The sequence below is a fragment of the Rhinolophus ferrumequinum genome, chromosome 24, assembly GCF_004115265.2.
Source record: "Rhinolophus ferrumequinum isolate MPI-CBG mRhiFer1 chromosome 24, mRhiFer1_v1.p, whole genome shotgun sequence".
Lineage (NCBI taxonomy): Eukaryota > Metazoa > Chordata > Mammalia > Chiroptera > Rhinolophidae > Rhinolophus > Rhinolophus ferrumequinum.
The window spans coordinates 43,032,889-43,175,211 of record NC_046307.1 but is presented as its reverse complement, the minus strand read 5'-3'; the positions used below and the strand labels follow the sequence as shown (position 1 = coordinate 43,175,211).

General features: G+C 50.0%; 3 protein-coding genes and 1 long non-coding RNA gene across 7 annotated transcripts in view; 3 read left to right on the top strand and 1 right to left on the bottom strand.

Annotated features, from left to right (window-relative positions):
- The window catches only part of BRAT1 (BRCA1 associated ATM activator 1), a 12,155-nt gene extending 3,590 nt beyond the window's left edge, over positions 1 to 8,565 (top strand). For 2 of the 3 annotated variants that reach the window (XM_033096853.1, XM_033096851.1), the window contains exons 3-14: positions 1 to 98; positions 2,329 to 2,476; positions 2,860 to 3,232; positions 3,516 to 3,632; positions 4,719 to 4,810; positions 5,438 to 5,556; positions 5,629 to 5,815; positions 6,054 to 6,127; positions 6,807 to 6,909; positions 7,008 to 7,106; positions 7,232 to 7,407; positions 7,688 to 8,565. The exon at positions 1 to 98 is cut by the window's left edge and continues 57 nt beyond it. In XM_033096853.1, coding sequence (XP_032952744.1) covers positions 1 to 98; positions 2,329 to 2,476; positions 2,860 to 3,232; positions 3,516 to 3,632; positions 4,719 to 4,810; positions 5,438 to 5,556; positions 5,629 to 5,815; positions 6,054 to 6,127; positions 6,807 to 6,909; positions 7,008 to 7,106; positions 7,232 to 7,407; positions 7,688 to 8,386 — 2,285 coding nt within the window. In that variant the 3' untranslated portion in view covers positions 8,387 to 8,565. The remainder of the gene's footprint in view (positions 99 to 2,328; positions 2,477 to 2,859; positions 3,233 to 3,515; positions 3,633 to 4,718; positions 4,811 to 5,437; positions 5,557 to 5,628; positions 5,816 to 6,053; positions 6,128 to 6,806; positions 6,910 to 7,007; positions 7,107 to 7,231; positions 7,408 to 7,687) is intronic. The other variant, XM_033096854.1, reaches the window with a different exon arrangement.
- Positions 8,566 to 15,381: 6,816 nt separating this feature from the next.
- Positions 15,382 to 30,345, top strand: AMZ1 (archaelysin family metallopeptidase 1). Its single transcript, XM_033095715.1, has 7 exons — positions 15,382 to 15,520; positions 20,784 to 21,281; positions 21,796 to 21,963; positions 25,702 to 25,830; positions 26,105 to 26,274; positions 26,693 to 26,869; positions 29,095 to 30,345. Exons 2-7 carry the CDS (start codon positions 20,978 to 20,980, stop codon positions 29,617 to 29,619), a joined length of 1,473 nt encoding a protein of 490 aa, XP_032951606.1. The 5' UTR covers positions 15,382 to 15,520; positions 20,784 to 20,977; the 3' UTR covers positions 29,620 to 30,345.
- A 9,018-nt stretch (positions 30,346 to 39,363) lies between these two features.
- GNA12 (G protein subunit alpha 12) lies at positions 39,364 to 124,632 on the bottom strand. Of its 2 annotated transcripts, none has more exons than XM_033096485.1 (4): positions 124,610 to 124,632; positions 74,377 to 74,592; positions 42,976 to 43,026; positions 39,364 to 41,609 (listed from the first exon to the last, which is right to left on the bottom strand). In XM_033096485.1, the coding sequence occupies exons 1-4, from the start codon at positions 124,610 to 124,612 to the stop codon at positions 41,040 to 41,042; spliced, it is 840 nt and encodes a 279-aa protein (XP_032952376.1). In that variant the 5' UTR covers positions 124,613 to 124,632; the 3' UTR covers positions 39,364 to 41,039. The 2 variants fall into 2 exon arrangements, with proteins under 2 accessions (XP_032952376.1, XP_032952375.1); XM_033096484.1 differs by lacking the exon at positions 124,610 to 124,632 and adding an exon at positions 113,717 to 114,091.
- Positions 52,513 to 64,743, top strand: LOC117016790 (uncharacterized). Its single transcript, XR_004421962.1, has 3 exons — positions 52,513 to 52,694; positions 56,695 to 56,835; positions 64,145 to 64,743. It is a non-coding gene; the product is annotated as an uncharacterized LOC117016790 (long non-coding RNA).
- Positions 124,633 to 142,323: the final 17,691 nt, after the last annotated feature.

Here is a 142,323-nt window from a genome sequence, read left to right as displayed (position 1 = left end):
TGCTGAAACCCCAGGACCTGAGCTCCGGAGTCCTCTCCTTCTCACTCCGTCTTGCAGGGATACTGGCAGCCCAGGAAAACTGCTTCCAGTATCTTCAGGTAAGCCTGGGCCTTCCCACCAAGTAGCCTGCTGAGAGGTGCGCAGCTTTCTTCTGCAGGTATATAAAGCAGTGGTGGCTGTGACATTCTCTGAGTCTCCATGTCATTTCCCCCTCCCCACCCCCACCGCCTGTGTCTTGTATAAGGTTTTTATTCCTGAGTTTAAACTCACCATGAATGAGATCAGGGTGAAGGGGCAAATCCTTGGAAATAAGACAGAAGTGGGGTTGACTCTGCTCTGACACTTACCCTCTGGCTGGACTTGCCCAAGTTCATGTCCGCTGAGCCTCGGTTTCTTGCCCTGACAGAGGCGAGCATCATGCCTGTCTCTGGTGCCGGAGGAGTCACTGAGACCATGGGTCCTGTTGAATGAATGGCTGACTAATGATAGTTTCTCCTGAGCAGCATAAGCCATGGGAACTTGGAGAATTCCCCGGAGCTATGTGTCGTACAACTTTGTGCACCCCTGGCGGGTGCAGCTGGCTTTGTCAGCTGATCCCCGCTGCGAGCCTGTCTGGTCCTGCCAGTCACGGCGATGGCATCTTAGCACCTTGCAGAGACTCACCCAGTCGTGGAGGCACACCCACTTTCTGCGAGCCCCGGGGCGGCTGTGTCAGAGCCACCGTCAGAGAGGACAGTATGGGTGCTCCTTGACAGCGCAGTTGCCCAGCCCGGCTTGCTGTGGGGCAGACTTTCCAGGCTGTCCTGTGGCACCTCGCTGCACTGAAGTGTGTTTTAGGGTGTCACTGTGCTTGCCTTCCTCATGTGCAGTCATCCACCCTCACCTGTGGTGCTTTGCAGTTTGTCAAGCACTTCAGAGTTCATAAAGTCCCCTTCGTGTTATCCTAGGAGCTGTGGCCAACAAGCCGGTCGGGACTCTGTCTCCATTTCCCAGATAAGGAGACAGTGCAGGCCCAGTATAAAAATCCTACAGAACTGGCAGACTCACACTAGACCCTGAGGACGCTGGCTGCTTGAGGGACCTGTCTCATCATCTGCTTCTCTCAGAGTAAACGCCCAGTCACAAGCAGATAGCTAGGCAGGGACAAGGAACATGGGCCAGCTGCAGGCTCTGAGCTGCAGGGCAAAGGTTGCTGTCCTCTGTCCAGGCCCCCAGCACTGGGCTGGCCTCCTGTCCCCTGTCCACCTGCTACTTCAGACTGCTGAGCGGTCTGGTAGCCCCAAGGCCCCCTCCTGGCCCGCTGCTCGGCACTTGCCCTGCTGTCTGCAGTACAGTGTCCGGGCCAGGGCCGTGCAGACAGTCTGCCTGAGGCGGGGGTGGAGCTGTGAGCCGCCCCTGGGGGCCCCCTAAATGAAGGCGGGTCCCACAGAGGGCTTCCCTGTGAGCGGCTGCCCGCAGCATCCCTCAGACCTGTGGTCCTTGTACAGTTAGACTTCTGTCCCTGAGTGATTGAAGGTGCGTCTCCAAGGCCCCATGGTCCCTGTCCTGGGCCTGAGGTGACTGGACGGTTTCTGTCCCTTGAGGGTAGGGCTGTGGCTGGGCAGGATACCCAGGTCCTGGGCTGGGCTGAGCGGGGGGGGCCTGTCATCGAGACGGACTCGGCTCAGAGCCAGTAACTACCCCAGGGGGGCTCGCTCTGTGACAGGCAGTGCCAGGCTTGCCCACACACCAAGCTGAAGCCCAGTGGTGATCAAGAATCTTACGCAATCGGCAGGAAATTGTACCGTGGACATCTGTATGCTGATAGGGGTAGAGTGGGGAGTTAGCCACTGTCCGCCGGGGGGCTCAGCTCTGTGGGGGAGGTGGGCTCCCACGGTTGTAAGGGGTTTGAATGTGTGGGGTGGGGGGCAGGCCTGACACACCAGGTGTGCTGGGACATTGGGTGAGGGACACCTGGAGGTGGGTGGTGCCCTGGTGGACCCACATGCCAAGCTCAGGAGTTCAGTAGGCTGTGGAGACCCCTGGGGGTCCTTGGTCAGAGCTGGGCCTGTGGAGACGGAGCTGGTGGTGCTGCTCTGGAGAATTGTGACGGGACTGATGAACCATTCTCCTCTGGGAGGCAGGCAGCGGCTCTGTGGCCGCCATTGGCTGGCACTGGTGGCCACCTGCCACGGCTCAGGAGCACAGCTGCCAAGGGGCTCTCTGTTGGCGGCACATGAGAAAGTTCCCCAAAGAAGTGCCTGGACAGCCCCAGTGAGAGGAGAGCCATCTCTGAGCGCCTGTGCCCTCGGAACATGCCCAGGTCACCACTCCTTCTCTGCTTCCCAGCAGGGGGAGTTGCTGCGGGGGCTCTTCGGGGAGTCAGGCCCCCTGGGCCGAGCAGCCTGGACGGCCCCCACCGTGCGCAGTGGCTGGATCCAGGGCTTGCGCTCCCTGGCCCAGCACCCCAGCGCCCTGCACTTCCTGGTGGGCTGCGGTGAGTGCCCCGCATGCCCCCTGTCACCTTGCCTGGTGTGGTACTCTCTTCTCTTCTCTGAAAGTGGCTGGGGTGTCACGGGGCTGTCTGGGGGAACTAAGGGCTAGTGTCCTTGGGCACACAGGGAAGTCTAGCAGCTGGGCTGGCTCTGGAAGGAATTGGGAAGCAGAGAATGTTTCTGTGGGTTTAAAGCCGCAGTGGGAAACAGTGCTGATCGCCCGTAAAACTGCCGCTCCAAGTGTTTGGCTTCTGAGCAGAGGGCCGTGGCCTCTGACGGTGCCTCCTGCAGGCCGGGCGCAAGGCCTTACCCTGGGGTTCTGGCGTCTGCGGATTGAAGCCATGTCTCCGCTGAACCCTGTTCTCTCCGCTCCCCTCCCTGCTAGGTGCCCTGGGCACCATCTTCTCCTTGCAGGGAGACCCCAGCCTGTTTGTGGCCTCGGCGGCCGGGCAGCTCCTGGCACACGTCCTGGCTCTGTGTATGCGAGGCCAAGCCGAGGAACACCCCGGCCCGCAGGCTTCTGACTGGCCGACGTGTGCCCAGCAGATCGTGGACCACGTAGAAGAGTCCCTGCGCTCCGCCGACAGCCCGCAGGTCACGCAGGCCCTGAACGTCCTGAGTACCACGTTCGGGCACTGCCACAGCCCTTGGACACAAGCCCTCTGGGTGCGGCTGAGTCCCCTCGTGGCCTGTCTGCTCGAGAAAGACCCCGTCCCCGCCGCACACTCGCTGGTGGACCTCCTCCTCAGCGCGGCCCGGTCAGGTCCCCAGGGGCGCGGCTGGGCAGGGGCAGAGGGCGGGTGTGCTGTCTCCCTCGGGAGGCCCCAGGGCAGCGGTCACACCTGGGGCCGCACCTCACTGGCTCCCCGAGCTCGGCCTCCAGTAGCGGGAACAGCATGGGGTCTGAAAGCCGCACACCTGGGAAGGACCTTCTGTGCCTGGTGGACACGCCCAGCCCTAGGGCAGCAGCCCCACTGGGCACCGTGTGGCCTTTGGTGGTGGGACAGGAATCACTTTCTTTTTCTGGGGCCTTCTCTGCAGTTCTCCTGTGCTGAGTGCTGACTGTGGCCTGTGGGAGACCTTGGCACAGACCCTGAGCCATCTGAGCTGCACGCAAGCAGGGCCTCTGGCTTTGGGGGTCCTGAAACTGCAGGCCTGGTGAGGATTGGGGTTCACTGTGTTGGGGGGCAGTGGAGAGGTCTCAGCCCAGGCCTCCGTGGTCTGGGAAGTACAGGGGGCTCCGGGAGCCAAAGCAGTTGCAGGCTGCCACCCGGGGTGATCGCCAGGCCAGACCCTGGTGCAGGCTGCGGCTTCCGCATTCTTTAGTGAAGGATAACCTCTTCCAACAACAGCTGTAGAGGCTCCACGCATAAAACAGACACTTGGAGCCTCTCTGCCTAGAGTTGGGCTGGGTTGGTACCTGGACTGGCTCACCCCGCTGCCCTCCGCCCCCTCCTTGTGGCCTCAGCCTGTGAACCCTGGACTGCCACCATGTGCACACCTTGGGGTGGGTACTAGGGGCTGCAGGGTGGTTTGGGGGACCCAGGAGGCAGGAATGGCTGGACAGCTTCGTGGAGGGACAGGGATGTGCGCCCCTCGGAAGTGTGCATGGGGTCCTGAGAGGGGAAGGATGGGACGTCATTCCAGGGTTCTGTGTGGATGAGAACTGGTCGTGTTGGCCTGGGCCAGGGCTGAAAGTGGCCTCAGGACCCACTCCTCAGAGGGACGGGAGCAGCTATGCCCGGCTCTGGTCTCCAGGGCCTCTGGGTGCTCAGAGAGGAAGTGCTCCACGAGGGTGGAGGACCGAGGAGCCGGCCTAGAAGGAGGGCTCTGTGCTGGCTTAGTCCCCCAGCCCAGCCCAGGTCCAAGCACGCGGCTAGCCCCTCTTCTAGATGTAGGAAAGGACATCTTGACTGAGCGGGAGATGGAGCTCCCGGGAATGCTCCCAGAGTTGGGGACTGCCCCGTGGCTCTGGGCTGGCGTGCTCATTGGAGGGGTGGGGCTGTGGCCAAGCCCCCCGTGGGCTGCTCCTGGGGCCTGGGGAGGCGCTTCTTAGCAGCCCCCATGGAGCGCCACGCCGTGGCCTGGGTGCCTCCCAGTGCCTGCCAGGAAGCTGTTTGTCAAGGGGGTGCTCAGATGCCCAGTGCCAGCCCCTCCGCCCCCAACTTGCTGGGGCCACCAGTAGGAGGGCAGCCAGCTTGCCTCAGGTTGGGGAGCAGCATTCACCACCTTCTCTGTCCTCAGTCCACAGACCCTGAGGGCCCAGGCCTTTGGTGTCCTCCTCCAGCCCCTGGCCTGTGTCCTGGAAGCCGCTGCTCAGGCCCCTGGGCTCCCAGGTACGCCCCTGGGAAGGGTGGGTCGGCATGGGAGGGTGGGACCCTGGTCAGGGCAGGCTGATGGGCAGCAGGAGACGCGCTTGCTGCCCAACTTGGAATAAAGGTGGCTGGACGTGGGCTGCCGTCTTAGCTGTGACTGCTGCTCACGTCTTCACGTCCTGGTCCCAGAGTTAATGGGCAGCGTCACCCCAGTGGGCATCATGGTGGCCCCAGAGCAGCCAGCCTTTGTTCCCCCACTGCAAGCCTTGGGCCTGGGCCATGTAGTGGTCCCTGAGCCAGTCCCGTGTGGGCTCTGACGGACGCGTGGGTCTCCTCTGCTGTGACTTGACTTGCTTCAGCCGCACAGCGGGTGGAGGATTAGCGCAGGATTCAACACCGGTGCCCATGTCGGACAGAGCTGAGCCTCCTGACCTACGGGCTGTGGGGAGAGCTGGGGCTCGATTGCTCGCAACCCCTGCAGACAGGTTCAGACCCCAGTTCTGGCCAGCTGGACGTCACCCTGGGCAAGCCACCCAGTCCTAATGTCTGACGGGTGGTGGCCAAGGGGGTGGTGACCGGTGGCCAGGCCTGCGGTGGCTGTGCAGCAGATGCCCCACTAAGAGGAGCTGTTTCTTGTTCGATCTCCAGGCCTGCCAGCTGGGACCACGGGTGACTCCGTGGTGGTGGACACGCTCCTGTCCTCCAAGTCGGCCTGTGTGGGTCTCCTGTGCCAGACCCTGGCCCACGTGGAGCTGCTGCAGCCCATGGTAGGTGTGGCCCTGGCTGGCGTCCACACTGGTGGCGTGCCTCGCGGTCTTTGACCCTCCTTTCTCCCCCAGCCCCAGCGTCCCTCACCCTGGCCCCAGGCGCCCCTGCTTGGAGCTGCGGTGGCAGTCCTGCGGTTCTGCAATGGCTCGGCAGCCCCCACCTCTGACGTGGGGGGCCGCCTCTGTGTCATCCTGGTGGGTTGTGTCCGGGTGCAGCGAGCAGCCCTCGATTTCCTGGGGACGCTGGCTCAGGGATTAGGTGAGTGAGGAGGCCTTCTCGCACAGCTCTGGCGTGGGCCACGCCCCACAAGCCACACTTTCCTTGGTGCTCCCAGACGTCCTGGGACTGCTGTCTTCCGCGTGTTGTCTCTGGGGCGGGGCTTCAGCAGACCAGTGGGTTCTGCTCCTGCTGTCCTTGCATTGACGCAGTCCCTCCTGTGCCGGGGAGGCCCTGGAGTGGGAGGTTGGGGTACTTCACCTACCCATGTCTGTCTCAGGCCCTCAAGAGTTGGTGACGCAGGTGCTTGCTGTCCTCCTGGAATACCTCAAGAGCCCTGACTCCAGCCCCACGGTACAGGCACGGGGTGCGGGGAAGGTGGGGAAGGGGAGGCAGGTAGAGTTGGGGGGAAACCCCTTCCAGCCCTCATTGGCGCCAGAGTGAGCTTTGAGGGGCAGGACTGCAGGGGGTTTGGCCCAGGGCCTGGTGCTGATGAAGACCGGTGCTGGGTGTGCTGGGCCAAGGAAAGCAGGTGACGTCCAGGCTTCTTAGGGGGCTCTCGATGGGAGGCGTGAATGGGAGCCAGATGGCCCCTGCGCTTGGGGCCCACACGCTCAGCGGTGTTCTCTGCAAACTCAAACGTACCATCCTCACAGCGCATGATTGAGTCGGGCCCTGGTGGTTACAGAGTTAATGCCACACGCTGCTGAGCCAGCAGTGGGGCTCTGGGTGACAGGCCTGCGCACTCGGGGCAGAGGTGCCCTGTGCAGTTTGTCATGTCTCGGTGCAGCAGTCCTGTCTCCCCAGCAGGGCTGGGTCCTGACGAGGGCGGCTTCCTCTCTGTCTCACCGTCTGGGATACCAGTTCTGTTTCCCGGTGCTTCTGCCTCATAGAAACGAGGCCTGGGTGCCCTCCCCCCGCACCCTGCCCCCATCTCATACCCATGGCAGGGGCAGGAGCAGAGAGGTGAACAGCGGTAGGCAGGCCGGACGGCCACCCCTGCTGACCTGCAGCCCCACTCTGCCCCCTCCAGGTTCTGAAGAAGGCCTTCCAGGCCGCACTCAGGTGGCTCCGGAGCTCACCCAAACCTTCTGGCTGCTGCGACATGGACCCCCACAGCCAGCAGTTCCTCAGAGGTAACCCAGGCCTCCCAGGGGTAAAGCGAGGGGTGGCAGGGGTGGAGGTGGTGGGACGGGTGTGAGCCGGGCCACTCTGAACCGCCCTCCCGCCCCAGAGCTTCTCCCTGTGCTGCAGAAGCGCCTGTGCAGCCCCTGCTGGGAGGTGAGGGACTCGGGCCTCGAGTTCCTGACCCAGCTGACCAGACGCTGGGGAGGTGAGTGCAGGGCACGGGGGCCTTGGCACACTGGGAGCCTGGGCCACGAAGACTGCCCTTGGGAGTGGGGGGGGGCTGCGGGCTCCACCTGTGGTCACAGCTGGCTCTGGCCCTTGGACCCCCAGGGCAGGCTGGCTTCAGACACACACTCCTGGCCTCAGAGGTGCCTGAGCTCGCCGAGCAGCTCCTGCGAGACCCTGAGAGTTACGTCCGCGCCAGTGCGGTGAATGCCATGGGGCAGCTTTCTAGCCAGGGGCTGCGCGCCACCTCCGCCAGCCCTGAGTACCCAGGAGGCCAGCAGGTAGGAGGCGGCACGACCATGCAGGCAGGCCATCCCCAACAGCCATTCTGATGCCCAGGGTGGGTGGTCTGGGGTCAGGGCTCTGTCAGGCATGTTCCCGAACCTCCTACTCAGCCTCCCAGGACCCCTGTCATTGGGTGTGGTCACCTCCATTGGACAGTTGAGCCTTGGAGGGCTCCGTAGGACGCGTTGCTTGTAGGCTTGTTGTCGGGGGGCTCCCCCTGCTGTGCCGCGAGTCAGCAGGAGCCCCACCCTCTCTCTTGTCCTCTCCTCTCTCCAGAAGAGCCTGCTCCTGGACCTTCTGCACATCCTGTCCGCCGACTCGGAGGGCTTCCCCCGGAGGGCTGTCATGCAGGTCTTCACTGAGTGGCTGAGGGACGGCCACGCCGAAGTGGCCGAGGACCCAGAGCAGTTTGTGGCCAGGGTGCTCCAGGTGGCGAGCCAGGACCTGGACTGGGAGGTCCGGGCCCAGGGCCTGGAGCTGGCGCTGGTGTTTCTGGCTCAGACGCTGGGCCAGCCCGCCTCCTACTGTCCCTGTACCATGGCCCCCCCCGAGGTGGCCCCGCCTGGCCGGCTGGCCCAGGCCCTACAGGCGCTCTGCCGAGTGCGGCTCTTTGAGTTTGCCTTTCGAGCCTTGTTTGACTGTGACCGACCCGTGGCCCAGAAGTCCTGTGACCTCCTCCTCTTCCTGAGGGCCAGGGCTGCTCCCTGTGGCAACCCACAGGATGCGGGGAGCAGTCCCAATGTGGCCTCTGCGGAGGCTGCCCTGCAGAGGTGGCGGGCGGGCCAGCAGGGCCAGCCCCAGGAGGACCTGGAGCCCGAGGCTGTGATGGCCGTGCTGAGGTCCGTGGACCTGGAGGGCCTTCGGGGTGCCCTGGCTGAGAGCAGTGACCACGTGGAGAAGAGCCCTCGGTCCCTCCTGCAGGACATGCTGGCCACCGTGGGCACCCTGGTGGAGAACGAGGCCGACTGCTACTGAGGCAGCCCAGTGGTGACCTCTCGGGCCCTGTGCCGCTGAGCTTTGTCCCTTCCTCAGGTCCCAAGGGCTCCAGCTCAGCCTGGCTGCACCAGGGATCCACAGGAAAGCCAGACCAGGTGAGACCAGCAAGGTCAGAGTCACACATTTTGATGTATTATTAAAGTGGCTTTTTCTACTAACAATGATTGACAGCCGCATGGAGACAGCGCCACGTTCTCAGAGGCCCCAGGAGCAGGCCCCAGGCCTGGGGGGCTGGTGGAAGTGACTGAGGAGGGCTCTTCCTGTAGGACATCCATGTGCTTCCTGGATATGGGAGGGCGTCCTCTGCTTGGACCCCACTGTGCCCCAGGGATGACAAAAGGTCAGAAAGCAAATAGCTCAGGCTGGAGAGTGTCCGGCCTTAGGCCCTAGCTCCTCACGACAGCGACCCCAGGTCCAACCAAAGTCAGGTTTCTAGCCTCTGAATCCTCAAAATCACCCCGAGTCTAGTGATTCAAAGCTCACTGTCTTGACCAGGCAGGTAGAGCTACCAGTGGTAACATCTGGGGGAGTTGAGATCCAGTCCCGTCCTTGGGGACCAAACAGGTACACCGGTCCTGGCTCTGCCTTTCTGGGCTGTGTGACCCTGGGTGACTCATTTCCTCTCGGAACCTGATTCCCTGTCTGCAAAACAGATTTTGCCATTTGCCCCCCAGAGGTAAGCGTCCTAACGTTTTAAAGTGCCCAGCACAAAGAAGAAAGAGAAATTTAAAAATATTTGAACTAAATGAAAGTACAGCAAAATTTGTGGGCTGCTTAGAGGGAAACTTACAGCATTGAATGCTTATCTTCGAAAGAAGAAACCTCAAATCAATAAGCTTCCACCTTAGGAAACTGGGGAAAAAAGAGCAAATTAAATTCAAAGGAAGCAGAAGAAAAAAATAGAGCAGAAATCAGGTTAAATAGAAAATGAAATCAATAGAATCATCTAAACCAAAAGCTGATTCTTTGATCAATAAAATTGACAAGCCTGTAGCCAGGCTTTTCTCCCTAAAAAAAGAGGACACAAATCACTAAAATCAGACATAAAATCAGACAAATCACTAAAATCGGACATCATTACAATACCCATGGACATCGAAAGGATCGTAAATACTGTGAACAACCGTATGCCCATAGATTTGATAACAGACGAAATGGACCAGGTCCCTGAAAGACGCAGTCCGCCAAAACTCGCACAAGAAGAAACATAATTTGAATAGACCTGTTTCTATGAAAGAAATTGAATCAATAATTAATAACCTTCCAAAACAGAAAGCGTGAGGCCCACGTGGGTTCACTGGTGGATTCTACTAAACATTTAAGGAAGAAATGATAGCAGTTCTCTCCGGTCTCTTCCAGAAGAAAGAAGCAGAGGGAGTATTTCCTGATTCATTCTGTGAGGCCAGCATCCCCCTAACACCAAATCCAGACAAAGACATTCTCTCTCATGAACATAGGTATAAAAATCCTCACCAAAATATTACCAACTTGAATCCAACAATGTATACAAAGAATTATGCACCATGACCAGCTGGGGTTTGTCTCAGGTACCCAAGCTCCTTCAACATTTGAAAACCAGAAAAGAGAAGGGCTTGGAGAATCAGGAGAGGTTTTTATGGGCCAGACCCAGAAGTCACATGTCATCATGCACGTCCTGTGGTCCGGACGTCATGGAGCATGCCCAGTGACGGAAGGTTCTGGGAGGTAGAGGGCCGAGTGAACGGGAGCGAGTGTCGCTGTCGGCTGCACCACACAGCCGCTCGGGCTGCAGCCTTGTTCCCGTAGGCTCTGGGCCATCTAACTGCTGCTCACTGCCTGTGAGAAACTTCCATGTGGGGATTGGAGGCCGAGGAGGACCCACTACCCCCCCCCCCCCCCCCCCCCGGTGCACGTCCCGGGGTCCTGCATCCGCACGGGCAGGTCTGCAGCTCCGGTGTCTCAGGAACCGGCTTTGCATTCTGATTTTGCTTCTCTTACCACCCAGTCTGCTGCGGTTCCCTGAGGTTTGGGCAGGGTGCGAGGGCAGGTTTAATTCTGAATCATTCCTCCCCAAGAGCACAGCCCTTCGGGTTCAGTTTCAATTGGGGTGAGTCTTCTGTTTGCTCCCCACTTGGGGCAGGATTGGCCTTGTCTTCTCCCCTTGTCCCACCCACAAGGACACTGAACAGGTAGATATTGGCAGGTAAGGGCAAATGCTCTGGACAGAGGGGCACCAGCCAATCAGAATGGACTTTGGCTGGTATGCCCAGTCAAGGTGCTGCAGCCCAACATCACTGTTGCTAAGCAGATTTTTCTTTCCAGTGAAAGCAGGCTATATTAAGTGGCCAACCATCACACAGCAAACAATGAAAAATGTTGGATAACATACTCAAAACCCTCAGTTCAGGAACGCTGAAGTGCTGCCAAGACAGCGGGGAAAGTTGCAGCACTCAGATACAAGCCCCTCGGCAGGGAGGGAGGAGGCCCTGCTCATTGCCCCCCCCCCCCCGCCCCGCCCCAGCCCCAGGCAGTAACAGCCACAGTCCTCAGTGAATAGGGACTGAAAGGTCACACCAATTTTGACCCAATATGTAGTTACCCAGGAAGTGAATGTGTCCAAACGTGTCCGTGAGGAGAAAAACAAGCTGATGTAGCTGGGTACCGTGGCCACACCCACCTGCTCCTGTGTCACAGGCCGTGGGCCGGTCAGCGACCTCTCCCACCTGTAAGCTGGACCAGTAAAGCCATCCTCTCAGTGCTGTGGGCTCCTAGAGGCAGAGAAGGGCCTTCTACACGCATCTCCAGCCCTAGATGCCGGTACAGGCTGGCACATAGTAGGTCTGTATAGCCCACACTCGCATCTGGGCAACTTAGGGCATTCAGCAGGTGCGGACTGTGTGAGGTTGGGTGGCTGCTGACCAGGGCCCTTGAAAGAGGCTGTATCAGTTAGCCACAGCTGTGGAACAAGTAACCGGTGCGGTTCCAGTGATTTGAAACATGTTACTGTTTCTGAAGTCGGGCCAGCCAGTTGCTCTGGGCTTGCTCTGTGCATCTGTGGCCAGCGAGAGCTAGCTGGTCGACGGTGGTCTCAGCTAGGATGACCCAGGCTTCACGTTTGCTCGCTGTCCAGCAGACCAGCCCAGGCTGATTCTCGTGCTTGTTTTCTCAGGAGTCTAAGACAGCAGGCAGAAGCATGCCTGGCCCTTGAGGCCTAAGCTCAGAACTGGCCTTCAGAGGGGTAGTGGTCTCGGGACAGGACTGTGCCCTGTGTGAGCCAGGCCCAGATCTCAGGCAGCTTTACAGCCAGCACAGAAGGTGTGCTGAGTGACTGAATGACAAGTGAGCTCCTGTAGCTGGTGGCCCCGAGGAATAGTCCCAGAGCCGCCTTCTCAGGGAGCAGGCATAGATTGGGGTGGGGGCATTGTCGGCACTCAAGGAAGCCCCCACCCCTGCCTGCCCAAAAATCTCGAATCTCATCTCCATTGGGACGATCTTCGCTGAACTGTCTGTTCTTGTCTGAGCCAAGATGTGTCGCCATGGAAACCACTTGGCAAACATGCCGGCAGGCAGAGGCAGCAAACAGCAGCTCCCTGGTGCCTATTGGAAGACATGATGGGGCCAGCCCAGCAGCCTGTCTCCAAAGACCCCAGCCCCCTGTGGGATTTCTTCTGCAGGCACCTTCAGGGACCCAGACTCGAGGAGAAGCAGGAAGGCCAGGCCACAACGCCACAGGAGCAGGAGTCCTTGGCACCCTGGCTCATTCTTAAACACCTGTAGTGTCTGAGGCTGGGGCTGCAGGCTGAGGTGCAGGGAGGGCAGGAGGCTTCTCCACGCCACCTGGATCTGCCTAGTCAGCGGTGGGGGTGGCACCCTTGTCCATTTGGCTGAAAGGATAGGGACCCCACATCACGGCCCATTTTTAGAACTGGCTGTAATGAGATGCCTGGGGTCTGAGCCGAATATGTCTTATGTGCAGGGGATGGTGGGCTGACCGGGGCTGGCTGCCTGAAGCCTCGGCTGGCTCTGTTTGGGGGCCTGGCACTGGGCTCCCCTGTCCTCCGCCCTGGGTTCCTAGGGCGAGGAACCTTCTGGATGAGCAGGGGGTACGTCTGGACTTCCAATTTCACGTGCCCTCTGGAGGCAGCCGCAGGCTTGACAACCTAATTCCTGTCCATTGTTCCTGTGCCTTGGCCAGCATGGCAGGGACGGGCATGTGGCCAGGCGGGTACCCGACACCTTCCATGTATAAGTAGTTCTAGGCCTGAACACGTTGCTTTTCTTAGGTTCCAGTTCTCTGTCCCCAGGTAACAAACCGGAAAATCCTCGCAGTGACTCGCGTCAAAAGTAGGATTGAGTCAGAATCTGCTTGTAGGAATTTATCCGAATAGGGCGACGATTGGGTACCTGTGCAACAAAGGCTTATGGGGACAAGACTGTCACAGTGAGATACTGAGCAAAGTAGTGAGAAACGGGAAAATCTGCATGTCCCAAACCAGGTGATTCATCCATGAAGCAAAACACGGCGCAGACCAGTGAGGGTGCCGACTGCGGGCTCTGCACAGGAAGGGTGTCTCGAGAGAAGTGCCAGCAGGACAGAGGCCGTAGTGCAAGTCCCTTAAAAACATACTTAAATATGGAAGAAAAAAGTTATCTGAAGGTTGTCTGACAAAACGCTGAGAGGTCACGTTATGGGGTCTTCTTTTTGTTTTTATTTGTCAGAATTTTCCAAATCTTTACAATGGACATCTGCTGGTATAGCATCATTCCCTGTCCCTTGCAGTCTGGGGCCGATGGTGACAAATCTCTCAGCCATCCGTGGGGGCATTTCTCCAGAATGAGGCCAGGAGGACGGGGGGCAGGCTGCCTGGAAGCTGCAGTCAGCGGGAGCAACACTTGCTCAAAGGAAGAACTTTTTGTAAAAGTTTGCAAAGGAAAAGGGCAGCTTGGGGAGTCTCCACGTGGGAGTGGTAATACCACCTTCATGGCTGGGCTCCTCCCTGAACTTGGAGTCCTCTGCTGCGTGGGGTAGTGGCACAGGGTCCTGGCGCACTCACAGCTGTGGGCAGAGTGGGGGTGCCATCCTCCTGGCCGCTGGCAGGAGGCCATGGACCAGCCATGATGACCTGGACACAGGAGAAAAGGTGGCCCTCATGCAAGGTGTATGTGGAGACTGAGCCCCTCCTTCCCTCAAGCGAGCTCCCCCAGCCCACTGGCCCTAGACAGGACCCCTGGGGAGTGGAATGAGAGACCTGGAAGCTGGCAATGGCCCAGCCCCAGCATGGTGGATTGCCAGGGAGGGGCTCCTGAGCTTCCAAAAGTGCAGGGGCGTGGGGGCTTCTGCTGGGAGGGGGGCCCAACACAGCTAGAGGGGCCAGGAGGTGGAGATTCTTCCTGGCCACCCAGGTGACCTTGGGCCTGGCCCGAGTGCCTGTCCCCACCTCTCCTGTTCACTGTGCCTCCTGAGTCGTAACCCAGAACTAGTGTAGCTGCGTCAGTTAACACCTCTGTCTGGATCCCACAGACAGGAAACCAGGGCGAAATCACCCTGCTCAGCGTTAGAGGACTCTGGGGCCCTGCCTGCCGCCCAGTCCACTTCCAGTTACAGTGACTTAAGTTTCCCTCATCCTTGTGCTTCCCAGGGGGCGATGGGCACAGCACCAGCCTCAGGTCCTGGGAAGTGGGCTGTCAGGAAGGAGGCCTGGTGTCCCTGGGCCTAGGGGAGGGTCCTGGGAACGCAGCACTTTCCTGTCTCTGGTTGAGGTGCAGCCCAGAGGAGCAGGGCCCGTAGCCGCTGGGCTGAGGGGGGCCAGGAGTCTCCGACCCCAGAAGGGAGCCTCTCGCCTCACCCCTGGGAACGCAGTGCCAGGGCTGTCCCTCAGGGTCCCTCCCAGCTGTGGTGGCAGGGAGACAGTCTGAGGCCTCCCACTGGATTCCAGCACCAGGCTGGGAGGGGTCTGAGAGCAAAGGGCAGAGCTGCTTCCCACCCACCCAGGTCCCGCCCACCCAGGAAAGCTGCGCCCCCTTAACAGGACGCTCCATTGGTGTGTGGGTTTGCTGCGCGGTGGAATGAACCATCTCTGCCCAGGGGCGAGGGCAGCCCCTACGCCAGTCCTAGGACATTCCCTCTCTGCACCCCTGAGCTACTGCCCTCGCTAGCTCCTCCTGTCACACCGCGAATCCTGCAAGCAGTCTGGGCCTCCAAGTTCCCACCAGCCCATCACCCTCAGGCCTCCCCACGCGACTTTGCCCCACTCCTCCATAGCACGGCCTCGTCCAAGGAAGCCCCCAGAAGCCCCCAGGACAAGTCCAAAGGCCTCTTCCCATCCTGCCCCTCCAGGACCCCCTCCTTTCTGGGTCCCCAGACAGACATGCACCCTGCTCCCTCCACAGTGCTTGTCCCTGGTCCCTCCCGGACACCTGGCTGAGTAGACACGGCAGTAAAGTTCTCAGGGCCCACCTGGTGGGGCTCCTGGTGAGGCTGTCTAGGACAAAAAGGACGGTTACCTCACAGGCTTGTTACAAGGCGGAGAAGATGATATAGTCAATCATTTAGCATACTGGGCCTGGTATGTAAAAAGTTCTAAAAAACATGGTAATTACATTCTAATAGCAGGGCTGCCGAGCGAAGAGGGAGTTCCCAGGGGCAGTGATGACACGGCCAGGCTGCGTGTCATATATTGGAGTTGCACCCCCACGTTCCTGGGGTAACCCTGATACCAGTGCCTTCTCCCGGGAGCTCTGGATTACCTCTCTCACCGGGGGCCTCGCCTGGCCATTCTGCCTTTACTTTTCTCACCCGCTTAGTTTTAGATCTCGGGCTCCAACCCCCCGTCCTCCCCCAGGTATTTCTGGGGGCATCAGGGGCATCCCACCCACTCTGCAGGAGGTCAGCAGAGGTCAGGGTCTGTGAGCCACGTGTGGGGCCCTGCGCGGAGACCGGCGGCGGGGTGTGGCCCGGCGGCAGCGCCGGCCCCCTCTCCTGTCTGCTGGCTTCACACTTTCCTCCCGGTCGCGCCTCGGTCCCTGCCGCTCCGTGCTGACGTCACGCCGGGACCTCCTCGATTTTCGTGGCCCACGCCAAGTGTCCACGCTGTGCTCGGCCCTCGCTGCCTCTGCGGGCTCGTGGGCTGCGAGGTAGGGGCACGGCGGGGAGTGGGGGGAGGTGGGAGGACTGCGGGGGCGCAGTGGGGACCGGCGGAGCCGGGAGGAGTCTGGCGCGTGGCCGGGAACATCGGGGCGCCGGGAGAATCCAGGCTGCGAGGTGGGTGGGGGGGATGGGGGCGCGCAGCGGGGAGCACCGGGCACGGGGACCCCGGCGGGGACCGAGAGGGGACCGCCACGCTGTGGTGGTGGGCAGCGCCCGCACGCTCAGCCGAACGCGCAGTGTCCGGGCGGGAAGCCTTGGGTCACAGCGCAGGTCCCTCCGCGCTAGTCCCGAGGACGCCCCGGCGGCGGCGAACGAGCCGCTGCACGAGGCGGGAGGGGAAACCAAGGGCGCACCGGGGCCGGAGGTGGGGAGGTCGCGGCAGGCGCAGGAGGAAGGCTTGGTGCAGCGCCGCGCTCAGCTCAGGGTTGGGGCTTCCAGGACCGACCCCGACCTCTCAGAGGGCACGCGGCCGGGTCGGGGAGCCCAGAACAGGCAAGGGGAAGGGAGGGGGCTCAGCGACCGCTGGGGCGATCCGCTTTCCGGGAAAGGGCGCCGGGCTGCCGCTTGCTATTCTGGCGCTGGGAGCCAACAGGCAGTGGGAGAGCCCAGGCAGGCGGCAAGAAGGCATTTCTTGGCCTGGGCCAGCTGGGTGGGCGAGGTGGGGGGAGGGGCCCCCTGGGAGCCTGGAGGCTCCTGAGGGCTGCTCTCCAGCCTCTGGTGTGTCCGGAGCGCGCTGGAAGGAGGGCAGATGTGGGTCCTTCCCTGCCTCTGTCACAGGGAAGGAAACGGTGTCAGGAGTGGAGTTGGTGCCCACGAGTGACAGCAGCCTCAACAGGAAGCCAGGAGGCCGAGGGGACCTGCGCCCTGTAGTCTGAACCCTCCGTGCCCCTCCTAGCAAATGGAAGGCTTCTGAGAAGTGTGAAACCTCAAACCCTGTACAGCGCAGGTCTGCACTGCGAGGGGCAAATCAGTAGGTCTGGAGGGTTCTGGCAGACAGCTAATGAATAGCTCCATGCAGCTGCTGGCATGTTTTGTAAAGCGTACTCAGTGACAAGAATCAGAGCGTCCTTTCTTGCCCAGAGGCTGGGGCATCTGCCCAGGCAGATGGGGGAACTAGGGTCCAGGCTCCAGGCTGGAAACAACCCACACCCTTGGTCGCCTGGCCGGTCAACCTGCCCTTTCCTCTGGCAGACCCTTCCTGGGGGAGGAAGTGGCCAGGACATGCCCTTTCCCGGCTTTTGGGCAAAACAGAGGCTAAGAGAGGAGGCTGCAGGCTCCCCAGAGGAAGGGCTGGCTGGCTGAAAAGTTTGGCAGTGGCCCCAGTATCAGCAGGGCAGGGCAGACACCACTGCCGTCCCACCTCGACAGTTAGACCTTTTCCACTTCTGAAACCCCTTTAGCATATTAAGAGTTTGGGCTCCCGTGTGAGTCACGGCTTTGCAATGGGGGCCAGTTACTGCCCAGCCATGCGACCTGAAATAGCAGAGGAGAGCGACGGGCAGCGGCAGAGCCCGAAGGACAGCCAGCCGCAGCCTGGTGTTGCAGGTTTCCCTTCCGAGCACCCACCATTGCCAAGATTAGCAGGTTGGTGAACAGCGGAGAGGGCTGGCCCTGACTGCGGCTCCCTCCCGTGGCACCCGGCTTCTGGGACACGGCCAGCTTCTGCGTGACGAGTCGTCTTGTGCAGAAATGACCTAGCAGAATAGAAGGGTCAGGTGGGAGTGACCCAGAAAGATGAATGAGGCCACACAGGCTTCTTGAGAGGAAATGCTGTCTGGGCAGACAGACGGCCACGTCTGGACCCCAGAGAGAGTAGGACCCGTGTGGAAGGACGGAGAGGCTCCAACAGCCTTGTGCTGGGTCTGAGCCACCAGCCCACGCCCGTCCAGTGTGGGCCTGGCCGCTGCTTCCCTGCTCTCGGCACCTGTCAGGCGGCTGTGGCCAGAGGCTGTGAGCTGGGGCAGGGCGTCGTGGGGTTTCTCTGGGTGGGTGTCCTACGTGGCTGTTCCAAACACACACGTGCTCTCCGTGGAGCTCGTAGGTGTGCAAACAGCTGTCCCAGGGAGGAGGGTGCTGAAAGGAAACAGTGTTCTCCAGGTGTGTCCTGGGGACCCTGCAGTGGACCCATGAGGTCAGAACCATTGTCACTGTCCTGAGACGTTGTTGGCCCACATGAGTGTGGTGCTGACGGAGGCAGGACTGTGTTCTTGTGTTTCACACACTTCTCGGTTTCAAGTTCAGAACAGTGAGTACTGGGAGACAGAGCCCACGTAGACAGGAGCCCTTGGGGTCCTAGGGGTGTCAGTACAGGGCCCTACGACCAGAGAACTGCAGCGCTGGCTCCTGGCCGCCTCCTTTGCAGATGCTGCCATGTCTGAGGTCCTTCCGTCGCAGCGTCTGTAGTCACTGGTTCCCTTGCACGAGTCTTCTGGCGCCCTGGAGAAGCTGTCTGCTGTGGCCCTTCCCATGCCACGTGATTTGGTTCTCTCTGAACTGCTGAGATGAGCCTGAGGTTTACAGTTTGGGTCCAAGTCAGACCTGGGATGGATGTGGCAGGGTCCTTGAACTTTTGGTAAAAAGGCATTTCTCATTTCCCGAGGCTTGGCCTGGGTTAGAGGTGTTTGCTGGCAGTGGAGCCCCCTGAGTGGGTCTGGGAGGTGGTAAGGGGAGTGGGTGTTGGCAGGAGGAGCGCCTGCAAATGAGAACTACTGTCCTGGGAGTCAGGAGAACCGTGTCTGAATCTGGCGAGCGGTGCAACCCTGGGCACGTGGCCTCCCTCTCGGAGCCTGTCTCCTTGGCTATAAGGTCAGTGGATCCTGGTGGCTACGTTTCAGCTGGTTGTGAGTTCAGATGAGGTGCTGGATGCAGAGTCATCTTGGGGTTCACGGGACGGTGGCCTGTGAGGAAGGTGTCGCCTGGGGCTGGTTCAGGCCACCTGAGGACATCAGCCCATCTTGTTTTCTTCTGCTTTAGAAAGCTGTGACACAGACCCTTCCGGTGTCCAAGCACACAGTTTATAGGCTACTCTGAGTTACAGAAATAGTAGTTCCTAGGCAGCTACGATACTAGGGGAAAATTTAGAGGTGACTGTTGGTGGTTAGGCCTCTCACTCCAGCTCTGTGCGGTGAGGGTGTTGGTGAGTGGAAGGTCTCAGAGGAGCCAGCAGCATTTGCGGGGGTTACATCACCTGCATCCAGACACAAAAATAGGCTGGTGAGATGCACGAGGTGTCAGGTGCTCAACGCAGCTCTGGGCGCAGGGTTGAAGTCGGGCAGGCTCTGGGCACCTCCTCCTTTTTGCTTGGTCCAGTGAGCTCTGGGCCAGGAAAGCAGGGGGTCCTGCATCCACACCCCACGACGCCCGGCAGGACTAGACACATATCCCAGAGTGATGAAGCCCCGCCTGGAACATGGTGGGGATTCAGTGCTCTTGGTGATTATTTTCATTTGCTGTTGACTGATTACTGAGAATTTCAGGGGCTGAGGCGGGTGTAAGCTGGCATGACCTTTCTGGAAAGCAGTTTGATGATACAAATCAAGATTCCTTAAACATCTGCACAGAATAGCTTCTCTTCTGGGAATCTATCCAAGGAAATGGAAACACAGGGTGTGTACCAAGCTTTTCATCACGGTGTTTTGGGGAAGCTGTTAAAAATGGCATTTTTTTTTATAGAGTGTTTAAGGGTTTGGGAATATATTCATAATGTACTAAGTCAAAAGGATATGATTGCACATGCAATTGGATCTTAAATTTGTAAAAAAAAATTATATGCAGAAAGAAAAACCCAGCTCTCTGTGTTGGGACGGATATCAGTGGGCATTCAATCCTGGCCCTCCCCTTATTGAAGCCAGCTCTTAATTCTGGAAAACTGTGTATGTATATACATATATATGTATATAATATCCTCTGCAAAAAGTTATAGCTAGATAGTTTTCCAGAGGAGAATTGATGTATATACCAAATCTCCCTCTCTATATGTGTCTATGTATATATATTTACATACACACATGGACACACATACATGCGTGGGTACATATAAAGTGATTTTCCGGATGCACGTTTTAAATTGGGGTTAGCTGACGGAGTGTGGCTATTTTCTCCCTTCTACTCACAGAAACAAGGCCCAGTCCTGCTTTCCAGCTCCGGCTGGGAGGCCTCATTCTCTACTTTGCCGAGAGGTTTTGCACATCTGGCTTGATTTTCTAAACCAAGAACCAGCCACACACTGCTCTCTTCTTCTGATCTCCCTTCTCTCTGCACTTTCATTTGTGCATCCTCTTTTCCCTGGTTTCTGGCTTGTTCTTTCCTCACCCCTCCTTCTGTCCCTTGAGGATCCCCACCCCGTCTAGGACCCCTGCCGATCACGTGTCTTTGGACCGAGACATAGCACAGAGTCCACAGCAGGCTCTGTGACCAGAGCCAGCCATTCACTGGTAGGTTTGCAGGGTGTTTCTGTCCCACACACAATACGCCAGTCCCCACGCCCCATTCAGAAGGAGAATTCCAGTTTGTAAGGTGACTTTATCACCGCACTCCCAGCCCATCTGTCCCTCCACGGCAGCTCCTCTCCTGCCTGGTCTATCCCAACAGTTAAAGGGCTCTTTCTTGCTTTGTGTATCTCTCCATTTATAGCGTTCCATGGTTGGCATGTGTGCCCGCCCCTAGGGGGGCAAACTTCTGGGTCTGGGCACCAGGGGGGCTGTCTTCCTCCCCACATACGCTTGCCTGGCTGGTCGGCCTGGCCATGTGGACTCAGGGATCATGGCTGCCTCTCTTGGGCACATGGGCCCTGCCAGGAAAGCTTGTGGCTGGGATCCGAGGTGCAGGGGCTGCGGGGGATGGTGTGCTCTTGGTGATCACAGAGGGCCTGGAGCAGCCAGTGTCCTGCCTGGAGGGGCCCCAGGTGGGTGGTCTTCCTGCTGGGGCTCGGACAAAGTTGGGGGGGGCAGTGGGTGTTGGGCTGCTGTCCTCACCAGGCCTGTGGGCCCCTCTGTGGGGTTCCCGCAGGGCTAGTGGCCTAGCCACGTTCTGGGGAAACACGTGTCCGTGCTGTGGGGAAGGACCTTTCCATACTGGGTGCTGGTGAAGGACCCAGCCTGCCAGAGAGGGATGAAATAAATGGCGTCCTTTGGCTCCGCTGGGTGGAAGTGCAGCGTCCTGGGGGGCCCGGGCTCCCTCTGACAGCCCCACGAGGCCCCTTACCCCCGTCTGAGAACAGGCCTGTGCGCTCAGCATGCATGTCCCCTGCAGGGCACCGACGGGCGAGAGGTGTCCACGCCACCCTTCGCTGTTGCTGAGAAGGCCCAACGCCAGGCAGAGCCCGCTCCCAGTGTTCATCTGCAGGGAGCCCTCGGGAAGGTTCTAGACGAGATCGTGGCTGTCCCTGTCCCCTGGGGGTTCATGGGCTGCAGCAGCTCCGTCCCTGCTCAGTGGCCAGGCCCACCATGCTGCAGTGCCGGCCAGCCCAGGAGTTCAGCCTCGGCCCCCGGGCCCTGAAGGACGCCCTGGTGTCCACAGACCCAGCCCTGCAGCAGCTCTACATGTCTGCCTTCTCCCCGGCTGAGAGGCTCTTCCTGGCCGAGGCCTACAGTCCCCAGAGGACCCTGTTTTGCACCCCGTTCATCCACACGGCATTTGACTGGCTCCTCAGCCGCCCCGAAGCCCCCGAGGACTTTGCAACCTTCCACGCCGGCCTGCGGACCAGGCGGCGGGTCCCCGCTCGGAAGCACATCTACCTACAGCCAATCGGTACCAGGGTTGGGGGGCATGTACCCCATGTCCCAGAGGGCTGGGGGCACACAACTGGGTGAAGAGCTGGAGGGCGTGTCCTGGAGCCATCAGGACCCCACTGTGGACACAAGGGCGTGAACTGGGCACGGGGTGTCTACCTGGATCCCAGGCAGGGCCTGAAATATGGTGCTGGTGGGCTCGGGATTGGGGGCTTCCTGTCCAACTGCGATTGTGATTACTGGTTTTTCACCTGGGCATTGGTCTTTCTTCCATTTTCCTCCTTATTTTTTGACCTTTTAAAAATGATGTGCTTTAATGTCTCATTTCTGTGCCTGACTCACCACTCTGTAAAGGCAGGTCCATGTCAGCCTTTTTGGCCTAGAAGCTGGTGCTGGGGTGGGATTCTGGGGTGCTGGGCTCCCTGGGGGGGCTTCTGAGGAGTAGGCGGGGCCAGCGGGGGATCCCTGAGTGCTGGGCACCCTGGGGGTCGCTCTGGGGAGTAGGCGGGCTGACGGGTCTGCTCCGCCCCCAGATCTGAGTGAGGGGCTGGTGCGCAGTGCCCTCCTGGCCTCCCTGCAGAGCTGCACGGAGGCCTTCTTCCTGGGACTACAGGTCAGGTGCCTGCCCTCCGTGCCCGCCGCGTCCATCCGCTGCTCGTCGCGGCGCAGTCAGGACTCTGACAGGCTGCAGCTGCACACAGGTGAGTGTGGCACGGGCTCCTCCCACCCCCACTTGTCAGAAGGCCTTTTCCGGAAGGCAAAGGTGGGAGGATGGAGCCCGGGAGAAGGAAGGATTGTCCACCCCTCTTCTTGGTGGGAAACATCTATTTCCCAGACTTTTGAACAGGAGGACTAAGATGATGCTCCTTCGCCACCCAGAAGTGTGTGCAGACTCGACTGTACAGCCCAGTGTCTGCTAGGAAACTCCAGGGCACGCAGAGCCCGGAGGCGGCTTGGGTCAGGCCTTCCAACGTCTCTCTCCAGCCTCCTGTCTAAAAGAGCCCCCACCCCTCCAATCCCTGGGGCCGCTGGCAGCTGGAGAAAAGGAGCTGGCTTGAGTGGTGGCACAGGTGGGCTGGGCACTCAGGTGTATGAGACCAGACTCAAGGTGAGGGAGGTCCGCAGAATGGCTGGGGCGAGTGGACTGACGGTTTCATCTGTCGTGGGAGGTGCTCAGCCGCTGCCTGCCTGCCTGCACACACTGCCTGCAGCCGCGGCGTCCTGCCGGTCCTTCCTGCTCGCCTCCCCACCGTCTCTTTCCTGTGTTTAGCCCATGAGCTATCCTCCCCCAGTTATTCTCGTTAGCTTCACCCGACCCGCTATTATACATGTGTTGAGTCCCTAATTTCCGTTACCACAGGTTTTCAGTTCTCTACTTGCTGGATTCTTTTTCCAATGAGCAGCGTCCCTTTTTCATGGTTTCCAGTTCCCTGCTAAAATGTCTGAGGTCAGCATTTCCATCCACAAACACAGTGCTTTTCGTCCTGTATTGGGTGATTCCTGTTTGGCACGCTGGTGCCTGCCTGCCGTCTCTGCCTCACCGCGCGTCTCGTTTTTGGTTGTTAGCTGGAGAACTTACTGTTTGACTTTTGAGGAGTCGAGGTCTGGGATGATGTGACTTTTCTCCAGACAGGAGTTTATGTTTCAGGGTTGACAGGGGCCTCCTGGCTGGGATGGGTGCCATCTGATGATGGCATGTTCCTTTCTATGTCCCAGGCTTCAGGTTTGGTCACTCTGAGACGCCTCCTGCTCACTGGGCACAGCCTTCCCCCGTCCCCGAGGGTCTGGAGTGGGGCCCAGAGAGCAATGGCGGGCGGGGCTGGTGCCCAGATGCAGGGCCCGGGACTCCCTGCCTGTTGGCCCCAGCCTCCCCACCCCTCACGCCCTCCGTGCCGCATGCAGTGCCATCACGCCTGCCGTTGCTTCCACCTGACTCGTGCCTCTGACAGACTCAGGAGACGCCAAGTGTCCGTCCTAGCTGCCCCAGGAGTTTATGAGGTACCAGTGTTGCCTCTGCTTTTTACCCCCAACGCCGAGTAATCCAACGGCTGCCCTGACCCACACTTCAGGGGCTGCACGGAGTCTGGAAGGGTCAACAAGCAGGTACAGCCCAGAGGTTACGCTGGGTTAAATTCTGGCGGTCAGATCGGCTTGCTTTAGATCACTCTACTAGTTTCCTGGGGCTCGTGACAACGTGCCACAGGCTGGATGGCTTAAAACAACGGAAATGTATTGTCTCAGAGGCTTGAGGCCCGAGTCTGAGACCAAGGTGTCAGCATGGCCATCCTCTGTCTGAAGGCTCCAGGGGAGGGTCCTTTCTGCCTCTCCAGCTGCTGGAGGCCCCGGGAGTCCGAGGGTTCCCAGCTTGTAGTAGAATCACGCCAGTCTCGGCCCCCATCATCACAGCGCTTCTTCCCTATGTGTCTGTCTCCTCTTCTTATAAGGACACCTGACTTACTGGATTAGGGCCACGGTAGGGACCCCCTCTTAACTCGATTACATCTGCAAAGGTCCTGTCATACAGGGTCACGTTTCAGGTACAGGAAATGAGGACTTCAATATGTGTTTTGGGGGACACAATTCAACCTATAACTATCATCATTGTCACCTTAAGAGCTAAAATTCCTTGGCCTTTCTTTAAGACCTCAGCCACTCATTTCCAAGGTCACACCCTAGACCTGTGCTGTCCAGGGCAGTAGCCACTGGCCACGTGTGGCTACTGAACACAAAAGGTGGCTGGCGACACGAGCTCTGCATTACGTGCAACATGCACATGGGGCTAAAGATTCAGTATGAAAAGCAGTGCAAACAAGCTTTTAATTTTTAAATATTTGATTACACGTTAAAATAATATTTTGGCTACTTTAGGTTAAATGAAGTGTTATTAAAATCAATTCGATCTATTTTACTTTAAAATCAGTAAAATTTAAAATTCAGGTGCACATTCGACTCATTTGTCTCCTCTGGACGGCATGGCTGAGGCTGCGTGGCCGCTCGCCTGCCATCAGGATTGCAGCGTCTCAGTCACCAGGCCTCCCTGACTGCCCAGCTCACCTGTCTAGTTAGCTCCCTGACTCACGGGCTTTGTCCATCAGGCACCACCTGTGGGGCCCCACCTTCTTCAGCCCCGATCTGCCTCCTGTCCTCTGGTCTCATGTTGCTTCATCATAATCCCTCCTGCCCTCCTCCCCGTCCTGTGCACCCCTGGGGCAGGCCAACTCCCATCTGCGTGGCAGCTGTGGAAACACGCACCGCCGAGGGTCTCTCACATGCGTGACCATGAGCCCAAGGGGGTCCGCGCCCCTGCCCCTCACGGCTCCTCCTGCTCCTTTCCAATGTTGACCCTGCTTCCTTTTGGCAGAGGAAGCACAATCGAAGGGGACTCGCTGCCCGCCCTGCAGCAGGCCGCCCTGCTCCCACAGCCCCACCCGGCCCCCACCCATCCCAGCGGGCCGCGGCACGCCGCCGCTATTCCCATCACGCTCGTTCCTTTACCTAAAGCCCTCGGAACACGTCTCTCGCCTTCTCTCTGGGTTGCGTGGCTTCCTCGCCCCTCCTTGCTCCATCGCTCTGAGACCCTGTCCCGGTGTCGCCCGCGCTGGCCATTCCGCTCTGGGCTCCTCCTCACTGCCCCCTGCTCCAGGCTCAGTCCCCCCGCCTCGGCCTGTCTAGCTGCACCCACACTCCTGGGAGCTGTATCAGTGCCCTCTGCTGCTGTCACAAGTCACTGCAAACAGAGGGCTAAAGAACATTCGTTGTCATACGGTTCTGGGGACCACAATTCAGGGGTTGGCAGGCTCTGGGGGAGTCGAGGGACCCCTCCACCTCGGCTTGTGGCTGAGCCCTGCCCTCTGCCTTCACAGTGGGCAGCGTAGCTCCCTCAGAGCTCTGACCTCCTTCCTCCCTCCTACCAGGACCCTGGTGCTGTCCTTGGCTCCGCCTGGATGATCCAGAATAACTTTCCCATTTTAAGGCCTTTAATGTCATCACAAAGTCCATTCTGGCACACGGGGGACCACTGTCTAGGACGTGGGTGTCTCTGGGGCTGTCAATCAGCTGGCCAGGCAGCTCGTCCCCCCTACTGCGTGGCTGCGGTGGCACTGTCCCTCTCAACGCCAGACTCGATGGCCCGTGGTCTCTCAGGTGTCGTCACTCTGATGGCACTGGGCGTCCTGGACACACCTTGTCCACCCAGCTCTTCCAACAGCTTGGGATACGGAGACTCCGAGGCCCAGGCCGGAGGTCCCCACTCCACACTGCGCTCGCTGCCTGGCTGCTCAGTCTGACCATTTCTCACAGTGTCACTAGCTCGTGTCCAACTTTGGGAAGGGCTGGTCTGAGGCAGAGGAAGAAGGGTGACAGAGTGTGCCTGCTCTGGGCCCGGGGCTGGGACACGGGGTCGCGGCCTCCTCCTCACGTCCCTCTGTCACCCATCCCAGAGGGCATCCTGGACTTCCTGAAGAATAGCAAACCGGGAGACGCGCTCTGCGTGCTGGGCCTGACGCTGTCCGACCTGTACCCCTGCGAGGCCTGGAGCTTCACCTTTGGCACGTTCCTCCCGGGGCACGGTGAGCTGGCACCCCACCCTGGGCACAGGTGAGGGCGTCGAACCCCTCCTGGCTGTCACCCAAGAGCCCCATCCTGGGGAACGTGTGTGCATGGAAACAGCTGCTCTTGAACTTGCAGCCCCCATCCAAGCCCCTCAGGCTGCGACTCTGCCCCTTCCTTGGTCGCTGTCACGTGGACATGCTGGCAGGGCTGGGCCTTCAGGACTGGGTGGCTTTGCCCCTGGGCTCCTAAGGCCAAGGCTGCCCCTGGAGCCCCTTCTCACTGCCTCCCCAGAGGTGGGTATCTGCAGCTTTGCCCGGTTCTCGGGGGAGCTCCTGAAGGTGAGGCCCAGCGCCTTGGACCCGGCCGGGGCACAGGTGGTGGCAGACGATCCCAAGACCACCCTGCGGGACGAAGGCCGGACCCTATGCTTCAGCACCCTGGCGATGGTCCAGTGCTGCAAGGTGGGCCTGAAGGACGGGTGCAGGAGCGCTGCACAGTGGTGGGAGGAGATGGGGGCAAGGAAAGGCACCAGCGGGAGGCCTGGGGGTGCCGGAGAGCTCCAGGGATCAGATAGGAGGACATGAGTGGACAGCTGTTGGGCCCTGTGTCCAGCCACTTACACTGTCTGGTCCTCCCAGTGACAAGGGAGACCATTCACTTCAGCGACACCAAGTCTTTTGCCCAAGGGCACACAGCTGTGAAGTGGCAGGGTTGGGATTTGAACCCGTCTGTCTGCCTTCAGGCTCCACACCAGATCGCCTGCATCCCTGCCGCCCAGAGCTGTCATCGGCGCCCTGTGTGGGCAGTGTCGGGGCGGGAGGGGCTGCCCTGGGTGGTAGGGGTCAAGGCTGCAGGGACAGTGGGGGCCTTCTCCCTCAGGTCACATGCCACGAGCTCTGCCACCTACTCGGCCTGGGGAGCTGCCGCTGGCTACGCTGCCTCATGCAGGGGGTGCTCAGCCTGGACGAGGCCCTGCGACGGCCCCTGGACCTGTGTCCCATCTGCCTGCGGAAGCTGCAGCACATCCTGGGCTTTAAGCTGGTGGAGAGGTACAAGGTGAGCTGGGCTCCTGGCCTGCAGAGCGGGCACCCCAGGGAGTCAGTGGGAACGGAGGGGTGTCGTTTGTAGAATTGTGTGCTGGGGTGGGGGTTGGGAGCTGTCACTGTGTCAAGCTCTCTGGGAGTCACTGGCCTCACCGGCAGCACGTAGCGTCCTTAGGCCGGGGCAGGTAGCACTGGGTGCAGGAGGGACGAGGGGCAATGGCTTGTTTCCGTCAACAAGAGCTAGGTCCATGGAGCACTGCTCAGTGCAGGACCCTGTCCTGGTGCTCAGCTCACACAGGATCTTGTATCGCGAAAGGGCACACGGATGGTGTGGTCCCCGCGCTGCCTTTTCTCTGCACGCTCACTGCCGCCCAGAGGAAGGGCAGGCCCCTCGGGAGGAAGCCGAACCAGACTGAGCGCGGCCCCTGCAGCCCTGTGGTGGAGCCAGCATGGCCACGCCGCCCTCTCCTGGTGGCGCGAGGCACGGCCGGGCCCGCGGCCCCAGGAAGTGAGTCAGCTGCTCCACTGCAGGTTGAAACCGTATCCTATGATAGGTTTCATAGGTTATGAACTCAGAAATTTTACTCTGAGTTCATAGTTCAAAGGCAGTGGGTGTTTATTTTTTTCTTTAAACCCACCTTTGGATGAAAACACTGATTTTAAAATAAAGGCAAAGGCCTGTCACCAAGTAGCTTCGGCTTAATTTTAAAACCAAAAATTTCAAGCCAAAAGCTTTAAATGAATTCCACTGTATTTGAGGTTCCGGAAGCCCATCTGTTTCTCTTGGAGACAGGCCGTCGGGTCTCAAAGTGTGGGTTTCGCTGACGGTCCAGGTTTCGGTGATGGTCCAGGTTTCGGTCCCCGTGCTGTACTCAGGTGCGGGGCTCTCAGACTCGGTGCCTCTGGGCCGGGTGAGGACTTGCATTTCTAACAGGTTCCCAGGCGCTGCTCGGGGACCCCACTTTGATAACCTCTGAACTAGGGGGCCGGGCATTTCCAGGTCACAGGCTGCCTCCTTGCACGGCTCCATGGGAAACAGAATACAAGGAGCGTGGAGCAAGTGGCCTGCCTGTTGGAGTGGGGAACCCAAGGTGTAGGGCTGCAGGGAGGCGGCGGGTCCTCGAGTCTCAGCTGCAGAGGAGCTAACAGTGGTCCTCGTGAGGTCGGAATGGGCACGGTCATCGGTGTCCAGCCAAGGCTGTCGTCACCAGTGCAGTGTCAGAAGGAAGGGGCTTGTGATCCTCTCGCCGTGTGTGAGGTAAACAAGGTCAGCCTCAGGTCTGAGAAAGGCCTGGATTCTCATTTCTGTCCTTCCTCGGGTCTTGTTCACCCACCTGACACGAACATCCAGGCCTTGTATGCCCTGCCCTTACACCCCTGACCTCTGACCCAGGGAATCCTCTGGACCACCCTGGAGGGTAGCCCCTCCTTTCCACCCAGAGAACTCCCTGAAATGTCGGGCCCACTCCCTTTCCCCCGCGGAAGCCTCATCCATGTGACTGGAGGGGCTCTGAGGAGGAAGGGGTGCTCCACCCTCGAATGGGGACGAGGGCAGCTGTCACAGCCGTGCCCCTCGGAGGAGGGGGAGGCCTGGCAGGACCCTGGCCTTCCAGGCTGTAGGAGGGGAGCTGCCCACGTGATCCCCAGAGCGCTGGTCAGTCCTGGCCATTGGGTCAGCTCCTGAGGACTCTGGTAGTGACAGTGATGACCGAGGCCCTGGACAGGAAAGGTCTCTGCTGTCTGTTCGCACCAGGTGGCCCTGTGCTGGTGACAGCTGTAAACACAAAGCCTTGATTTGTGGAGGCTGCCAGTTTCCATGGTGTGATTACTGTCACCACGGCCGGTTTCCGGCTGTCACTGAGGGCAGCATTGGGTAGAGCGTGTTGGTGTGGTCACCACACAGAGAGGCGGGATAACCCAGAGCAGTGGTCAGAGGAAAGTGCAGTGGAGACGAGGAAGTGATTGGAGTTTGGGGCGTTTATTCCCTTTGCTTTTAATATAATTTGCAAGTTGAATTGTAAACTCTGTACTTTAACTTTGACTGATGGCAGCTGAGCAGCGGGTTTGCGAGGCCTGAGTCTGCGAGTGGGCTCCTGCGAACTGCTGCATCGGGCTCGGCTCAGAAAGTGCTTGTCAGGACTCTGCGTCACGAGCCCGCCATGTGCCTGGGTAGCTGGGGACAGTGGGGTCCCCTTGGCTAAATGAGCAGAGAAAACCGCCAGTGTCTCTCCCTCGCAGAAATTGCATGCCTGGACACAAGCAGTGGCGGGGATGCTGCCCGGCCAGCAGGCGGGGGAGCTGTCCGTGTCGGAGGACAGCTCGCCAAGCAGTGCGGACTCGGGCCTGTGCTGTGACAGCGACTCGGAGCCTGGCACCAGCCTGTCCGAGCCCCTCACTCCCAACGCATGGACCCACACCTTCTCGGCAGAGCTGGAGCCCCAGGACGGGCTGGACTCCCTGGTGGCCTCGGAGGCCATCGCAGAGCACAGCCGGTGGCTGGCGACGTGCATCCAGGCCCTGGAGAGGGAGGTGACAGAGGAGGAGCTGGCACGGGTGGACAGAGCCGTGGACGCGCTGGCCCGCTGGGAGATGTTCACAGGGAGGCTCCCGGCTGTGCGGCGGGACTTGGCCTGCAGCAGAAACGGTGCAGGGCTGCGGAAGGTGCTGGGGGACAAGCTGTCCTCCCTGAGGAAGAGGCTGAGCACGCGCCAATTGTCCAGGGTGGACGCTTCTCCCTGTCGTTGGAAGGCCGAGGACAATTAGCCCAGTGCTGTGTCCTGTGCAATGTCTGCCTTTCCCTAGGACGCCAATGCCTGTCACCATCCAGTGACCTAGGGCGCTGTGGGTCCCCAGGGGTCACGGGGCGGTATCTCTAGGGAAGCTGAGGAAAATCTGTCTTCAGACGGCTCTCTTAGGCCCTGTGTCCTACTGACCACTTGCTCCCACACCCCAGCCCAGCCTGGACGTCAACATGGGAGGAAGGAGGCAGGGGGCCGCGCTATTGCCAACTTGGCTCCCAAGGCCCATAGCTGGGGTCTCTCCTCGAGGGAAGTGGGGGCGTTGTTTCTACCTGCAATGTCCCCCCACAAAGGGGTGCCTCCTGCCTGCTGACAGCAGTCTGGTCCTTAGGGACTTCACGTGGCGTCTCCGAGAAAGTTCTGGATGGCCACCACCCACTGGAGGGTGTGCCACGGAACTCTGCCACTTCTTCTGACGGTGTTGCAGGTGGGAAGGTGGGCAGGGCACGGCCCTGCCTGCTGCAACTTGCTGGTGAAACAGGCAGTTGCCTCTTGGGACAGTGTCTGACAAAGGTGGCCTGGGATCTGGCCAGTTAGTGTTCCTTATGCCTCTGTCTGTCCTGATTTCTTTTTGTTTCGTTCTAGCCGTTGTTCTCTTGGCAACTGACAGAACTATGTTAGCCTCCCTTTAATTTTTGTCAAATTTTGCTGCCGTCATTTGAAGCTTTTATGTATATACATTTGATTGTTTTCCTGGTGACTGGGCCGTTTTCACTATCAGTGCCCCCGTCTGCCTGCGTTGCAAGAGTCCCAGGCTGAGAACCTTCTGATCGCGACAGAATTCCTATGGCGTGATGAGTGGGTCACAGCTACTTTTCCCATCTGGAAAGGGGCAGCTCACACATTTTGTGGGTAGCTTATACAGTTTTGGAGGCTTCTATGAAAAATAGTACAAAATATAAATGTAGAAGTAGGAGGGGCCCACCACGCAAGGCAGCCTGAAGCCTCCTTGTGACAGCAGGCAGGAGCCCAGGACCCATCCCGGAAAGACGCACAGGGTAAGTACATACTGGACTCAGTGAAGCAAAGATGCAGCTCTTTGGTCCCCACTTCTCTTCTGCATGGCTTCCCAGAGGCAGCACAGTGACCCAGAGGTCACTGATGAGAAGAAGGGAGATGACGAGCTGGCTCAGCAGAAATGAGCTGGGCCGACCTGCTGAGAATGTGACATGGGAACAGGCGGTCAGGGCCTGGCGGTGAGGGGTGGGGGGTGTCTATGGCCGTGACAAACCACCCCAACAGTCTATTTAGCTGGGGGCTCTGTGATGCAGGCTGGGCGCTCGGCCAGGGCTGAGGCCTCAGACCTGTCCACATGGCCCAGCTTCCTGGCGGTTGGCGGCTGGCTTGCAAAGGCGGGAATCTGAGAGACAGGCCGAAGCGGCGTAGCCTTTCATGACTGGGCCTCAAAAGTCCTGGAGCCTCATTTGCACAGCCCTCTACTAAGGTGGTCGAGAGGCCCACCTGGGTTCGCGGAGGCTGGCAAGGGTGTTGAAGGACAGGCAGGATGGGAAAACATTTAAGAAAAATCTGCCCCAGTCATTGTCGGCTTGGACTGGCCATGACACCTGCCACATACTGTGTTTCCCTGAAAATAAGACCTAGCCAGACCATCAGCTCTAATGCATCTTTTGGAGCAAACATTAATATAAGACCCGGTCTTATTTTACTGTAATACAAGACCGGACATTATATAATATAATGTGATGATATGAGATGATATAAGACCGGGTCTTATATTAAGTTTTGCTCCAAAAGACGCCTTAGAGCTGATGGTCCGGCTAGGTCTTATTTTCGGGAAAAAATGGTAATCTCACCTGTTCTCCAGTTTCCTGCTGTTTCCAAAAAGGTTAATCCCTGGAATCATGTAAGACTAACAGAGGTGACGGAGACACACAGCCTGGCTCAGGCAGAGGGAGGGAGCGCAGGGGACACGTACCGTCTGTCTGTGCCCATGGCCTCTGGCTCTCAGCTGTGACGAGTGTCCCAAAAAAGCACTCTGAAGTGGGAAGGGACAAACCACTGACAACAAGAACCTCCCTCCATGGCCCTCACCAGCTGCAGAGGGAGTATGATTCTCTGAGATAGCTGCTGGGAGGGACATACTGAAAAGAAAACTTTTAGGAACAGAGGTTCTTTTTGTAACTGTACTAAGTCAACTGCTTTCTCGGCTCCTTATCTGCCCAGAGATCCCGAGATTCAGAGGACAAACCTCCAAGCTTGCTGACGGTCCCTGCCAAGAACTCACCCAGCTCAGGGCACCCAGGCGGAGTGGCTTGAACGCAGCTAAAAATACTCTGGGGTCACCACCTCATCTACTGCTGTTCGTCTGTGAGACGGGCCAGAAGTCTACAGGAGCCTCCCAGAGCTTAGACACACATGCCAACTGCGTTTTGATTAGGGGGGCTGACAAACGAGGTCCCCATCTAAGGTGGCAAGTCCTCTCCGGCAGCCCCAAGTTCTTTCTTCCTGGCCTGTCATTTCTCCCTTTTCCTCCCCAAGGCGCAAACTCATCATTAGATGAGAGGAGAATCATCCAGAACCTTCTTCCCCTCCCCCACCCCATGTAAACCCTGATGAAAGTGAGTTTAGCCCGAGACCCTGCTGCCGGGCCCCGACGTATTCAGAGCGTGGGGCCGGGAGGAGGGATGTGGTCCCCCTAATACTGTCCCATGGGACAGCTGATTCAGACCTTTCTGGGAGGAAAGGAATCTCCAAAAGCGCTTCAAGGAAAAAAATAAACACACACTGGCTTAGCCAAGCAGCTAATGTTACAGCTAAGAGTCCAAATTTAGATCCCACCAAGTTCAAAGGAGAGGCTATAGCACTCCGGGGATGCACTCACACATGGAAGGTCCTGCACGGGGCCACAAGGAGCCGCTGTCCAGCCCCGGGGAGTAGGGCGGCTGCTGGGCCCACATCCCTGCAGGACAGAACAGCTCTTTCTGCAGACAAACGCCACCTCTGAGCTGTCCTGAGGCCCGGGAACGTCCCCCCTCCCAGGCAGATGTCCTCTCCAGAGCTGCGGCCCAGGAAGCCCACACTGAACCCAGGCTGCCAAGCTGTGGGGCTGAAGTGCAGACCCAGGGTTCCGCGTCTCAGGAAATCACGCTGGGAAGTCGGAGCAGGAAGGAGGCACTCGGTGGCTGGAGACCTGCTCTGCCTGGGGCCTGGGGGACACCTTCACTCAAGACTCCCTGGAGGGCCCAGGGCTGGGTGGGCGGCCAGCACTCGGACCACGATGCCTTTGATGCCAATGTAAATGAAGACCGGGGCTGCTGGGGCTTGTTTGTGTAGAGGGTGCGTCCCCAGCAGGAATATTTGCATCCTGTGAGGACGAAGGACCAGGGCTTCTTGAGGGAGGCAGCTCAAGAACCTGAGCTGCGGCCGCCTCAGCCTGCCTGTCAGTGGGGCCTGTGCCCCTGGCGCCTGCCCCCCACCCCAGCCTGCTCCCCACCGCTCGGGTCTCCAGTGGACCCGGCTTGGTCCTGCTCCCTGTGTCTGGGGGGGTGCTGAACACAGAGGAAGCCGGCTTCAAGGAAACTGTCAATCTGCGGCCCTCAGAATGACAGGCTGGGAACCCTCACACTGCAGAGCAACCCAGGAAATGCCCCTGCTTTGCCATAAAGAACCGTGGCTTTGAGAGCTGCTGGAGGAATGGCCGACAGACCCCTTCCCCTTCCAGCACCGTCTGGCAGCACCTTCATTAATGAGGACCCAGAATAACAGGTTTACTTTTGAACTCAGCTTCTTGGGTAAAGAGGCAAATAAAAACAAGCTTATGTCAGGGGTTATTTTAAAAAGCAATTTCCAAGAAATGTCCTGGGGCCACTATGTATTCAGTCCAATCCGCCCACCTCCATGATGACCAGTGGTGACCCAAGACTCGCTCATCAAAGAGGCAACTGAGGGGCAGCCGGATGGCTCAGTTGGTTAGAGCGCAGGCTCTGAACAGCAGGGTTGCTGGTTCGATTCCCACATGGGCTAGTGAGCTGCTCCCTCCACAACTAGATTGAAGACAACGAGCTGCCACTGAGCTTCCGGAGGGGCGTCCGGATGGCTCAGCTGGTTAGAGCGCGAGCTCTTAACAAGGTTGCTGGTTCAATTCCCACATGGGGTGGTGGGCTGCGCCCCCTGCAACTGAAGATTGAAAACGGCGACTGGACTTGAAGCTGAGCTGCGCCCTCCACAACTAGATTGAAGGACGACTATTTGGCGCTGATGGGCCCTGGAGAAACACACTGTTCCCCAATATTTCCCAATAAAATTAAAACAAAAAGAGGCAACTGCCCTGCCCCCTTGGCAACCAAATCGATCATCCCTGTGAGCATGTGCAAGACCATGCAATGTCCTTCCTACCACCTCTGAGATGACACGAAGTCAACCTGGTTCCACGTGAGCCGCCCCAAATGGCCGTGACCCAAGCATTTTAATCACGACACTTGTTGTATTAAGCTGGGCCTGGCCTGGAGTCACTGGGGCTCTTGTCCCCTCTTCTTCAGGGGGCCCCGTTCCCCTCACAGGCTCTGGCCAGACCCCTACTCCCCTGCCCAGAGCAGTTTCAATGTCACTTCTTGGCCGAGGCCAACACGCTTTCCTGTTGGTTCCACTGACATTCTCAGTACCGAGCTATGTGCTTTATGCACCCACACTTGTCTGTTTAATGGGTCTCTCACTGGCCCACGATTGGGGGCTCAGGATGCCATATTCGCTCACCACGTAGGCGCACACTCACCTGCCACCTGGACACGGGGTCAAAGAGAGAAGGCTCCCGGGCGGCCTTGACCTGGTCTGGAGCTGCCTGGCAGCCCGCTTCCCTACACTCAGACTTTAAGCAACAAAAGGCGATTTATTCCCACTGTTTCTTGCCACACTGTCTAAAGTGTCAAGTTCTGAATGGAGTGTCACTGCCACTCGGCCTGTCACCAGGAGGAGCTGTCGGAGCAGCTGAGGCATGTGGCCGGGGGCAGCTGGGCGGGCAGCACTCATGGCCGCACCCTCCCTCAGCACCTGCTCCCTGTCTCAGCCTGTCGGGGGGAAGCTTGGCCCTCATGGTTAAACAGGGGAGTCACAGAAACCAGAGGGCTGAGCCGGGGCCCAGTGCGTAGAAAGGAGTGCCTTCGCGTCACAGGCAGGAGCACACGGGCTCCGTCCACCTGCCCTCAAGCCACAAACAGGAAAAAGTGTAGGATGAGGGGTAAACAAAGAGGCGTCTCTTTTATGTCCGTGGCATGAAGCCCTGGCATCTGCTGGGAATGGCCTGGACGGTTCCTGAGTGCTCCGCGGGAGACGCCCTGGTGGTGGGGAGGGGCGCCCTGCTGCCTCCCTCACACCTGAGGCCCCTGGGGCTCGTGCGGGAGGCAGAGGTCAGCATGGTGACTTACCTCCTCTTTCTTCCTCTGTCCTTCGGCCGGCCGCTCGCTGTCCTCTTCTCCCCAAAGTGGCTGTTTGATGCACAGCTCGTAAGCACAACCCCAGCATGTCGCAGACTCAGAGCAGGAGCGAAGCCTAAGGAAAGGCTGGGGACCATCCTGGGCCGCGAGACCCCTCAGCCCCGTGGCATCAGCCCCAGCAGGCCTCCGCGGCAGCAACTTCATCATCATCACGGGAGCCTCAGTGACGACTGTATTGGATGGCCTGAGTGGCACCGTTCCGTTTCAAAAGTCCAGAAGCCAGGTGGAAATACACACCTGCCTGTCAGCGTCTCAGTACTGAGATTGCGGATGACTGATAAACAGATTCTGTGAGATTCACGTTTTCTGTAATGCTCGTACATGACATTTTCATTCTCAAAATTAATACATGCTATAAGCCTGAGTTAAGCAAAAAACCTTCAGGGGAGAGGAGGAAATTCTAGAAGTCTAACTGAAAACAGGATTCATCAGGTGAATTTAATACAGAATCCCCACGGGGCGCTGTCACTGTGTGGGGCAGCTTTCCCAGCGAGGCACTTTCTAGAAACGGATGTTGTGCTGCTCTCCACACAAGGGTCTCCTGGAGACTGAGCCTTGCTGATGTGGACAGGCTGGAGTCTCAGCTCACTTACCTGCACCCTCTCTAAGCTCCTCTCATATTCGGGTCATTCTGCTGGAGGTTGTAAAAATACCTTATTTACGAAACTAAGTCACTTCATAGATGCGTATTCCGTTTCTGTGTTTCCCAGGGTCAAGGTTTTGATACCTTTGACGTGATACAACAAAAAGGCTAGTTTTTTGGGGGGGGGAGGGGGCATCACTTCTATTTATACTAATATCACCTACAGAATTTTTTCTACCTGGACTATAGGTCAGCATTGCCACTCAGCCGCTTTCTTATATTGCACCCATGCTACAGGTCTGGACTGGTAATGGTCACTAAGTTGGAAAATGACTGAGTCTGTGGAATAAACACTGGGTAGTCCATGAGACTGGCCGCGGGAGCCGGCATCTGAGAGGACAGGTGGGGACAGGACGAAGGAGAGCCTGAGACGGTCACAACCCACTCACCTGACTCCTGCTCAGCGGCCTCAGCACATGGCATGCGTGCTACACATGCAACAAAACCTGAAGGAGACCTCTGCTTCTGGAGGCGCCTGCCCCAAGCATACATGCCAGGACCCACGGTCACTCGCTCTTCCATTCTGGAGACCTCACTGTCCGGCTGCAGTGGGGACATTAGGAGCTGGCCTTTGACAGGTTGCAACACATCAGGGAAACAGATGTCATCCTGGCAAATCTTAATGGATTTATGGAAACCGTATCTACCAAACACGCTGAGCGAACCACCGCAGCCAGATAGCACACTGCACGTCACGAGGTCTATTCCCCCAGGTGCACGGTACTCAGGGATGGGGGCCATCGGCGCACGTCAGCCCCTCCCGGGCAGGGGGGTACTGCAGCGAACCTCTGAGAGAGGTGCCGTGATGGGACACTAAATGCTAAAGCCAGAGGCCACTGCTGCACCGTCCCCTCCACAGGGCCCCCAATGCCGGCTCCGCAGTGGGCACGGCTGCAACGCGGCCACACATCAGGGCGCTGACGAGTACACTGTGGAGCACGCAGCCCTGAGCTTCCTGGCTGCACCTGTCAGCAGACAGCCACAGGCCAGTCTCAGTTGGTTTGAATGGAGTTAAAAAAAAGGAAATTTGCAACGTTTTAAATAATTTGCTTACCAGGTCAAAAATTAAGATTCGGAGATGGACAGACTCAACAGAAATTTATTCCACATTTCTTCACAAACAGGCTTGTTAAAGAATCTAACGGGCAAACTCCAGACAGGAAAGACGATGGCGGAAACGGGCAGTGTGTGTAGGAGGGACGATCACCCACATACGCCATCCTCTCCACCCACCATCCCACCACGGCACTGCGCGCTCTGCCCTCCTGCCTGCAGGTGACTCCAGGAAAGGTGTGGCCGAGTCTGAGCCCCAGGACCGGCTCTGTTAGCCCGACAAAGGGCAGGTCTGGCTAGCTTTGTGTGATCCCAGGCTGAGTCTTAGACGACTAGGTGGCCACTCACCTTTTTCTGAGGGCATTGTGACGGATGGTGCTGGGGGACCTCCTGTGTCACCCCCAGGCTGCAGGAGGCTTCGACGGGAGCCAGTTACTGAATAGAGGGGAACCCCAGGGTGCAGCGGGGATGTGGCACTGTCGGGGTGCTGATGTGGCAGCCGCACAGGTGCCTCCAGTGCTCCCAGACCTGGGGCAGCAGCACTTACCCGCCTTGACCCCTCTGGGGCAGAGCCTGCAGACACCAGACGGGGCCCCTGCAACGCTGGTCTCCATTCTCCTTTCCTACAAATTGTTCTGAAGCTGGCAGGGGAGGCAAACCCCTGAACGAGCTCCAGCACTAGGGCTGCTGGACTTGTTCGCATCCCTCCCAGATGCCCCGACAGCTGGGCTTCACCAGCCTCCCCACCGGGACACGCAGTCCAGGCGGACAGAAATGGTGGCTCAGGGCAGGCCCAGGCTGCGGCCCTCAGAACACTCCCCCTTGACTGAGCACCTGTGATGTGTTCATTTGGGTGACACACGTCAGCTTTTACAAAGACGAGAAGGTGCCAGAGTGGACAGGCCTGAACAGCCAGGACGAGGCAGGAGAGGAGAGCCCTTCCCCAGCATCGCAGCCCAGTGCTCTGCCGGCCCGCGACCTCTGATCCACATGCTGTCCTGTCGCCGGCCCAACAGGAAATCCGGGCCGACTGAGGACCCCAGAGGAGTGGCTCTACTATTTTACTGTGGGTCACGTTACACACACATAAAAAGAAAACCATCTGAAGCAAAAACACTGCTCTGTAACTAGCTCCAAAACGAGGACCTCATTCTCAGGTCGGGCCAGGTTCGCACCAGAGAGGACTTCTGCAGCTGGTAACCTGCTTGTGGTCTGAAGTAAGTTTTCACCTGAAGAGACACCAACAGCAGTGTGGAAATCAAATCTACGTACTTTATTATGCCATCCTGAACACTAAATAACCAGCATCCAAGTTCTAGAGAGTTCTGGGGGAGAGACATGGGAGTATAAGACCCACGAGAGCAGGCCCTGGCTTTGGGACATGTCACATGTCAGTCACCGGTCCTTCTCCTCGGCCTTTCCAGAACCTAGAGCAGCAGGACCTTACCCACACGTACGTGCGTGTCTTTATTTATACATGCCCCTATTACCTGTTTGGAAGTTGTGTCCTAGAAGCCTTCGTAACACAGTATTTGTGACAACTCTCCTGTGTGGCAGGCATGGTTTAGCATGTGGAAGAAAAACTGGGACCATCAAATAATGAACCTTCAAATAAAATCAGGATTAGAGTTATTTGCTCTGAATTTTGGGGACTGAAAATTCAACTTAATGTTGGTTTTGAATGCTGAGGGACATTTTCTAAGCAAAGAAAAAGTAAGGACTTATTTTCATAACCATCCAAGACTGAAGGAGGGCAGAGACCGGGCCAGACCCTCCTGGCCAGCGCTGAAGAGGCATGCGGGTCCCTGCACACTCACTCTGAGGCGGCCTTTACCTTCCACCGCCTGCCAGGGAACCTCGGGTTCCCAGGACCCCGAGGTAGTCAGTCATAACTAATAACTATGTTTCAAGATTAGTTCTTGATCTTGGAGTTAAAAGAACCGACACTTATTTTTGCCTGACTCACTTTTTTGATCTAAGAAGTAAAACATCACAAGAATAAGAATTCTGGAGAGCTCTATAAATTATCAAGCTGTAACCAAGAATCTTTGAAACAATTTCTCTACAAACAATAGTTAAAAAATATTTCAGTAAAAAAGCTGTGTGTGTTCTTATGTGTAAACAGAACTATGAGAAAAACATCATATTTTGAGGAAGTTTATTGTTACATTTTTTGCAGTAATAGATGAGGCACAACTATCTCCTGCTTCTCCAACATTCAATAAAAAAGACAATAATCAAGGATAACAGTGAAATTAAAATACAAAATTACAAAAGCTAAGGTTTTGGAGACAAAAATGACTAGGCTCTATGTGTAGAAAACTTGTAAATGGTTTTAGTTTAGCCTTGCAAATAGCTACCTTCTTCTTCTCTGGTTACGACAATCACAGACTTTAGAGCTGGGTGCCTGTAACGCCTCTCTCCTGGGCCCGGCTCAGCGAAGCTGGTGGGGATGGTGGCTGAGCTGGAGAGGGGCCCCGGCCCAACAGTCACAAGCTCTCATTACATACGTGAAAGTGAACCAGCAAATATATCAGACTGTTTAAAGGAAAAAAAGCACTCACCACCCACCCCATGGAGTCCACCGAGTACTCTTCTCCCTTTCAGCCACGTCGCTGGCAATGGGCCTGGCTCACAGCCTTTTGGTTTATGAAGAGCCACAGGAAGCAGTACAAAAACAGCAACTTTTTTCCAACCAAAAAAAGAGCTAAACCCCAGCGAACACCACCACACAGCCTGAGCACCAAAAGAGAATTTCATGCTGTCTCCTCCTTAAAAACATGGGGACAACAAGGTGACTCAGAAGCAGGTTTTCTCCTCCCTGTCCTTCGGGGTCAGCCTCTGCCACAAGATTAAAGTTTTTCCGGCTTGCTGATAATGAACCAAGAGATGCAAAGGAGCGGGGACGGTGTGGCCTTAGGACAAAGGCCCTAGGAGGTGTGATTAAACCACAGGGACATTCTGGTGCCAGCTACAGAAGAAGCTTTTTTTTTTTTTTCTGTTAAATGCTAGGAAAAGTCCTAAATACATGAGACAGACTTTTTAGTAGTGATACACAGCGGGGACCAGTTGGAATGCAATGCGTTTTTACACACAGTGACACCTGGCAGGTGACTGGACCAGTGCCCTCAGGGTCAGAGCTACCAGCTCACAGCCTTCTGCAGTGTCACCGAAGAGAGGCACGTCTGACCTGCCGACCTGTATGTACATGAACACAGGCAGAGCCCTTTACAAGAACCTAGAGGAGAGCTGAGAACAGGGACCGGCTGGCTGAAGGCAGTTTGGAGAAACACAGATCCCTCCAGGGTCTGTGGGCTTCCGGAAAGCTCAGCTGTGGAGTGCCCCAGGCAGCTGTGCGTTAACGAAAAGCCATGCTGGTAACCTTGCCAGCTTTCTGAAGCCCGAGAGGAACAGGAAGCTCTCTACGACTTTCCATGCAGCCAACTGCAGGTATGAGAAGATGATGTCGCCTGCCTGCCCAGGTGGTTTACGTCTCCGCCAGTGGGCAGGGCGAGGGCAGGGGACAGTCACTGTGGTATGCCATTTCCACGCATTTCCAGCCCATGTTGTGTTCCTGAGCAAGGTGACAAGGCAGAAAAGACAGCACACGCTGGGGGGCGTTAAGGCAAGACCACCCATGCCGGGCTCCGGCTCCCATCCTCTGAAGTTGGGAGGCCCTGGCTTCATCTAACATGCCTGGACCGAAGCCTCTCAGGAAACAGGCACAGGAGTTTTCAAAGGCAACTCGTTCACTTTGGGAAGTGGCAGTGAGACCCTCCCGCAGGGTCCGAGTTAGCAGCATGAGCGCACATGACTCCTACAAGCTACCGTTAGGCAAAGCTTGGGTTAGTCTGTCTCACGGAAGACTTGCCAGTTAGAGAAAAGCCATCTGCGAGGCCAGCTGCTTTGTGTTTGTCTTAAGAGTGTGTGAGAGCGTGCACACACACACGCACGTACACACACACACACACACACACACACACACACACACACACTGTGTCAGGAAAGGAATCGAGTTTCTGTAAAAGAAAGCTGTGTTATGTGGTCTTACAGGTCTACACCAAGGCGGTCACTTGGACTCAGTAGTTTACCAGCTCCCAGCTTCAGTAGCTAATCAGTGTCCGTGACCTCTGGCCCCGAGCGCAGGGCGTGGCCGGCGCGGCAGGCAACATTCCTGGGCCAGGTGCTCAGGCCCGGGGGACGCCCCAGCAGGGAGCTCTGAGCAGTGGCGGGAAGGGCTCACTGCAGCATGATATCCTTCAGGTTCTCCTGCAGGATGGTGTCCTTCACAGCATGGAACACGAAGCGGATATTCTCAGTGTCTATGGCGGTGGTGAAGTGGTGGAAGAGCGGCTTGCTGCGGTTTCTTCTCTTCCGGTCAAAGCACTGGACCAGGTAGCGCTGCACATCCTCCAGCCGGTGGGGGTCGCCCTTGAAATCGGGGAAGTGCTTCTTGATGCTGACGGTCTTCACCTTCTCCACCAGGAGGTCCATCTTGTTGAGGAAGAGGATGATGGAGACATTGAAGAAGAGCTTGTTATTGACGATCGTCTCGAAGATGTTCATTGACTCGACCAGCCGGTTGGTGCGCCTGTCCTCCATGAGGACCTGGTCGTACTCACTGGACGACACCATGAACAGGATCGACGTGATCCCGTCAAAGCACTGGAACCACTTCTGGCGCTGAGACCGCTGGCCACCCACGTCCACCATCTTAAAGGGAATTTTCTTAATAACAAAGTCATGTTCCACAATGCCCTTGGTGGCTTTCCTCGCCAGCAGAATGTCTTGCTTACTAGGAAAGTAGTTCTGTAAAATAGACGGTAAGGGAGAGACTTAGGAGAGGAAGAACGTGAGAAAATAGGTGGAAGGACAGAGAGGCAGGCTGACTTCTGCGAGAAATCGAACCAAATACCAGAAGCAACGTTCATTTATAACATTAGAAATTTACCACGCAACAGAAAGTGAAGGAATGAAATAGCTCATTTCAAAACGAGCAGAGGCTCGTCAGTCTGAGGAAGTCATCAGAAGCCTCATGTTAGGTTCTGACGTAAAACCTCATCCATTTTCTTCTCCACAGGAAAGTAAACATCTTTTTTTGTTTTTGCACCACATCTAGATGTTATTTTTCTAACGTCTAGGGCATGTGCATTGCAAAGCCTTACTATGAACCAATTTAATTTAGGTTTGCAATGCTACTTAAATGTATTCTGCAGTATATTTAATACGTTCTTCAGGAAGAACTCCCGAAGTCCTTAGCAACACACAGGCAACTGCGACACGTCTGACGCAGCGGAGTCTGCGCGAGTAGAGCCTCCCCCCGACCGCTGCGGGAGACGCTCACACAGCAGTCTGCAAAGCCAGAAGGGAACATGGCGCCTCTAGGACCCAGCCGCCCATTCACAGGGCACATGGGACAGGAAGCTTCAACAACAGCGGGATGAACGGAAACCCACCCGATAGGAGAAATAATCCAGTTTTGACGACACACGAATTGAAATAAAAAGATGGATGGAGGGAGAAACATACAGATTAAATGTAGGTGACATGGACCACGTGTGATGCATGGACGTGATCAGGACGTTCAAAACATTTATGAGACAACTGGGAAAACCCCCAAGTTGACTGGATATTGGCTGGTATTAAGGAATCACTGCTATTTTTAGGAGCAATAAGGTACCGTGGTTATGATTTTGGAGTTTTATCTTCGGAGACACACTCTAAAATATAACTGATGAAATGGTGTGACGACGGACTTGTCCCGGGGGGCGGGGCTGATGAAGCCAGACAGCCCGAGTGGTAACTGATGACGCTGGGCCTCTCTTTGTAATACTCTTTATAATTGGGGACGCTTGCATTTTCTACAACAGAAAGTTAAAGGAGACGCTCCATTCACTCATGTCTTCTCTATGGGGTGTGGGCGAAGAGATTCCTGCCGAAACCTGCCTTGCACCTGAGCTTGGCCGTGACTGAAGGCATGTCAGCAGGACGTGAGAACTTCTTCAGCTGCCCCTGAGCGTGAGCTCCCCGTCCCACTAACTGCTCAAGGCCGTCCCATACAACACACACGGCTCCCAAGGGTGGCCAGGCCTGGCGGGCCCCTTGCATTGCTCTGGGCGCCACACGAATGTTTTCTAACCCCGGATCAGATTCTCGGGGTGGGGTCTTTACTCACCAGCTGGCCTATCCGGTCCAAGTTATCCAGAAAGTACTTCACCGATTCACCCTGTCACGAAGGAAAAATATACACAGCTCAGTGAATTTTTAAAAATTAATCACATTTTTCAAGTTAAAAAATACAGTTTCTCTGGCTCTGACCTCAAGATGCAAACTGAGACTGTTTTTCCAAGTGCCCCTGCTTGGTTCTGATGGGCAGGGTGCTGGCCACTGGGACCAGGCTGCTGCCTTCCTGTGCAGACGTGGCGGCCGGCCTGCCTGCACCAGGGCTGGGCCCAGAGCTAGAACTGGATTATGCCCCTGTGACCAGTCCGCTTCTGACAAAGACGACCCACTGCACTCACGACACGGCGCTCTTCAAGACAGTGAGTCTTTAAGAGAACAGGCAAAGGACCAAACATTTTCCCGTTTCTAGGAACAGGCCTAAAACCCCATCACGACTCCAGAACGACACGTCCTTCTTATCTCCTCAACGTTCTCTGCACTGAACATCCACAGACTGGTCCCTGCTGGCAGCGCACCTTTAGAATCATCCAGGTCCCGTTCCAGGAAGTGCTGACCCACCAAGTGCGATGGCATGCCCAGGGTGTGGGAAGGGCCTAGAGGGCATTCCCATGCCACCTCAATGGAGCTAAATGGAGGAAGTGCTCAGTGAACAGCATGCGCGTTTCCCTGACAGAGGAGGATGGTGAAAACTCACGAACCGCCCCCCCCGCCCCACACACACGCAGGGCGGCTCTAAATTCACGCAAAGCTGACTCTGATGGAGAGACAGGTGAGGACAGGACAGTCCTGGGGCTCTCATGTCCCTCACGTATGGCTCTGTGGCAGAGCTACCCTTGGAGGAAAGTCCACCTCAGTTCCACATTCTCAGGAAAGTGTAAGAAGTGTTAAGTCCACACAACTGGCGTTCTCAACCCCTAAGGAGTAAAGATCAGTGGGAAAGTGTGAGGTTACAGCTTGAGCCTGTGAGTTCCTAAGAAAGAGAAAAAAGGAGATGAAGAACAACAGGACGCAACCAGCTCCTGAGTTATCATGCCCAGTTGTCCCAAACAGGCCCAAAGGAAGAGATCAAGGAGTCAATTTCCTGTAGTGAAGAATCAATCTCCCCATTTTAAAATGAAGGCCTTTGGATGATTCAAGAGACAGCCTTTGTTTAAGGGGATAGAAACACACGTTTTCCCCATGAGAGAACAGAGGAGGATGAGCAAACACAATTTCCCGCCTTCATGACGGGGCACCGGAGCGAGCGGTCTGACTCCCGGCCGTCTGCCCTGGAGAGGAGAGAGGCCGCAGTGGAAAGGCCCAGAGCTCCGGCCTAAAGGACTCCTTACTTCCTGCACCGAGCCTCTGTCACGTGGCTTCGGCCTCTCCTCTTCCACACACAGCTCTTCCAAGTGGGGAAGCCATGGTCAGCTACTGCGGGAGGCGGCTCAGCCTGTCCGGCTGGTTGTGTCAGTGTTCTTGCTTTGTCTGCACATCCTGCCTTCTCCCACGCTGGACAGGAAACAGCTGGTGAGGGGAAGAACTGCCGGAGCCCAAGGCAAACCTACCTGATTTATGACTCTTCCTCCCCCTGAAAGTCTTCTCTCTTACCTCCTCCTGCCTCTCCCTCAGGGCCTTCAGAGCTTACTGAGCCTTGAGACTGTCTGACCTCTCAACCACATGTGCGGGGCCACACTGGAAGCCGTCTGAGACCTAGGCCACCACCAATGCAGGCATGACAGAGCTGGCAGGCTCACCAAGTTAACTGTCTGCCAAAGCACAAATACCAACATTAGTTGGTGACCATCACAGGATCTAGAGTCCCTAAAACAAAATTCATAATGTCCAGGATACAATCCAAAATTACTCAGTCTGGTGAGGGCCAGGAAAATGGACTCATCCTCAAGGGAAGAAGTAACCAGTAGACACCAACTCACATAACCCAGATAGTGGGATAATTAGACACTTTCAAGCAGCTATTGTATTATCAGTATGTTCAATTAGGTAATAAAATGCCTATAACGAATAAAGCCATAAAAAATCTTAGCAGATAAACAGAAAATATAGAGAGCCAAATGGAAATTTTAGAACTAAAATGTATAGTATCCAAAATGAATAATGGATGGGCTTAATAACAGACTGGAGATGACACAGAAAAGAATTAGTGAACTTTGACATTAAATTAACCAATCCTAACAGAAAAAAAACGACTAATAAAAGAAGATGACAACTCTAGTATCTGTGGGGCAAGTTCAAAAGGTCTAACTAGCATACCTTAACTGGAACTCAGAGAACAAGGAGAATCAGGCAGAACAAAATGCGTTTTTAAAAAAAGAAGAAAACTTTCCAAATTTACAGATTTCAAGAAGCTCCACAAATTCCAAACACAATAAATGTAGAAAATCATACCAAGGATACGCACAACACACTTCTAAATAATCCATGTGTTCAAGAAGAAATCACACTTTTCTGGTCCAACATGTAAAGAGCTTAGACGTGGTTACTCCAGTCCTCACAGCAAGGAAAAGACTAAACAAACTGAAAATGAACAACTCTTCTTAGATCCATCAGAGAATTGATGTTACAGGGCAAACTGTAACCAAATTAGGGAGCTAGGTGAATAGAGGGAATTACACCTTACAGGAACAGAAGACGAGACTGCAGCCAGCAACGAACACATGATGTCTAGCTTTCAAATCATAAGACGTGCTAAAAGGCAAAAATTCCAGTGAGAAGAGAACCAGAATCAGATATGGCAGAGGTTTTGGAAGTAATAGATCAGAAATTTAAAATAATTATGATTCATAAGCTAAGGGCTCTAATGGAGAAAGTAGACAATATGCAAGAACAGATGGGGTAATGTAGGCAGAGAGATGGAAACTCCAAGAATCATATGGAAATGCTAGAAACCAAGAAGCACAGGTAACAACCTGGATTTTTAAGTGGCATCTAAAGTGTGCGTAGGGAGCAGTGTTGTGGGACTGAGCCCTTAACCCGTACGGGGGATCTGAGGCCATCTCCAGATAGAGTCAGAACTGTCTTCCATTGCAGGTCGCCCAGATGTTGTCTGGAGAATCTAAGAACTGCTGGGTGTGGGAAAAATCCCCACACATCTGGTCACAGAAGGGTTCTGTATGAGTAGTAAAGGAGTGTGTTTTTCCATACAAGTCAAACTCAACAATACATAAAAAGGATAATACATCAATAAAATAGAAAAAGAGAAGCATTTTAACAAAATAAGGAGGAAAAACATGAACATTCAATAGATGCAGAAAAAGCATTTGATAAAGGTCAGTATCTATTCATGGTTGAAAACTCTCATCAAATTATGTAAAAAGGAACTTTCTCAATCTGGTAAAGGGCATCTAAGAGGATGAAAAACCTACAGTTAACATCATAATTAGTGATGAAATACTGAATAAATTCAGCCTAAGACCGGGTACAAGGCAAGATACCCACTTTACCACTTTGGGTTAACACTGTTGGAGAGCCTAGATAACGCAAAAAAGGAAGCAAGCAAACAATAAAAGGCATAAGGATTGAAAAGCAAGAAATAAAACAGAGAGATCTAGTTTCTCGCATACTCACCAGCTTTTGACATTGTCACTATTTTTTACTTGATCTGTTCTAATAAGTATCGCAATATGGTTTTAATTGGCATTTCCCTTAACTTGCAATGACCCAATGGCTAGTGATGTGAACATCTTTTCATGTGCTTCGATGCCTTCTGTATATCCTCCTAGGTGAAATATCTTCATACCTGTTACTCATTTTCTACTTGGATTATTTTATTACTGTTGAGTTTCAAGAGTTCTTTATATATTCTAGATATGAGTCCTTTGTCAGACATATAGTTAGCAAATATTTTCTCCCAGTCTGGAGCTTGTCTTTTCATCCTCTTAAGAGGGTCTTTTGCAGAACAAAAGTTTTGAATTCTGATGATACCAAAATTGGCTTTTTTTCAAACATAAATTTTTTCTTTTATGGATCATGCTTTGGTGTCATATCTAAGAACTCTTCATACAGCCTTAGGTCCCAAAGAGTTTCTTCTCAAAGTTTTACATTTGATATTTAAATCTATGATCCAATTTGAGTTAATTTTTGTATAAAGTATGAGATTTAAGGTCAAGGATCTCCTCCTCTTTTTTTTTTTTTTTTTTGACCTACGAATGTCCAGTGGCTCCAGCACCATTTGCTGAAAGACTACCCTTCCTCCACTGAACTGCTTTTGTGCCTTTGTTAAACATCAGTTGTGCCTACTTATATGGAGCTGTCTTTGGGTCTGTTCCAGCCACCTACATGTCTATCCCTTTGCTGATACCATACAGTCTTGATTACTGTAGCTTTATAAAAAGTCTTGAAGTCATTTTCAAAATTGTTTTGGTAATTCTAGTGTCTCTCCATATGAATTTTAGAATAATTATATTTATACTTACAAAAGATCTTGCTGGAATTTTAATAGAAATTCTGTTACATCTGTATGTAAATTTGGGGGAACTGACATCTTGACCATGTTGAGTCTCCTAATCCATGAACATGGTATATCTCTCCATGTGTTTAGATCTACTCTGATTTCTTTAATGCGTGTTTGTAGTTTTTATCATACAAGTCCTATATACAGTTTGCTAAATTTACACCAAAGTATTTCCCTTTTTTGGGGGGAGTAATTGTTAATGGTTTTGCATTTCAAATGTCTTTGTGTTCATTGTTAGTATATAGAAATAAACTTGCTTTTTTTATATGTTGATCTTGTATCCTGTAACCTTTCTGAATCAACTTACTAGCTCTGTGACTCTGTGAGTAGACTCCATGGTATTTTCTGTCATCTAACAATAGGAACTTTTCTGATCTGTATCCCTTATATTTCCTTTCTTATATTTCTTGCCTTATTACACTATTAAAACAGAATTTTTTTTTTTTGAAGTGAAAAGATCTCTTCATTAGAAACTGTAGAACCCTGGTACAAAAGATTCAAGACCTAACTAATTGGAGAGATAGGCCATATTCATGAATTTTGAAAGACTCAATACTGTTAGGATGTCAGTTCTCCCCAAATTGATCTACAGACTAAATGCAACCCCAATCAAAATCCCAGCAGGCTTTTTGTTTGGTAGAAACTAACAAGCTCATTTTAAAAACATATTTAAAATACATGACAGAATAACTTAAATCATTTTATAAAAGAAAAACATTTTACAATGCCTGATTTTAAGACTTGCTACATAAGGTGAGTAAAAAAGAGTTTGGTGTTGGTGAAAGAAAAGCCATATAAATAACGAAACAGAAATGAGAGTCCAGAAATAGATCCACACATAGATGGCCAATGAGTTTTTAAAAAGTTGTCGAAGTAACTCACTGGGGGACAGGAAAGTCAGTAAAAGGTGCTGGAAAAACTGGTGATCTGTATGGGGGAAAAGAGAACACAGACCCTATCCAAATCATGCACAAAAATTACCTCAAAATGTATCATGGACTTAAATGTAAAGACCAAAACTACACAGGCTTGGAAAAAAATATGGGTGAAAATCTTTGTGATCTTGGGTTGGGAACAGATTTCTGTGCTGGCAGAATTTTCAGGTGAGCTCAGCAGCACGTGCCCATGTACAAGCTCCTCCCCTCTAATAGGGGAGGAGCCCGTGGCCAGGCAGGGCCAGCATTCCTGTGATGAGGCTATCCTGGGTGGGTCTCATGGAATCAGGTGAGCCTTTTCAAAGAGGCGCGCTCCTGCTGGCCTGGATGAAAGCAAGCAGCCATGTTGTGAGAGGAGGGCTGGCCCTGGGAGCTGGGAGTGGTCTCCAGCCAATAAGCAGCGAAAAAATGGAGACGTCAGTCCAACAACTGCAAGGAAATGAACTCTGCCAATGACAGGTGAGCTGGAAAAGGATGAGCCTTGGATGGACTGCAGCCCACTGACATCTAGATCTCAGCCTGGTGAGACCCTGAGAGAGGACCAGTGAACTCTGGGCATTCCTGACCAGTGGACCCGAGAGGCAGTTCATTTGTATGGTTGTTTACCTTGCTACGCTGTAATCATTTGTTAGCCAGCAACAGAACTAATACATTTCTTAAGGCAAAACCCCACGAACCATAAAACGTCATCTTCACTGTGTGTCCTCAGCTCCAACAGTGTCTTGCACTCAGGTACTGAATGCTTGTTGGTGAAGGAAGGCAGCATCTTTTCAAAGCTGACTCTTTTAACGCTAGCTTAAACATCATTTCCTTTAGTAACTTAAAGAACCCTTGACTTCTGTGCGCTGTCGAGGGCCCATCTAGAAAAGCTTGCCTCCACATCCAAATGGTGGTAATAAGGAGTGACCCTCCTCACAGACAGAACTGCCTGGTTAACATAAAATAAAGCGCTAAAAACCCAACGAACGTCTGAAGAATCTCTTGCTTAGGCATTAGTCATTAGCTAACTTGAAACCAATGGGCTGAGTCAGGAGCTGGTTTCCTCAGGCTCTTTAGGGAAAGAGCCTATACTTTTACGAACTTATTCAAATAAAACAATGAACCACTTCCTCCCCATGCAACATACCACAAATTGTCAATATTTACCACTTTAGAAAATAAAACTGAGAGAATGAAAAAATACAAGAATACGCAAGCATGTATCTAGTTAGCCGTAAGTGATGACATATGTCATGGGGTCTCTGGAAAAGTCCAGTGTACACTTGAGTGAGTGAGAGTGAGAAAGGCAAATCACATCTCTGTATCACTGGACACAGCCCACCCCTGCAGACCACACTGTGCGAACCACTGCCCCAGAGACTGCTCCCAGCAGCAGAATCAAAGCCAAAGCTGGAAACAACTCAGGTTCAATGGACACACCTGGTACTTCAAGGTCGAGGAGCTAAAAGTTGGTGGAAAGGTCTGTTAGCACTATGTAATTTCAGTATGGAGGTACGTGTGCCTTCTGACAGTCTGTCCGCTCTGTTCTTTCCTATTCTCCATGTCTTTGCCTTGGGGAAGAAGTAGAAAATGTTGAGAGGTGACTAAAATGATAATAAATCATGAATTATTCAGGATTTCCAAGTAGTGATCACTTTACCCAAATTATTCAGGCCAGCTTTTCTAAGTAGCACTGTCTTCTGTCAAGTCCACGTATGTCACTTTCTTCACAACCTCGCATCAACCACAACGTTCCTTTATCACACCAGTGACACAGCAAGTCAGCTGTCAGAACACACTTATCACTGCTCAGCGAATAAACGTGTGTCATCAATCCCACTGGTCTTTCCCAGACACGACGGGGAGCACTGAGCACTCAAAGTGCCGTTACCCATCAAGTCCCCACTGTGGCTTTCCTCACTTGTGGGCCCAGTTTAGTTTTCATTCCAAAGACACACCTGTGACATACTGGCAAGTTGCCCCAACGTTTCTCACGGACATTACCATTACATCAGAGCGTGTGAAGGTCCAGCCACGCACATACTCCACACATCCTGCAAGTACCACCAGAACAATCTTTTAAAACCTGTCGCTGTCCCTTTAAGTCTTCCCAAGCCCCATCCTCCAAACCCATGTTCACTTCCTTCTACAGGCAGCTTATCCCGGGAGCTAAGTTTAGCAGCCACCATTTCTAATCTTCCCTCCAGGGACATCCCCAGGCCTCTGCTGGTGGAGCCACCCAGCAGCACCACCAGACACTCGCTTCGCTGGAAGAATCAGGGACATGTTGAAGACCAGCTGCCAAACCCCCGGGTGGACGGGGTCCCGCCCCACAACACGTTTCTTCTTTTGGGGTGAGGGACACTCCTCTGACCCAAACCTCCCTCCCTCCGGCTCATTCCACGCTTTCCAGTCTTGACAACCTGCCTGGTCAATCCTCACAGTCCCTGTCTCATTTGGGGACAGCTTGTTGTTTTGGACCCAAAACAATAAGATTTAAATGGAGTCACAAAAGCAGCACAGACCTCACAAAACCCAATCCATTTCCTCCATCACCTGGATCTCAACTGTGGGAACCCTTTTCGAGTTAGACTAATGGGAGAAAAAAGCAATCTGCACAGAAGTGCAAGGCCCAGCGCTGTGTCTTCCCCGTGGGACGCAGACCAGTTCTCTGCCCCGGTCTCCTCTCCTATAAACAGGATGATGACCCTCGAGTCGTCCTCAGGCTGGGACAGGGACACACGGCGGCTCCTGCACAGCGGCTCTGAGGAGGGCTGGCATGAGGACAGAAGCAGAGGCTACAGAGGAGTGTAACGAGCGCTTCCGCAGCCAGGGGCTGGTGCCCTGGCAGTCACCACCCGCTCATCGACTTAATGTTTAAGGGCAGGGACAATGCCCACGACACGTGCACATGCTTCCAAAACCAGCTTCGCAACCCGAAACACAAATAAAATTTCACTTGATTTACAATTTGGCAACTATTGGTTCTTCCTTCACATATGCCTGAATTTGCTAAAAACCACTCTCATGAACAGTTGCCCAAACAGGCTACTGGAAAACAAGATTGTCAGCACTGTTGTAAAAAGAATGAATAGACAGCAACTAAAAATACTGCTTTCATGCTTTTGGTAGTGGTGAGTGCCAAGCAGCTCTTTAGATCACTATTTAAAATTCAGTTCTCCACCGTGCACTGTCCCATCTGTCATACTCACAAGTGCCAGAACTTAGATGCCCACCAGCCTGGCCGCCACCAGAGCCTGACGGTACTTACCCTCCTCACAAACATCACACAGGCTCATAAACACTGTGGCTCTATCCTCATTCCCACCACAACCACCACCGCCACCTCCAGTCGCCTAATGAAAAATGCAACGCCTTGGAGAAACCCAGGAAATCAAGGCGCGCCCAAAAGACTGACTCAAAACATTCAGAAGCTCTGACTCTCAGGTTGGGCAGCTGAACACAGGCTTGTTTCTCGGAGGAGTTCCGAGGGACTCACGCAGTGAGTGCCCGGCTGATAAATGTCCCACAGGGATTTGATTTCTCAAGGGGCACAGCTGGTCCCGTGGGCTCAGCACAAACCACTCATCCGGCCGGATAACCACGCCGGTAACAGCTTCTCGGTCACTGCTTGACGCCAGGCACTGTGTTACACACATGTCATCTCATTTAATCCAAACACAGTGCAATAGCCCCATTTTCCTAGCTGAAGAAACCAAAGCTTAGCAGTTGACTTGCCTAAGATCAAACAGTTGCTCAAACCCAAGGCCGAGCACTGAATCACTCCACGTGCCCGGCTGAGGGAAGCAGAACTGACCAGCAAACATGACATGCCAAGCTCTGTGTTTCAGAAGGCCGACTGCACTTCCTAAAAATGTGAAAATCGGAACAAGGATAGCAATCCAGTCTTGACGTGACCGGACTGCCAAGGATAGGATGAATCACATGACAGGGTCGGGCTTTGAAGCCAACCACTCCGCCCACCCCGCCCGGCCCTTGCTGGTGGAAGAGAGCCAAAGCGAAGGGGTCAGGGTGCCCCTCAGCTGGATGTTTACCCGGCCTTATCCTCCCCCACTCGGGCTGAACAAAAGGGACAGAGAAGGGCTGAAAGCCGCCGTCTCTGCCAAAAACTGAGTCATCTGCAGCTTGGCTCTCTGGAGCACGAAAAGGCAAGCCCCGCTCATGGAAGCAGCTAGGGCTGCGGCCAGCTGGGAGGAGGGAGACAGGAGGCCAAAGGCAGGGAAGCCCAGCCGCTCCGCATAAAGAGCCCTTGTGCTTCAAGCCCTGGCCCCCGGCACCACTGACGCAGCACCGCCCTCTGCAAACACTCTGACCTTCTACTTGGTGAGTCTTTCTCCTTCTTCCATAATCACTTCTTACATGTTCTGCTGACAAGAAGTTAGCAGGCTTCCGTAAGAGACACCGACCACTAGGGCGGTGTAAACCCTAGGGTCACTCACAGGAGAACATACGAGAGGAACCGAGGGACATGGGGACAGAATCACCTGGCTGCGGCCCGAACGCCAGCCTGCATGCGGCAGGCAGTGCTTCACCGGGCAGAGAAAACACAAGTTCCAGCGCAGGTAGCCCACAGAGGATTTCTTCCTTCAGCCCTGCCAGCCGCCTGAGTAAAGCTCCCGACCATGCTGGGCCCTGGCGGCAGTGCAGTCCTGTTGGTGGGAGGAAGACCTCATACACGTGTGCTGACTGGTTTTTCAACTCCCAAAGGCCCTGTGACCTAAAGCTGGCTCCAAACAAAAGAGAATTATTCCAAGGTCTAAAATACCTGGACAGAGCTGCCAGGAGAACACTTACATTTCCCAAGATAAGCATCATAAAGAAGGTTCTGGAAGTCGGCACCCACTGGTACCTGTGCTACTGTGTTCACTAATGGACTGTGCCATGTACTTCAAAATTTGGCACTTTTGCTAAGTGCTCTTACAATAATTAACTTAAAAAAATCACATTAGTAACCCACTGCCTTAAAAACAATTACCTTACAAAACAAATTAGGCTTCGCAAAATGATCTTTATTTAGGTTCTGGTCTGTCACCAAAGGACACTATTCCATACAAGATCAGCCCGTTAAAACCATCTATAAAAGTACTGTGCAGTTCAAGGCAGAAGGTGGAAGTCTTATGAAATTACTTTTGTGAAACTGACTGCCAAGCAATGCGGAAATGAGACCTCAGTCAGTATTCAAGTGTCCTGATTTTTTTCCCGAATTTTTTCTCCGCAGTGAAAAATGGGATGTGAAACACATCCCCGTCAGTTTTCTTCCTTTCGGAATCAGTGCCGCCAGAGAGAACTCAGGGCTTGTATGCCACCTGCAAAATTGCCCCAACTGGAGTGTGTTCTTCACGGAACCCAGAAATGTGCATAAACCCCAATCCAGGCTGATTTTGGGGTGCTTCCTTAGAATGACACCAGGAATTTATTCAGGAGAGGAGCCAAAGGGACCATTGGCCACCCATAGGCGGGGCAGCAGGGGCCTCCTGGACAAAGGGGACATTTGAAAGGTGTCAATAAATCGCTTCTCAAAGCACCATTTTTTTCCACCTTCTCAAACGCAGAATTTTGCTTGATATTTCAGAAAGTTTGTTTTAAGCTCAGCAAATACAAGAGTTAATTGAACTGTAGGCTTATTTCACAAATTCTTGCTTCTTAAAGCTCAGAGAAGACACAATATTTGATCATAGTCTGCACTAAAACTAGTAGATGAAGTTCCTTTTTAAAAGAGGACATTCTATAGATTTCCATTTAAAAAAAAAAAATCTCCCAAACCAAAAAAGCAGTTCCTGGCAATAAGCCTCAGGCGAGGCTGAAAAGAGCAATAATGGGAGAAGGGAAAGCACGGAAACAAGGAAACTTGGGGAAACTTGGCTCTGGCTCCCTGTTGCTGACGTCACGATGCTCCACTGAGTACTGGGAGAGCCTAGTCACTCTTTACTTTCACCAAAACCATCATCAAGCTCATCATCACTAAGAGATCCTGACTTGTGTATAATGTTGGATAAGAAATAAAATACTACTTATTGTAAAAATCATTCCCCAAAGGCAAAACGTCAGCTCTCTTTGTAAGTACCATTAATATATTTGTATTTCCTTTCAAAAAGATGACTGAGAATTTTCAGAGCAGCGTTATTCTTAATAGGCAAAGAATGGGAACCAGCCCAAAGGTCCATCACACAGCGGGTACAGAGATAAAGAGAGAGAGGTTCATCCACAACGGAACACCATTCAGCGATGAAAATGACCCAAACCCTCACACATGCCTCAGTGTGAAGGAACCCAGACACATCAGGCTGTGTGAGAGAAGCCAGACACAAAAGGCCGTATGTTGTGTGATCCCATTGATGTGAAATGTCCAGAAAATGTGCAGAGATGAAAGTGGACGAGGGGCTGCCTGGGACACGAGGGACCTCACTGGGAGGGTGGAAATGTCCTAAACGGGTTTATGGTGAGGACGGCACAACTTGGTAAATGTACTAGAAGTCACTGAATTCTATACTTTTAAATAGCTACACAAAAAGAGAAGTTTCCATAAAACCAAGTTATTCAAGAATGCTCCTGTTTTGCTCAGATGGAGGGAGAATCAAGCAGCCTCATTTACTCTACTCTGAAATCACTCAACATTGGTTCAAGTCTAAAAACTATTTTGGAGGTGGAAACTTTTCAGGCAGGTAAAGCCCAATTAAAGTCTGTTACAGGGATGTCTTCCTCTTTATTAGACCCCAGTTCTGTAAGAAAATAGCAGCGGGAAGTTAAACAGTCCCTGAATGCAAGGACAAGGAAAGCCCTGAATGAATGTTTTCCCCATGGTGTGTGTGTGAGCGCAGGTTGGAAGAGGGCTCACGCGTTCATGCACCCTGGAGAGTTTGCACTTGACCTCTCTTCCTGTGCTGATAAGAGTTCTGGCCCCACAGAAACCCCTAAAAAGGAAAGACTAAAGCAAATTTTTGGCTCGATAGAGATTCTAGTCCCGAGATTCCCGAAGTGTCTGTCCTCTCTGACCGTGCTGCTGTGAAGAACGGTGGTGGTGGTGGGGGACACCTTTTCCTGGGGAGGCCAGCACAGTGACAGTGGGGCACCCTCTGCCACAGGAGCCTGCGTAGCTGTGCCTTACCCATTTTTCTCACATTTCTTTCCTGTCAAAAGTCCTTTTCCACATAAGACTAAAAGTCTTAAAAATTAGGAAAAAAGCCCTTTACAATGTGCCCTTTTGACAAAAACGGGGAAAATCATTATCTTTATAATGTATTAAAACATTCTGACACCCGATTAGAAATATATTAGGATGTCCGTGTCTTATAACTTTGAAGGAGAGAAATGGCAAGGATTAAAAAAAAATTCAGAAAAAAACTGTATGGGAGAGAATAACAAAGTAAACGTGCCTGGGTGAGAGGCGGACTGGCGTTCTCAGAACTCCTCTTACAACTTTTCTTAAGTTGAAATGATCTCAAAACAAAAAAATTGAAAAATACATGGAGACCCTTTGTGCTGGTGAACTTGAGCACAAATGGTATCTGAGGAAGGTGGTTAGCAATATTTCAAAAAGTCAGCCAATGAAATGCCTGTTCAGAGTCTGTTTCAAGAGATTCTCTTTCGTAGGCAGGTGACCGATGGGCCCTCTGCAGAAAGGCTAGTGTGATGCTTTGGGGACTTGTAGGCAGGACCGGTCGTGTCTGCCTGTGCACACACTGAGCTGTGACAAGGGCTCCAGGAGGGAGGACGAGGCCAGAGCTCCCAGGAGGGGGCTGTGCATTCACTTCCTGGAATCTCCCAGGCTGTCCCCACCGGTGTCCCCTCTGGTTTCTTGTCACTGAGAAGTACATCTGATGTTCTGGTACAGTTGCAATTCTGTGTGGAGTTTGTCCAATTATTTGAATCCTCCATACCATTCTGATACCACTTTTGTTTGATATTTGTGATTGTCATGGTGGAGCCCAGCTTTTACCTTGCACTCCACACTTCTCTCTGTTGGCATCTGGACAGCAGCTTTTACTTGTTTCTAACATACAAATGAATTTTTTTTCTACCGTGGTTCAGGGATCCACATTCATACTTTTATTTGACTTAATGCTAAAGAAGTTCCTCTCATTCAAATATTTTGTTAAAACCATAAGTTTTCTAATATTCTTACTTGGGGGAAAGAAACCAAAAACCCTTCTAATCCAGTGCCCATCAGCTGGTTTAACCAAAGCCAAGGTTTGTCCTCTGAGCTGCGGTTGCATCTCAGTGCATTTAGTTTCCTTTGTTTCTCTGAAAACTGGACAGAGCTGAATAAGCCACAGTTGGGCACTGGTGCCCAGGCATCTGAAGTTTTCCCTCTGGGTTCTCACAGCAGGTGCCAAAGAATCCTGAAGGCGACGCAGAGATTAAGTGCAGCTCTGGCCCAGTCCTCTCACTGAATGAAATCCGTGGAGACCTAAGGAAGCTTTAATTCTGTAAAGGCTTCTGTTCGGGCTGAATGCACAGTGCTGAGGTAGGTCTGCTGCATTCTGCATGGTGAAAAAGCAACGATCTGAATGGACCATGAAGAAAATGAAAACCTTTCCTTACAGGAAGGGGAAGCATAACTCTAGGAACATGGTCCCCAGGACCCCAACTAACACCCCAATTAACCCTTGACATTTACAATCACTTCTGTTAAAAGTTACGGGAAAAAATAACACCAGTTTTGCCAGGCTGATGGCAGAAGCCAACAGAAGAAGATTCTGTTAAATGAAGGAACAAGGGGGCAAGGGACAGTGAGTACTCTCTAAACTTGAGAGCTCACTTCTGAATTTGTGACTCAAATATTCAATTAAAGGTGATGAAAGTCAGCAGTGACAAGCCAGGACTTCTGCCTCCTGTTCTTACTCCCAACGACATGTCATGTATGCTCCGTTCCAACCGGCACACGCACATCTCCTTTTTTAAGGATTGTGATAAAAACATAACATATAAAATTTAGCATCTTAAACCATCTTTAAGTGTCCAGTTCAGTACTGATAAGTATATTCACACTGCTGTGAAACAGATGTCCAGAATTTTTTCATTTGAAAATCTGAAACTCTCTACTCATTAAACAACCCCTCCTCTCCCAGCCCCTAAGAACCACTGTTCTCTTTTCTGTCTCTACTCATCTTCTTTACGTGCCTTGTGCAAGCGGAAGCATCAAGTGTTTGTCTTTCTGTGACTGGCATACTTCACTGCATGTCCTCGGGTCCATCCATGCTGCAGCCTGGGAAAAAGCCCTTCCCTTTTAAGCCTGAATCACAGGCCATCATGTGGATGCAGCCCAACGTGCTTGCCCAGTCATCCGGCCGTGGACACCGGGCTGCTTCCACCTCTAGACCATCATGAATAGCGCTGCTCCAATCATGGCTGCGCAACTATCTCTTGAGATCTTGCTGTTTCAATTCTTTGGCATATGTGTGCACAAGTGGCATTGCTGGATCACCTGGTGATTCTAGTTTTAATTTTCTGAGGATGTCAATACTGTTCTCTGCAGCAGTTGCACTATATCCCAATCCTACAAACAGTGCACAAGGGTTCCAACTTCTCCACATCCTCACGAACACTTGTCATTCTGTTTTATTTTTTCCCCAATTTTTTTAAAATTGGGGAATATTGGGGAACAGTGCACTTCTCGAGAGCCCATCAGCTCCAAGTCATTGTTCTTCAATCTAGTTGTGGAGGGCGCAGCTCAGCTCCAAGTCCAGTCGCTGTTTTCAATCTTCAGTTGCAGGGGGCGCAGCCCACCACCCCATGAGGGAATTGAACCGTCAACCTGTTGTTGAGAGCTCGCGCTCTAACCAACTGAGCCATCCGGCTGCCCCTCTGGAAGCTCAGCGGCAGCTCATTGTCTTCAATCTACTTATGGAGGGCGCAGCTCACTGGCCCATGTGGGAATCGAACCGGCAGCCCTGTAGTTCAGGGCTTGCGCTCTAACCAACCGAGCCATCAGCCACCCCCGTCATTCTGTGTTTTGATAGCAGCCATCCCGAACGGCTGTGAGGTGCTATCGCATTGTGGTTTTGATTTTCATTTCTTTGATGATTACTGATGCTGGGCATGTTGTTATACATTGTTGACCATTATTGTATATTATCTTTGGAGAAATGTCTATTCAAATCCTTCGTCATTTTTTAATAGGGTGATTTTTTGTTGTAGTTGAGTTGTAGGAGTTTTTTAAGAAATATGTTCTTGATATTAACCCCTTATCAGGTATATGATTTGAAAACATTTTCTCCCAGGCTGTAGGCTGCCTTTTCATTCTGTTGGTTGTGCCCTTTTGAAGCACAAAATTTCGTTCAGCATTGTTTTAGTTTTCATTCACAAGTCTTTCACTTCCTTGGTTAATTCCTAAGTATTTTATTATTTTCGATGCTATTGTAAATGGAACGGTTTCTGTAATTTCCTTTTCAGATTGTTCATTGTTAGTGCATAGAAATGAACTGATTTTTGGTTGCTGACTCTGCATCCTGCTACCTTGTTGAACTCTAACAGAATCCTGTGGAATCTTTAGCATGAACAGATACTTTTACTTCTTTTCCAATTTGGATGTCTTTTTTGTCTTTTTCTTGCCTAAATGATCTGGTTAGAACTTCTGGTTACTATGTTGAATAGAAGTGGGCAGACTTTTCTTGTTCCTTATCTTAGAGGAAAAGCTTCCAGTCTCTCACCACTTAGTATGACATTAGCTGTGGGTTTTTCATTTATGGCTTTTATTATGTGGAGGTAGATTCTTTCTATTCAGTTTGCTGACTGTTTTTATCATGAAGGGAGTTGGATTTTGTCACATGCTTCTTCTGCTTCGAGATGATCACGTCTGTCTTGGTCCTTCACCCTGTTATGTGGTGGATCACACTGCTGACTTTCATATATTGAACCATCCTTGCAGTACTGGGATAAGCATTTGATCATGGTGTGCAATCCTTTTAATATGCTGCTGAATTCAGTTTGTTAGCATTTTGTTGAGGATTTCTACATCAGTGTTTATAAGGGATACTGGTCTGTCATTTTCTTTTCCTACAGAGTCTTTGTCTGGCTCTGGTATCAGGGTAATTATGGCTTCGCAGAATGAGTTAGGAAGTGTTCCCTCCTCAATTTTTTGGAAAAGTTTGAGAAGGATTGCTATAAGTTCTGTTTTAAATGGTTGGTAGAACTCACCAGTGAAGTCACTGGGTCCAAGAACTTCTTTTGTGGGGAAATTTTTGATTATTGATTAAATATCCTTACTAGTTACAGGTCTATTCAGATTTTCTATTTCTGTATGACTTAGTCTTGGTAAGTTTTGTGTTTCTAGGAATGTGTCCCATTTTAGCTAGGTTACCCAATTTGCTGGCATACAATTGTTCATAACACTCACTTGTAATCCTTTTTATTTCTGTACAAATAAAAGTAATGTCCCCATTTTCACTTCTGATTTTAGTAATTTGAATCTTTTCTCTTTTTATTTTAGTTCATCTAGCTAAAGGTTTACCAGTTTTGTTGATCTTTTCAAAGAACCAACTTTTGGTCTCATTAATTTTCTTTACTGGTTTTCTATTCTTTATTTCATTTATCTCTACTCTTTTGTTTCCCCCCTTCAGCTAGGTTTGAGTTTAATTTGGTCTTTTCTAGTTATTTAAGTTGTAAAGTTAGGTTGATTTAAGTTCTTATTTTTAATGTAAGCGTTTATAGGTGCAAATTTCCCCTTTGCCCCACTTTCACTATGTCCTATAAATTTTGGTATGTTGTGTTTTTAATTCATTTCTAAGTATTTTCTAATTTTTCTTGTGAGTTATTTGATCTACTGGTTGTTTAAGAGAGCATTTTTTAATTTCCATAAATCTGCAAAAATTTTACTTCTGTTATTGATTTCTAACATCATTCTGTCACAGCTAGAGAAGACACTGTGTTCGACATCTCTTTTTAAATCTATTCAGACTTCCTCTGTGGCCTCACATCTAGTCTATCCTGGGCAATGTCCCACCTGCACTTGAGAAGAATGTGTATACTGCTTTTCGGTGGTGCTCTGCATGTCTGTTAGATCTAGCTGCTTTATTGTGTTACGTCCTGTTTCCTTAATCTTCTGTCTGACTGTTCTATCCATTATTGAGAGTGGATATTGAAGACTCCAAGTATTGTGGTGGAACAGTTTCTCCCTGTGATTCTCTCAGCGTTAGCATCATGTATTTTGATGGTCTGTCATGAGGTACATGAGTGTTTATAACTGTTACATCTTCTTGTAGTATCGAACCTTTTATTAACATGCAGTGTCTTTCTTTGTTTCTTATAACCTTTTGTGATTTAAAGTCTACTTTGATATTAGTATAGCCACCGCTATTCTCTTCTGGTTACTATTTACATGGAATATGTTTTTCCATCCTTTCACTTTCAATCTATTTGTGCCTTTGGGTTTATAGTGAGTCTCCTGTAGACAGGATATAGCTGGACCATGTGTTTTTTATGCACTCTGCCAATCTTTTTTTGATACACAAAGGGAAATGATAAAGGAGTTTAAACATTTCCCTATAGAAAATCAACTCAACACAAAAGAAGACAGTCATGCAGGAAATGAGGGGACAAGAAAGTGACAAGGTGTCCTTTAAGATTTAGCCATTTGTCTGTCTTTTTATACAAACCACTTTCAAATATGAATGAAACCAAACTACAAAAACAAAAATATGTATGAAGCCCTTGGTTTTTTGCTTTAAAAAAAGAAAATGTTGTATATAGTTATGAAGCTAAATCTGCATTAAAGAGCCAACTTCTTTCTTGGGGTTTGGTTTATGGTACATACACAGTGGTTGGCACAGTAAGCACTCAATATGTGGGTGTCACTATTTATATTATTATTCTTAGTAAGATTCTAAAAACAGTGTGAACTGTTGGAGTCCATATACTGACAGTCCTTTTAAGTTTGGTGGTAATATACTTGTCTTATATAATTTGGACTTTTTATTATGTTATGAATTATTGCCACTCTATTAAGAATTACTGACATTTTAAAATTAAAGTTTTTGAATAGATAATGTATATGCATAGTACAAAATTAAAATGAAGAAATTAAAAAGGGGGTCACTGAAGAAAATTTTCTCCCACTTACCCAGGTGTCCTCTCCAAAGGTAACCATGGTAACTAGTTTCTTGGGTATTAAGGTTTTATTGTAACAGGCTTGATCAAGTTATCCCTTTCCTGGAGTTAGTACATGGCTTCTTCTTTATTTTACAACCTTGTTTTGGGTTAAATATTACCATGTATGTTGATGGAATGAGACAGAGCCAGCCTGAAGTGTCTTGGAAGACTAGGATTTAAGTAGGGAGTTATGGAAGATAAAGAGTGGGTAAAGAATAGCATAGAGGAGGAGAAAGAACCTGAAAATAGAGCTGTGCTTCCCGATTCCTCTTAGTCACCAGAGTTCAGGGAACCATTGCCTGAGAGAGCTGAGTGTCTGAGAGAGCTGAGCAGAAGCTCTGTGCCAGTTCCACTAACAGACACGGCAGAGCAGCAGACCTGCTTGGTCTGCGTCCTTCTGAGAACCCTGCAAACAAACGGCCCGCCTGGGTCATAACTGGACAGCCTTTCTAAGTGGGAGGTATTCTCAGGAAAAACATCGACTGCTCAGTCCTGCCTATTAGAGGGGGAGGAGCCTTCCTTTCAAAGACTGTCAGGAGTGGGAGGGGCCTCAGAGGTTAATCAAGGACTCTCAGCACTGGCCAGGCATGAAATACCTAGGGGACAATCCATGCAGAGATGGGGGCTCCCACCAGAGACTGCGGAACGAGGTTACCTGGGGGGCCACTGCAGAAGAGGTCCACAGCTAAGCGTGATGGCTGCTGGGTTCCTAGTACACACATGTGCAGTGTAGGGCCCAGGGCTGTCGTGTGACTCATGCACCTTCACTGGCATTCTTATTAGCAATGGCTCTTCTAAAGAAACAGTCATAATATTGTGACTTATCTCTAAATCACTTCTGTAGCAACTTCACAACTCAAAAAAAAAACAACAGAGAACACACACACACACACACACACACAGAAGAGATGACAACACACACACGTTACCATCCCATGCTTATATTATCTTGATTGTGGTAAGGGTCTCATGGTATATACATATGTTCACACTTACCAAATCATACACTTTAGATACGTGCAGTTTATTGTGTCAATTACACCTCAACAAAGCTGTTAAACTTCTTTCTAAAAATAAAATATTCTACATTTAAAGGACAGGGGAGTATGTGACAAATTTTGAAGACACGTTCTATCAGAAGAGGTGTGAATAAAAACCTCCAGGGCTAAAACGCAGAGAATTCCCTTACGACCAATCACACCAATGCAGCAGGCTGCTTAAGGACTGTGTTACCTTGGTGACAGCTCTGTGCCTTTCCTGGGCCTGGTGCTTCTGCCTCAGAGCACTTCCACAGACAGTCTTATGTTGGATAGCACACCTAGGAGACAGGTAGGATGGTTCTTCCTTCACTGATGAGGAAATGTGGGCTTGGAAGCCGAGTGCAGGCAGCTGAAGTTAGTGGCAGAGGATAAAGCAGGACTGCTGGCTCCCACTCTGCAACCACCCTTCCCCCGCCCCCCTGCAGCTGCCCCCAGCTCCATCCAGACAAGATCTGGGGCAGTGCTCGCCAGCTGCGGTCTTCTGGCTAGAGCATCCCTCCACAGTGCCACAGCTGCCATGACACCAGCAAAGGTCAGGAATGCAAACCCATGGGCTCAAACTAGGTGGAGAAAGGTATCTCGGAAGAGAACGAAAGGATAAAATATTTGAAATATGAGAACTATGAAAGAGAATGAAAAGGAGAGAGATGAAAGAGAAGGTGGCTGGGATCAGCAAGCTGACAGCAGAGCCTGGCTTAGACAACAACACGCAACACTCAGTCGGAAGCAAACCAAGGAGGCCCCGGGGGGCTGGGGAGTGACGGGCACCTGAAAAGCACTGGTGACTGCAGAAGGAAGGCACTGACTTCCTTGGCTCAAGCGCAATGAGGTGTGAAGCCAGGACTCAAAGGACAGTCACATTTGGCTTGAGACACGAACTGTCTGTGATACATCCCGCTCGTCCCATTACATGGCTGGGGAAGCACAAGCTCAGAAATGAGCTCTGGGGAGTTTGCTAAATGCCCCAGAATGATGCCAAATACCCCCTGCAGTAGACCACAGCCAAACTGAGTTCTTTTACATGGAATATCGCTTAAGGGACGAGATCAAAGCCTCCTTAAAACAAGTCCCAACCAGAACTGCTCATTCCAGTGTGATGGGTCCCACAGGGAGGCAGCGCATCCCTCCACCAGGCAGGTCTTCAGACGCCCCAACTAAACGGGGTCAGGAACAGAGCACATGCCCTGCCGTGAATAAAAGTTACACACGTTCCTACCACAATGAAAATAAAAATAATTTTTAAAATGGGTTTTCAACTATAAACATATATAGAAAAGGAAGATAACTGAGGTAGTTCAGGGGATATATATATTTTCTCCTAAACAGACACACACACACACACACACACACACACACACACATGCGCGCGCGCACGTGCGCACTGCCTCTGAGCCTGTTCCCACCTGATGTGTGAGGGACTTTCCATGTCAACACACACAGAGCTTTCTCTTAGCTCTTCTAACAGCAGCGTGAAGCATGGTCTAGATTCCAATTTACTCAACGCATACCTACTGGAGGGCATTTAGATTATTTCCTTTTGTTTTTGCTTTTATAAGCAATACCACCAACATCCTTTATAAATAATCTTTGCATATTCATCTAATCATATTCTCCCTTTCAAATTCTTCTTCTTATTGTAAATTACAGCCTAAGATAAGAAATGTGCATAAAGGATAAATGTACGATTGAACTGAGAAAATAGCCACCACCAAGGCCAGCACTCCACGCGCCTCCCAACACGCTGACTTCTGGAAGCCACCCTCATGCTGATACTGGTGCCGACATGGAGCTTCTCCTTGTAGCCGTATCGTCTACGGATGGTGATGCCATCACATGGTACGCATGCGTCATGTGGACGAAAGCACAGTGCACTGTCCTTTCATGTCTGCCTTTTCTGGGTCAGCGTCACAGTACTGGGTGTGGGGAGCTGTCCCTCTGCTCGTTTGCACTGCAGTCCTCAGGAACAAAGAGCACGGATTTGCCCGTGTCACTGCTGAGGGACACTCGGGTGGTTCCCCTTCTGGTTTCTAAATCGGGTCTACCAATTTACACTCCCGCCGGCACCAGGGCGGGTGGGGTTCCTGCTCCTCCATGTGCTTGCCAGCTCTTGGAACTGTTACAGATTTTCATTTGTGCAAATCTGGTGCGCACATAATAAAATCATTTCCTCCTCTCAGTAATGCTGCTCAAGCCTGTAACCCACTGTTCCACTGAACTGCCTGCTTCTTGCGAACTGTGCAAGTGCTTTAAATATTCTGGCCACTTTTCCTTTGTAGGTTACGGAACCTGGTGCTGCCTTTGGATGAACAAAAGTTCCTAATTTGATGGTGGTCAAATTATTAAACTTTTCCTTTTGCATTTGCACTTTTAATGACTTCAGAAATTCTTCCCTGTACCAAGATCATGAAGACTTGTCTATATTACCTCCTAAAAGATACAAAGTTCTGACTTTCATATTTAAGTATCTATAATCCATTTGAAATGAGGTGTGTAATGTATAGGAGTCCAATTTCATCTTTCTCTAGGTGGTTCTGCCAATTTATTTATCTAATTCTGCACCAATACCTCCACTGTATTGGTTAGTAAAGATTTTTTTTTAAATAATCTTAATATCCCCTTTATTAGAGAATGGTTAGCAAACGTTTTCTGTAAAGGTCCAGCTGGTAAATATTGTAGGCTTTGTGACCCACATACAGTTGTCTCTATTGCATATTCTTTTTTTCCCAAGCCTTTAAAAAACGTAAGACACATTCTTAGCTAGGGGTCCAAAACAAAAATCACCCACATGAAAGTTAGCCTGCGGGCCATAGTTTGCTGACCTCTGAGAAGAGCACGTCCCTCCCACTTTATTCTTGTTCAAAAGCAGCTTGACATCATCAATCCTCAGGGGAAGGCAAATCAAAACCACATTGAGAAAAATAAAACAAAGCTGGAGAATTCACACTTCCTGATTTCAAAACTTACTACAAAGCTACAGTAATCAAAATTGTGTGCTACTGGCATAAGGATAGACATATAGACTAACTGAAGAGAATCGAGAGTCCAGAAATAAATTCACACATGCAGGACCAATTGCTTTTCAACAAGGGTGCCAAGACCATTCAACGAGGAAGGAACAGACGGTCAACAAATGGTGCTAGAACAACTGAATGTCCACACGCAGAAGAACGAAGCTGGACCCCAACCTCATTCCACAGTCAAAAATGAACTCAAAACGAATCAACAACCTGTAAGAGAACCACCTAAATATAAGAAGAAAACAGAGGGGTAAATCTTCTTGAACTCGAGTTTGGCAATGAATACTCAGATTTGATGCCAAAAGCATGACCAACAGAAGAAAAAAGTGATAAATTAGTCTTCGTTTTTCTTAAGCCTCAAACCCTCCTCTGGAATCACTTCCGTCATCCCTGAACTGTAGCCCCGGCGCTCCTTCGTGAGGATTTGCTGATGACCACCTCTCACTCTGTCTGAAAATGTCTCTGGACTGCCTCAGTTTTACAGAATTCTGGACTCAATCTCACAGGCACCACCTCAAGGTAGTCACTCTTTGTGGCTTCTGTTGGAGCTTTTGGGAAGAACGCTGTCAAACTGTAACACCCTGAAAGATCATCTCTACCTTTTTCTGTGGCTGCTTTTAAGACTTCAGTCTTTGGTTTTCTGTGGTTTCACTATGGCATGTCTAGTTATAGGTTCCTTTTTATTAATCTTGCACGGAATTCACTGGGGTTCTTGGTTCTGTGGCCTGGTATGTTTTACCAGTTGTTAGCTCTTCAACTATTGTCTGCCCCAGTCTTCTATCTTTCTGTAACTCTTGCTTAAATGCACATTAGATTGTCTCTTTTCATCTACCATCCCTCTCAACCTATCTTTCACATTTTCCCTGTTTTTGTCTCTCCTACATTCTTAATACTTTCTTCCAATATTTCTTCTAGTTCTTTAATACTCTCTTTTATTGTGTTCGAACTACTGCCTAATGTACCCCTTGAGTTTTTAATTTTGGTTTTGTGTTTTTTAATTGTAGAAGTTCTGGTTTGTTCTTTTAAAATATATTATGTCACTTTTATTAGTAACAGTTTCCGGTTTTTCCTGAAGATATTTACTAACTTTTATTTTTTTAAACACATGAAGTATAGTTGTTTTAAAATCTGTGTCTGATACGTCAAATATCTGAAGACTATGAATTTGTTTCTGCTGTCTGTTGTTTCCTCCAATTCTAGGCATTCTGCTTTGTCGCCTTGTGACTGGCTATCGCTGTGATGCCCCAGTCCTTAAAAACATCATTTGTGGGGAATCCCCAAGGTTTAGGCTCCAAGTGGCTTTTCCAGAGGGTTTCCATTTGCTTATACCAGGAACTTGCATACACTCCTGTCGGGCGCCACTTAGAACTGAATTTACAGCATTGGGGGTCCTTGGATTCCTCCTGTGAGTCCGGGTGACACGCCCCCAGGGGAGCCAGCCCACAGGTGGGTTTTCTTTTGCCTCCCCCTCGCCAGCCCAGGCTCTGCAGCCAGGCACTGCTCTCTACTCTCCCCCTGCTGTGGGTTTACTTTTGGTTCCTTCCCACACTCTGAGGTCCCGGCTCATTACAGAGGAGTCTCCTATCAGATTCCTCAGCTTTGGCAATCTTAAATTTCTACCTTCTTTTGAGACCCTGAAGAGTCTGTCAAAAATTATAGCTCAGGTTTGTGGTTTAGATCACCCAATGTCTCGGGGAAAGACAGCTCCTAGGGTTCTGCTTATCTCTCGAGGCTGTCTCTCACTTAGGGTTTGGCCTGGGGATTCTTTATGATCTTGTCAGCATTTAGATGCTTTCGTAAATATTTTTAACATTTTATCTAGCATTTAAAATTATTTTCAGCATCAGTCTCTAGATAATTAGTCCACTGTAACTAGAAGCTGGAAATATTACAAATATTGCTTTAGGAGAAATTCCTTGGCAAAAGATTTACTGCCAGAGGATGTAACACTACGTTGTGACACAAACTGAGAAACTGAATCACGTTACACTCCTGCCAACTATGTATGATGGCACCTATTTCCTATGACCTAGTCAGCCCAGGGCGTTACTCTTTATAATCGTTACCAATCTGACTGACAACACGCTCCCTCATTCTGGCTTTAATTTGCATTTCCATGATTGGTAGCAAGGCTGGTGATCGTATTTCTTCTTCTACTCACTTAACTTTTGGGGCTAAGTTCTTCATTTATTGATTCATAAGCGCCCTCCCGTGCAGGCCTCAATTGTTTCACACACTCTCTCAACATACTAAGAATACCTTCATTATATGTTGCGATTCCCCCCCCAATTTGTCATTTGCCTTCTTAATTTCCTTTATGCTGACTTTTGACAGACAAAAGCTAAACATGTTTACTCAGTTAAATCCATTCTTCTTTTCTTTTTGCATTTCTGGCCTTGTTATCATGTAAAATATTCCATTATTAACTCTACTATAAAATATATCACATTTCCACCCTGGGGCATTATGCCACTGGCTTACAAATCCTCCAGACATAAAGCTTTATAGCAACATTTTCCACAGGGATCTATGTTAAAATGCATAACACTTCATTTTTTCTCTAAAGGAGTAGATTTTCAGAGGTCTGTGAGTACATAATACTACTCATGATTAATGAAATAAAGGCGAAAGACCACGCTCAGAGGCAGGAACACGTAAGTTTCTCACCAGCACTCATCCAAGAATAGCAAATACCTCAGCTTCCTGCTTCTGTGTCCTCAGGCAAGAGCCACCCCAGAGGAAAACTAAGTGTCGCCCCTTCCAGATTGGGACCAGGACCCAAACAAGCCATGGACACGAAGTTCTCTGCATTCTAATTTGGCTGGGCCCGCCATCCACTAACTTCGTCACTTTAGGCAAATTGTCTCAATATCAAATAAGGGTTTTGGTTAGTGAATTTCTCAAGTCCCTCCAACTTTAACACTAAGTTGTAAGAAGGCTGAGATTTCCTCCTATGTATCTATCACACTATGAAGGCAATTTAGTTTGAAAGGTTAAAAATTTGCACATACACAGTACCAAACCAAAACTAAGAGAATCTCCGATTTCTAGTATCTGAACCTAGAACTCCATTCTCTCTAGAAATTACTAACTGGTTTCTTACATTGCTAAGCTCCACTCTAAGATAACAATGATCAGTCTTCGTGTACGTGCATATACATGTGTGCGTATGCACGTCTACTACATAGACAAGGTGTACATGGAACGAGTATGAACTGAAACTAGCTGACGGGGCGCCACCACACCAGGGAGATCCCAGCTGGGAGGGATCTCAAGGGCGCTGTGATGAGTGACAAACGCCAACTTCAGCAGGTCACATACTATCCGATTCCGTGTGCACAGTATTTCCTGATGATAGAATTTTCGAGATGGAGTGCAGATTAGTGGCTCAGGGATGAGGGTGCCAGAAGAAGGGGCTGTGACCGTAGCAGGGCAGCAGGAGGGCGAGCTCTGCAGGGACAGTTCTGTGTCTGGACAGCACTGCTGGCTACACAGACCTACACACGTGAAACATGGGACAGAACCACACACACGTCGTACCGCCATCAATTTCATGGTTTTCACGTACGACGTAATTATGGGGGAAACTGGGTGAAGGATGCAAGGGACCTTTCTGTACTGTGCTTGCAACTCCTGTGAATCTCCTGTGAATTACTTTAAATAAAAGGTTTTTAAAAAAGTATTAGAAAAAAATGAGTGCCTGGTGATAGACTAGTACAAATCAAGAAAAACTTGTTCCCAACAGAAAAACAGAAGCACAGGATGTCAATAGCAGTTCACAAAAGAATAAATATAAATAGCTAATAAATATCTGAAAAGAACCAATAATCCTGGAGATTGGATTTACCAGGCTAGTACAAATTTAAGAGGAATACAAGGAGTGCGGCTGAGGGAGGTGGGGGTCCTCCCAGTGGGTATGAGAAAGTACATGCGAAAGAAGCATGCACTGGAACTACTTCCTGACTTCACTTCCCACTAATTAAACCCCATTAAATACTAACGGAGACTTTAGCACTCAGCTCGTCCCCAAACAGCTCAGAATGGGACTGAGGCTTCAACAGGGGTGAAGAGGGGAGGTCCTCTCCAAACTGCTGTAAGCTTTCCCTCCGCATTCCTAAGGGTAAGACCTGAAGGAAATGAAGGTACCTGATCTCCGCAGAGACTGGGATGTGTGGTCTGAACTGCGTGCCCTGGACAGAGCACGGATCTCGGGAAGAAAGACACCAGACCCACTGAGATGGCTGATGCCAGGAACACAGGGTTTCCTTCCCTAGTCCTCACACTCCAGGGGCTGGTTCCAGACACACAGAGACAGCCTGGAAACCACTCACAAAGAGAAGTGGACTCTCCTCCAGTGTTCTGATTTTAAAATATAAAATAAAATCCTGGGCTCCATATCAGCGAGCAGGGCCGACGCCAAGGGAATTGTTAAGCTGGATGGGCAGGAGACGAGATGACCCCCAAGTTCCTGTCCGATCCTAAGACATACCGACCTGAGCACTTCTCATCGCTTCCACCAGTGTCACACTGATGTGAATGAACCACCATCACCTGTCACCTCAATCACTGCGCAGCCTCCCTGTTTCTACTGCTGACAGTGCTGCCACAGCGATCCTCCTGAGCACAAATCACTCCTCTGCCAGAAGCTCAGCCCTCCCCACGGCCCCTCACTCTGCTCTAGAAAATCATCCCCACCCGCCCCGTCTGTTCACTCGGCTCAGTCTCACACTGGCCTCCTGCTGCTCTGGAACAGTACGCTTGCTCCCACCACAGCCCTCTGCACGTGTTGCTCTCCGGGCTAGACCATCTTCCCTCTGCCCCAGGACACCTACACAGCCTGCTGTCCCACCTCCTCCAGAGCTTTCGCAGATGCCACTCGGGGACGCCAAACACAGGCTTAAACAGTATGCAGCCTATTTATCAGCCGAGACTCCTCTCTGTCCACAGTCTCTGAGTTCCCTCACACACAGAATGTACATATCTGCTTGTATATATGCACACGGTGCGCACACACACTCTCCTATTAACGTATTTACTGGTCTGTCTCCCCTTGTCAGAAAGTCAGCTCCACACAGGCACGGGTTTGTATTTGGTTTGTTGGCTGCTACTTCCCCAGGATTTGTAAGAGTGCCTGACACATGGTGGCTGCTCCACAAATATTTGCTGAATGACTGAATGCCATATAAAATTAAAAAAGACACAGAAGACTGAAAACGCAGTTCTGAGGACTCTCACAGATTACATTATGTGCTGCTGTTAAGTGTCTCCTTACATGTAAAAAGAGTTAAAATAACTTACAAACCCATCTTTGCCCTTCCTAGAGGCTCCCCACTAAGCACTGACCCGTCCCCCGTCATCTCGGGCAGAAGGTCCCTGCCAGCTTCTCCTCTGTGACAACTGGCCAGCCGAGAAGCACATTTAACAGCCTCCCTGTAGGTGTGGCCACGTGCCCTTGTTCCAGCCGCTGAGATTCACCAGGATTGTGGATGGCACTCGCAGGAAGTCGCCCTAAAAACAAGAGGGTGACTTCTTCTGTACCCTCCTTCTTCTGTTTGGGACGCAGTCAGGGCCAAGCCTGAGAAGGAGCCAAGCAACAGGACGACCTGGGAAGGGTCTGCACAGAGACCCACCCTATCACCCCTGCACTGGCTACCTCTGCACTTCTTTCATGAGAAGGACAAAAACAATCAGTGCCGCGCGGGGCTTTCCGCCACATGCAACCAAATGTCACAGCACTAGTGCAGACACCCAGGAATACTTCCATCTGCTCCAAGCAGCAGGGGACCACCATCGTTCCCAAGTAGAGAGAGTCTCTGAAACCTTCCAAACTGTACCAGAAACATCAGAGGTTGAAGCCACTGTCCTCATCACACTTCCTGGGGTTCTCCTGCCCTCCTCTCATCTAAAACCTTAGATTGTAGTACTGTTAAAAGCCAAGTCCATAGGGTATCTCAATGGCAGAGAAAAGAGGCAAAGGCTTACAACTAATGCCAGGCGACCTGGGTCAAACTCAGAGGGGCAGAGACGACTCGACTCGTAACAGAGCCTTCAGAGACAGTGGAAGGAAGACTCTTCCGTTACCCCAAACAGCCCATGGACAGAAGCTTGCATCTGCTGGCAGGCTGCTCCTTCAGGTCTTATTCCTAATCACCCAGCTGCATGAAACTGTTCCTGGAGTCGCTGAAAGTAACTGCCAAACCATTAGAGGGGATTTCTTTCTTAAAAGGACATGGCACCGGGCATAGAAAATGCACAAAACTGGGTTCAGTATATGTCACTTTGTTTCTTGTGGCCTCAAAGAAAGTTACAAAAAGTTACTGTAGCTACAAATCACCTCATCTTCCCTTCAGCCCAGCCCTCTAGTGTCTGAAAAGCTTACTAAGAAAGCTCGGGGAAAGTACTTTGAAATTCAATTAAAATAATACCAGCAAAAGCCAGGGCAAGTTTCCAAAGGAATGTTAACCTGTGGTATCAAGCCTTTCTGAAAAGCGATCGGCTCTTTCTTTTCTAAAAAAAGATGTAACTACCACACAGCATAAGCTGATGTTTGTTTCAGGAATGCAAAGGAGAGTTTGGGGTACTACTTTACGCCAGAGCTTTACCAAAGAAGCATTCCAAGCCCGAGAGTGTGTACACCATGTTTGCACAGCCCTGAAAAAGCCCACACCCACAGGGGTGAGGGATGGGGGCAGACGGCGACCAGGCAATGCTGCCAACACAGATGGATCCTGTGAGCTAACGCGACTGACCCAGAGTCGTCCTGAAGCCCCAGACATCACGGAAACTGAGCACAACACATGGGATTTTATGTTAGGAGCTGGGCTGCTAACCCCAGCGGTTCTTTTCCAGGTAGCATGTCCCTGAGTGAGCCGCAGGCCGATTTTCCTCCTCAAGCTTTGCCCTCATTTGGTTCTAAGGCAGCAGCGCCCGCACACAGCGTGGGGGTAGCGTTCCTCTCCATGTCAAATTAAGCTGATAATCCAGCCTTTTTTTAGCAATCTTGGGTAATGTTACAAAGACCCAATTCCTTTAAACATGACAAGAAAACAATCTCTGTAATAGCAGACTCACTCGGACTTCCAGATATTAAGAAACACTGTGCTATCAACATAAAGTTCTCTGAACTGGGTCTCCGACTCCATCTCCAAAAGGGACATGAAGACATTTTTAAGAAAGCCCCTTCTTCTGCTGCCACTTTCAAATAAAAATCGAAGAGATACAAAAAATGATTCACAATTCAGTAAATTTTTTTTTAACACCCAAGAAGTGTGAAGCAAAAAGTATCAGAGGTGAGGAAAAGGTGCTCACACCCTCTACGTGTGTCCCGCCCCCCGCCCCCACGCAAAGACTCCCCAACACTGGAACCAGTAAATGTTTGGTTCATAATCGGGCAAGAGGAAGTCAAGTGAGGACTCTAACAGAGGTACAAACTCCCAGGATAACTGTCTAATCCTGAGAAGAAAAGACACCCCTAACCTATAATAACAGTGTTGTTAAATGTAGCTGATTGGCCACCACTTCAAGAGAACACTATGAAAAGCAAAAACTGGCTACACTGATTCACTCAGTTCTGTACCTACTGATTTTCCAAGCCTGCTCACACGGCATGTTTGGAGGGAAGTATGATGATGAAATTGAAAATTAACCAGATGAGGAAAACAGCTGTGCAAAAAAATCCAGTAGCGGTAAGTCATGAGGTCAGTCTCAAAACCACTTCTGCCCTGGTGCAGGTTCTCACGGTCTCTTAACTGGACTCTGGAAGAGCCCACCATCCGAACTATGCCTCCAGCCTCATCCACCTTGTACACTGACAGCGAGCTCTGGAGAAACTGCACAACGGATCTGGTATTTTGGTGCCTTAACCCTTCCAGGGGTTCCTCTGCTTACAGGCCATTCCAAGCTGCTTGGCGGGGCATGTGGTCACATGGTGCACGGCTGCTACGGCGCTCCCCTCCTTACCATGCAGCCTGCGTGCCTGCTCCAGGGGTGGGACGTGGTGTAGAGTTTACCGAGCCTAGCCACCCCTGCGCAATATGTCCCTGGTCACTGTGCCATCCCCTCCTTGCTCCTGCTGCCACTTCCTGACCACAGGGGCAGCCAGACCAACGACGACCAAGCCCAGAGAAACCAAGAGCGCAGAGAAGCAGTTCAAATGGCACCTAAGCTCCCGCTCAGCCTCTATCCCAGACTTCGTCAGGGCCTGACCTATCGGGCTCCTTTATCATTTAAGCTGCTCAAGTCAGCAGTTCTGCCACTTGCATACGAAAGCCTGCTATGGGGTGCACGGCCTCTGTGCAGCCTGCCCGACTCTCCAGGGGCAACATCCAGACTTTTCTGGGTATAGACTCATATCCTAAATGAATCTAAATGACAAAGACGACTAGGATTTTTGGAACTTTCAGACCTTAAAATGAAAGGAAGAATCTGAAGGAAACAACCTGCAGAGGATTCAGCTTAGCTTCAAAGATGTTGATCTAAAAACATTCATGTCTTACAAGGCAGAGTCCGTACATTGCAAGCTGGAAAGCTGTTTTAAGGAAGCATTAATTTCCTACCCTGAATAAGATCTAAAAAAATTTGAGCTCCTTAAGGATTCTTAAAATATTAAAGACTGGTGTAAGGTCTTTAATATTTTAAGAATCCTTCATATTCCTGAACAAAAACATTTACCTAGCCTGAGTGAGTTAATTTTGCTCCCTCTTGAACCATTTAGACAGCTTAATTTGCTCTTGCGGTACATTTTTGTTGTAGAATTTTAGGACTTAAAGCAATTTCCAGCTTGTATTGTTAAGGCCATCCTACAAAGGTTCAAATGAGTCACGTGGGACACAGTCACGTGTCCCAGGAAGAGGGCTCACTCACCAGCTGAAACTCGCTCCTCCGGCTGAAGGCTTCCCGGATGCCACAGTCCCTCCAGAGCGCGCTCAGGGCAGGGACGTACAGCTGGAAGGTGGCCGGCTCCACAGGCAGTCCTGCTTTGTTCTCAAAGGCCATGAGGAACATCGCATGCTTTTCGTTCTCAGAATACTGCCATGGGATCCCGAGCTTGTCTCGTGCATCAACAAGAACCTTTGAGCCCTGTGAAACAAAAGAAAGAAAGAAGGATTTCATTGTGCTCCGAAGACTAAAGCACAATGGAGAACCTCAATGTGGGCACTGGCTGTCATACAGCAGGAAACTCACAAGCTACCAAGTTTGTAACCGGAATCGGCCCTTGGATCATCTGGTCAGGGCACAAATGTCTCAATTCCTAGGAACACGACCGTACTGAGACGTGTATACACACCACACACAGGTTTGCCTTTTGCTGTCAATCACGTGGAAAGGTCTAGGAAGGGACACAAGTGAACGGGAGAAGTGGCAAAAAACTGGCAAAACAAACATTGGAAAATGAACCTGAACCATGTCAGAAAAAGACAACGTTTGAAAACAACCACCACTACTAGTACTGCCGTTATCACTGAAATCAGACAGCTACTTAATACCAGGATACGATTGCATGTCCCAACCAAAAACGAGTGGAGAACATGCAGACACAGGCAGTCGTGGTGTGAGACAGGAAAAGACTAAAATGTGACTCAGACCAGTGGCCGCCCACTGACACAGGAGCGGGGGGAGCACGGGCTAAATTTAATACCACCATTGTCTGTGATGATGAGAAACGACCCTTCATTCTTTTGCTTATTTCCTCAAGGTTAAAAATAAAGTGGGTGTTTTCTGCCTTTTTCTTACCTCACAGACAAGGTCAAGAGGATGGACAAACAGCCTACACAGAATCAGCCTTAGGAGCAACCCAGACTGTCCCAGTGATAGCGGTCTCATCTATGGCACCGTCCTCAGGTTAGGGCTTCAAATTAGCAGCACAGTATCTACTGAGTTCATTCCTGAGTTCTCCTGAGGGCACCACCGATCCTAGGGTGAGCAAACAATGGGGGCGGTGGGGGGGACCCTATCTGGAAAAGACTTCCTGGGCACAGAGCAGGCTGGGGGACCCAGAATGATGGTCCCCGGCACAGAGAGCAGCAGGACATCTCTGCCCACTTGGCACTTTCTTAAACAAACAACCAACCCAGCTTCACTGGACAATGAGTCACACAACATATAATCCCCCCGTTTACAGTGTACAACTCACTGGCTTTTAGTTGGCAGTTATCCTAAAAAGTTTCCCCGTTCCCAGCACCCGGGGCCTTTTTCATATCTCTGCTGTAGCATCAGTTTGGAGCTTGTCACTTCCATTTCTGCCTTGAACCACTGGCTTGAATGGTAACAGTGACCAAAGAGAGTAGCTGCAATCTCTCCTCCAGACATGGTGGGCCAGGGCTATCTAGTGAAGGATGTCCCTGGAAGTTCCCTCATCAGGGGCCACACTCATCTGTCATCAGTGACATGTCCAGTCCTACTGACCCACCAACACATGTTCAATGCCTCCTTGGGGCAAAGCACCAAGCTTGGCTCTGGAGGAAAACAAAACAGTCATGAAGCAGTGTCTCATCTACAGAAATTCAGAATCTGGCTAGAGAGACAGATTGTGAAGTAAAAAGATTAATACCCATTCATGATAAAAATGCTCAGAAAACTGGTAGAGAACTTCCTGAACTTGATTAAAAAAAAAAAATCACTGGCACAAAACCCTACAGCTAACATCATAATTAACGGTGAAAGACTGAATGCTTTCCCTCTAACACTAGGAATAAGACAGGAATGTCCACTTTTATCACTGCTATTCAAGATGGTACTGGAAGTGCTGACAGTGTAGTGAGGTAAAGAAAAGAAATATAATATAGATCAGAGAAAAAAAACAAGACTAAGCCTTTTTGTAGATGAAATGATGGTCTATATAGAAAATGCCAAAAAACTACCAACTCCTCCCCTCCCCCCAACAAACATACCAACCAAAGAAACCCTCCTAGAATTCAAGTGAGTTCAGCAAGGTCACCAGATATAAAATCAACCCACAAAAGTCATTAGTCTTTCTATATACGAGCAATGAACATGTAGAAACTGAAATTTAAAATGTAATTACTATTAACAATTACAAAAAACAGAGACATATTTCAGTATAATGTAAAAAAACATGTATAGGATGTGTATGCCGAAAACTACAAAAAGATGAAAAAAATTAAAGATCTAATAAATGGAGGACATACCATGTTCATGGATTGGAAGCTTCAATGTAGTAATGATATTAATTCTCTCCAAATGAATATATAGGTCTCACAGAATTTCTATAAAATGCCAGCAAGATCTTTCATGGACATAGATATGATTAATCTAAAATTTACATGGAAAGGCACTAGATTAGCTAAAACAATTGTGAAAATGAAAAAATTAAGTGGGAGGAATCACTTTACCCAATTTCAAGACTTATTATTATACAGTTACAGTAATCAGGACTATGTGGTATTGGTGAAAGAATAGACACAGAGATCAATGGAACACGACTGAGAACCTGTGATGGTACCACACAAGTATGGTTTCTGTAAAGATCCAAAAGCAAGTCAACACCTTTTCAACAAATGGTGTTGGAGCAACTGGACATACATAGGCAAAGAAAAAGATGAGAATCTTGACCTAAACCTCACAATGTAGGAGCCTGTAAAGCTGCGGACCATGAGAGACTATTTGTCACCCACATATCTGACAAAGGATTCATATTTAGAATATACAAAGAACGCTCAAAACTCAACAGTTAAAAAGATAAACAACCCAGTTAGAAAATGAGCAAAAGACCTTAGAAGATGTTTCACGAAGAGCATATATAGACAGCAGGAGAGCAGGTGAAAGATAAGATGGTCAACATCACCAGCCATCAAGAAAAGGCAGATGAAGACTCTGATATCACTACACAACTATTAAAACAGCAAAAACATAAAACAGTGACAATACCAAATGATGGTGACGATGCAGATATCTCTCATACATTGTTGGTGGGGATGTAAAACGGTACAGCCACTCTGGAAAAATAATTGTCCAGTTTCTTAAAAAATTACACACACACTTCTCATAGAACTCAGCAATTTCACTCCTGGGCATCTACCCTGGAGAAATGAAAATTTATGCCCACACAAAAACCTGGGCAGGAATTCACAGCAGCTTTATTCCCGAAAGCTCCAAACTGGAAACGACCACAGCTGTCCTTCAACAGGTTCATGGTTAAACTGTGGCGCCTCCGCCATGGAATACGACTCAGCAATAACCAAGGACGAACTACTGGGACACGCAGCCACATGGATGGACCTCAAGGAAATTATGTTGAACGAAAAAAGCCAATCTCAAAGGTCACATAGTATGGGTTTCTGCTTGTGTGACATCCTGGAAATGACAAAATTATAGGGATGAAAGATAGATCAGGTGGCTCAGGGAAGAGGGACGGTCGGGGCTGTGTGTGGCTGTACAGGGGGAGCAGGAGGGAGCCTCCGTGTGATGGAGACTTCATGCCATGACTGCAGAGGAGGTGCCACAAACATACACGTGGTAACATGTCAGAACCACACACACGTCGGACCAACGTCGATGTCCCGGATTTCATATTGCACTGTAGTTACATAAAACACAACCACTGGGGAAAACTGGGTGATACTTCTCTGCGCTATCTTTGCAATTTCCTGTGAACCTGTGATTATTTTTAAAAAAGTTTAAAAAAAAGCGTTAACTAGCAATCATGGCAATATATGTACTAATTACATGGTGTGGAAAAGGTAAGGCTCAGAAAATCCTAATTGGAGGTGAGTCTCTAACTGAGCTTTTGAAGTGTGCGTTAATTTTGACAAGTGGCAACAGTGGGTTAGAGCCTATCCAGAAGGGAAATATGACAAGTAAATCCTCAGCTCTCCTTTCTCTTCCCCCGCCATTTCTGCCTCCCAGTCCTTTCCATCTCCCCACTTTCTGACGACATCATGACAAACTGCCACCTGCCCAGAAGGACAATATCAAAAGGTGCAAGAACCCAAGAAAAGAAAGATGCTCCATATTCTTCACATTATGCACAACAAAAGTATCTGAGCATAGAGAAGGTAGAAGACATTCCTCTGGTGAGACTGCTGGCAGAAAACCCTTTGTGCAAAGCAGAGAACGCCTTCCTGCCCGCCCAGCTGCCGCCCCCTGCCCCTCATCATTAGCCCCCCCCACCATTCATAGTGGCCCTGCCCATGCAACTCGAATGCAGCAAGTCTGGTCTGACGCACAAGGTAGCTCTTCAGTGCTTTTTACACATTGAAAAGGTCAGCTTCAGCAGGAGCACAACCTCATTCACAAGTTACACTGAGCCCCTGTGCCCCAAGGATGGTCCTTTTCGTATGTCGGAGATGAAGGCAGGGAACCAGAATGGACTCAGAAAGCCTGAGCGATCACTTACCAAGACTGCTTTTGACGCTGCGCAAACCAGACCTTCCCGAATCACTACTGGGTGAACACAGGTTTGGTTTAAAAAACACTGGTCTACCCCAAAGCAGCCCGTGTTCCCACTGCATGCTGCCAGGCTGGCTGGAACTGGTCCAAATTAACTTCACCCAAACACCAAGTAATTCTCTTTAAAAATCCAGGGAAACTGGTAAAACTGTTGACAAACTCTGAATTATACCAGTTAGCTATAGTCCATTTTCTGTATTTTATTCACCTCATTTGAAGGAAAAAGGCATCAAGAAAAACAATGTCTCTCTTTTGCCCTTTTAAATTATTCTAGTCAAAAACTACTCTGCCAACTGTGTGCTGAGTACCCAACCCTGAGGACTGGGGGAGGGTTCTGCTCTGGGACATCTGTTTCGCATGTGAGTCCACTTCTTGTGCCTTTGGGGAGAGCGCCTGAGGTCTTTGGGGAAGTGACATTCACGTACTTCTGCAGAGCTCACGGTCATACACGTCACCATCATTATAGAGTCGCTAGTGTCTTCAAAGTAAGATACAGCCATAGCAGGCATAGAATAAAAAACATCTTGCCCCTATCCTTTTCAATAAAAGACGAATTTCCCAACACACAAAAACCAAGAAAATCCTAAAATCCATACATGCTCAAAAGAAAAAGAAAACATTTAAGGCCGAAGACAATTTACTTAAGTCTTGTTAGTGGCTATGCGGAAAGCCTTTCTTTCAGGAACAGTGTTACTAAAGCATTAATTCTCTCCATAACCATACATTCATACACTCAAGTCACCCAAATATAAACAGTTAAAAGTCTTAAGCAGTTTGATGACTTCATCTCAATACTATGTAACACTTTAAACTGCTCAAAGAACACATTTTTTAAGACAACTTATAAATCCAGCAATTTAAACTTCTAGTCAAAGAATAGATCCCCTTGTCTGCTGGGGATGTAGGTTTGGGGGTGGGGGGTTCGGTCTTACTGGACGAAGACCAAAATTTGCAAATCCTGTTATCTCCTTTCAAAATACATTTTGTTAGTTTAGCCCCTCATCAGACCAACTTTTCTTAGATTAGTCATTCCTTACTAAAATCTTCCCACAATAAATACTAAAGCTACGACATAAAATGCGAGTAGTGGAATTAGCTTTCTCTATAGAATGAAACACATGCATTAAGACCCTTGAAGGTTCTGACTGTCCACCCGATTAGACAACAGCACACAGACTTGCAAAGCTCTGGGTTTGTTTTGAAGCCCACTAGGCTGAGTTGTTTGCCTCTGGCCACCATCCAAATAAAAGGAATGTGCCAGATATGTAAACAGGGCACATTTCTTGAAGTTAATGAGTCCAGCAGCCAAGGCAGATGGCTTCTCTTAGTTTCTCCCGAAACCTGAAGTGGAGGATACCTTCGAATTTAGAGGTCGGAGGAAAAGTGAGAAAGGAAAGCTGCAAACAGACAAATGGTCATCAGAGCGCTGGTATTCTTATGACAGCCTCTTCGTCTAGTCCCCACCCCTCTACACTTCCACATGTGAGCTTCTGGGAACAAATGCATTGTTCTAGTGGAATAGGCCATTGCTCACCATGTCACCTGTCTAGGAAAATGCTTTACCTGCAGCTGGACTGAGGGCTTGGCCTCATGAAAAAAGAGGTGCCAGCTAATGGGGGAAGCCCAACAAGGTGGCAAAGGTGGTGCCTGCTCTGGGAGCTTTCGATACAACACAGAAGCGACCAGAGCGTCTGATGCGCAGGCCAGAGACGAACAGCATCACTGGAGGTAGGAGGGTGTCGCGGGCAGTCAGAAATGTCACCATCGGTGAGAAGCACGCTAAAGCCAGACTGTGACGAGCTGAGAAGTCTGGCATTTTATTCACTAAGAAGTAGGGAATAATCAAAGGACCTGGAAAGGAGTGTGACAGTCCAATGCTCAGTCTCCAGACTCAGTGGTGGGAAGGGTGGCTCATGGGAAGGAGCGAGTGAAGGTGGGGAGGGCAGTCAGAAGGCGGCTGAGGCTCTCAGTGAGGAGATGACCCAAAAGGAAGATGAGATCTAAAAGCAAGAGAACAGAACACACCAGATATGGGGGTCAGAGTCCGCACAACCAGAAGACCACCAGCCAGTTCTCCACGTGGAGCCCAGAGGAAGGGCCGGCTCGGAAGGGGTGAGATTTGGGTAAATTAATGACAAATTAAATTTAATGGGACAATGGGAAATCCAAGGCAAAATTTTTAGTAAATAGATGGAACTATTAGAAAAACTCTGGATTTGTAGGCCGTGCATGGGAAACGCAACCATCATCACCAGCTTCTGTGTGTTTTTTTTTTTGCTGAAGAAAAGGTTGGTTCTTCTAAAAGTTAAAAAACAAAAAGAGGTGCTGCCGGTTAGCTCAGTGGTCAGAGCGCGGTGCTGACAACACCAAGGTTGCCGGGTCAATCCCCACAGGGCCACTGTGAGCTGCGTCTTCCTTAAAAAAAAAAAAAAAAGAAAAGAATTCAACCTCGGTTCAGAATTTCTGAGATCCCCTAAATTGGAATGTGGAAATCCACGCTAAATTTTAGAACTCCAGAGCCAGCCAACTGGAGACTTGTGAAATCAGCCCGGAGCCAAGTACAGATCAACTTCCTTCTCTTCTACTCTTTCAAGTGTCAGGCAGGAAGCCTGGGATATACTTGGGCTAAACGTTTCACTAAATGTTATAAAGACAAACCCTGGTACGAGGGGAAATGAAGACTTCCTGTTAAGTACAGAAAATATGAAAGAATTTGAGAAGAAATAAATACTAAATATTATTCCAAGGGAAAAAAAAATCCCATATAAACACTACAAACAGGTAACATAGTTTAAAGTGCTAATTCAGTGTTTTCAAAATTCAAGTCAGGACCCATATTGTGAAATAATTTAGTAAGCATTTAAAAAGTAAAATATAATGGCAAATACCTGCATAAATTGTAAATAATAGAGGTAAGTCAATGTTTCATAGAATTTGTTTTAGCTTAAAATATGTATCGATCCATATGGATGACTACGTACGTGTGTGCGTGTGAAAACACACACACGCTTCTGATGGTCAAAGCATCCGTTACTGTGGATTGTACTTTGATAGCCCCTGGGCTAGACTCTTACAGAATCTGCTGGGAGGTTGGCTGGCCCTTTCTTGTGCTTCACCACCTCAAATCTAACGGAACTGGGCTGAGTGTCACAAGTCCCAGTAGTAATGAGGTGGGTTTGGGGAGAACTGACACCAGAGCGGAAACAAGCTGTGTGAGGAGGTGTGAGAAAATTGTGCAATCAGTGTCCTTTGAGGATAGTGTCACTGGATTGTTTGGATGAAACGCAATCCTGGCCACTGTCAAGGTCATCTGAACTACAGTGTGAGGCCTGGGCAGCACAGGGCTGCCACACATTTCCCACGAAGAAGACACTGACGAGCATCAGCAGGTCCCACTCCCGGTCGAGCGCCTGTTGACTTGCCCGAAGATCAGATGCGTGGAGTTCCTGGTGTACCCCGTGAAGTACACAGTAGAGCCCAATTCCTGAATAAATGCCACTGCTTCCAATGTGATCCAGCTTAGGGCCTGGACATAGTGTAGTAAATAAAGGCTCAGAGGACACAAAAATGTTACCCTTCCGCAAAGCCTCTCAGCCTGATCAAGCCGCCGAACAAGCGGATGCGGACACGCACAAAAGTCATGCTGTTTCAGAGCAGCTCCAATAACATGTCCCCAGGTATCACGCTAAGTACGGGCCAGGTGAACAATACTGTACTAAGTGCTTAACATCCACCAGCTCATTTCACCTTTGTAACACGGTGAGGGGAGTAGTGGTGTGCCCATTTTACAGATGAGGAAACTGAAACAGTCACACAGCCATTAAGTACGACTGAGTGATTCCAAAGCGAGTGTTGTTTTAATCTGTATACATCCATGGGTATATGTGGGGAGATGAGGAAGTGAAGAAAGAGACAGGAGGGAAAGCTGTCCTGTCTGCTGCCTGTTTCTCACACAGTTAACAGCAGGCACTGAGACTAGAACCAGATCTGAACTGACCTTTGAGGACCGAACATTTCTGGTATTCTCTAGAATGTTTAAAAAAAACCCAACAAACAGTAATCAAACCTAGCACTACGGGATATGCTGTACGCCCAGCTAAATCAGAGGAAATGTAATGGGTTCAGATCCTACTTTACAAACAGTGAAAAACCTTCACTCATATATATGCTATCTTAGCAGCACAGAATTAGAACACGCTGCTCTGTCTGAGAGTGGCTACTGAGCAGTGGCTACGTGGCCAGTATGAATTGAGATGTGGTACAAATCCACACTGGATTCCAAAGACTTAGCATGAAAAATAAATGTAAACATCTTTTAATTTCTTTATATTGATTACATGTTGAAATTATAGCATTTTATCCAAAATATTTTGCATTACTAAAATATTAATCTTACCCCCTTCTTACCTTTCTCAATGTGGGTAATTTAAATGTCATGTGGCTCACGTGACACTTATGTTGGACAGCCTTGCTGTATGGGAACATTTCTTAAAATTAAATTTCTTTCTGATTACAAAAATATTTTTAGTGTAAAAACAGAGGAAACAGAGATGCATAGAGAAGAAAATTAAATCCTCAAAACTATTATAATCTAGAAATAACTTCTACTAACATCTTGGAATGTTACTGTCTCATTCTTCGTTGAAATTCTCTTTCTTTGTGTGTATGTTATTATTTATAAATCTTTAAAAACATTTCTAGCAATGTATCATAAACATTTTTTCGGGTCACTAAATATTTCAGGATTGCGAGCCCTGTACCCACTGCACGGGAACCCAGCATACCGGACGTGCCACAATGGAGCGTGGGGTGTGAGCAATACTATGAGCCCCCATGTGGACACGCCTGCACACGTCTGACTATCCTCTTGTGACAAACTCTTAGAAGTTGAATTATGGAACTGCTGGGTCAAAAAGTGTGCACACGTTTTTGAGGAGTTTGATAAATATTACCAACTGCTCTCCAGAAAGGCGGCACCAATTTACACACTTACATTTGGTAACTTGTCATTTCCCCCCTTATTTTTTTAATTGGTTTGTTTGCTTCACTAAAATTGTCCTCTCGTAATATTTAACAGTCATATCCTCAAACCATGCTCTAAGAGAAATCACAACTGGCAACTGAAAATGAAGCAAATTTAGCATATGTGTACACTACAGACAACCCAAAGTTAGAGAAACAGAAAATTGATAGGCATTTGGGTTCTAGACTTCAAAAAGCTTTTATATAAGCAATTCCTCTTTTCTCCTAAGTCCTACTACTAACAAAGATTAATAAATAATAAACTAAATGAATTAATAAATTAATGACAAATAAAAATAAATTAATAAAATAATGTTAGTCATTAATAATAAAAATGCTTGAATCTCCCAAACATGTTTGAATTCCTAAAGTCTCTTGCTTTCAAGCAGAGGATGAGGATTAGTCAAGGCTTCCAATAAAACATTTCATATCAACGCATAAAGAAGAATCTAGAACATGTGGCCTGAGTTCTTAGAAGTTTTCAAGTCAGGAGCACCTTGACCTGATGGGAGCGTTAGCACCAATTCTTGTCCGTATAAACACATCCTTTGAAGTAATGAGGCAGTAAGATACGATGTAAGAAGGAAAAAAGGAGCCTGGATGACACACCAGCTTGCTCCCCGTCCTCACTTGTCCCCTCTCAAGCATCTGGTGGCAAGTCTGAAGCTGGCTACAGGACCAGGGAAGTTAACAGAAGATAAAAATGACCACTGCACGACTCACTCAACAGACCCAGTGGTCACACAACGGCACCCGCAATGCACCCGGATGTGTCTCTAAATTCAGTGCCAGTGCCAGGCAGACGCGCAGTGAGCGGTGAAGACACTGCAGCACTTCCGGTCAAGTCCGGCATAAACAGAATCCGGTCCAACAGAGACGACGAAGAGCTCCTGAGACAAGCCCAACGCTTCCTTGCCCAGAGGAGCTGCAGCAAAACAGTGCAAGCACCTGAACAGCCTCCTGCGCGCGGGCTCTCCCCTTCATTCTAGGACTCAGGCCACTAAAACGAGACACTGCTGTTGAGCACCTGTTTTTGTGGACTGGCCCAGGACAGCTTAGAGAGCCCCAAGTGAAAATCTGAATTTACGCTCAACCAGCACTTGGAAAGGGGCGAAGGGCTGGTCTTCATAATTGTCAGTATATATCTCCTGAATCGGTTCATACATTTCCTTCTCACTCACGCCCCACTTCCTTCTTTGCATACAAAGTGGACATTATGTGGACGTGACTCCGCATGGAGCGGCAGTTCAGTAGCGGATGTGGCCATGTACGGGCTCTTCTGCTACCATCTGCCTTTGCAAAACTGACTTCAGTACCCTCAGCAGGTCCCCAAGGCAGGCACCAAGAGACGCACCTGCCTTGGGGCCCACGCCTCCATCAGCCAACACTCAGAAAGGGTCCTGGGGGCCTGTCTGCACTGGACTTACACCTCACTTCCCACAGACCTCTGCCGCAGGAACTAAGGAGCCCGCAGGGGCAGGGAATAAATATCACGGCTCCCCCAGCATCCGGCTGTCAGCAAATGCTGTCCACGCTACCTGCAAAATTGACCTACAACTGGACTATTTCCTGCCACCCCCACGGAAATCGCTTTGGTCCAGCCACTGCCATCTCTCACCTGGATTACTGCAAATCTTCTAATTGGTCTCATGTCTACACTTGTTCCCTTCTGTCTATTCTCAAAGTCAGCTCAGAGCACTCCTCTGCGCAAACCCTCCCTTGGTCCTTCGAAAGGCCCAGAAGGCCCGATGTGACCTGGCTGTGCCTTTTCTGACCTTACTTCCTCCTCCTCATCTGCCCTGCCTGCTCCACTCCAGTCACACAGCCTCCTTGCTTCTACCTGGGGGCCTCAGAATTGCTGGTTCCTGATGCCTGAAACCCCTTTGCCCTAGAAATCCACCTGACTCACTCCCTCAACTTCTGAGTCTTTTCTCCAATGTCAGCTCCTCAGTGAGGGCCTCCCTCGGCCATCTGATCCTAAGTTGTAGCCCTCTCCCACGCCGTGGCTTCACCTCCACCCCTTGCCTGCCTGACTGCTCTGTTTGGTGCTTAGGGAAGCTAGCGAACCACCCTACACTTTACTCAGCTATCTTGTTTATGATCTCTCTCCACACTGGAATGCGAGGCCTGTGAGGGCAGGATCCTTGGTCTGTTTCGCTCGCTCCCGTATTCCCCGGGCCCGGCACACAGTACGTGATCTACTGGCTGATGGGATGAATACCCGGGTCTTGGGTAACTTATCTGCTACACAAGGGGACAATCCTTTCTTTCTATCTCTCAGGCTGCAGTGAAGATACCTGAAGGCACAGAGATGGTTCTCTAACAATTAGATTTGCCTTCTATCAAAGCTGATCAAACAGTACATAAAACAAACATCATTAGTCATTTCAATTTATTTCTCACTGGAAATCTCATCACATGAGGAATCGTCATTGAGGTTAAAAAGTTCATACTGGCTCATACTTTATTCGAAAGCAATTTAGTTGTATAATAGGTCTGGAAATTCCTTTGAAAACTATCTCCTTTTCATATGTCAAAGATAAAAGAAAAGCCTGTTTACAGGAAGAATTCAACCAAAAAGACAGCTCAACTTACTGTAGCAAGTAAATTAAAACTGCAAAGTGACTGACGAAGTTCAAATAGAAGCCATTTTCACAAATGTGTAGTCCTTCTTCTCAGAGTATACAGAGTATACGGACGCTTTTACGATACATAAGATACAAATAATTCTTTAAATGAATTGGGAGCAGCAGTGCAGTATTATGCTTTCTCCCAATCAACAGATACCATAGGTACAACCCCTTTCTTGTAGGGAGAAGGTTTGATATCAGATAGGGATCAACCCCAGGAGAGGATGTGATCCCCATGAAATAACTAGCTTAATTTTTCAGGGCAACGAGTAAGATGGTAATAAGAGCAATAGGAGTATCACCACCGCCACCACCATCACGTTGTTTTCTTTGGAGGAATTCAGCTCGGGATCCTATTAATAACAACAACAACAACCGTAATAAAATGTCGGATCCCAAACAACAGAAGCCGGCAGTCGCTGGCGAGATAATAGAACAAACGGGGAAGCAGAGCCTCAGGAGAGACCCGATTCACAGGACACGAGGCAGCGGCGGCTTGCCAGGCAGTCGGTGCAGACACTCAGAAGAAACAGACTTTTTGCATAGCCAAGGGAGGGACTTCGTCTTCCAACAGCAAAAGGAGATCAGAATTTGGGAAAGAACACAGACTTACAGGAAGCCCAAGCCCCAAGCCCAGGGCTGGGCATGAGTGGGAAGGGGGGGCTGGGAGTCAAGAGGTGACTTCAGGCCCTGAAAGGAAGGCTTGGCTTCTGTTCAGGGCTGACGACCGCTCACACCGGGCGCCCAGCACCACGACTGTGATGGAGGCCAGTTGCTGGGGTTATGCCAATGTCCCTGGAGGACGGAAGGGCAACAGAGCCAGAGAAATCCAGGTGCGCCAGCCCGTAGCGAGCCCAGGACGACCAGAGGTGGTCCCATGGTTCAAAGGCATAGGCGCCTACGCCTGCTGCTTTCCTACTCCTCAGACAGATGTTACGCAATGACGATTAAAGGAACTGACCCAAAGCTCGTTCACTGCAGGCTTCTTAAAAACCTACTGGCCTCTAGCCCTCCAAGTACAACCAGTCCCTGAGTGCGTGCCTGCCTTTCACAGATGAAGACGCAGTGAGGGAGGCGGTGCAGTGGGAACGGGTCCTGCCACAGGCTCCCGGTGAGCAGTCCTCTCCAGCCAGCGCGGCCAGGGGCCTGCCGGTCTCCAGGCGCCGACACCACCCTCCAGCAGCACACATGGAACCCGGGCTCCCTTCAGCTGGACTCTGTCGGCGACGTACAAAACTGCCTGGCGGCCACAGCAAATACCACTGTCCGCTTCTTAAAAGGCACCTTCTATCAAGCACCAGGTGAAAAGTCATATTTGGCTTCCATGTCAAACTGGGGGAACTCTGACACGTAGCACATGAAGCATTAGTGATCTGGAGTGTGGGGGGGCTTCCCGGAAAGTCTCCCTAGTAATGCAATCGTACAACTTGGGGAGAGGCCATGGCAGGTTTTCAAGCGCGCGGCAGGGCCGGCACCTCAGACTGCTCTTCGTTAGAGGCCTGCAAACCAACTTAATCCCTTTGTTATGAATCCTATGAAAACGCTACTTTCAGTTTTCAAGTAAGTAAGCATCCCTCCTTCAGGGCCCACATCTGCTTCTCCTCAAAATTATGATAAATCATTGTCAGTGCTTTTCTTAGCTTACTTTCTTTTTTCTTTTTAAGCTACGAAGACACTCAGACCTTGGTAGTTTGCTAGAACCCGGGGACTTCACACGTCTGGTCTGTCATGCCCAACTGCTACGACTGTGGTCTGCTGAAGCTACTTGAATACACATTTACCGTGTTTCCCTGAAAATAAGACCGGGGCTTATATTAATTTTTGCTCCCAAAGACGCATTAGGGCTTATGTCCAGGGGATGTCCTCCTGAAAAATCACATTAGGGCTTATTTTCCGGTTAGGTCTTATTTTCGGGGAAACGCGGTATCATGAACTTCAAAGTCCATCGAGACAATGTGGGGGTGGGGAAGTACAGAAGCAAACAAAGCCACCACACCTCTACCTTTAACTCATACTAATGCTGCTCAATGAAATACAGTTAGTCAACATTTATACACGGGTTTGGGTAAATACATATATGCGTATAAAATCAAAATGACCTTTAAAATATAACTGCTTTATCCCCAACAGTAACCTCCTGTTACAGTTTGTTTTGTTTTCTAGCTCTAAGATGAAACAAAGTTTGAAAATTATGTTTATCAAATTTGATGAAACAAAATGCTGTAGGATCTTTTCCATGTTTTTACTTATTTAAAAAGTAGATGATCATATGCCCACAGTACAAATTTCATCAGGTACGAAAGGGAACCAGTGACAGTTTCCCGCCAACTCCCATCCTGCTGCTTCCGAATGCTCCCACAGAGGACACGGCAGTTCCCAGTCAGTGAGGTGTTTAAAGGGGTCAGGGCACTAAGGAGACACCTGTCCGCTGCAAGAGAAACACGCCTTGTGACAGAGACCTACTGTATCTACTGCACCTCGAGAGGAAGCAGCTGGGGATGAAATGAGTGACTCAAAGTGAGCGCCAACATGGGAAGAATGAAACATGCCTGAAAGGTGGGGCCAACCAATGTGGGAAGGAAAGTTAGGATGGAAACGAAGGCAGTGGGCTGGGGTGAAGTGCATGGCTGGAACTAGAAAATGAGGAAACCCTGGGGTTCATGAGAAGAGTTCCAGAAAGTCAGGGAACTGCCTTGCTCCAGCAGTGCTGTGGGGCGAGCAGAACCAAGGGACATTGAACCCCCCCTCCCCCCGCGGTGCTCAGAACAGAACAGAGCAGACTTTCAGTCCCCACCTGGCCCCCTGATTCACGCACAGCAACATTTATTTTTAAGAATCCCAATAACCTGAATGAAAGACAATTAAAGACACCAGAGTAAAGAGCCCTTTCTACTCTGTCCAAGCTCACCAGTAAAGCTGGAGTCACAGACCAAGACTTTCGGGATTTCTTTTGCAAACATACAGTCTTTATTCAAACGTCACCTTCTCCGTGAGGACTTAGCTAACCATCCTATTTAGAACCACCACCCACCACCAAACTGCTTATTTCCTTTTCCTGCGTTTTTCATGGCCCAGAGTTTCACAGAACTTCAGAGTTGACAGGAACTCTAAAATGTGCGGTGTCAAATCACACTCCAGATGTGAATTCCTTACGGAAAACAGCCTTCCATAAATGTTTGTCAGCCCATGTGTGACACCTGCGGGAAGGGATTCCCTGACTCAGCCTGTAAGGCCCCTTCCTGCGCTCTCCCACGGTGCCCCGGGCTCACCTTCACACAACGAATGGTGCGACGCGTTCACCATTTTATTTTGGACGCCTACCACGCCCTCCCCACCATATGGGGCGACAAGGAAATCATTTCTGTCCTGTGGCAGCCTCTTCCGCCCAGTTCAGTTCATCCAGCAAAGCCACAGGTGCCAGCACTGGGGGCGGGCCCGAGGACACGGCAGACACAAGACAGACGGGCCCCTGCCCTCGTGAAGCACACATGCTGGGGGAGCAGAAATTCGAAACTCAGGTCACCAGAAAGCCAGTGAAATGGCGCAGTCCAGCCCCTGGGCTCGTCCTCTAAAGGAACTCAGCTCTCGGGGGAGGAGGCCACTGTACCTGGGTTGTCTGCGAGGGCCGCTGAGGTGCCCTGGAAGCAAACGCCAAGGACAGGAAGGAGCTGGCCACACGGCAGTGGCAGGACAAGCTTTCCTAGTGGAAGGGAAGCAAAGGCCTGAACTCAGCATTTCTGAAAAACGAAAAAAAAAAAAAAATCAGCCAGGCTACAGCTTGGGGAGGAAGGGCTGGGAGCGAGGGTTCCTTCAGCTGTAGGTGCAACACAGTCACTGGATCACGGGATTTCCTGGATGTTGTCTGAAAACACGAAATATAATTTAGGAATGGGAGAAACTGAATGTCAGAGTCATTTTCTCAATCTTCCAGAGTTGGATAGGGCACTACTGGACGGCATGGTGACTACAGCTAGTAATACTGCGTATTTGAAAGTTACTAAGACAGTAAACCTTAATAGTTCTCATCACAGGAAAAAACTTGTAACTATGTATGGACGTTAACTATACTTATTGTGGTGATCATTTTCCAACATATGCAAATATTGAATCATTATGTTGTACACCTGAAGCTAATACAATGTTACATGTCAATTATACTTCAGCAAAAAAGAAAAAAGAAAGTTTGCCAGAGTAGGCTCAGAAACAGCCATTTGGGAGCTTGGCCTTTTGGATTGAGCTTATCCATGTATAACAGGCAAGACACTTCCTGCTTTTCCCACAATCGGTCAGGATGACAAACGGAGGATTCTATGTTCATACGTCCTCAGCACACAGCAGCGGGATGTGGGTAGAGCAGAGACTTTAGGAAGTTGTTTTTATGTTTGTGGACACATTCAAAGCTCCAGCATTCACCTGTATCGAGGTCACCTGAGGCTGCACAGCCCCCACGCGGAGCTCTGGGAAGCGGCCTATGACTCAGCCTGGCTCTGAGGCAAACAGCGAAACCTCCCTTTGTTATGAATGGGTCCCAACTGCATGATCGCTCTATCCAGGAGCACAATGAGTGTCTGCCCATGCCAGCCTCATCCCACCTCCCAGAGTAGAGTGGGTACTGCTCTGCCAGGACAGGCAGGGCTCCTGGCCCCAGTCCAGAACTAGGCACTCAGCCCGCTCATGGATGGGGGGCGGCAGGTCGGCAAACTAAGGCTGCCACCTCCTGATTTTACCTGGCTTGTGAGCTAAGGATGGTTCTTAGAGATGAATATTGGCATTTGATTCTACGGTACGAACACTGACTTTGAACTCCAATGATGCTAATGTTATCCCTCAAAAGAATGCCACTCTTGTCAACAGTACACCTGCAGTACAAAAATTGCACAGTCAGCCCTCCATATCCATGGGTGCCTTACCCACCGATTCAACGAATCGCGGATCAAAAATACATATGTGTGTGTGTATATATATATATAAATTCCAGAAGGTTGACCGTTAAATGATCCAGTGTACCACCCATTTGCATAGCATCATACTGTATCAGGTACGGTAAGCAGTCAAGGCGTGACCTAAGTAGACGGGAGGACGGGCAGGCTACAGGAAATCTACACAGAAGGGACTGGAGCACCTGAGGTTGGTGGTACCCACGGGGTCCTGGAACCAATCCCCCGCGGATTCTGTGGGACAGCTGTATTCAACATGATGATGTTTTGGACTTCATCAGTCAGAACTCCATGGAAATTTGTTTTTCTCTTGTCCATGGGTACCTACATACTACCCTTGAGATGCTTCCCAAGCCACAGTCTAAAATATGACTCTCTGGCCATTACAGAAAAAGGCTGCCGACTCTAGGGCTTTGGCTTCTTGGCTCCACAGCAAGTTTATCTGAGGTGAAGAATCCTCGTGAGTGGGTGGTGAGCGTCCTCTCTCCACAGATCAGTGCTTCTCAGCCCTGACTGCCTGTCTGAAACATCCTGATGCCCACACTGGGCACCTCCAAAAGCTCCAGTGTCTCTACCACCCGATGGATGCCGGCCGGAACCAGGAGGGTAACACACTGGCAGGGAAGTCACGGGTGACAACATGTTCCCAGAGTCCCAAGTCCATGGCGAGTCGGTCACCTTCGGATCATCTCCTCTCATTAATCACGAGTTCTATGTTCTGGATTGGCAGCTTATCTTAGAGCCTTGCTGATCCTGAAGAGTCGGCCCTCCCCCTCCCCCAGGGCTAATTCCCTCTGAGGCAAGCCCACCGACCCAGAATCCACACCCCGAATCTATCTGGCTTTTACAATCCAGGGCCAGATCCTGGGCAACCAGGGGCCACCCTGTAGCGGGCGCCTCCCACACTGTCCAAGCCTTAGCTGCTCACCCCGCCTCATCCGCTCCCTCCCACAAAATACCCCAAAGGCTCACGCCCACGCCTCTCCACCCCCTCTGCCTCCTGTGCACCCAAGTGGCCCTGCGTGGAATGCCCTGCCTCCTGTTTCTAGGCCCATCAGTACACACTTCTTCCTGTGTGACAGTCATTTCTGTGTCTGCATCTGTCACTCCTCTACTCTCCGTAGCACACGTGTGCAACAAGTCCCAATATGTGTACACACACACACACACACACGCACACAGTGAATTCTTCATTATCTGAGTAAGGAATACAGTTTTCCAGGTCATTTAACAGCTGTGTTAACAAAGACTTCCCAAGATGCAGTATTGACAACACTGGCAAAGCTGGGACTGCACGAACGGACCCAACAACTCCATGTCAGAGAATATAGTCCAGCGACACCTGGCCACGGGCACTGCAGACGTGGACAGGGACACACAGTGCTGCTCGCACAGGAAATGGAAGACAGCCTAAAGGTGCGTCAGTAGGGGACGGATTACATATTATGGTAATTAGTGTGATGGTTAAAATGAACAAACTAGGTCTCTATGTACCTACATGGACAGAATGCAAATGTTATGCTGGGCACCCAAGCCTACCTTTAAAATGATATATTCGAAATGTCTATAAATTCCTAAGAACACATGAAATATATGTGTTGATCATACATATACACATAGGTAGTAAAAGTACCAAAACACAGACTGAGGGGCGGCCGGTTGGCTCAGTTGGTTAGAGCGCAGCGCTCATAACACCCAGGTCACCGGTTCGATTCCCACACGGGCCAGTGAGCTGCGCCCTCCACAACTAGACTGAAAACAACGACTTGACTTGGAGCTGATGGGTCCTGGAAAAACACACTATTCCCCAATAAAAAAATTAAAACAAACAAACAAAAACAACAAAACCCCCCCACAGACTGAGTACACATCAGATTCATGACAGTGGCTGCCCTGGGAGAAAGGTCGTAGTAACACTAAAAACGAAGCCAGCATTACTTGAAGCCCTTGCTATGTCCGGGCACAAGTCTGGCAAGCATTATTACCTCATTCAATTCTTAGAGCATCCATGAAGTAGGTACAATTATCATCCCCATTTCACAGATGAAAAACAGGCTGGCCGATGACAAAAAAGCCACTCCCACTGTTCCCAGCGAATCAAACCAGAGCCATAATGTGCCCAGCCTGCAGCCATCCTCCAGGTGACCCCCGCTCTCACCAGGCACACACCCAACCCTCAGCCCCGTCACATTCCCCACTGAGGGAGGACACAGAGTGAGAAGTCAGACCATTTCACTTCTCCAGGAAAACCTCCCGATGGCTTCCCGTTGCCCCAGTTTTAAGTGGCAAATCCTAAGCAAGGTGCATAGGACTTTGTGTGACCCCCCCCCGCCACCCCATCTCCGACGACTCACTCTCCCAACCCCTGCTCACTCAGTTCTCCCCACACTGGGCTGTCTGCTGTCCCTGTGACCCCAGGCACGCCCCGGCCTCTGCAGTCACTGTCCCCTCTGCCTGGAGCAATGTCCCCCAGAAGTCAGTGTGCTTTGCTTCCTGTGCGACTCTCAGCCAGCTGCCTGTTCCCACACCTGCTCCCACAAATCATCTGTGATCTCCTGGTAAACTGCCCACCGTGGCCTCTTCCTTATAACCTGATAAAGATGAAGCTGCAGCCACATCTTAACATAAGACAAAATTCCATGGGAATCACTCACCTTCTACAAAAATGGTATCTAAGCGAAAGATGCTACTCAGTGATTTTCTGACCGATGTTCTGCTTATTTCAGGCCTGAGAATTTTTGTGAAGATCTTAGAATACAGATATTTTACAAAGACGAGCTGGGAAACTAATCAGTCCGGTCTCTCCAGCTTTTCTGCAGAGATGAGACTCGGTGCCCAAGCGCTGGTGCTGCCTCAGACAGACCGACCACGTGCCCAAGCCCGCCCAGCACACTCCTTTCAGGGGCCCACGAGGTAGTGTGGGAGCAAGGATGGCAGCTCCAGCCGATGCCATACACAATTCACTAGAGTGATGAATAGAGATTTGCTTTTATCAGCCACTCATAGAACTCCCAAATTGTATGAATGACTCTATATAAGGAAGCAAGGCTGGTAACGCCCCGCTACCTAACTAGATGGCCCCAAACGGAACAATTCACCTCTGAACAATTTCCCCAGCGCTAACGGCTAATCCTCTAGCTGTCCTATTTTCTGAGCCCTCTGCTCTGCTCTCCCCGCCACCTTGGCAGAAGAGCTGGACACAATACAAGGCAAGCTGTCTTCCCTCCCCTGACAAGTCCACAGCACAGGCCTGGCGGCCAGGAAGCACAGCCTGGACCATCTTCCTGCTACTGAATCACGAAAAATTGTTTGTTTGTGAGGTCATCAAAGTTAAAATTGGGTTTTCAAGTTTTCAGACTTTCTCCTCAAAAAGTATTTATTCATACATCCGACAAACACTCGAGGGCCCACTATGTGCCAGCACCAAGTCAGGCCTTCAGCCCACGGGTGCCTGAGCCCAGGCCCCTGCATGCCCGCCCAAGGCTGACATACAGATGCACTGACTAGAACTATGTAAAAATGTAATACACACAGAAACAAAGAAGATTCAGGTCAACGCCCAAATCCAGCTAAAGAATGTTAGATTGTATTTACTCAGCTTTCCTAGGCTCTGTTTTTATAACTTTATACTTAAATCTGCAAATTCTGACACTGCTCTTGGAAGCTACTCTTCCTTTGGGATGTTCTCCTTTGTAGGTTTTTGTTTGTTTCCCCTCCCCGATTCCCCTGGGACCCACCTGCCTGAACCAGCACCATCAAGTCTCCAGTGACCACGAGTGGGAATCTAACTTATGGCGCTGCAGGTCTGACGGCATGCTCTCACCTCCCCAATCTAAGCTGGGTTTTAAGGTGAAAGTTAGGGACCTGCAAAGGAGTCAAACAAAATGCAACATTCGCAACGCTCCCAAGCCCCAGGAGGGTCTGTAAAAACACTCCTGAAGACACCAACTAAGAAGATGCCTCCTGAGTGTGTCATTGGGAGGTCCTCGTGCTCAGCCCTGGAGCCCACGCTCATCGGCAGTCAACACGGCTCAAGAGACCAGAAACCGTCACCAACCACTGCTATGGCCTTGACACAAGGATTTTAATTTCTAGTCACTTCCATACATTATTTGTAACAACAACAAAAAAAAACCAGTCGGGTCTGAGGCGTGTATGGCGGCATTTGTGGACGGGTCTTTTCTGCACTTTCTGGTCCACACAGCTCAGACCGGCCCCACACACCGAACAGTCCTTCCTCCTACTGTGTACACTACACAGTTAAACCCAAGGGACCCGTTTCTCTGTAACTACGCAGTGACAAGAGGGAACTACTTCTATAAAAGGGATTCTTATCTAACTGAAGCACTGACAGCAGTAAGGGCAGTGTGTCCTGAGCCTGCAACTTCTGCGAGCTCACGCTGAGAACGTTTTGATGGTTTGGGGGACCGGTACTTGGGGAAGGGGGTAGGAATAGAGGCTATGAAACAGAAGAAATGAGAACCCTAAAAAATTAGGTAATTATTTCTTTGGTCTTTCAATCATGCTAATAAAAAAACCTCTGCAAATTTAGAAAAACAAAACTGTTTTGGAAGCGGCCTGCTTATTACTCAAAAGAATTAGCCCAATTCATTCAACAAGCACTGAGGAAAAATCTGTCACAAGGCGGAGTATAGAGATAATCCAAATGAAATCCTGAACTTCAAAGGACCTTGCATTCTAGTAGGCTACACACACAAAATTAAGGAAAGAAACAAAAAAATTTAAAAGCTTTTTGTAAACACAATAAAGTACAAACTATATATTATAGCTATACAATGCAATGCAAAAAGCTGATTTTGAGGAAATAAAGGACAAGCAGTAAAACTATGTGGAGAAGGAAGCAAACCTTTTATTTTCTATAATATATGTGCGTTCTAGAAAATAGGACGCAACGTGACCGTGAACCCTCCTTGATCAGAGACCAATACTTACTGTATTTTGGTGAAAGGCATTCTAATGCCCGCGTTCCCCTCCCCCCAACATTTATGTCTTATACTCAAATTGTGGACCTTAAAACAACAGCCCACCCGTTTTCCGGCTACACAGGTTGCAGTTGTGTATCTTCTGGGTCTCACAAGTCAGTACCTTCAGAGCACTTCCAGAATCTGACCACTTCTTCGGGTCTCTACACCTCACGCCCTGGTTTCCCCCGAGGGACAGCAGCCAGTAATGCTTGAAAGTCTAAGTCAGGTGCTGTCACTCTGCTGGAAACCAACTGGAGCCCCTGGTGTCTGCGCCTTCTCTGCCCCTATCGGGGCGGTTTCCTCACTGGCTCCCAGCTGCCCTAACAGCTGGGTGTTTCCTGTGTGGGAAGCGCTCTGGTGTCTGCATGGTAACTCCCTGCCTCCCTGCATCCGCTCAAATGTCACCTCTCTCCAGCTACCCCCTCCGTCTCCCTCCCTCTGCTCCTTTCCTTTTCTCCACAGTGCTTCTCACCGTCAGACGTTTTAGAGAAGGTCCCCACACTAGCATGTCAGCTCTGGGAGGATGGGGACTTGTTCTGGTTGTTTCTGAGGCATCCTAAGGACTGAGCACACAGGAGGTGCTCAGTAAGTCTCGGCTGATGAAATGACTTGAGGGCCGTGTGGTACCCATCCCACGCTGTCATGTGACAAAGCAGGCCCACTGCTGGCAGCGAGGTTGGTCCAGGTTGTTAATATTACGAATCACACTGCAGCCCATCCTCGACATCCAGTGTGGTCTGAGGCACAGCTGCAGCACAAACCTCCCCGGGAGTCTCTCAGGCTCTGTTCCCAGCCCTCTGAACTGGAATCTCATTTGCACAAGGTTGCCAGGTGCCTCCATGCCCAGGGTGGAGCGAGGAGGCAGCCAGGACGCACAATGTGGGAGGCTCATGTCCAGGTCATCCGGAGCAGCGCCAGCACCCGAGCAGGGCCTTGCGGGGACACAGCCCTCCTGACCAGCTTTCATCACCAAACTACCCTCAAAAGAGAGGTTACACCCTAAGTCAATCCAGGTTCCCGACAGGAAATTATATGGCACACTCACATTAGGGACTAATTACAAAGGTGGGGGAGCACAGGAAGGAAACTTGGGGGATAAATACCCTCTCACCTCTGGCCAGGACTCCCCACTGGCCAACCAGGAGGCCGGAGAGAGGACCTGGGGGACAAACTGCAACCACTTGACACATGGCCCCACCCACAGCACATGAGGACGCTGTCCCGCTTCCCAAGTTGGGTGCATTTTCATATTGTATGATAATATTAAGAAGCCAAGTCAAGGAAGCAGTGCTATGTGAGTCCAGAAATCCGGGGTCAAACATGTATTAGGTTGGTGCATAAGTAACTGTGGTTTATAGGGTTAAAAACAATTGCAAAAACCGCAATTACTTTTGCATCAACCCAATACATTAGGAAATTACTGGTGGGTGGGTGAGTAAAAGAAAACGAAGGACACCAACTTTTCATCATATGTTGTAAATAATGTTTCCAGTTTGTTCAACTTCATGTTCTTTTTGCCGAACAGAATATTAAAAGTTGTTACAGAGTCAAAAAGATCCCCCCCCCCACCTCCTCTATCATTTCTGTCTTTGGTGTCATAATTTGAAAGGCCCTTCTTATCCTGGGATCATAATAGTATTCATCCACATTCCATTCTAGTGTTTTTATGATCCACTTTTTAACATTTTATCTTTAATCCTATGAAACAATATTAATGTACTGGAAAGGGATCTAACTCTATTTTGTCCTAAACTATCAGCCATTTTCACAGCACCACTTACTCAATCATCCATCTTTCCTACTGTTTTGAACGCTTGCCTTCCGGGTACCCTGAAGTCCCAGGTTCGCGTGGGTCTGTTTCGGATGCTAACCTACTGCAGTGACCCAGTCCGTCTCTTCCTGAGCCAGCAGCATGCCGCTTTCATTATGGTAGCTTCATAACGCTTTACTACTTCTCATGATAACGGCCCCCAAAACACGGCATTTTAAAGAGAATTTATTAGTTATTACCACACATTTATTCATCACACAAACCTTAGAATCATTCTGTCAAGTTCCAAGAAAAATAAATTGGGATTTGATTGGTATTGTGTTCAGTTCATAAAGTGGCATTTTTACCATAACAATTCCTACACACACACACACACACACACAACCACAATCCATTTTTTCCAGTCTTTTTATGTTCTTCAGTAAAGTTTCCTGGCTTTCGTCATATGTTTTACTCACTTCTTGCTTATTCCTAAGTATTTTAACCTTCTTGTTGCTGTTATGAATGGGATATTTTCCTGTTACAGGAAATCACATGCATGCACACACGTCCACACACACCACACACAAACATTTATTTTGTGCCCAGCCACTCCTGGAACTGTCTTTAATTCCAAGAACTTTTTGGACGATATTTTTGATTTACTCCTTATGTTAACTTGGTCCCTTCTTTTCTAGTAGCTACACCCAACTACTTCTTCTGTTTGTCTTTCATTTAACTGACCGGGACGCCAGAACATCACTGAATTACTAGATGAGCAGCTGACGTGCTGCAGTCTGAAAGCAGACTGTCCGCACAGGAGGTAACCTTCCCTCAGGCTGACACATCTCAGGCGCTCTACTTGCTAGACATCTGTACCTGAATATTAAGTGATCTCCTCTTGGATCACGTCGTTTATATAAATTAGGGTAAGTGACAGGATCAATGTCAAAACTATTTGGGGGAAAAAGTCAAAGCAAGGAAATAATCGCCTGAGTATGAATGATAAAAAACAATACAAAATCACTATTCGTGTTTATTATGATACCAGGGGTGCCAAAAAACTGCATACACATGACTTGTATTCAGCGTATATCGAGTATTACAATTTTAATAGTTTATTAAACTGCACAGTTTAATAGTTTTTTCCTTTCTTAAAATGCGTATACTTTCTTTGGCACCCTCTGTATATTACTAATTAACTATGAAAATATTGGACAAAGTTTTTTTAGAGGGCTCAATCCAAGATTTAAGTCTTTCCATCTCTGTACTTCAAAAACACCTACATGTAAAACACTCTCCTTATCCCCAATACTTTATTTTTAAGAATGTTATTTTTAAAAAATGAATGAAAGACTAGAAAAGGACATTTTACTCTGTTGTAAGAGTTTTAATTTGTAGCAGGCATAGAGCTCAGGCAAGTTGGTCCCATTTTTTTGAAGTTACCAAGAATTAAGAAACAAGGCAAGTTTCCAATTAAAAAAAAATGCTGAAGATGCTGTGGTCTCCTCAGCAAATATTTACACATTCTGAAAATATTCAAGATTACAAAAATTCTAAAGCAAGATTCAAACCACAAATTAAGTTAAAACGCCTACAATTCCAAATGAAAACAGCTTGGTAACTACAGAGGAGGTAACATTGGGGAAGGTTCTAGATAATCACTACGATCATTAAATTATACTCCTAAGGACTCATCCTAAAAAGTTACTATTACCGAGGCAGTCTCTAATGTTTACTGTAGAAAATATGTTTTTAAAAATAACATTCATAATTGTTTCATAGAAATGAACACTTGGGATTTTGTTATGTTCCTGATTTTTTTCTAGGTGTGGTCACATGTATTTGCACAACAGGATCACAGGACATGAACTATGTGTCCCGTGTGTGAGAGTGAGTGTTTCCCTCTGAGTTTCGCACTGTATCCCATGTGAGAGTGCATTGTAGTTTTGCTCACCTGTAACAATTTCTCTGTGTTTGAGTTCCCAAATCCACAAGTGATGTCACAGTACAGGAAAAACTATAAACCATTGCTGGAAACGTCATCACCACTTAAGCAATGCTCCCATTTGTTTAAAAAGATGGACGTAAGTAAATGGACAGAGTCCACTGTCCCCAGCCCCATAAGGCACGCAAGGTCTGCTAAGAGGCCGGCTGAAGCGCAGTCCTGCCTTGCTTGTCTCCAGTTGCTCTGAAGCTGCCACAGTCAACAAACAAGATAGTTATGTGAAAGGGGGGTTCAAAACTGTAAAGCCACCCACATGTGAAAAGTCATCACTATTTTATGTGGTACCAAGGAGGAGCTGGGAGAAAGGCCAGCGTTCTCACTGAACTCTGTAGGTGCCTGCCCCCGAGGCCTCTTGTTCCATTATGTGTGGGCACGAGGCTAAACACCAGCAGAGAAGACCAAATGAAACCATTCCTGCTCTTGGGAACCTCAGCTTAGCAGGTGGCCCAAGAAATAAACTCTGCTCAAACAGACTTTTCTTTAGTGAACAGACCCATGTCTGAACAGCCCGCTGGCTGCAGCGGGCTACAAAGGCTTACGGCTGACTCAGCGATGGGTGAAAGCACAGAAGCCCACAGCAGCTCTGCCCTGACGGTTTTTAAGCAGAGAGGCGAGAGGAGAACAGAGCCTGTAACGGGCAAATGCACCTGCATTTCCCTCTGTCTCCCCAACTCCTAACCCTACCACTACAGGGGTCAACACAGAGTCAGACAGGAGGTCCCCCCACATCGGATTAATTTTCTATTCAGTTCCTCCCGTTCCTGACCTACCTATGAGATCCAAAGTGGTGTCTAACATTTCAGTTTCTCATTAACTCTGCAATTTCCCTTATCATCTCACTTTCTTGTTTTAGCATAGCCTTGACCTCTTCTTTTATATCATCACTACACATATTATTCTTATACAATATAAAGCACTTCTGGGCAATCTACTTCTGTTTCAGGGATTACTTTTCTCTGGACTCAGTTTTTCACCTGTCGTTTGCATGCTACCCTCCACCCCCTTTTTTGGGATACAGTACTTGAGAGGGCCATGCCATCCCCTTCCACTGTCTCGTGCTTAACTTCCCACCAACCTATTCCTTTCAGAATGGCTCGAGGTCAGTTTTCCCTGACTGCATTTCTACCTTATGTGTCTTCCCTGATCAGAGCTAGAGTTTGACAGACAGCAGCTGCTTTCAAGCCATGGAGATGAAGAAAGTTGAAAACTTGTCTGGGGCCGAGCAGATTATTTTCTTCTGGAATGTCCCACACCTCAAGCTCACGTCCCCGTCTGTCACATGAGCTTTGGCTCAGCACTGGGCTCCGGCCTCTGTAAGTCCCTTGGCTTCTGAGTGCTTTCCCCTAACTTTTCTCAGGGCTTATGTTCCTGAGCCCTGGGCCTGCTTCTCTCCAAACTGAAGGGCATTCGTGAGAATGTTCAGGATTGGACCAACTCACCTTCTTTCCTCAATATTACTTTTGGGGGTGGGGCAGGCCAAGAGATGTACTACACAGCCCTACTATCTTCTTTTTGCCCCAGGCCACTGCCGTTTTTGTTAGGTCAAAAAGGGCCAAGTATCAGGATTTCATACAGTTCAACCTACGTGTAATAATGTTCCTTTTCCTTCCTTGATTACTTCTGGTGAATTTTTAATATTCAAAGGTAAGATTATTTAAAATACACACACCTTTACATGTATATGCTTATACCTATCCGATTAGGCAATGGGAGAAGTCTCTATGATCCTGCCCCGTGAAACATATTCCCCAGATCTTTTCAAAGTATAAACCAAGACAATGCTCTGTGCAGAGCTCGGTGGTTGCTTCCCACTGCCAGAACCACCTTGGCCAAGAAGGCCTGCAGGTCTGGTCTAGGCTCTCTCTCCCATCTCCCATCCATCACTTCTGCAGACCCTTCTTTCATTCCTTCAAAGCCTGTCTGCCTCGGGGCATCTGCTCCTGGCACTCTCGGTTCCTCAGCCTGGAATTCTCCTCTTCTAGCTCACCACAGAGCTGGTGCCTTCTCACCCTACAGGACTCTCTATGCTTTCAGCTTCAAGTCACAGAATACCCAGTTCAAGTAGTGTGGGTGACAGGGACACCCCAGGGACAAGGAAAACTCTCTTGTTCAGTGTTGTTTCTGCAGTACCTGGGTAATCTATTGTGGAACTAAAAGAACACTCAAAGCTATCACGTAAAAGGAGGGTGTGTGTCTTGGGTGGCTTCATTCCACAAAACACTATGACAAATGGGTCCAAGTGTTTCAGTCACCCTAGCAGCTCAAGGTCAAGGAAGCGTTTTCAGTGAGGTGAGAGGCAGCCACCACGAGTCCCTGACCTAAGAGCTGCTTGAGTGAAGGCTTTAATAGCATCCGTGACACATGTTGTATGGGGGGGGGGGTCTGTGTGTGGGTGGAGGGGTGGGGGGGTTAGAAACGCAGCAACTCCAAGGTTCCGTCAAATGCTAACATTTCACATAAACCGTAAGCACCGCTGGTATTCTTGATCAGTTCCGTTTTGCATCAGAAAACAGAAGGCGATGGCTTCCTTTAGGCACAACTACATTTATCCTAAAATAATGATCAGTTTGCTATTTCCGCTCATCATCACAGGAAAAGACCCACAGTTTAGATGTCAACAGGGATTTCTAGCCTAGCAGGTGACCCCAGCAAAGTCATATTCAGTGAGTTCCAGTCTTTCTTGTTCCGCTCCTGAGTCTAGAATCAATTTGGAAATCAGAACAGTCAGAAAGATGGGAGATTAAAATCCCGGCTTTCTCACTAGTGGAGAGTGTGGTGTTAGATTTGCAGCCCCATAGGCCTGCTCAGTGGCACCGCTGCATCAAGGCGGTCGGGACGCTCCTACAGCTGCCAGCACCAAGACGTCGGCAGCACACTACCTGGGCGGGTGGCTCCTGCGGCCAGAACCGAGAGGCTGGGCCCGGGGTGCTCCCTTCTCGCTGCCAAACTCACCAGCCACGCAGCTCACTCCTCTCTGGTGAACAAGGCTGTGGGGCACGGCAAGAGCAGGCGAGACTTTGCTGCAGCTGAGACACCTCCACGCGGACGACGCGGAGGGAGAACGAAAATCCTTCCACCCTCGCAAACCGCCAACCTAACCTTGCCCGGTTACTGAGAGGATCAAACAGGTAACAGGTGCTTTCAGCACAAACCCGAAAGCTCCGGATGCAAAGACACAGCATGACTCCTGGCTGGCAGTTCTGCAGCACCTCGCGTGTACACACACACACACACACACACACACACACACACACACACTTGGTAAGTGTTACTGACACCTCCTGTTGTTGGCTGCCCGAGATGCTGCCTTTAGGGACACATCTACTTCAGCGACGTGTTCTGGGGGCTCTGGTGTTTGCTGCAAAACAATCTCGTCACTTTGGAGTCACATAACTGTACTGAGAAGAAGGTGAATGACCAGCTAATCTCTCCGAGATCACGTCCTCCCTTCCCATTTCACTCCACACTGCTAATACAGTTTTTAATCCATATTTATCTAATCATCGAATCCTCAGGAACACATTTCCTTTCCCCATCCTAAAACTAATTATGAAACTTCGTTTCCTTGAAACAGTGTTTTGAGTCATCCCACGTGTGCCAGCAACTAGACACAGAGCTGAGTGTCAGTGGAGGGCAGATGGAAAACGGCTCAGGGGCGCCATCGGGACGCCCACAGCGGGAACCAGCAGCGACAGAGACGGGAGCACTCGCCTCTCCTTCCTCGGTAGCGTCAAGTGTTCCGCTTGGCGCACTGTACCCTGTCTGCAGAGACAAACATGATGTCACCTTGCCAGTGAATGCCACCTGCACGCAGGGTGTTGGGTCAGTGACTGTGGAAGTGCCCTCGCCTTGGGTGACGCTGAGTACTGACCTGCTGTCACCAGTCTCTCTGCAGCCTGGGCACTGACTCGGCCCCAGGACGCTGACTGCTGCACTTCTCCACACAGCTCTCATCAGACCTCCATACAGAGTCTGGACGGCCCCCCGCCCTTCCAGTGACTTACCCCGGGATGTCCTTTCTTGTCCCCTCACCTGTTTCCCATCCCCACAGACACCAGCTAGGAAGACAAGCGCCATGACAAGCGGGCACGTGGCTGCATACGCTTCCCCCAGCACCACCCACAGCACAGCGCCCAGCTACCAACACGGGACGGGCCTTCCCCAGATGTGGCAGGGAGCCTCCATCTGACTGTCCCAGATGGGCACTCAGGGGCTCAGTGGAACCCACACTGTGACGACCACCAGCACACTCCGAGGTCACGGCACTATTCATACCGCACAGCACACAAATCCTGAGTCTCAGTGTTCCCTGGGCTTAGAGTTTCTGCACAACTCAGTTTAAGCAGACACCTGACTACCTGAGGCCCGGGTGGCCTGGCTAACACCAGCAGACATTCATGGAGGTCAGCCTTCACGCTGAGTCTGATGGAACAGGGCCATTTGACCAGGTTGGTGCCAAGGCTTTCAGGATGGCCAGTCCAATGGATGCCAAGTTCAGAGAGAGGGGCTGTCTACTTGGCCTCAGCTCCCTTCACAAAGCAGGCGCGGGCACGTTTCCTCCCCTTGGCATCCAGAACCTGTGCTCCCCACTTGCGAATGCCCCCAAGAGTAACAACTGTCCCTTTCTTGTCCCATGGATGCCGCACTTCCAAAGCACAAGTGCCAAGCAGACTGAGCCCCCAAAGCAGTGTAGCGTCGGCTTCTCTAACCACCACCTACGCGGAATGCAGGTTATCCTTTCCTTTCCGAAGCCAGTGTACCAGGACCTACCTCAACAACAGCCAATGTGGAGGACAGACGTCTGTCTCTATCACACAAGAAGCATTCAGAGACTCAGCTGTCACACGGTCAGCAACTATCCCTCATGTTTTCCTCTAAAAGGGCAGCCAGTTGAAATTGAGCAGCTGCATCGTCCAGCCCACTTGACAGCAGATGCGAAGAGGACTCCACTGCTTTTGTTTAAATACAAACAAACTACAATAGTTCTAACATGAAATAAACCAGCCTGTCTTGAAGGGATGCCCTTCAGGTCACGCAGGTTAAGACCAGAGCCATTACACAACATCAGCGCCTTCGGCTTGCAGATCACCCTATAATTGTGTCTCCAGATAAGCCTAAGTTCAAATCTCCTTTCCATTAGAACGATAAGATCCATGCCCACTGTCAACTCTGTAATAACAGAAAAGAAGGACGTGCTGTCAACAGAACACTATTTAGCATCAAGCACAGTGTGTTCCAAATCTCCCATGACGACTGAAGGTCAAATACTGCTCCCCTAAAACAGATTTGGTGACAATAATCAACACGTCACCCTGAAAGCGAGAGAAGCCCAATCATCCGTGTGCTCCGAATCCCCAACAAGGGCCACAGGGGCCTCTGCAGTTTGGATCCGACGGAAAACGCTGTTTTTGCTTTTGGACATTACTGAAGGGCCAATCCCTCGTGTCCAAGTGTGAAAGTAAGCCTGCTTGCTTAAATGCAATTGCCAGCAGGCAATAAAAACCTAACTCCATCCCACAGCCCAAGCACATTTACATTTCTGCTCTCAGGCAGACCCCCTGCGGCTTCAAGGCCCAAGGGATTCTTCTGACCCAGGAAACAGCTCCAAACACACAACAGCAGTGGAGGCTTCTTCAAAGTCCTGTTCAGTCTTAGCAACAAGTAAACATGACACAGCAAACCATTCTAAGAAAACATAAAAGATTTCAATGTATAAAAATTTGACACAATCTGTCACCCCAATAAATTAAAAAAAAAAAAAAGGGAAAAAAAAATTTGACACAATCTTACATATTTTACAACAAAAGTTCTTAAATTGCCGTCCATAGAGCATGTAGGCCCACTCTGGGATTTAGGATGCCCAGGGAACTCCCAGAAACTATATGCACATGTATGAATTTTCTAGGGAGAAGATCCACAGCTTTCAGCTAAAGAGTATTGTGACCACAGGTCTCCAGCAAGCCACCACATCATAACTCCTCCTTTATGCTAGAATGTTCAATCTAGCTCCTATACTCATTCTTCTTTAATACCTCTACCGATTAGAAGTCTCTGTCTTACCTGATACACAACCCTACAGCGTTGAGATGGGCTCATTTGTGTGTCTTCTCCACCTGCTGAAATCCTAGCGCCTTCAAAGGCCAGGTCAAACCACACTTCCCCAACAGGCTTTTCCAGATACCTCAGCCAGAATGACTCTTCCCTGCTGTGCAGTGAACTGCCACTCCACCTGTCCAGTGGCACTTCTCACTCAGACTCCACACTAAAGTTACCAGTGCACCCATCTCTGCATAGTTCTTCAAGGGCAGAGACTGGCAGCATTCACCATTAAATATCCCTCCCCCACCAGCACTTGGCACAAAGCCTTCTGTATATGGTCAAAAAAGTATGTTGAACTGAATTCTTCTGTTTTGGTGTCAACAAGAGACCACTAATTTTAATCATCTAATTCTTCCCGGGTTTCTAAAGCATGAGTACATACGTATACAAGCAAGGTCCACTTTTGGGCAGTTAAATGATACATCCACGCAAATATGACATCCTGATTTCTAGTCCCCGTAGCAAAGGACCTTGACACAGCTAACATTTTATTTACTTCTAACTGGATGTGAAATTCAGTATTTAAGCAGAGCTCTTGGAATCACAGATGAGGAAGTGGAACGACTGCGTAATGAAGGCAAGCTGGTTTGAGGCCTTCCACACAAATCTCAAGGCGCTCCCCATCGCCAGAAGCTTTGTTACACAATTTCTGAAACACCAAAGACATGACCTGTAAGGACAGGCCACTCAGGAAGGGAGAGATTGTCATTTTTCAGGTTATAAAAACAAAAAGAAGGAATAGGAAGTCTTAATGGGAACATTTGCAGGAAGTCAAAGCAACTAGTAGATTCAGATAATCCATTGCAGAGGGTAGTGTGAGGTAATGAAGTTAAAGAAATGGTATGTTCAAATTCAGGAACAACTGTGATCATGAAGGAAGAGCCTTGAACCTGGAATCAAAGGACCAGGATGATGGAGACTCCTAGTTCCGCCAAGATGGAGCAGCTCCACTCCTCCCAGCCCTGCCCCCTACAAGTAAAAGTGCTGTAGACATGACACAACCAACAAGCACAGAGAAGAAGGTGGGAAGAACAAACAAAAGAAGCGTCAGCTGTGAATTCTATAGCTGACAAAGATGCTCTTCAAGAATAAAGGGGAAACAAAGACATTCTTGGACGAAGGGAAGCTGAGAGAATTTGTTGTAAGCAAACCCAACCTTAATGAATGGCTAAAGGAAGTTCTCCAACCAGAAAAGAGAGGGTAACAAGAGGTTTGGAACTTCAGGAAGGAAAGAACACTCTCAGAATAGGTAAAAACAGAGATAAGTATAACAAACTGTCCTTTTTGTGAGTTTTTAAATCATATTTGATGATTGAAGTAAAACCAGCTGATGGGTGCTCAAATTATAATAAGAAATAAGACATTTAAATTAAAAATGTGGGGAGCATAAAGAGATCTAATTGGAAGAAAGTTTCCAAACTTCACTTAAAGTTGTAAAACACCGATTCCAGTAGACTGGGATAAGTTATGTATGTATATTGTAAACCTAGAGCAACCATCAAGAAAACAATACGGAGTTTTGATACACTCAAAAGTCAATCATCAATCAAAGAAGGAATCCTAAAACATGTTTAAATAACCCACAGGAAGGTAAGAAACAGAAGAAACAGAAAAACAAAACATAAAATAATACCAAAATGAGACTTATACCCTAACATATTAATAATTACTTTACCTTAACTGTAAATGATCTAAATACACAAATTAATTGACAGATCAGCAGAGTAGATAAAGAAAATATGACGTAATAACATGCTGTCTGTAAGAAACTCACTTAAACACAACAACATGAGTAGGTTAAAAGTAAAAGGATGGGGGCGGCTAGTTAGCTCAGTTGGTTAGAGTGTGCAGTGCTCTTAACGACAAAGTTTCCAGTTCGATCCCCACATGGGCCACTGTGAGCTGCGCCCTCCACAACTAGACTGAAACTACTTGACTTGGAGCTGATGGGTCCTGGAAAACCACACTTAAAAATAAACAAATAAATAAAAAATAAACAAAGTAAAAGGATAGAAAAAAACATACCATGAAAGCATTCATGAAAAAAGAGAAGTGGCTATGTTAAAATATCAGATAAAGTAGACCTCAGAGCAAAGAAAATTACTAGAGACAAAGAAGGACATTACATAAAGACAAAAGGATCAATCCATCAGGAAGACATAATCCAAAATATTTACACACAATAGTCTCAACCTACTTGAAGCAAAAATTGAGCTAAAGGAAAAATAGACAAACCCACAATTGTACAGTTGACTCTTGAACAATAAGGGTTTGAAATGCCCAGGTCCACTTATATGCAGATTTCTTTCCCCATGGATACTGTAAATGTATTTTCTCTCCTATACGAATTTCTTAACATTTTCTTTTCTCTACCTTACTTTAAAAATATAGCATGTAACACACAAAGTATGTGTTACTCACAGTTTATGTTATTGGTATGGCTTCCAGTCAACAGTAGACTATTAGTGGGTAAGTTTTGGGGAGTCAAAGGTTATGCGTATTTTTGACTGTGCAGAGGGTCAGCACCCCTAACTGCCTGTTATTCAAGGGTCCGCTGTAATTGGAGGCTTCTACACCTCACTGCTCAGACTGTGCAACAGAACCACTAAATCAGGAAGGATACAGAGGAACACGACACCACTGCCAAACAACAGGATCCATTTCCCCAAATATCAGAACATTGTTTTCACGTGTCCATAGAACATTTACCACCACAGGCCCACAGAATATATACCAAGATATACCATTTCTGGGCCAGAAAACAAACCTCAACAAATTTAAAAGAATTGAAATCATACAAAGTATGCTCTCTTACAATAATGGAATCATAGATATCAATAACAGAAAGATAATAGGAAAATCTCTAAACACTTAGAAACTACAACACACTTCTAAATAATCCATGGGGCAAAGAAGACATTTCAAAAGAAACAAAAATGCATGTGAAACTAAATAAAAATGAAAATACAACATATCAGAATATGTGGACACAGCTAAAGCAGTGCTAAGGAGGAAACTTAGAGCACTTTAAATGCTTACGTTGGAATAATAAATAAATAATAAGTAAATAATCTAAGTCTCTATTTCAGGAAACTAGGAAAAAAGAGCAAAATAAATCCAAAGGAAGTAGAAGGAAGGAAATAATAAAGAGAAAAAAAATGCAACTGAAAACAGAAAAACCATAAAGAAAAATCAGTGAAACAAAAAGCTGGTTCTTCAGGGGGGAAAGAAAAGAACTCTAATAAACCTCAAGGAAGACTGATAAAAATAAAAAGAAGACACAAATCACCAATATCAGGAAAGAAACAGAAGATATGACTACTCTCACCACTCTAATTCAACATAATACTGCTGCAGTGAGGCAAGAAAAAGAAATAAAAGGCATACTTATTTGGAAAGAAAAAAATAAAGCTGTCCCTATTTGCAGATAACATGATGATGTATGTAGAACATTCCAAAGAACGTACAGGAAAGCCTGAGAATCAATAAGTATATTTAGCAAGGTCACAGGACACAAGATAGAGACACAAATATCAATCACATTGTTGTATATTAACAATGAGCATTTGGAAACTGAAAATAAAAGCACAATATTATTTAAAATTGCTCCAAAGAAAACAAAATACTTTAATATGAATATCACAAAGCACATACAGGATCTATATGCTGATAATCACAAAATGATGAGCAAAAAAAATCAAAGATGACCTAAATAAACAAAGGCATACCATATTCATGGATTGGGAGACACCACAGGAGACATGTCAATTCTCCCCAAACTGATCTACAGGTTTAATCCAAGCAAAGTTTTTTATAGACATAGACAAACGTATTCTAAAATTTAGTGGAAAGGCAAAGGCCCTAGAATAGATAAGCAATCTTGAAAAACAAAAAAATGGGAGAAATCATCATCTGATATTAAGGCCTACTATGTGGCTACAGTAATCAATCAACAAACAGTGTACTGGCAGGAGAGACATACAGATTGGTGGAATGGAATAGAGAACCCAGAAATAGACTCCCACTGATTTTTGACAAAAGTGCAAAAGCAATTCAGTGGAAGAAAGTCTTCAACAGATGTTGCTGGGACAAATGGATATCCACAGGCAAAAAAAAACAAAAAAACAAAAAAAATCCTTGACCTTATACAAAAATTAACTCGAATGGATCACGGATTTAAATTTAAACTGTAAAACTTTTAGGAAAAAAAATAGGAGAAAAATCTTTGGGATCTAGAGCTAGCCAAAGAGTTCTTAGACTTGTCATCGACAGTATAATCCATAAAGGAAAAAAATTGATAAACTGTACATCAAAATTAAAAACTTTGCCCTGTGAAAGACAAACAGATGAAAAGAAAAGGTACAGAACTACATAGTGGAAGAAAATATCTGCAAACCATATATTTGACAAAGGACTAGTATCTATGATATATAAAGAATTCTTAAAATTCAACAACAAAAAACGAGCAACCTAATCAGAGAACAGGTAAAAAAATGAAGAGCCATTTCACCAAAGAGGATGTACAGATGGCAAATAAGCACATGAAAAGATGTTCAACACCATTAGCCATGAGGGAAATGTAAATTAAAATGGCAATAAGATAGCACTTACACACCTATCAGAATGGTTGAAAGAAAACAGTGACTACACCAAATGCTGGCCAGAATGTGGGGAAACTGGATAACTCCTACACTGCTGGTGAGAATGGAAAATGGTGTAACCACTTTGGAAACAGTTTGGCAGCTTCTTATAAAACTAAACACACAACTACCATACAACTGAGCAATTTTACCCCAGATACATGAATATTTATGTACAAACAAAAATGTTCATAGAAGATTTATTCATAATAGGCAGAAACTGGAAAAAAACCCAGATATCCTCCAACCTGTAAATGGTGAAATGGTGCACTGTGGTAAATCCACTTACACTCTTGAAATGATAAAATTACAGAGCTGGAGAATAGACGGGTCATTGCCAGGGTGAGAGAGGAGGAGAGGGGAGGGAGTGGCTATAAAAGGAAGCAGGAGGCGTCCTTATGGTGATGGGAATGTTCTGTATCTTTTGCCATGTAAATATCCTGGCTATAACATTGTACAACAGTTTTGCAAAATACTACTATGGAGGGTAACTGGGTAGAAGGGACATAGGATCTCTGTATTACTTCTTACAAGTGCATAGAACTGTACAATTAGCTCAACACTAAATCCTTGTTTAAACACAAGCATTATTCTGAACAGTATCATTCAAATGTCCACTATTAAAACCACCACAAAGCAATTTATTAGGAAGTCTCTTCCCAAAGTGATCTGTCCAAACAAAGATGGGGGAGGGTAATTTTTGATTTTAGATTGAAAGCTAAATCTAACTGGTTATTGACATAGTCACAACAAATAAAGTGAGCTTAATATGGAACTACAATTTAATAAAAAAGGCGGGAGGGAAAATAGGATACTGTTTAACAAATGGTTTCTGTTGATAAGGAAGTCAGTAAAAGCTAATGTTTGTAGGCATCCGGAAAAGGTTAAGACTGAGTTTTCTGAAACACACTTATACACTGATTTAGATTTAAGATTCTATGTTTCTAAATATTTTTAGATTTAGTTCCTGAATTTTAAGAAACTAGGAGACAATCAGCCAAATCTTTATGCTCTTATACATGCCCGGTTTGGAGGTCCAGAAAGGCAGCAAAAATAAAACCCGGCTCAGCGACAGAGCAAGACAACCAAATGCACTTTGCCCCAGATGATGAGGGGAATTTTAAACACAGTCTTTCCCCTGCATCACCCCGGGCACCCAGCCTTTAAAGATGAAGTACTGGACCGGAGCTCTGACTCAGAGAGACTTTTGGAAGAGGTGAAAAGAAAAACGGTGTTTTATCATCGTTCAAATTATTCTCTTCCTGTCATGATCCTTAAAAGAGCTATTTCTATTATAATGAAATATTTTAACAACAGATACATAACGTGGGAATACTGGTATGAGGCTGCCGACGCTGTCCTGGAAAAGGAAGGCTGCAAGTCTGGAGCCCAGAGTCCCAGCATCCAGGTCCCAGGGAGGCGCCTCTTCATCTCCAAGGCAGGAAGCTTCCTCGTGGGTGAAGTGAAAGAAAAATGTGCCAGATGGGTTCTACCGCCTTTGCTAAATTTAAAGTCCCTCAGGCACTATAAAATCTAGTCTCCAGGCAGCTTTCTGGTATGACAAGCTTCCCTCTTACCCCTGCTTTGAGACAATTTCCTCATACCTGTAATTTGGTTTCCCCAAAATTGGCCTGGGAAAGTTAGGTGAGGGGGCAAGGAAAGGGTGATGAGAAACAAAAAAAGAAAAATGGAAATGACCGTGTCTAGGCGCAGCAGAAACACTACTTTCCCATCATTCGTTTTCTCCAGATTCCCTTTTTTCAGGGACCTTTACCAGAGGCTCACAGTAGAGAAATCAGAACCCAGACTTTCTGTCAACTCTACAGGTTTCTTTCACAAATAAATTGCAAAGAATAAAAACCGAGCAAGAGACAGAAGGAGAACCTGGAGGTTATACAGCACTTAAGAGATATAGATTTAATTTGTACCTTGATACAAACAAAACAATTATGCGCAATAAAGGAAATCAGAACACTGGCTGGATATCTGATATTAAGGAATTATACTGTCAGGTTTGACATCGGTACTGCGGTTATGTGTTTTGAAAGAGGCCTCATCTTTGTGCAAATGTTTTCTAATGTAATTATACCCTGTCCGCGATTTGCTTCAAAATCACAGGGGCAGGAGTATGGGTGAAACCAGACTGGCACTGAGTCGATCACTGTTGAAGTTGCGGGGCGGCGCGGGGACGTCCAGTTCGCTGTACTCTTCTACTTTGTACATGTTTGAGATTTTCCTGAGGAGCAGTTAAAAGGGGGAGACTTGGGGCCAGTTTCCTCTCGTTTACACTGCTCCTCTGAACCTACTGGGAGGGCAGGGCAAGCGGGATGGAAACGGGAACGCGCAGATGCCGTTCTGCAGGGGCGCGACCTCGTCAGGGAGTCCAGGAGGGGCCCTCCCCACTTCCGACACCCCCTTCCCGTCCCTCCAAATCCCCTGAAGTTGGCCAGCCTTTCCACTTCCACGGTCCCCAAGTGCCCTAGAAGGGCAGAAGCGAAGCCATCAAGCCGACAGGGACACAGGGTGCGCAACCTTGGCCAGCTCCCCAAAGCTGGGGGCACCTGGACGGCCGGCGCTGCTCCCAGCCCGGGGGCCAGACAAAGGGCTGGGCCGTCGTCCCGGCCCGGGCGCGGTGGTCCGCCGGGCCGCATCTGCGCAAACCTGGGCGCCACTTGCGCGCACCTGGGCGCAGGTGTGCGGGCGGGGACGCGGGGACACACGCACCTTGAGGATGTTGTCGAAGATGGTGTCGCGGAACTCGAGCAGCGCCTTCTGGTCGAACTCGCGACCGTGGATGATGCGCATCTGCTTGAGGAAGGTGGACTTGCCGCTCTCGCCCGCGCCCAACAGTAGGATCTTGACGAGGCGCCGCACGGCGCGCCGCTCGCGAGCCAGCCCGGCGTCGATGTCCCGGCTGCGCCGTCGCGCCTCACGCTCCGCGTCGCGGGCCCCGCCGCCGCCCGCTCTGCGCTCGCGGGCCCCGCCGGCCTCGGCCGGCAGCAGGCAGCGGCTGAGGGTCCGCACGACGCCGGACATGGCCGCTCAGGCCATGGATCCCGCCGCGGGCGAGGCGAGCCCCGCGCCGCAGCCGGCCGCTCCCTCAGGCCGCGTCCGCCGCCGCCGCCCCGAGGCCCGCTCTCGCCCGCCGCTTGGCCCCGGCGGAGGGGCGGGGCGGCGCTACTCGGGGCCCGAGGATTGGGCAGGCTGCCGCCCAGACGGACGAACGCGCCTTCCGATTGGGCCATGTCACGCCGAGAGGCGGGCATCCCTCCGGCCCTCGGGGCGGGATCGGCGCCGAAAGAGGCGGGATCTTTGGGGTGGGGGCGCTTCCCATTGGACACCCAGGCCGAGGTCCTTTCTTTCAGAATGAAAGGGAGGCGGGGTCATCGGAAAGGCGGAGCGGACGCCCGCTTTGACCAATTGTAATTGCTCTGAGGTCACGTCAATCACGGCGAATGGGCTTGGGATTGGGGAGTTTTGCGAAACGGGGCGGGACCAGAAGTGCCAGGTGTACAGAAAGAGTTCCCCTGGGTTTTCAGGTTAGCTCAACCTGTGAGACCAGGTTTGCAGAATGCTCTCCGCGTTGCCCCAAAGCTAGGGTATGCCGATAAGAGGTCCAACTGCTCGTCTTATGTTTACAGAGAAAGCTGTTCTTAAACTATTATTCTTCCAGAAACACCGGGGGATGTGGGGGGAGGGGAATGGGCCATACATTTCGGACAAATGCACCCTTTGAGAGCGGCATAGGCCTCTAGGAGACTTTTCTCAAAGCTGGCTAATCAGCAGAATCACCAGCAGCCCCCAGAAAAAGCTTTTTGTAGCACAGTGATCGAGAGTGTGGTTTGGAGTTGCCGAGTCTGAGAGTTGGAATCTGCACTCGACCCCTTACTAGTTGACTAGTTGAATGACCTTTTAGGCAGCTCCCCCTTTGTCCCCACACCGGATTTTAGCTTCATTTTCCTCTTCTGTAAAATGGGGCGGTAATAGCTACTATCTCATACGGCTGTGAAGCTATAAACTGAAAACATGAACTGGTAAAACCCTTCACGTGGTGTCTAAGTTCCTGCTAAGTGTTGGCTGATCTCATTACAGAGTCTTAGTGTTGAGTCAGAAGCTGCTGGAAGAAACTCAGGTATCTCTTAATCTACAGGTGATTGGCCAGATGTGGGAACTATGGTCTGTTAAAAGAGAAACTGAGGCATATTAAGAATTTTAAGAGCTTGAGGAAAAATCGATTCCAGCTGGGCATGGCCAAAGGACAAGAGCCAGGGGAAAGACTGACATAGCGAAAGTGCGGAAGCAAAGAAAGGACAGTATTTGATTGGCTACAGCTTAAAAACTAGTCGGCTGTTTGTGACTGGTTGTCCTTAGCATTTTGATTTTGTCACCTGGAGGCATTTACAGGCTTAGAGTCTGGTTTTCTTACACAGGGCACCACGGCGTTAGAACCACCTCAGTCTAGTCAGTGGCCACCTTGTTGAATTATAACAGGTCTTAAAGATCATCCTGTCCCAAACCTCGTCACCATGTACAGCTGTGTAAAGAGTATCCTACAAACAAATGACTCCCACACAAGGGCTGACTAGAGCCTACTCTCTCTCACACTATCCCTTTGCCCCAACTGCTGAGGGATATATGCACTAGAAAAAATTAGTGCATGTATTTCACTCAGTTCTACAAATAATTTTTGCATCATCATGAACACACCAGGCACTGAAGACTTCTGGAGAAGAATCGGAAGACAGAAAAGATACAGCCTTTGCATCAAGAAACTCACACATTAGTTAGGGAACCAGACCGCTCAAGTAGCTGGGCAGAGTGCAGACTCTTGGATCCCTAGTTTCTGCCAGAGAACTGTGGTACTCAGTGTTTTAACTGAGAGATCTAAACTCCCTGAGGACCTTCTGAGACCATGGCATGTGGCATCCGTCAATTACTGAGGCATGAATTTGTGTCCCTTATGAGTCAACACATCACCTAGTCCTTTGTCATCCTTCAAAATGATGAAAAAGAAAGTCTTGTTTCTTTATGAAAATGGACTTCCAAAAAAGCCAAACACTAGCTTTATGATCAAAGTGAAGAGAAAGTCAAGAGGCCTCAGAAAGCAATGTTTCTTAGACAGAAAATAGGAATTTTGAACAAATAAAGAGGGGGATGTGGAATTCAGCAGTGGATCAGTTAGCCCTTTGTGCAATTAAAAAAAATTAAGTAAAGGTGTTTCACAAAATACTTTAAGCAGAAGTAAAAAGAACCAAATAATACATCTAAAATGAAAAATATAATAATTGAAACAGAAACTTAATAGATATGTTAAGTTGCAGATTAAGACACAGATGAAGAGAATAAACTGGAATATCTGAAAAAAAATTGCCCTGAATCCAACACAGACAAAAATACGGAGGATAAGTGACAGGAAAGACAGAGGAAGAATATCTAACATATTTAACCAGAGTTCTAGAAGGGATTCCAGAGAATGAGGAAGAGGCAATATTTGAAGTGATAATGGCTGAGAATTTTAAATTGACACATGGCACAAAATGCTTAGCTTGATAAATATAAAGAAATACAGACAAAGATTACCATAGTGAAATTGAAGGGCATCAAAGATAAAGAGAAGATCTCAAAAGCAGTCAGAGAGAAAATAGTGATAGCTATTATTTATATAATAGTCACTAGATGCCAGGCCCACGCTAAGCACGTTGCCTCTATTAACTCATGTAATCTTCAGAGGAAACACACAAACTCAGAGCTGATATCTCAACAACAAAAGTGGGAACCACATGGGAAATGGTATCTTATGCGCATTAAGAGAAAATAACTATTAATCAATAATTGTAAACTCTGTAAAAATATCTTTCAAGAAAATGAGGACATTTCAAACAGAAGATTATTTTATACATCGTGTGTTATGGGCTGAATTGTGTCTCCTTCCCGAAATCCCTATGTTGAAACCCTAACCTCAGCACCTCAGAATGTCACTATATTTGGAGACAGGGCTTTAAAGAGGTAATTAAGATACAGTGAAGTCATAAGGAGGGCGTTGATCCAATATGACTGGTAAGAAAAGGAAATTTAGAGACACACGTGGGCAGAAAGTCCACCACGTGATGACACAGGGAGAGGGCAGTCACTCCCAAACTTAGGAGACGGGCTGCCGAAGAAACTAACAGTGCCGACACCTCGCTCTTGGACTCCCAGGTTCCAGAATTGTGAGAAGATAAATCTCTGTTACTAAGTCACCCAGACGGTGGTACTGGGTTATGTCTTAGCAATCTAAGGCTCATCTTGTCAGCCTTAGTAATCTAACACAAGGTGCTTCATGAAGAAGGAAAAATAGTCTCAAAATTAAGGTCTGCGATACAAAAAAGATCGGTAGACACTTTGTGAACATATAGGTAACTTTTATCTTTGACTCCATTAAACAGCAATAATAATTTTAACTTGTGGAGTTGAGGAAAAAATAAAACTAAAATACCGGACACTAATGGCGTAGATGTAGGGAGGAGGCAATCATAATGAAAGTGTTCTAAGATCTTTCAATGGTTTGAGAGAATATTTTGATTAATGTTAAACTTTGTAGACTTAAATATTCATATTAAAATGTGTGGGTAAACACAGAAAGAAGAGAAACAGAGTGCATGAATTCCACACTAGCAGAGGGGGAAATGGAATGAGGAAACAAAAATCAATCAATACAAAAGAATGCAAAAAATGAAGAAAAAACAAAAATAAAAACAGGGCAAAGAGCAAAATGAGAAGGTGGAAATAAATTCAAAGATGTGATTCATCAAATTAAATGTAAATAGACTAAAATAATTAAAAATCAAAGACTATCAGATTGGATAAAATAAAAATAAGGTCCAGCTACATGCTTATAAAGGACCCAGAAAAGATCAAAGTTAAAGAATGGAGAAAGGTTTACCAGCAGATAGCAACCAAAAGAAGTCTGGCATATCTATACGAATAGGAGACAAAAGAGATTTTAAGTCTGAAGCATGACTAATGGTAAAGAGAGCCCTTTCGTATAACAGAAACTTTAATTCACTAGTAGGACCTAACAATTCCATACTTGCATGCAGCTAATAATATAGCCTCCAATATTTACAGCAAAAAAAATCGACAAAACCTCAAGGAGAAACTAAAGAATCTACCATCATTGCTGGGGTGAGGGTTAAATATACTTATTCTACAGCAACAATTAACAAGTGTGACGTAATAAATATATGTTGATAGTGAACCCAATAATTAGAGAATACACACTCTGTTCAACTACAATGAACATTTTCAAAAATCGACCACATACTTGACCATAAAGCAAGTTCCAACACATTTTAAACGATTGGTATCATACAGACTACATTCTCTGACCATGTTGCAATTAAATTTGATATCATTAACATAAATATATCTTCTGAAAAGTCTAAAGTTATAGAAATTAAAAATATACCTTCTATGTAAACAGCCCAGCTTGCTAAACTTGTTTGTTACTGCATCCTAGTAAGAAGATTCTGGGGTTGTTTGTTACTGTCCCATAACCTAATTTATCCTTACGATACGACCTCCATGTGGTAATGTGTTCTCTAACAGTTAAAAGCAGGGGCTCTGGGGCCCATCCGTCTGCATTCGAATCCTGGCTCTTCCTCCGCTGGTTGTGTGATCTTGGGCAAATTACTTCATTTTGCTGTGCCTCCCTCTTCCTCATCTGTGAAGCGGGAACAGTAATGGTAGCACTACAGTAGTAAACCAGGTTGAAATCACTGAAGATTAAATGAGATGACATAGGTAAAATCCTAAGCAGAATGGCACAGAGTAAGGCCTCAATCAATGTTAATCATTATCACCATTATTGTCTTCATAGTACATTGAAGCTGCTATTCGGCAATGTAGTCTCTCGCCCCAAATCATACACTGAAGAAGCGGCCAAACCAGAATTTGAATCCCAGTATCTGGACCTCACTCGGCAGCCTGTGCTGTCTGCATAGCATCCTGGGTCTCCCCCTGCGCAGCCCCTTTGCATGACTAAGAACAGGGTCACCACCCTCCTCCTGCTGCCTCCCCACCGGCCCACCCATCTGAAGAGTCTGTAACCCAGTCACCGTCAGGGCAAAGGCTGCTCCTGCCCCAAGGCCGTGGCTCCAGCTAGTCCCTCAGCCCAGAAAAGGGCCTGCCCTCAATTATCTCCCAGGCTTTCACCCACTAGAGCTAAGTTCAAATACTTTCTCAGGAAGTCTTTTCTTACCCCAAACTTCCCCACCATACCCCACCAAACTAGGCCCAGTTCCCATAATCTTCTCTCAAATTAATTGTAAATAGTGCCCCATCCTTTTCGTTCTTAGCATGCATCACACTTAAAATTATTTGTGTAATTACATGATGATTGTCTGTCTTCCCAACTATGTCTATGAGGCAGGGTCTGTGTCTATTTAAGTAAGGCTGGAGCCCCTGTGCCTGCACACAGTAGGGACTCAATCATTTGTTTGGTAGATGGGTGGAAGGAAGAAAGGAAGGAAAGAAGGAAGGAGGGAGGGAGGGAGGGAGAAGGGAGGGAGGAAGGAAGGAAGGAGGAGTAAATGGATGGATGGATGGATGAGTGGATGGCAGGCTAGTCCCCAGGGGCCTTGAGAGCACTGCAGAGGGCTCTCTCTTTAGGATGAGCTTTGTCACTTCCCTTGGAAGTGGACAAGGGGATTCTCCGGGGTGCTGCCAGCCATGGTTTGGAGGAGACAGTTGTCTTGCCAGTTAACTATCTCATCCAAAGTCAGCACATTTTTAAGGAAGAGTCAATCGTGAGACCCAGGCATCATGTGCAGAAGCACTTCCCTAGTTGAACCTAGGTTCTACTTATTTGTCCCCCATGCCTCAGAAGGGGATCATTATGAGGACTAACCGTCAGCAATTTTGAGAACCACGTCAGCAGGCGACTTCCTTTCTCGGCACGGATCAAGGTTAAACATCACAGGTTGGTGTGTGTTATCATTTTATCCTGGTAACAACACACGGAGTCTTTCCATAACCTTGCCTGTGAGGAGTGGAGAGGATCTGGGATGTCTCTGGGAGATGCTCAAGAAGCAGCGATCCAGGTTGTCAGGGACGTACAACGCACAGTGAAGCAGAGGGACCCAATTTCTTTAAACTTAGTTTAGCTTCACAAAATGCTCCTAAACCCAAGATGTATTTCTGGCTCCCACTTGAAGATTGTTTGGCAGATCTCTTTCATGTCACCTCAATCCAGGATCCAGGCTGACGCTGCAGCCACCATCTTGAACACTGCTGGTCACTGAGCAGGGGGAAAGAAAGATCTCTGGAGGGTTGTGCACTGACAATTAGATGCACACCCTGGACGTGACGTGCCAGTTCTGCACACAGCTTATTGATGTGATGGTTGGTTTTGTGTGTCTGTTTGGCTGGGCTCTAGTACCCAGTGACTTCATCAAACATAAATGTACAGTTGTTATGACTGGAGGTGTTTTATAGATGTGGTTAATCTCTACAATCAGTTGACTTTAAGTCAAAAAGATTACCCTCAATTGTGTGGGTGGGCCGCACCCAATCAGTTGAAGGACCTTCCCAGCAAACACTGAGGTTTCCCAGAGAGGAAGTAATTCTGCCTCAAGCTGGCAGCATGAGCTCCTACCTGACTTTCCAGCCTGCTACCTGCCCTGCAGATTTCTGACTTGCCAGCCCCACAATCATATGAGCCAATTTCTTAAAATAAATATTTACTGACATATGTAAATATGGCATAAGTCTCTTGATATATAATTATCATATTATTGTTTATATAATGTGATATATATGTGTGTGTGTGTGTGTATATATATATATATATACACAGATATACATACATACATATATATATATGATTTTCTGTTGGTTCTATTTCTCTGGAGAATTCCCAAAGTAACATAAAACAAGTTGTGCTCCTACCAACAAAGGGACCAAAATATATAATCCCGCCAGACACTATGAAGACATCTACAACGTTTGGTTAGAATTAACCACCACTGTGGAGTTATTGCAAAGGTGAGAGATAATATATGGAAAAACTCAGGCTGCAAAGTATATCCTGGCTACACCCGGGCTCTGCCACTTACTAGCTATGCTGACTCTTGGACAAGTCGCCTACCTCTCTGTGCCTCACCTTCCTAGTCTGTAAAATAGAGATGCAATCATCAAGTCTAGAACGTCTGTAAGGAACCTAGCACAGCGCCTGGGACCCGGGAAGAGCTAAGCGCTTGCATTTACTTTATTCCTTTTGTGGGTGTGTCTCCCTGTTTGTCGTTGGCCTTCTCATCCCACCACAGCTGTCCGAAAATCCTAACTTCCTGCAGGTTTCTGTGCCCCGTGGCAACGCCCATCTCATCCCTTTCCCCTGAAATAGACAGAGCAGCAGCAATGGGGCCCTTTCCTGCTCAGCTGGGGCCCCAGTCAGTGGCCTGTGCAGGCCAAGGCTCTTAGAGCACATGGGCATAATGGGGGTGGGCTCAGAGCCTGCCTTCTGGGGAAGGAGGAGGGTGGGGGAGCCTGCCCCAGGTCAGAGACCCTCCAGGGTGCCTGTGGTGAGCAATATGCACAAAAGTCTGGAGCCTGAGGAGTGGGTTCCATTTGCTGGCTGTGACCTTGGGAAGCGAGGGCTGGGCTACATAATTTGCAGGGCCCAGTGCAAAATAAAATCGTGGTTCCCTTGTTACAAAAGCTGTTACAAATTTCAGAGGACAAAGCAGAGCATGGAAACAAGTGTGGGGCGTTTCTGAGCCAGGGGCTGGAGTCTGCTGAGCGCATGGCACTGGGGGCCTTCTGAGGCCAAGAGCCTCACGGAGAGTGGGGAGCGCGCGGCAGGGGCAGGAAACCCCTTGCTCCAGGCCCTGGGGAGACAATCGTGGCTGTTTAAGAACCTCTGGCCTCTCTGGGAATGCACAGGAAATGGTTAGGGTTTTCCCACTACTGATTCACTGCCTTCAGCCTTGCTCAGTCCAAGCTCCACTTCCTGTTCCTTTGCTAGGACTTAGGCAGATTCTGTCATTTCCCGGGCTTCTGGGTAATAAAAAGGCCAGCTTGGCTGAATCTAAAACTTCCATCTCAAATCCAGTTTCCTGCCCATTTTGTTCCCTTCTGCAGAGCAGTCCCCCCTTAGCCTGAGAGCCCCGGGAGGGAGGGAGGGAGCACCAGCTTTCTCCTTCCTCTTCCTCTCAGCTGGGCCTTGAGGGGGGCAGGGGGCAGAGGAGAACGGGGAGGGAAAAACCCCACCCCAGTGCCTCATACTCTTACTAAACTCTCCACGGCCCTCCGCCCCCACCCTGGCCCTAGACTCCTGATTTCTCCTACTTGTATGGCTGGGGGTGGAGGATTGGGGAGGTGGTGGGGTAGCATTTTGGCCACATCTTACCCCTTCTGCTGCTGGCTGGGGACCCTGATAGCCTCTGCCTCCAGCATGGAGTTCCAGAGCACAATTCTGGGACAACAGAAAAAGGCCCGCTTAGGCAGACTAGACACAGTAAGACACTCCGAGCCTCGTGGGAGGCCAGACAACAAACAGCGCCGACTGGCCTCTGGCCACACTAACAACACCAACAGCTGAAGCTAATATTTACCCAGCGTTTCCCATGTGCTAAGCACTTTACTGACATTAAGGCTTTCAAGTTTTACAACTAAGAGGTGCGTGTTATTATAAGTCCCATTTCTCAATGGCAAGGAGACTGAGGCTGAGAAAGGTTAAGAACTGTGCCCAAGGTCACAAAATTAGGGAGTGGCAGAATCAGGGTTGGACACGAGATGAGGTCTTCCCAGCTTGTTCATAGTCACTCATTGTCTCAATGGCAAGGAGACTGAGGCTGAGAAAGGTTAAGAACTGTGCCCAAGGTCACAAAATTAGGGAGTGGCAGAATCAGGGTTGGACATGAGATGAGGTCTTCTCAGCTTGTTCATAGTCACTCATTGTCCGACCTTTTGTAGGAGTATATACAAGGTACATAAATAATATGGAGAGGGGGAGGGCTGATTCTGTCTGTATCAGGGAAGGCTTCATGGAAGCCTTGAGTTTAGTTATAAAGGGCAAGTAGTCGTTGCCATAGGGATGAGGTGGGAAGGGCATTGCAGTTAGAGGGAACAGCATGTGCAAAGGCCCTGAGGCCTGGATGGCACCTACAGATCGGGACTTGCAGGGTGCTCCATGAGGTTGATTCAGGGCCTATGTAAAGGTGAGTGTTAGGAGATGAAGTTCAATGACAGCCCCAAGAAAGATTGTGGACTCTATTCCTGAACTTTGAGAATCCTCACAGCACTTAACACAGTATGAAATTATCTCATTACTTACATGCTTGTTATCTGCCTCCCCCATTAAGGTATAAGCTCTGTGAAGCCAGGCACGAGGCCATTTTGTTCCTCTCTCTATCCCTTATGCCTGCATTCAGTGGGCACTTAATACGTGTTTGGGGGAATGAATGAATGGATGAATGGATGAATGAATGAACACCTGACTGGGAGGTGTGGTCCTCATAGCTATACCTCTCTGCCGCTGTCCTGAGGGCCTCAGGCACCTGCTGAGCCGCTGCTAAGCTCAGTGGGTGATCCCACCTTTGCTCAGAGAGGGGTGGGGTCCGGCTGGGGGTGTTCCTGGCATCCTGGACAACATGACTTGAAATTCCCTCCTATAACCACCAGGTGTCGCTCATGCCACACAAGGAAACATAACAAGGAGACGTTGAATTTGCGGGTGCAGAGAGGTGCGGGGTGGAGATCTCATCTGTGAGCCACAAATGAGTTCTCCGGGCTGACATTTGTTCTCATTAGCACCTGGGTTCCCTCCTCCAGAACCAGAAGGTGTGACCAGCCTCATGGGTCCCCGGCCCCATGGGCAGCGTGGGAAGGGGGATACTGGGGCCCAGACCCAGCAGGCCTGCAGCCGGCACTTCCATCCATCCAGCAGCCCTGTCCACCAGCCTTGGCCTTGGTGGATCAGGAAAGGTCTGCAGGACCTTTCACCAGCGTCAGCCGCCCAACCCGCCCCCTCCAGGTTTCCCGACCCCAAGTGGACGCTCAGCAGACCCAGAGGAGCAAGGTCGCCTCCCAACACAGCTCCCAGGGAATCTGCCCTGTCCCCTTTGCCGAGGTCTTAGCTCCAGGTGCACGCTTTAAGCCCCACTCCTACCTCCAGCCACACAGCTGACTTCTGGAAGCTTCCTGGCTTCCATGGGAGGAAATGGTCCCATGAGTGGGCAGTGGGGATGCATTTCTAACTCCAGGGGCGCTGTGTTTTCTATAAGTCAGCCTAATGGTGTTTGAGCCCCTCTTCTGGTCAACGCAAGAGGATGTTGTCTTGGCCGCTTCCCCTAAACCTGGTCCTTTAAGCTCAGTTTGGAGCCTCCCTGTGCTCCTGTAACCGCCCAGGCTGTTCTGTTCTGGGGGGTGATACAGACCTATGGCATCAGGGAAGCGCCCGACGCTGGCGTCCCCTGAAGGGTCACTGTGCCGTCTCGTCACCCCCTAGGCATCCCCCGGTCCCTGGCCTCCGAGGAGAGTGTGACAGCCTGCTCGCTGTCCCTCGCTACCTCCGTGCCCTCCTCCTCCCTGCCCTTCTGTCACGTGCCCTCTATGTTTGCACGGCGTGTCCTCACTTACCATGTCCCTGCGTCCGTCTGTCCCCAGGTGTCCAACCTCTGGGGCTTCTTAGGAGGGCAGCAGGCTGCAGGACCCCTTGTCTGAGCGGCTGCGAGCATCCTCCGCCTGGGCTTCCCACCAGCCTTTCCTCGGTCCTCCCCGCCGGTAGGAGCCAGAGAAGCTGTCCTGCGGATCTTGTTTGCTCTGCAAATCTTTCTGGAACCACTTTTTTTTTTTTTTTTTTTAATGCAGTGGTCTAGATTTTGCATTCTAAGCTCTCTGCCATACGGAGATGTCCGCCCACCCAACAGGATGGCTGCGTGGGGTTGACAGGAAGGGTGTGCGCGCATGCGTGTGCGTGTATGTGTGCGTGTTTCACCCGGGTTAGCGCTCCCACTCCCACCGCCCGGTCTACCTGAGCCGCACCTGCTGCATGTGACAGCGCCGAGGGTGTGGCGTGGTGGCTGCCAGGCCCACGGAGACCTGCCGCGTGGGCTGCGCAGGCGTGTACCCGCTGGGAGCGCGTGCTGACAGCGAGCTGAGCTGAGCTGCTGCCCTTAGAACGAGGACACCCGCCACAAACGCAAGCCCCCTCAGTAACCTACATGTTCTGGTAACCTCGTTAAGAAAGGAAACAGAGGGGCCGGCCCAGTGGCTCAGGCGGTTGGAGCTCCATGCTCCTAACGCCCAAAGGCTGCCCTTTCCAAAGGCAGCCGGTTGGATTCCCACGTGGGCCAGTGGGCTGTCAACGACAAGGTTGCCAGTTGGACTCCGGTAAGGGATGGTGGGCTGTGCTCCCTGCAACTAGCAACGGCAACTGGACCTGGAGCTGAGCTGCGCCCCCCACAACTATGATTGAAAGGACAACTTGACTTGGAAAAAGTCCTGGAAATACACAGTTCCCCAATAAATTTCTGTACCCCTTCCCCAATAAAATCTTTTAAAATAAATACATCAATTAAAAATGGCAATTAAGCTAATTAAAAAAAGAAAAAGACCCAGGTGGAATTTTAAGAATATGTTTTTTTACCCAGTATGTACAAAACATCATTTCAACATGTAATCCTTATAAAATTATCATTGACATAGCTAAAGTCTTCCCTTTTGCATTAAGTCACCGAAATCTGGTGTGCATTTTACACGCACAACATGTCTCAACTCGATGCTAAATTTTAATGAGAAATATTTGACCTGTATTAAGAGTTCACAAAACCTACAGTTAGAAAAGTAGATTAGCATACCTGACGTGTACCAAAACATACTTAAAAGTTTTTCAATAATTAAGTCCAATACCAGTTTCAAAATTTAAAAACTTTGGTACCTCAGTCTCACAAGCCACATGTTACATGCTCCATTGCCATGTAACCAGTGGCTTCCAGATTGGACAGAGTAGGTCTAGAATATTCTCTCCTCTCCTCCCCAACACACTTTCTCCTCTTCCTTTCCCTGGATAGCACCTCCTGGTCCATCAACTCTCACTTCTCCTAGCTTCCCAGGATGGCCCCGGTTTGGCTCCTTGTCATGCAGGGTGTCATGCGGGGTCTCCTGTCCCGCTCCCCACATAAGACCGCAGGATGTGGCTAGGACAAAAAAGAACACCCACGGAGCCATAGGTAGGGGAGTCATACCACTATACTCTCGCTGGCGGCTGGGTTAGAGACACAAGAAGCAGGAGCCACACTGTCTGCAACCTGCCGTGCTAACTGCAATCCGCTCTTGCTAGCTCAGCCACCATCTTCTTGCTAGTCCCCATTTTGCTGCTAGCGTAGCCACGGCAGTTCTATTAGTGACCAATGGCTCACTGGTTACATCTGACGGCCAACTAGCCACAGCTGATGGCCATCCAATCACAGCTGGTGGCCGTTTACTACCTGAGCCAGCACCTTTCCACGTGAGGCCGAGAGCCTGGAAACTGCACTCCTGGCTTTGTTCTCCGAAGTCCCCCCCCTGCCCGGCCTCAGGGCTCTGACTCACCTCTGAGTGGTCACTGGCACAGATTTGTTTTACAAATAAATGACTGACTTTCAGGCTCATAGATTACTTACCTTTGGGCTTTGGGCCTTGGTCTTAAAATGAGGTGACAGCAAAACATATCTCTGACAAAGCACTTGTATTCAGACACATACATAAGGAGCTCTCAAAAAGATCACTGTCTGCCAGGGGCTTGTGGGGGGCGGGGGCAGAAATGCACAGGTGGGGCACAGAGGATCTTCAGGACAGTGAAACTACTCTGTGTGACTGTCATGCAGGGTATCATGCGGGGTCTGCGGGGTCTCTGGTCCCGCTCCCCACGCAAGAACGCAGGACACGATGAGGCCAAAAAGGAACACCCACGGAGCCATAGGTAGGGGTCACACCACTATATTCTCGCTGGCGGCATCCGCCTCTCTGCAATCCGCTCTTGCTAGCTCAGCCACCATCCTCTTGCTAGCCCCCATTTTTTTGCTAGCGTAGCCACAACAGTTATATTAGTGGCCAATGGCTCACTGGTTACAGCTGACGGCCAACTAGTCACAGCTGATGGCCATCCACTACCTGAGCCAGCACCTTTCTATGTGAGGCCGAGAGCCTGGAAACTGCTTTTTGGGATTCTGTCCCCACAGTGACACTATGATGGTGGCCACATGACATTACACATTTGTCCAAACCCATGGAATGAACAATACTCGGAGTGAACCGTGATGTAAACTGGATTCTGGGTGACAATGACGTGTCAGTGTGGGTTCCTCAACAGTAACGAATATACCAGTGTGGTGGGGACTGTTGATCATGGCGGAGGCTGTCTGGGGGTGAGGGTGGGCTGGGAAATCTCTGTATCTTCCTCTCTATTTTGCTGTGAACGTACAACTGCTCTAAAAATATCTTTTAAAAAAATAAAGGAAACCCCCTCCAGCGATAACAAAGCAGTGGTGTGCCCAGTGAACATTTGTAACGTCTCACCAATCTCCGATGTTCACTGTGTGTTAAGGGCTTTATACACATTTATTGAATCTTTACAACAACTTTGCAAGGTAAGTATTATCATTCTCCTTTTCCAAGTGAAGAAACTGAGGTTCAGAGTGTTTAAAACTTGCCCAAGAGTCTCCATCTTGTAAGTGGTGGACTTGGGATTTGAACCCAGGTCCCTACTGAGCCTCTGAGGTCCACAGTCCACTGCCCTCAGGTGTCTTCATTAACTAGTCTGTTTACATGACAGGCACTTCTTGAGCACATATGGCCTCGGAACTCTGTGCTAGATGCTGGGGATTCCGGCGATGAATTGGAGACATGCTGTCCCTGTCTTCCTGGAACTTGGGGTCCACAGAGGGGATAGATTTTATGGAACTCGTCACAGATGTATTTGGTTACTCCTGTCAGTTTGGGTTGTTTGGGAAGCAGATGCCAAGACAGGTAGACGTGTAAGGGATTTACTAAAGGTTATGCCTGTTCAAGGAAAAGGGAGAGGACGTCATGGTGAGCAGGGAACCCCTTGAACCATGATGCAGGTCGGGCGCCTGGGAAAGGGGGAAGGACGGCTGCATAGGGAGCCCCAGTCCCTGACGCTCCAGTGTGACCTCATTTAATTAATTACATCTGCAAACACCCTGTTTCAAAATAGGGTCACATGCACAGGTTCTGGGGGTTGGGATGTCAACATATCCTTTTTGGGGGCATACAGTTCAACCCACAACAGAGGGGGTTATAGCTGTGGGCACTGGGGTTCAGTCTTACTGGTGACTGACTGACAGCCTGTATGGAACACATGTCACAGCTGTGCCCCCAAAGGTGAAGAGCTGGGGTGTTAATCCTCTCCCTCCCGGTGGGGGTGTGTGGGCCTGGACCCCTTGGAGGACACATCTCTTCCTATCTTGGCGTTCAGTGGCAGTGCACTGTTAGCTTGACATCAGCCAGGATGGAGTATTTACACCCCAGGAGCGGTGGAATTCACCGGGGGCTTGGCAGAGTCCATGCCATGCTGACAGGTGTGGCCAGAGGGCAGAGGGTGTTATCATAAGAGAGACCGTGTGGTTTACAGCAGCAGCGGCTGGGATGGCGGGCTTGCGGACAGCAGGAAGATGGAGGAGTGCTGGCAGGATGCTAACAGGATGAGGGATCTCTGTTTCATTGAGACGTTGTGTTGGAGTCCACATGGCTGAGATGAACTAGCCTGTCCCTGCCTGCAGAAAGGCGGGAATAAATCAGGCTTTGCTGCAAGCAGGGTGGCAGGGAGTTAATTAGGAACAGGGAAAAAGTACATTTCAACTCACAAAGAAGCCGAATGAGCGAGCGAAGAATCTCAGCCCCACTGGGGTTGTCTGCTCTTGAGGTCCAACCCTCCCACTGAAGGACACGAGGACCTCGGGATGTCACCTCGGAAGAGCCAGCGTCCGGTGTGAAAGGGTTGGACTGCCAGCCGAGCCAGCCCTGCCTGTGTGGTCAAGGGACTCTGGGGGAGGAACGCTGGGTGACAGTCAGCTAGGCCTCAGTTTTGCCGCAGTAACAACTTCTCTCCAATGTCTTCACTTAGAACAGGAGTGTCCAAACTTTCTTCAACGTTTTTCACCCAGGGCCGTATGCGGTAAAATACACCAACAGCCGGGCCACTCACTCGAGGTGAAGTACGTGTTGCCTCACCTGGTTTATTTAAGGAAACTAAATATATTTTGGAATTTGCTGCGGGCCAATTAAAAATGGATCGTGGGCCGCAGTTGGCCCGCGGGCCGCAGTTTGGACACCCCTGACTTAGAACGACAGGGCTTCATTTCAGGTCCCATGCACTTGGCTGTGGGTCCATGCCTCTCAGGCAGTTGTCCTTGGTTGCTGACAGGACAGCTTCCATGTCCCCTCCCATCATCCCCCCCGCCCCCGCAGTCAGCATATGCTGGTCTATGAAGAAGAAGGGAGCACGAGGTCTCCTTCTATCAATTCACAGGGGTACAGCCCACCAGCCACAACTGGTCACGTGACAAAGCCCCACCTCAGGGGCTGGAAGTGCAAACAGCGGCATTGGGCAGGACAGGGACCCTGTGCAGGTGTGTCAGCAGCCTCTACCCCCAGCCAAGGTTTAAAGGAGTAGGAACCAGTGCATGTGTTAAGTTAGGGCACATGTGTTTGTGTGTGTGCATGAGTGCATGCATATGTGTTTGCATGTACATGTGTGTGTCAGGGAGTGGAACATGTGGGTGTATGTGTGTACATGAGTGTATGTCTGTGTGTATGCACGTTCGTGTGTATGCATGAGTGTATCATGTGTGCGTGTGTGTGCACGCAGTTGTGTAGCTGGTAAGGTGCAGGACAATGGAGACCAGACTGAAGGGCAGATTCTGTCCCAAGGGCAGTGGGGCACCCTGCAGGTCTCTCTGCTGGCCACAGGCCACATTGGCATATACTAGAAAGTTCCCTCTGGCTGCAGAGAGCAGAGTAGGGCAGAGGGAGCTGGAGTAGACAGGAGGAGACCCTGGCTGTATCCAGTGGGAGGTGATGGTGGCCTGGATGCGGGATGGAGCCCATGATGCAGAGGGAGGAACTGCGAATGCCTCCCGCCCTGAGCTCCAGGGCCCCGCCCCCCAGCCCTGCCCCGCAGGCTCCCTGCTGGTCCTCTGCCCAGGCTGGTCCAGGCTCGCCCTGGGTCCGGCTGACTCTCCATGCAATGGTTCTGTTCTCTTCTGAGCCTGAGTCCTTGGAGGACAGGAATCATGTCTGGACATTGTAACCTTCAGAGATCTAAAGAGGCTTTGGTAAACATCAGTTCTCAGAAGAGAAGAATGTGAAATGGGGAGAGAACCACTTTCCATTGATCCTGCATGGGGCATCTTTGCTCCAGGATTCTGGGAACTCCCTCACGTGGCAGGAACCACCAGCCCGTTTCCCGGAGGGTGTGGGCAGAAGCGGAAGCCCCACCCACCCCGGCAGAGCAGAAATGACCACTTGGGACCCACAATATTTCTGACAGAGGTTGGGAGGCGCTGACTCAGGGCTGCACTTTGGATAAGTCTCCACTTCTCCTGGCCTCACCCTCATTTCTCCCCCACTTTGTGCTTCCAGCTCTGGTCAGTCCCCAGGACCCACCCTCTGCAGGCCCTGAAGTCAGCGGTCAGGGATCCCAGGCCTTGTGAGAGGTGCCCAGTGTTCTAGCAAGGTGGGCGTGGGGGCACTGACTGCTGAGTCCTCCTCCACTGGACCAGAGTGAACATCTGATGTCCAGATGGGGGTGTGGAAACTTCCAGACGCAGCCAGATGCTCCTCAGGGAATATGGGTCTTGAGAAAAGCTTATGGTTTTTGTCACTACAGAAGAATTATGTGCTCAGTGCAATGTCTGGACCTCTACAAGGAGAGAAGTGAGTGGTCCCTCTGTCCGGGAGAGAAGCGAGCGACCCCTCTGTCCAGGTCGCAGCCTGAGCTAAGCCCTGTTCAGTGTGGTTGCACCCCGCTTCTGTGCACACACAAGCCTGCACTCTATGTGCAGGAGCCTCACGCACGATGGCTCATACCTTGCCTGCTGGCGGCTTCCGCCTGCCTGTACACCCGGGACACCTTTACCGTCAGGACACACGGAACGACCTTCCTTGCTTTCAGGAGCCCAGGTTATTTATTTGCTCTGTGGTACATTGAGTTTGTTTGTTTGTTCTTTTGTTCTGATTCGGGGCCATGACAAGCAACTCTGCCATGGATGCCCATGGTCACAGCCGTCCTGCACCTGGGCAAGTGTTTCCATAGGGCACAGGCTAAGCGGTGAGCTCTGCTGTGAGCAGGCCTGGGGTTGAGGCCTGGATCTCCTGGGCAGGCCACCTAACCTCTCTGTGCCTCGGTTTGCTCATCTGTGAAGTGGGGTTCCAGCACTCCCTCCCTTCCCAGGATTACGTGAGTGAGCGGTCAGCTGGGTGTCAGTGCCAACATGGGCTGAGCTCTCTGCCTGGGCTGGGAGGCTCCGGCCTGGGCCTCTACCCCAGCCTGGTGGCCAAGAACAACGCCGGCTCCGGAGAACAATAGGCCCTCCCTGGCTGTCAGGGCGTGAGGATTAGATGCAGAATAATGCAGTCCCCGATCAAACTTGCAGCTGTAACTCAGGCCCCAGACGCTGCCAGCGCCATAAATTCGGGCGGAAAGTGCAGCTCTAGCAGTTTGCGAACAAGAGCGGGGGGAGGACGAGTGAATTACAGCCACGCGCAGAGGAAGCGGGCCCTGCCCGGCAGTGTTGGCCCGAGCCAGCGATTGATTGCGCCCTGGCTTAATGAAATTGAATTTTAATTTATGTCCTAGCCCGCAGTGGAGGGGGTGTGTGCCCAGGCAGAGGTGGGCTCAGCCCCAGGATGGGGCCCCTTCTGCGGGTTTGGGGGGTGTGCAGCCAAATACTACAGGAGGGGATGATGGACACCCCAGGGGATGATTTGTTCCCCAAAGTTTCAAGGTTCTGCCAGCCTTGGGGAGCCTGGGCAAGGTATGTTACCTCTCTGAGCTTCGACCCCCTGTGGTCATACCTGCCTGACTCAGGTATAAACCCGTAGCCAACCTGGGGATGGGAGGTCCCTTTCTCGCCCCCTAGTGGGAACTGGAAGCTCCACCAGGTGCTAGGACCAGGTGTGGAGATTCTGGGGGAGAGGAGGGTTAGTGTTTCTTAGTGCCACTCTCCTCTCCCAGGTGTCCACAAATGACACGTGTCATGTGGGGGATCCTGCCGACTTCGCCATGTGTCATGCAGGGTGTCATGCGGGGTCTCTGGTCCCACTCCCCACATAAGAACGCAGGACATGGTGAGGCCAAACAGGAACACCCACGGAGCCATAGGTAGGGGAGTCATACCACTATAGTCTCGCTGGCGGCTGGGTTGGAGACACAGGAACCAGGAGCCACACAATTCTCAACTCTCACTGCGCCGCTTGCAGGCTCAGCCACCATCTTCTTGCTAGCCCCCATTTTCCTGCTAGCTTAGCCACGGCAGTTATATTAGTGGCCAATGGCTCACTGGTTACAGCTGACAGCCAACTAGCCACAGCTGATGGCCATTTGATCGCAGTCGACGGCCATTTACTACCTGAGCCAGCACCTTTCTATGTGAGGCCGAGAGCCTGGAAACTGCTTTTTGGGGCTCTGTCCCCACACACGTCAAAACCTGCTGCTGTTTACTGCCACACTATCATAGCATCTCTGGGGCCCGCTAAGTGTGGGCGTTCTCCCGCGGGTGACAGCCTGGCCCCAGGTCAAGCCTGGGGGTGCAGGGCAGCAGGTGGCAGGGACAGTCGGGCTGGGCATGGGCTGAGCACTCAGCACTGCACGCTTTGCCTCCATCCTCCCAGCAGTCCTTGGAGGGGTTTTACCATCCCTGCTTCATTTTACTATCTTCCCATGAAAGGACTCAAACACAGAAAGCTACGGAGTCTGCCGTGAGCCACTCTCCAGCTCCACTGAGTCCTAACACTTCCCAGGCAGGGGTTTCCTTCGGGTTTTGACAGAAACAGAGCATGACAGATGTTATTGAAGCCCCTCTGACCGTGTGCCCACCCCAGTCCTTTCCCGTCTCTCTCCCTGAATGACAGCTACACTCTCAACTGATTACTTCCCTTTCCATCGCTTGGACTCATCCTGTGATATTGGGTATGTAACCCACAAATGGCACACGCGCTGTTGCTTTCAGTCTTACACAGATCCATGCCCATTTCACAGTAGGAAACACTGAAAGCCTTGTTCGAGTTCAGAGTCGTGAGGAACGCGGCCAGGCTCCAGCGCCGTCCATGGGGCTCAGGAACCACGGGGCCGGGAGAAGTTTCTCCTCCTCACAGGCTGCACTGGATTTATCCACGTGACTTTTAGGGGCCAGGGACGTCCTGGATGTGCCAGGCCTCGGAGGGCCCAGCTCGCGGGGGGTGGGAGAAGCCAAGAACAGCCCTTTGGTTCCGCAGCATTTCACAGAAGGGCGATCAATGGCTCCAAGAGCTAGCGGGCTGATGTGGGACTTCTGTGCACGGGAGATGACAGGAGAGGCCATGTCCCCCACAGCCAGGGAAAGCTTAATCCTGGGAGATTTATGGCACCAAAGATTGCAGAACTCTGAGTCAAGGGAATGGGGTCCCAGTCACCCCTTCCTGTCATTCTGACCATGAGGCAGAGCGTCTGCAATGGAGCTGGGTTTGACAAGCCAGCAGTAACCCGTTTTGAGGAATTTGAAGAAAGTGGGGTGCACTAGGGGGACACAGTCTGGAGGGAACAAAGCCACCAACTGGGCCAGGGGGTGACAGAGGAAAGTGAGAGGTGGGGGTCTCCATGCACGCATGTGTGTGACCTGTGACCGAGGGCCCAGTAATCACACATGCCCCACCACAGACCTGACCTCCCACACTCCAGCATGAGCAGATGTGTGTGTGCACACCCATGTGTACACACCCACCACACATGTGCAAACACCCCAAACACGTTTGTGCACATGCAGACAAACGTGTGCTCATGCACACGCCCACACACACCCGGGCACACGCCCACACACACCCGGGCACACGCCCACACACACCCGGGCACACGCCCACACCCATGCACACACATGCACAGCGTAGTGAGCCCTTCTCGCCACTAGAGGGCACTCGAAGTCTTCCCAGCCTCCAAACTCATTGCTGAACCGGAGGCAGGTGCGTGCGCACACAGTCAAGAAAAGAAGGGGGAAAAAAAAAAAGGAAAAAGTAAAGAAAAATCCTCGAAAAATACAGCAGTTGATGGTAATTCAAGCTGACGACGGCTGTAAATCCTAGAGGCTGATAATAATAAAGTATGAATAGACCGGTGCCATTTAACGGAGATATTTAGTGCTTTCCTTCCCAGATCGATAGGCTGCACTGAGGGGTTTCCCGACATGCATAGCTGCTGAGTTGGCCCCTTCTCCAGGATTTGGGCTCCCGGGTGCACCTGCTTCCCTTCACCCCTCTTCCCCCCAACTTTTCTTTGCACCACGAAGAGCTGCAGGAGGAGTGAGAAATCACATTTCCGACGGCAATGTCTGGGGTCTCTTAGCTGGCCATCGTGCTGCCTAGTCATGACTTGAAATGCCGCAGGAAGCTGGTCCTCCGAATGTGCACCCAGGCCAGCACGCTGCCAGCAGGGCCTGGCTGATGCTGCCTTCCTGCCCCGGGGTTTCACATCCACCCAAGGAGGGGTGAGGCAACACAGGGCCCCGCCCCAGCCCCTCACCCCTGCCCCCAGCGCCACTGGTGGAGCGCCAGGACTGGCGTGAGCTGTTCTTACCGGACGCCTTTTTGCCGCTCAACTTTCCTTGCCCTGCGTGGTGCAAAGGCCAATTGTGAGTGTCTGGGCAGTTGTTTAAGTGGTCAGGGCCTCCAAGGACAGGGAAAAATGGCCTTTCTGGAGGTGAATTCTGGGCCTGACCTCTGGGGCTCAAGCTTTGTTTGAAGGTCTGCATTCCTTACTGCTTAGGGAGTGCTGACAGCATACCCCCAGCCTGCTCAAGGTCAGACACACCCTTGTAAGGGCCACTTGTAAGGAGGGAGGCTGGAAGTTCCTCTGCCGTGTGACCCTTGGCCCTCGCCAGGCCTGGGGACCTGGTGCCATCCTTGGTACTTGCCTGCACACCAGACCTTGTCTCTCTTTCCTGTACCGTGAGGGCAGGACTGGAAACACTTCCTGCAGGCTCCCTGCTGTGCTGGGCTTGGGGACAGAAGGATAAATGAGGCCTGATGTGTGTTCCAGGAAGATCCCTTCATGAGGAGTTCTTCACTTGGGTCCGTGAACAGAATCCAGGGGTCTGTGAGTTTTCACTGGAAAAAATTACGTCTCCATGTTCTCCAGCCCCTAATCAAAGTTAGGTTCCTTCCATGACGGCACGGGAGCGGTCCCAATAGAAACACCCGTGTCTTCCTGTCTCTGCGGCAGCCAAAGGTGACTGGAAGGACCGCTTCTGCTCCTCGCGACTTTGAGACGACAGCGGTCAGCACCGTCACCAGGAAGGGCTGTTGAATCTTGTTTAATGTATCACAAAAAAGCACACAAATGACCAGATTGCAAATACGCTCTTTAAGTATTTTGATAACTGTATTTCAACAAAGATGGTTTTCTTTGCAATCCTACGAATTTTATGTATTGAAAAATGTTATTTTGAGAGAGTGGATGTCTCTCAGATGCCCAAGGGGTCCACGGCACCAAGGCAGTGAGAAGCTTACTGGCTGGGGGTGGGGAGCAGGGGCCTCACGGCCGTTAGCGGGAGACCCCCCCAGGCAGGTTCAGAGAAGCAGACGATTTGAAGAGCATGGAGGGTCAAGCTGGGAACTGAGGCTGGAGGGGTCGATGCCACGTACAGAGGGGTGAGTAATAGGCTTTAGGGAGAAAATGTTGTCTTTGTTTGGTTTTCAACATTTAATTTGGGTAAATCCAACTGGAGAAGCGAGTTGGCCTCACTAGACTGGCAGCTAACAACAGCTGAGCGGGCAATGCCAATTAGGGCTTCCTGACAGCAGCTCACCTGATCCTCACAGTGACCTCAGGTGGCACGTCACCCAGGTTTTACAGTCTCATTTTACAGATGACCTGTGTGTGGGGGGCAGGTTACAGAAAGTTATCTTAGAATCCAGATGTCCCCATTCCATCCTGGGATCTCGCATCTCCCAACCCCCAGAAGCCCAAGGACCCCTCACTGCACAGCCACACACGTCTGTCACAACTGTCACCAAGGTGCCTGATGTCCACCCTGGGCTGGGCCTTGGGCCAGGGTCATGGAAGGGGTGAAGGCATCTTGTTCTGGAGGACTAGTGATCTTTCAGTCTTGGTCTGTGTCTCTCTCTGTGTCGTCTCCTCTCCTCCGTCTCCATTACACACACACACACACACATACAACTTCACAGCTTCACACCCACATTCACATTCCGTCAGACACGAATGCTGAGGAGACATGCAGCATCGTTCAAAACAACGTCAGAGCGGTACATGACATGTGATAGGAAAAAAAGAAATTCCTGTACTAGATTCATTTCCAGTCAGCCTGGCTGACTCGGAAACTTTCCATCCAGTTTCAGACCAGCACCTGGGTTTCGAAGCGGCCGTGCTGAGAGGAGTGCGAGCCCTTGGCCCCCTCACGCACAAACGGCTCATTTTAGTACCAAACAGACCAGAAAGCCAAAACCTTCTCGCTCCTTTCTCCCCCACGGCCCCTCCTCACCCACCTCCTGCCTGAGAGCCCCAGACTTCCTGCTGATGGTCGGGCAGCCCTCTCTGTGGCTCTGCCAGGGGAGGGCAAGGCCCGGGGACCCAGGTCCCGGTGCTCCGGGGGCAGAGGGCTTCGCTGGCACCAAGGGCCAGGCCAGTAGGATGAGTGACCAGTGGCGGGGCCAGGAGAAGGGAGCCAAGCTCCACCCAGATCCGTGTGGCGTTTCCCACACACACTTTCAACACTGCCCCGCCCCCTCCTTCAGCACTCTCCCCAAGACCTGGGCTTTCCTGTTTTCCTGAGTTTGGTCTGACCTTCACCCCCACCCTTGAACTCTGAGAAGTGTCCTGAGTTCCCTTCTTCAAATCTCAGCTCTGGCCCTTCCTAGTGGCGAGGCCCCTGAGCCTCTGTTTCCCTATCTATTAAATGGGGGTGATACTTGCCAGTAGGCACAGAAAATGACATGCGGCTACTTTGGAGGGTTCTTTTTGAGTTCAGAGGTCTAGGGTCTGCAACGCAAAGGGCCTGGGCGATACCTGCCTGGCTCACCTGAAGCGGTGCTCAGAGCCACGTGTGAGTGACACCTGGGAGGAGACATAGATCAGTGTGAGCAGGAAGGTCCACACACCCGGCGCAGGGCGAGATCTGGTAACAGGAGACCAGCGCCGCCAGGGTGGGAGGGGGGCTGCTGTACCCGCGACCCAGGCCCACGAGGAGGGAGGACTTTGACCCCGTAACAGGAGCCCCCCACACTGGCCATGAATGAAAGTGACCTCTGCCTGCGGTGTATGACTTTTAAAAAAATGCATAAAAATTCAATGAAACAATTGGATTAAGAGAAAGGTCACGTAGGAAGGGAGCAAGCCTCCATGCCCTGCCCTTTCTCTCTCGGAGCTGCATCTCCAAGCTGCCAACGTGGAAATTTCTCCCTCTGGTGCCTTTCCGGGTTTTTCCTTCTCCAAAGGCTCAGCCAGGAGGAAAGTCACAGACGGGAGGGCCTTTGGGGCTCGCAGGTGGGGTACCTGCTGCTTTCACCCACGACCGCTCTGCACATAGCCAGTCCCCCAGTCCCAGCCTGCCTGGGCCCACAGCTGGTCAAACCAGGCGCCGCCTGACACAGACTGGTCCAAGCAGCCTCCTCCACAGGAACGTGGCAGGGGCCACCTGGCAGGGGGGTGGCTTGGCTCTGGGGCTCTGAGATGCAAGTCATGTGGATGTGATGACCAAGTATGAATAAGCTGCTTGGGGCGGGGGTGGGGGAGGGAGATAGATAGATAGATAGATAGGAATGAGAGAGAGAGAGAGAGAGAGAGAGAGAGAGAGAGAGAGAGAGAGGTTTATTACAAGGAATTGGCTGACAAGTCGAAATTTGCAGGGGGGGCAGCGGGGGTAGACGGAGCTGTGATGGGGAGTGTTCAACAACCACTCCAGGGGAGAGAGCCCTGATTTGGAGCATTTGCCAGTTCCCAAGGTGTAACCCGCCCATGGCACTGTAGTCCAGTGGCCCTGGGAGTTCACCACGTGGGCAGTGGGAAGAGACACACACAGTGAAGCTGGCTCGTCATACTCTGGGGCCGCTTTGCTTTCTGGTTTTTCTCAGTCCCTCAGAAGGTGTTGACCCAAGGGCAGTCTCTCAAAAGCATCCCAAGCCACAAAACACAGTCCAGCACCCAAAAAAGGAATTCCAAGACGCGCATTTCTTCAACGTTATGAAGTGAGCACGTCATTGACACAAACACTAAACTGTGATCTTTCCCCTCATCACTCCTCCCACACAGCCGCTTCCAGGAGAAGTTGGCACATTTCCTCCAAACTCCTATCAGTTCTTGCTGAAATGCCTCACTTGCCCTCCTCCTGACATAAAGCCCCAAGACTGGGAGTGGGAGAGGGAGGGAGAGAAGCTGAGCGGGCAGTGGGAACTTCAGTGTGGGAGGGAAGCCTAACCATCACACAGTGAGTCCTCCCCCTTTCACTTGGGCTCGGGGGCCAGAACTGTGTCTGCCCCAGGATCTTTGCACTTACTGTTCTCACTGCACAAATGTTCTCACCTCATGTCTTTGCACAGCTTGCTGACATTCCCTTGTGGCCTCTGCTCAAATGTCACCTCCTCAAAGAGGCCATGCCATCTAAACAAGCTCTGGTGACAAACACTGTTGTTTGCCTCCATAAAGGCCAGTCCTGGTTTCTATGAGTGACAATGTGCATAACCCTGAGGCAGGTATGTGACTCAGTACTGGCCAGCTGAGACATAAGGGAAGGACTCCTGGGGGCTGCTGGGAGAGATATTCCTCCATGATAAGGGAGACCCTCCTTCTTCCTTGCTTTGGGCACCAGCGTATGAGGATGTGACATGATGCCCGGAGCTGTGGCTTCCATGTTGCAATGAGGTGACCAGCTTCAAGAAGAAAGCCAGCAGCTCTCTTGGACAATCAGAAGATCTAGCAAGACAGGGCTTGCTTCCTACATGGCACCAAACAATTGAGGCTGAGTTCCACTGCCCTTTTTACATGGATTATGTGCTTGCCAGTTTGCCACGGTCCCCACGTGTCCCTAGTGCCTAACTCTGGCCCACTGCACTTCCTTACATCCTTGCTGGTCCCTGGGCAACTCCAATGGCAATGCAATGACTTGCCTAATAGTATCCCTCCCAGCAGGATGCCAGCAGCCTGACAAAGGGAAAGGGGCTGATGCATCTCTGCTTCTAGGACCCAGCCCTGTGCCCGGGACACGGCAGGAGCTACGGAACTTTCTGTGGTGATGAAAATGTTCTGTAACGTTTTCTGCTCAACACGGTAGCCACAGGCCCATGAAGCTGTTGAACATGTGAGATGTATCTCGTGAGACTGAGGAATTGAATTTTTAAGTGATTAAATTTAATTAGCCATTGTGACAAATGGCTGCCATATTGTACAGTGCAGTAGAGACTTGCATCCATGTCTCTGTAGCTTCCAGAGCATTTTCTTTTCCTCTGTTCTCAGTTATTTGGTTGGTGAATGATGAATGGGGCATGGCCCTTCCCCTTCTGGAGATTCTTCTGGCCCTAGGCCCTCAGAGCACGGGGCAAGGCTTTCTGGAAATTGCGGGGACCCATGCAGGACTTTCTGACAAGGGGGGTTGGGGCAGGTGCTGGGGCCGGGTCTCCCCATCAAGCAGCCCAGCACCCTGGTTGACGTTGGTGGGACTGCCAATGACACATCTGGGAGGGAACAGAACCGAGCGGAGAGGACTGGCAACCCAGACAGACACATAGGAAGAGGAGGCCAGCAAATGCAGTAGCTTTCAGGGCAGCATGATTGCATGATGCCGGGGCTCAAAGACGCTCCCCGCCTGCACCCCCTCCCCCTTGTGGCCTGCTTAGATAGACACTGGACCAGCCTGTTCAGGTGGCGTTGGGGGGGCGTGAGCTGGCTGCCAGGGCCCCAGAGAGGAAATCCACGCCGTCTCGGTCCTGTCATCCTCAGAGCCAGCCCCAACCAGCCGCTGCCCCAGCCACCGGGACAGCAGAAAAGCACAACAAATGCCACCAGGGCCCCAAAGAGCACCTCTGCATGGGAAGGTCCAGCGGAGAGCCTGCAGCTGGCCAGCCCGGCCTGGGAGGAGTTCCAGCTTACCAGCTGTGTGACCTGGGTCACGTTACTTAACCCCTCTCTCTCAGCTTCAATTGTCTCTGGTGTAAGATGAAGAGCTTTGGGCATCGGCAAGTAGAAAACATTTACAAAGTGCTTGGCACAGAGCAGGAACTCAAAAAATAGCTGTATTTGCCCAATCCAACTGCAGTGGTTCTTCATCTTTTGGGGCTCAGAGGACCCCTGGGGAATCTGAGAAAGCCCAGACTCTCTCCCCAGAGGACTGCAGGTCTACACATACGACACGATTCCCCGGGCTCTGAGCTGCGTGACTGGTGTCCTTGGAGGCAGACCAGGCATTCGCCACTGGTGTTATCAGCCTGGCACAGGTTTCTTTCCAGAGCCAGGGGCCTGGACTCGCTGTGTAGGCAGCAGCCCCATGGTGCGTCTCCAGGGGGCCTCCGTGAGCCCTGGGCTGGCTCCTTAGGAAAACCTGGGCTTGCAGGCTGAGCTGCGATAATCCTCCGAGCTGCCTTTGCAGAGAGCTCTGTGCACTCAGGCCCCCCCCACTGCCGGCCCCACTTTCCTTTCCACGCAGCCTGGGGGCTGCCTGTTGCTGGGCTCTTGGCAGCTGACAAATCAGAGCCTGGGGCTAGAGCAGATGATGTCAGGGGTCCCCTTTGAAATCCTCATGTGGACCAGTTCCCCAGGGTGCCAAACCCCGGACTCCTGCTGACTTCATTTCATCCAGGGAGCGACCAGATCAGAGCCCCTCATTCCTGCCCCCTCCCACCCCATCTTATTAACATATACACATTCTGGAGCCTGGTTAAAATTACTTAGGGAAAAACCCCACCACAAATTCTTTTCCAATCTCCTTCCCCAGGCGTGGCCTATCTTCACCTTTCCTTGTCCACCTCCCAGCCCCCAAATTACATACAAGATGGGAGTTTGGTTCCTCTGCAGGCAAGCCTGAGAATTCTGAAGTTAAATAAATATAAATAAATCAGCAGGCCTTTGACTCCTGGACTCTTTTCCAGTCACGTCTGTCCCCTTGGCTCTAAGAACTTTACAAAGAAGCACGGTTTCTAAGTGGAATCGCCATTGCCTCGGTGTGGGGGAAATTTACTGTTTGACTTAAAGCTCTAACAAGATGGAAGCAGATGACCTTCCAGCGCTCGCCTCTCCTTGTGTGGGGCTGACCGACCACTGGACTGCGGGAGTCATGGCCTCTCCAGATGCAGTACATCCACTTGCTTCTGGGGGCTGTACTGGAGACCAGCATTGTTAACTGGCTCTCAGGGGAATACCTTTTGCTTTTAAAGGCGTTGCATTCCCCGGCCAATGCAGACAGGTAGTGTAGAGATGGGTCACGGAGGCAGGAGAGGACCAGGCTCCCTCCTAGGACCCCCGGCCACCCACTCGTACCTCCTGGAGCTCTGTGGTGCTAACGCGACTTCTAAGGGTTGGAATGCTAGAAAATGCTACAGCATGCACAGTATATATATATTTTTAGGAGATATGTATTAAGACTTATTTTATTCGTAATTCATTATCTGCACTATGTGGAAAAACATATTAGAGGATCAATTCATGCCGCTGGTATCTGAAACTATAAAAGGAAGGATTGCTTCTTTATCTGTTAGGAATTTCTTGAGGCCGTAAGTAACTGAGAATGGAAATAACAGCTATTTAACACAAGATAAAGATTTCAGTGTTGCGTGAAAGAAACCTAAGCAGCAAAGTGTCGTCAGTGACTGTGGCTCTTTCTGTCTTTCTGTTCCACCATCTTCTGCACAGGGTTTCCATCTTCAAGGTCACCTCAAGATCCAAGATGACTGCTGGAGCTCCAGCCATCACATCTGTATTCCAGACAGGAAACTGGAGGGAGGGCTGTTTGTCTGCTTTGTCTCTCCCCCAAATCTTACCTTACATTTCCTTGATTATCCCAGCTGCAAGGGAGGTTGGAACTATGATCTATTATCTCTGTAATAGTTTCTCAGAATAAAATCAGGATTCTGTTAAGCATGGAAGGGAATATGGATATTGG

Bases quoted from the DNA above. Each gene is read 5' to 3' on its own strand.
- AMZ1 (XM_033095715.1), top strand. From the start codon at position 20,978: ATGCTGCAGTGCCGGCCAGCCCAGGAGTTCAGCCTCGGCCCCCGGGCC. The intron at 21,282-21,795 runs GTACCAGGGTTG...CTCCGCCCCCAG, and splicing joins CATCTACCTACAGCCAATCG to ATCTGAGTGAGGGGCTGGTG. The intron at 26,275-26,692 runs GTGGGCCTGAAG...CTTCTCCCTCAG, and splicing joins CGATGGTCCAGTGCTGCAAG to GTCACATGCCACGAGCTCTG.
- GNA12 (XM_033096484.1), bottom strand. From the start codon at position 114,028: ATGTCCGGCGTCGTGCGGACCCTCAGCCGCTGCCTGCTGCCGGCCGAG. The intron at 74,593-113,716 runs GTGCGTGTGTCC...TTTGTTTCACAG, and splicing joins TCTTCGACAACATCCTCAAG to GGCTCAAAGGTTCTTGTTGA. The intron at 43,027-74,376 runs GTGAGTGAGCCC...CCTTCGTGACAG, and splicing joins GGAGGAGCGAGTTTCAGCTG to GGTGAATCGGTGAAGTACTT.